This window comes from Eptesicus fuscus, chromosome 11, assembly GCF_027574615.1.
Source record: "Eptesicus fuscus isolate TK198812 chromosome 11, DD_ASM_mEF_20220401, whole genome shotgun sequence".
NCBI lineage: Eukaryota > Metazoa > Chordata > Mammalia > Chiroptera > Vespertilionidae > Eptesicus > Eptesicus fuscus.
In genome coordinates, this window is record NC_072483.1 from 10,024,581 (window position 1) to 10,168,759 (window position 144,179).

A 144,179-nucleotide genomic window follows, 5' to 3' on the forward strand; every position below is an offset into this window, starting at 1 on the left:
GTCACCTTTTAGATTCTGACAAAAGCTGAGCAAAACCTGAAGGGTGGCCTTCCCCTTCCCCTCCAAGCCCAAGGAAGATTTTCACAGTCCGAGGCTTGTCTGAGACCCCTGCCTTAGCGATTCTGTTCTGAAGCTTTGAGTAGTAAGTAGCTAATTTACTGTATTGGGCTTTGTCTTAAAGCGGGCTACATTTCAAACGTTGGGGCCGGGGTTGAGTGTGCAAGGGGAAACCCCTCTTGGAAATCAATCAACAAAATCACTTCTCAGAGATCTTAAAAATTTCGAGTCGACTCCCCCTCTGAGGCCCCTGTCACCCTCTCCCTGCCTCCACCCCAACGTGCTAATCACATTCAGGCCAAAGGCAGGACCCGGCTACCTGGCTGCAGCCCAGAGGACATTTTATTTTATTTACAGATGAGCTGCTAACCCCTGAAATATGGATTCATCTGGAAGCTGTGACACAGGAAGGCTAGCCTGTTTCGGCAGCTCCAGCCCAGAGCTGCAATAGTACTTACCTTAATTAGCTGTATCATTCAGAACAGCCCACAGGCCAGGGGCCGGAGGAGGGGCCGCACAGCCTCTGCACTGAGGACCCTTCCACACGATTGATGGCAGCCCAGGGCCTGGCCGCAGCGTGGGTTCCACTCCAGGTCTGGGGGGCCTTGCCGCTTTCTTTCACCAAATGGGGATCCAAGGAAACGACCTCAGACCTGAGTTTCTAGAACAAATACAATCGACCCCTTGGAAGCAATGACTGAGCGGACATACCCTTGTTCCAACAATACTGTAACTGCTCAAAACCCTTTAAGCTTCTCTTTCAGAATTACACTTCTGAGTTAGTTTCCGGATCCCATAGTCACACACACGCCTTTCCACAGACACATAGAAGGAGTCTTGTTATTTTATATCCGAACCTCACTGTTGCTCAAAATAGCATTTCCCCAGTCTGATCACTCACCTTGTTCAGCAGGCCCGGCTGGGAGGACTCTGGCTCTTTCCCCAATGCAGGCCCTTCCTGAAGGAGGACCCTCTCCAGCACTGAGGTGTTCAGGAGGGAGCCGGGCTCTGAGACCTTCCGGGAGTCCTCAGGTGTGTGCAGCATTGCAATGTAGTTAGAATAAACCTATGAGTTCCCAGCATGTCTCGTTGGAAGGGGACAAAGTACATTTGGATGTGAAAGTTCTGGGTTGGTGAAAATTCCAGTCTCTAAACATTATAGCCAGCCGACCTGCCATGCCCCCTCCCTGTGCCCCCAGCAGCCTGAACCTTGCTCCAGTGGGCGCCAGGGAACCACTGAATGTGTGTTTGAATTTCAAACACGGTCAAGCTCTTTAGGTGCCAGTTCAAGGTCTGGTTTTAAGGGCACGTTCAAATGTCTGGTGTGAGAGAACCCAGCAATGGTATGCCTTTTACCGAACCCTTTCTACTGGAGTCTTTAAGAATTTCCCCTACAATATAGACGTGTAGACGATTCATTAGCTATGAAGCATGTTCTGAGAACACATTGCTGGTGACAGAAGAGCTAACCTGCACAAGCATGTTTTTGTTTGCATATATATAAGCATGTACATAATGTGTATATATAATGTGTATATATTTTAAAGAGCCCCTGGAAGAGGGCTGATTGGAGGGAGAGCAGAGGACCTCTTGGGAGGCCTGAGCATGTGGCATGGGTAAAGTAAGAGCTCCCAAAGCAATTTTGGGGGAGAGAATTTGATATTTGCCATTTGAAAAATAACATTATGCAGTCATCATGGGAAAAATTAGCATTCTGTAGGATTTCCTTAGACCTCAATTTCTTGTCAGCCATGTTTGACTTTGAATTACTTTTGCGGGCATTCTAACCTAGCCAGTGCTTGACCAGGCCCTGCTGGAGGTGGGTTCTCTTTATGAAAATGAAGATTCACTCTGGGCTTCTCTCAGGCCCGGTGCACCAGGGGGCAGAGCCCAGAGTGACAGGGAGCCGGGAGGAGAGAGCAGCCCTGGGCCGGGCATGGATTGAGCAGGCTGAGGTGAGGCTGCAGGGATGGAGTGGAGCGTGGGGCAACTCTCTGGCAGTCCTGACCACCACCCTGGGAGGCCAGGCTGCTCTTTCAGCACAGGACACTGCCCTGGGAGTGGGAGGCTGCTCAGCCACCAGCTGTGTGGCCTTGAGTAGGACTCATCTCTGGATGTGAGCCTATCATTTGCAAGATGAGAGGACCGGATTAGCTTAGCAGTCCCCTACTTGAGGCCCTCGATAGCAGTCTGGGGGAGGAGGGGATTGCTGAAAGTGCCTCTGTATTCCGCTGGCTAAGGCTGCCCTGGCCACCCAAACTCTCCTTGTCCTTGCTGTGGCTGGAGGTAGAGCAGCTCACTGTGCTCCCAAATGCTGCCTTATATTGACCCGAAGTTCTGACTGGTAGGCTCACGTGTCTTTGATTAATAAAAATGGGAAAACAAACAGATAATTAATAAATATTTCAAAGTTAATAACATTTATAAGATGTATGGCATATTATTGGCCCCTTAGTAAATGGTAGTCATTATTATTATTAATGTTATTATAGCTTATCTGGTTGGCAAAATCTTTCAAACTGTGGACCACGGCAGGAACCTTCAATCTTTCATAGGGAGATGATTGGGAGATCCAATGGGGCTGGTTTCCAAGTTCTTCCAGGAAATAACATGGCCTTAGGTTCTGCTGGTGGATAGGGGGGTCTGGTGGGTCCTGGTGACTCCTGGGCATTGAACCTCAGGGAGCAGAACCTCCAGTTCCCGTCTCACCTACAGCCCACCCCTCTCCCAGCTCCTTCTTAGCCCCACGCTGGCCCAGATGCCCGATGGACCAGCAGTGCAGCTCGACTGGGTCTGCACCTGGAAGCCAGGAGCCTGGCTGCAGCCTGTCCTCTGACTGTGGGTTGCATGCTCTGATGGGGTGGGGTTAGGGAAGGAAAGAAGACTTAGAAGGGACAGTTTTCTTTTCAGTGAGTCTCCATCCTGTTCATGCAGAGGTGATGCACTTCTGAGTACAATTGCATGATTGCTTCCATAGAGTTCTATGCCATGCGTCATACTAAGAACTACCATCTATTGACTGCTTCCTGTTTGCCCAGCACTCTCCTGGGCTACTTACATATATATTATCTTATTGACTCCTTATGATAGCATTTTAGGATGTATCAATATTTCCATTATATAATTTCAGACACTCAGAGAGGTTAAGTAACTTGCTCAACATTACACAGCTAGAAAGTGGTAGAGCTGGAATTTAGAGTCTATGCTCTTTCCAAATATTAAAGATTTGCTTCTATATGATGAAATGCCCTACAGTATGAAGAAGGCAAATACCAGCAAGCTTCTGAAGATTCACAGAGTGAAAGGTAACCCAGAAATGCTCCCAAGAAGCAGGGAGTTTTGAGTTGGTTCTTTAAGGAGAAAGGGAACAGGCAGCAGGGGATGGATGGATGGGGTGTGCACTGAGCTGGCCGCGCTGTGTAAAGGAGAGAGGTGAGATTTCGGATGCTGGTTCTGGGGTGATGATGGAAGGCTAAGTCCCTGTGGAGGGCTAGCTGGGAGTGATGCCACCATGGCCACTGCTTTGGGGACGGGCAATGGACAACTGTCTCTCCCCCTCCCATGCCTCTGGCTACCAGAGATCTCTCTGCCCACTGGTGGCAGGGGCTGCTTCGGCATCCTGCTTTGCAGTCAGCTTCCAGGACACACTGGCAAGGATTTGCTTTACTTCCTCCTCCCTTTCTCCCTCTCCTTCCATCCTTTCTTCCTCTCTTCCTCTTGATATTTGCTTTTTAAAACTAGCATTGAAGCAATAATAACATTTAATATTAAAAATAACTCATAGTAGAGTTCTACCCCTCTATCATGAAACCATCATTTTTCACTTTTCTACAAACCCTTCCAGCTACTGTCCACTTGTTCATATCATGTTGACATCGTTGTAAACAGCGGCAGATACAACCTTATATCTTTTTATTTTTTTAGATTTTCATGTCAGAACATTTTCTGCATGGCCTTTGTGGGCACAGTCTCAGTGGTTGGCTGTGTCCCACGGAGCCAGGGACACCCTGGTGGACAGAAGCATCCTCCCCGGCTGCATGTCTAGTTGCTTCTTTTTTTGGAGGCGTCATTCTAGCTGATGTTGTCACTGAGGGACATATGAGGTGGACAGGGCCTGGGAACTGTGGGAGCAGAATGCCGAGGGGTCTGGGCTGCCTGGCGTGTGGGACAGGGCCGACAAGCCAACTGACAGCGCGCCTCTGGGGAAGGTGTGGCTGGTGGGAGCCAGCGGAGACCCTGAGGGTGAGGTGGTCCTGTTGGAATTGTTTGTTTATTTCTGGAAACTACCGTGAGGGTTAAATGGGATCACGTTTTCTAGTGTCTGGCAGTCAATAGACATCAGTTCCCTTACTGCCCTCTCCTTCTTTCTCCTCTCAGATAGTCTTGAGCAACCTGGAGCGGTCGACGATGACATCAACCATCTCTCCTCTAGGAGGCCTTGGCTATGGGCCTAGCTGAATGGTGGTCAATCCGTTCATTCAACAGATAAGTTTATGGAGCACCTGCTGTGTTTCAGAATATGGGCAAGACCCCTGCTGTCATGGAGCTTACAGTGTAGTCTGGAGACAACCCATAAGCAGGTGAACACGAAGGTAAGAATTTTCCATAATGATAACTGTTATAAAGGCAAACAGATACTATTTACATTGGGAGGTCAGAGGTGGCAGCTGAATTTTGTATGGAAGGGTTTGCAGGGGTATTAGGTTGGAAAGTGGGGCCAGGAGGCTTATTTCGGAATGTTTCTTTCTTAAACTGGAAGTTGATTTGGAGGTGTCTTTGCGAGTGAGCCTTTTAGAACTTTGTGGGGAAGAAGCTAACGTGTGCTCTCCTGCAAATCCGTCCTCCGGTGCCAGCACATGGAGGGGATGCTAATGAGCCAAGTTCTGCAAGATGTGAAGGAACCAGGCATGCGAAGTTCTGGGGGAAGAGGCTGGTAGCCAAGGGCCAGCCTGTGGGATCTGCGAGGGGCTGGGCAGGATGTGGTGGGAGGGCCCGGCGAGGCTGAGCAGGTGGGGCTGTGGGCCAGGGCACAGGTCGTGAGGATTGAATTTCGGGTGCAGGAAGCCACTGGAGGGTTTTGAGTAGGGCTGGGGCGCCCGTATCTCACTTAGGATGTAAACATTTACACGTTTTAGAGTATTTAATGAAGGGGCCAGTTGGAGCAGCAGCCCCGGGTGTGGTCAGGCGCATCTGCAACTGTGTCTCACGCGAAGTTCTTGGGGAAGCAGGCTGGGGACTGATGGAGAGAGACCACCTTGCGATGGCCAACAAGTGGCTTGGAGACGAGCCTCAGAGGCAGACGGCACAGTGGGGATGTTTTCTGACCCCGAGGGAAAGGGAAAGGTGTGGAGGAGTCTGGGAGATGCCTGGGTGGAGGACAGGGCCTGAGGTGTGGGGAAGGAGTGTTGGGACCTGGGGCTGGAGGCCACCGGGCACTGGCCACCTCTCTTCTTTCTCCCTGGTGTGCCCCCTCCCGAGTCGATGACCTGTGTGTCTGTGGACCCACCAGGCCTCAGGTGCACACTTCCTCTGAAGATGGACATGAGTTTGCTTGGGCTCCCAGGGACTGGCCACTGTTGCTTCTCTCCCGGTTCCTCCCCAGGCCTGCTGCCGCCAAGAATAGGGCGCTGCCCAGAAAGGGTGGGCCAGTTGGGCCCAGGCACAGTGAACACTGGGAAGTGCAGTGGAGGTTGTGATCCTTCGTGATTCCATTGTGATTCTCTTAGACCAAGTGCGTGGCCACCAACCACATGGGTGCACTCACTCAGATATTTCCGGTCACGTCATGTGTATCAGCATGCACCTGGCCTCGACCCACCAGACTGGCCCCACTCAGGTGTCTGCACATGTTTGTTGACGGCCAAATGCTCCCCCATCTGTTCCATTCACATCCACACCTGGTCTCCTGGACCCTCCCTCAGAGGACCAGGTCTGGGTACAATGCACTATCTACCAGTCTCAAAATAGAGATCCCATCATTAAGTTCCACTCCAATAGACTGGTGGTTTTAAACTGGCTGCTGACCCATTAGTGGGTCACGACATCAATTCACTGGGTTGCAACCAACGTTCAAAAAAAGTGCAATAGATCAACTAGAATAGAAGAGGATAGGAGATCTGCGTCTGTCTGTCTTCTGTAGTAAGGGTGAGGGTAATCCTGGGAACATTTTTTTTTCAAATATATACCTGTGTGTGTACTGATTGCAGTGTAATTTTTTATTTTTTATTATGAGTTATAGATAAAAAAGAATGCCTGAAAAGTACTACTAAGCCTTATTTCTTAGTCTAGCACTGTGATTGTGATGGGCAGTCTGGAAGACCTTACCCTTTCCTCGCCCTCTGGGAGCGCGGCTGGCAGGGAGCCTGGCCCGGGTAGAGCAGGGTGCTGTGGTCTGGTGCCCTGACCCAGGTGGGTGGAGGGCTGAGGGTGGGTGGAGGGCCAAAGCTGGCAGCTGAGGCCTTGTCTGGTGTGCTGGCCAAGGAGGGAGTCAGGAGGTGCTTATAAACCAGAATCAGTGGGACCCGTGGATGGGTTGTGCGGCAGAGGCTGGCTCCGCCCAGGTTTGGGGATTAGGTGACTGAGGCTGGGAACACAGGAAGAAGGCAGACTTGTCTTTTGAGAAGGCTGATAGTGAGATTGGTCACAGACGTGTAGTCGGGGGTCAATGGGACTTTTTTGGGTAAGGCCATGGTGGTCCTGGGTAGAGTCCAGGCGAGAATGTGGGCCAGAGGTGCAGATTTGGGGTTTGTTGTATGTGCAGGAACAAGAGTGGGCTCAGGGAGGGTGTAGGGGTACAGGAGACAAGACCCAGGGGAGAGCCAGAGGCAGAGAAGCTGCCACAGGGCTGGGAAGAGTGCTGGCCTCCGTGGAGAGGCTGCCCGGGGGCCAGGGGCAGGGGCAGGGAAGAGGCTGCCCTGGAGGCCAGGGGCCAGGGCCAGGGCCAGGGCCAGGGAAGAGGCGCAACTGCTGTGTCCCCTGCAGCCGTGAGTGAGGCCCTGACTGGGGAGAAGACCTGAAACAAGTGGAGAGCTGCTGGGGCTGACTTCACTCTGCTGTCTCTGTGGGTCAAGGAGCCTTAGAGACCTTCAATCACTTTCCTCAAAGGGCCCCTGAAAGCCCTGGGAGCCAGGGGTCTGTTTGTGGGTGGAGCTGCCCTGTGGAGCTGGCAGCTGACGCCCCTTCCCGGACCTTCCTTGTCCTGGCTGCTGAGTGCCAGCCTGAGGCAGCCAGGGGCCTCGGGAGACGGGTTCTGGTTCTGGCCTCAGCAGCTCCCTCACACCGTGGGCTTCACTTCCTGACCTAACAGTGAACAGGGTATCACTGCAGTAGTCGCTTGGACTGCTGCTTTCTCTAAAAGTCTTCCAGGCCGCCAGTGAAGTGGGGTTAATCATCCTCGCCCTACTTTCATTTAGGGGAACCCTTTGAGGACCATCAAGAACCAGCAAAGCACGGGCATTAAGATGCTAGTTGTTAATAATTAGTTTCAGAGAGGCCCCCGTGGCCTACGTTAGCCAGGTAACTGCTGACTCCTCCATTTCCTTTCCAGAAGTACCTTCTCCTTCCCCTCCACCTTCCAACCCCTTCATCAGCTGTCTTCTCAAAAGTGTGCACAGGGGTTCATAAAAATTGGAGAATAAGAGGAACAGAGAGGCAGAAACTCATCCATCTAGTGAGTAATTGTTGGGCACCAACGGGGTGCAGAGCCCTCAGATGCAGGGGTTACCATGGAGACCAGGGTGCAAGATTGGCCCTGAGCCCCTCCCCGCCTTGCTGATGAACAGCAGAACCCCCCTGCAGATTTTCCAATCCAGAGTGCACAGGTCCCATGCTAGACCCACCTACCTTAAAGCTTCCAGGAGGCAGCCAAAGCTCCATGGGGGATTCTGCTGTACTCCGTAAGGTGAGGACCACTGAGTGGGAAGACAAGAAGCAGCCCTTGAGGCGGAGCAGTGAGTACTGCAAGGCAGAAGGCTGAGGAAACCCAAAGCAGGAGACCAAAGGCCTGGAGTTTGGGGGCGTGGTGCAGTCAAGGAAGACTTCCTGAAAGAGGTGCTGTCCAGACTGAGCAGCATGTGCAAAGGCACAGCAGCTTCAAATGGAATGTCATGTGCTGCCTTAGAGTCTGCACACGAAGCTCACAGTGCAGGTTGGAGGTGCACCTCATAGGCACACCCACCCGTGACCCTGAGAAAGTCCTACTGCAGGCCCCTCTCTTCACAAGAACTTGGCCAGCTTCCATCGTGAGGCTGATGGGTTAGCCGGGGCACCAGTTTCGGATAATAACAGCTTATGCAAATGAGGGAGGCAACCCCATGAAAGCATGTGGGCTTTTCTCATATTTCACGAGGATCAGGCAAGAGCAAAAGGGTTAATTTATCAGTCCTCGTGATGAGTAGGCCTGTATCTGAACTGTTGTTTGCTATCTCAGAGTAGGTATTATTTTTTCCATCTTACTCAGCAACTCAGAGAGATCGAGTGACTTGCCCAAGGTCACACAGCAAGTGAATGGCAGAGCTAGAACTTGGGTCTAAGCCTCCCCAGGCACACAGGGCAGTGGCTAAGACTGTGGGAACCCGACTGCCTGTGCTTGAAGCCCTGATCCATTTATTTGAGGGATCTCGGACAAACTCCTTAGGCTCCCGGTGGCTCATATTTAAAGAGACCAGGCTGGCAGAGCCTTCCTGGATGGATGGGCAGTGCCTGGTGGGTGGTGGTGGGGACAGTGGTGGGCATGCTCACCCCTGAGCCCGGCTCCGACACCGCACATGGAGGCAGCAGGAATCAGGGACTCGGATTTGATGGCACCAAGACTGACCACCCAGCACCAAAATTCTGGAATGGATTTTGAGCCTCAGTGTCTGAAAACACAGCACATGTCCCTGGAATAACTTGCTTGGAGGCAGGGGAATTGGCCCTTGGACCTTTGACCTTCCTGAGCACCAGTTTGCTCAGTTTGGCTGAATCAGGTGCAGGGCCAGCAGCCTCCCTGTCTCATCTGGGATGGCGTTAGTCAGCCCTCCCCCCCCCCCGCCCCCCCTGCCCTGCTGAGGAGGATAGCTCTGGGGAGAACTCGGGGGTGGAAAAGCAAGCTGGCCTTGTGGAGAGGATGTTGGCCTACCTGCCCCAGCGGCAGACAGGAGAGTGAGATAAAACTCCGGAAGTGGCAAATTTTCCGCAAGTACTGGGCTGTAAAGCCCCTTTGACAGCATTTCTAAAGGGCCTGTGTGCAGGGTCAGGCACCGTGGCAGGGCGCAGGGGCCGGGGGGGGGGGGGCGGCCAGAGGCTGCCAGGGCATGGCTGGGGGCAGGTTGGTGGAGCCTGCCAGGCAGGACTGCAGTCCAGGCAGGGGGCCGGGGAGTTTCTATGAAAATGAACTTGACAGAGGCCAGTGGTGTGTGTGTGTGTGTGTGTGTGTGTGTACAACACGATGGCGCCTGGTTCTTGGAAGGGCCTATCCTGGAAGCCCTGTGAGGCTGTGGGGGATGAAAGCAGGAGACAAAGGGCTGGAAGGAACAATGCCAGCGCAGGCGGGCAGGTTCCAAGCCCAGGATCGGGGCCTGCTGCCTCGCAGACCCCACAGCTCTGGGCTTGCGGAGCTGGGGCTGGGGTCCAAGGCAGGCTGGATGGCCGTCTGGGTTGGAGGTCCCCTGAGAGCTTCCTCTGGGCCGTGGGAGAAGCAGAAGACGGCATCCTGGGGACAGTCGGGGTGGACATCCAGAAAACGTCATTTGAAGTCACCATGAAAAGTAAAAGCGTTTCTAAATTTGGTCCAAACCATCCCAGCTATGTGGCCACAATGATTATTTTTCCCAGCCAAATCAAAATAGTGACAGGTTTCTGCTAGACCCTCCTGAGGATCTGCAGTGCCTGCTGACACCGAGGCCGTGCGCAGTGAAAGAGTATTGATGGAAAAGAGGTTGGAATCACGGAGCATCCAGTGTGGGGTGAAGAGCATTCCAGGTGCCCGGGGGCGCCAGGCAACAGGGCGGACGAGGACCTCACCGCCAGCGAGGCTGCGGGCGCAAACAGGCAGAAACACACGCTTTGCAGACCAGCACGAGGATGAGGAACAGGCCTTGGTGTGTGATGTGAGCCCTTGACTGCGTTCATGCTGTGTGTGAGGTGTTGCCCACACCCAACGCATTTTCTGCTGCTCCTGTCCTCAGTCCTGGGGGCCTCAGGCCCTGGACTCCCTGGACTCTCTGGGCGGCATCTTGGGGCATGCTCTGCCTGCCAGGAGCGGTTTCCCTTCTGGTCAGTTTTCTTGCAAGCGCTCCCAGGCTGAGGATGGAGCTGGACCTCAGGGCTTCCTCAGAGAGACCTGGGGGCTGCGCTCAGCCCAGCACAGGCCTAGGCCCTGAAGCCATGCAACCCCCCAACATCCTCTCACTGGGCCCTCTGAGGGGCTCCAACTTCGTCAGTGGCTTTTGAACCTTTGTGTCCACGGATCTCTTTGTTTAAACGGCATCTTATCCCAAAGCTCAGTACAGCAGCGGTGGTACTGGGCTGGCTGAGGATGGAGAGAGCCCTGTGGCCGGGAGGCCGGCCTGTCTGGACGCTGTGCTGGCCACGCCTCAGGGCCCCTTGGGTTCCTGGGAGCACTTTTCAGTCTCCAGAAACAAGGTGCTCTTTGAGGCCCATCCAGCCCTGACACTGTGCGGCTGCGTATTTATCCGAGGGGCGCTTGCTCCGGAGAGAAGCCCGGACACGTGGCAGAGCTGTGTCTTGGGGTCCAGGCCCACATTGGCTTATGGTCTGTTGGGGGCTAGAGGGGGTGGAGGCAGAGTGAAAGGAGAAAGGCTTTTTGTCCCTCTGGCCTTTGTCCCCAGCAGCAAGTGCAGCTGCTTGAACATGTCAGTTTGGGGTGGACAGACCTGCATTTTAATATCATCTTGTCCAGTTCCTAGTGCCTGACGGAGAATTGAACTTTCAGTGCATGGGACGATGCCCAGCAACTGACCACACCGGCCAGGGCTCCTCTCCCTCTGGGGTGCGGGCGTAAGTAAGATGCTGCGTGCAGAGCGCGGGCCTCGGCGGCACCCGGCCCGCCGGCAGCGCTGCGTTGTTTGCAGCACGGCTCTGCCAGGGCCGTCCGGGGTTCCGCTCTGGCAGGCACATTGCATCAAGGCTGGGCCCAGGCTTTACTTCTGGAGAAATTGGGACGTAAGCCAAGGTGTTCTGGGCACCTTCCTCCTTTCAGCTGTCCCTCTTCTCTCTGTTCCCTTTGATGCCACAAACAGAACTGTACGCTGGGAAATCCCCGTCCCACCGCTCACCTTCTCAAGGTCAGTCATTCTCTGGGCCTCCCAAGGTGACATCAGCGAGTGCTCCCTTGCACTCTTCTCCCAGGCAAGGCCGGCGAGCCCTGTTCTCTAGAGCTTTCCGGGGGCCTGCACTGGGCCCCGGCACTCAGCTCTCCGCCCCCAGCCCTGCCTCCGCCCAGGGCATTTGGAATAGTCCATCTTAACGGGGCGTTTGGGTAGAAGAGTGTTACCTGCATCTAATGGAAGGGAGTGATCTGAAGGTAGAATTATCTGGCCAGCTCAGATACCTTTCGCAAAGACCCCACCACCCTTTACCCTGTGCACTTGTGTAAGTGGCAGGCCTTGGCCATGAGGCAGAGCGGAGCTCTGCTGCTTTGTTGGGGGAGAGGATTTTTTGACCTCAGAATATGTCGGCTGAGGCTGTGGGTAAGGGAAGGAGGGAGAAAGGGGCTTCTTGTAACCAGAGCTGGGCATTCTTTGAGAGGCTGGAGATGAATTCTTTGACTAAAACAAGCCATTCTCAAAGCCAGGGAAGGAGTTCTTTGTCTCTGTGGAAGCCAGAGAATATGTAGGATGGATGCCAGGAAGAAATAAAAATTTCCCAGGGGAGGACACAGACCAGCTGAAGGAAATCAGCATTTGTCCCGAAACCATGACGGTGGCACACGGGCCAGCAGTCTCTCCGTCCAGGTCCTTTGGAGCTCGCTGCCCACCCCACGCCCCAGGCCTGTGCTGCGTCTATTATCCAGGTGGCTAAAAACAGACGCGGGTGTCTTCCACATTGTTACAGGGATTGTCGTGCAGATCTAGACAGCGACGCAGAAGGCAGAGCGGGTGGCCTCGGTGGCCGTCCATGTGGAAGGCGAGGCTTCAGGGGTTTGGGCAGGGATGGCTGAAGTCAAACGCTGTATTCCTGACCCAGCTTCCTGTCTGCTTTGTGCTCTGAAGGCCAGAGATGGCTGCGTCTGAATTCAGCACACCTGTCCAGTGGAGGTGGTGGCAGAGGCTTGCCGAAAAGCTTGGGGGCAAGAATCTGTGGCTCAGAGCAGCCATCAGCAGTGCCAATAGCAGATTGGGCATCAAGACCCTGGCCCAGGGACCCCCGGAGCTGCAGGGATGGTTCCGAGAAGCAGAGGACTCCGGGGCGACCAGGAGCTTATACTAGTATAGCATTGAGGACCACAGGCCAGGAAACCGAGACCAGGAGCTGTGGAATTACTGCATTTTGAATATTAGCAGTCTTCTTAAACATCTCTGATTCCTTACAATAGCACTGGCATCCCCAAACACCATCAAGTTTATTAAATAACTCACAGTTTGGGCCAGGGTAGAAATTATAATCCAGGCTATAATGGAAAGACCACTTAGGAAAAAGAAAACTAACATCATAAACAAAATGAAACACCAGGGAAAATGTTTGCAACTCGTCACACCAGGAAAGAGTGTATTACTTTCATATATAAAGAGCCATTATAAATTAATAAGAAAAGAACTAACAATGCAACAGAGAATATGACAAAGGATATGCCTCATTCACGGGATAGGAAATACAAGTGGCTTTTACATATTTGCAAAGTCGCTCCCCTTCACTCAGAATAGCAGAAATGCAAGTTTAAAATACGAGAGGATGTTTCTCACCTGTTGGAATGGCAAAGATCTCAAAGCTCCACATCACCTGGTGCTGCCCAGGCTTGGGAAACAGGCAGTTTCCTGCAATGTTGGTGGAAGTAGAAATTGGTAAATGCAATTTTAGGATTTGGTGACGGCTATCAAAATGAAACATGCACATTCCCTTTCACCTTCATGAATTTTCCCTACAAATATGTTAGCATACCTACAAAGCGACGGTGTACAAGGATTTCACTAAAGCATTAGGAATAGGAATAGAGTTAAGAGCCAAGTAATTAAGAAATTACTTAATGAGAGGACTTGTTAGCTATGTTATGGTATATCCATATCATATAATATTACATAACCATTAAAAAGGATGAGACAGCTATTTGGATGGGTATGGAATAATCCCTAATATATGCTTATTGTTGAGGGAAAAGAGTTCCTGCAGAACGTGTGCTACCATTTGTATAAACAGCAACGATGATGTATACCTATATGTGCGTGTATCTATGTAGGAACTTTTACATATGAAATTGCTTGCATGTGCACAGACTATCTTTGGAAAGATACACACACGGAAAATAGTGGCCGTGGTTGCCTCTGGGAAGGAGAACTGTGTGGCTGAGGGAGCCTTGTCACTGTTTGCTCTTGTCCCTTTTGAATTTTGTATCACGTGCTTACTTTCCTGGTTTTTAAAAAAGATGAACATTTAATTCAGCAGCCTGAGCTTCAGAAAGGAGGATCTTCAGGACAATCTCACCCCCGCGACAATGACAATCATACCCCAGGTGACAGTGGGCGGGGCGTGGCATGGCACGGGCCTGACAATGAGGCTGTCTGGGACAGGCTCAGCTGTGGCCAGAGGAGGCCTGGGGGTGAGGTGGAGCAGGCTGGCTCAGAAGGTCTGGGAACCCCCAAATATACTGGGAACAAAACAGAGCTTTCAAAGTGCCAGCGACCTGAAAACAAATGGCAGTTGGGTTAAATCATTGTCTTACTTCTGCCTCTCACCCAGCAGGGTAAGTAAGATGTTTGAGGACAGGGGTAGGGGTGGCACCTTTTGTAGAGTCTGTGATGACCCATGGTAGGAACACTGAGCGGGTTGTCTGCAAACGCTAACGAGGATGGTGGTGAGGTGAGCTCCCATGGGTCCTGTGGGCATCGCCAACACTGCACTCTTCTCTGAGTGGAGGTCTACCTGGGAGCAGGTGGTATGGTGGAAAGAACACAGCATTTGCAGTCATGCTGACCTGGGTGTGAGTGTGGGTTCTAGACATATGAGGAATATAGCGTTAACTTAATTCAACAAGGAGGCTGATAGCCTGAGGTGGCCCTAACGCCAGGGTGGCCTACATGAGAACGCCCCTATCGAAGCCTGTAAGTGCCTCAAGGTTACGAAATTGAAACTCAAGGACAATCAGTCACAAACAGCCAACTAAGCCACAGCCAATCAAATGGTTTCCTTTCTTTGCTTCAGCACCTCTTCTATGTACATTCCCTGGGCACTCCTCCGCCCTTTGGTTTGGCCCTGACTCAATGGAATCAATTTTTGCTCAAATAAAGTCTTAAACATTTTAATATGCCTCCGTTTATCTTTCTGAGTTCCAGTTTCCATCAGCAAATGGGGATCAACCTAGCTATCTCTCAGGGCTGTCATCGGGCTGGTGTGAGGCTGGAGCGGGCAGAGTTCTCAGCCCCTCCTAAATGCCCATGTTGCCTGGTGCCATCGTGGGGCTATGACAGATGGCTACATTCGTTAGTGAACTCCAGGCAGGTGGCCTAGGTTTGAATCCTGGCTGTGCGAATTATAGGCTTGGGGACTTAGGGTAAGTTACTGAACCTCTCTGTTACATAACCTGTGCAATTGGGGTAATAACGGTACCTGGCCCGTGCAGGGTTGTGGTGAGGATGGAAATGAGATCTGTGCTATGCTGTTTGGCACTCAGCATTGAGCTTGACTTGGTGTAAACAATCAAGAATAGTAGCTATCATTCTTGTTATTCTTATTCTTTTGAAACATCTTGATAATATTTAGGCAGTCAGTTATTGATCTTTAAAAAGCCTGGTTTTCGGGCTGAACTTTTTTTCTTTTTCTTTTTGGACACACTGTGGGTGGTTCTGGAATTGGCCTCTCTAGTGTGGGCAGCTTCTATTTTCCAGAGATACGGATCAGGCAAATGGGCAAAAGGCACCCAATTAGACTCAGCATTGTTTCCGGGGAAACTGCATCCCATCAGGCCGCACCCGGGTGGTACCAGGTCAGGGAGGAGTCACGAGGCCTTATTTCAAAGAAATAAAAAATCCCGTGCAGCTCGGCGAGGACCACGGCGCTTCTGAGTGGTCTTGGAAGAAAATGGAAATGAAATTCCGAAGACCTCAGTGCGGGGAGAAGCAGTGTGTGCGCCCCGGGGGGTGGTGGTGGAGGTGGGGGGTGGGGGAGCTGAGGGCGGAGAGACCTTGGGCTTTTTCTGAGTCCAAGTACAAAGGAAGAGGAGGTGTGCTTGGGACGTGGCCGCAGTTGCTGCGCTCCTTCCAGGGCAGAAACATTATGGAAATTAACAAAAAGAGGTGGAGGGCAGAAAACCTCTAGACAGCGCAGGTGATGGTGGAGGATAGAGAAAAGGGCTCCGAGGGGTTTAGCAGAGGCAGCGCTCCGAAGAGGTGCCCGGGAGGGACACCATGGAACGGGTTAGTGAAGTAAGGTCAGAAAGGAAACTGATTAGAGGGATTTAAGGCCAGCAGTAACTCTCGCCCCCCCACCCCCTCTCCCCGACAGCGCAACAGCAATGAGGAGAAAGGTTTTGGGTGAGGAGGGTAGTGGGACGGAAGAGGGATCCATGCAGGGCGTATATATTGATTTACATAATAAACCAAAACAACACATCCCACCAAAGGATGTGAGGGCCTCGCTGAAGCCTCCTGCCTCCTTGACATTGTATTAGAAGCTTGTGTCATTGGGTGCTTTAGGGGTCCCCTAAAACGTGTTTCCATCCTGTGGCTGGACCAGGCTAACACCCGGGGAGGGACTGCTCCCCGCTGCTGTAGGAAGGAGCGCGGGGCCCTTCCCGCCAAGCTCCTGGCCGCAATCCTGGCAGACCTCGGAGGCGACCCCTCCACCCCTGTGTCTGCGAGGACAGCATGCGAGTTTCTGAATCTGGCTTCACCCAGAATCTGAAGATGCTCTGGCTACCCTACTGAATCGAAATTTAATCCGAGGCCACTTGTCACAGCGTGGAGCTACGCAGGGCCAGACCTCTGGTCAACAGCAAAACTGAGGCCGACCAGCCGCAGGGCCGCTCAGCCCAGGCCCTTCCCGGCAACCTCGATCATTCCAGAGACACAGTGAAATCTCAGCGCCTTGGCACAATGAGAGAAGAAATCGAAACAGGATCTAGGTCCAAGCCATTGCTTAATTAGGATTATTATTTTTTATTTCACCACCATTACATTTCAGCCCTGGGATGGCCAAAAGCACAAGGCCGCACGCCCCGGAATCTGAAACCTAGTTTGCAAGCACTTCCTCACAGCCTCCCGAAGTTTAAATATTAATTTGCCTGTAATTGGTGGAAAAAACAACAGGCAATTAAAAACGCTACAAAGCTGACTTTCTCCTTCCTATGCTCTCCCCTCCCTTTTCATTTCGCTGCCGCCTAGAACTGGATGTAAGACAATGGGACCCCGAGCTGTGTGGAATTCTAAGCCGGGCTTGCCTTAAAGCTACAATATGGATTTAATTTATATGCAAATGCAAGCAATAAAAAGGCAGACACTGTAGAAATTATAGGGTTCCCCCCTCCTTTTCTTAGGAGATGTGCAAACCCTTTCTCTCCTCTTCCAGCTAAGACCTAATTATTATTGGTTCCTGCTACCTTCCCTCTCTCCTCCTGCCCATTCTGGGTATAAACTGGGCCGTTTAAGAAAAGCAATAGAATATTGGAAATAAGAGAAGGAGCATCAGGATAATTTCACAGTCTGACTCCCCTTCCTCCCACTTTTTTTTTTTATTTTTTTTTTTGGCCTGCCAGGCCCTCCTGTTGGCCAGTAGAACGCAAAACAGATCAAAGCCATCCGGAAGCCTTAAGTAGGCCAAAATGGGGCTAAAGTATGCTAATAGAGGAGCTAAATATACTTTAATCCTGTTATAATACAAGGTAACTGGGAGGCAGGGAAAGGGCCCGGTGGCTTAGGCAGGGGGCGGAGGGGGCTGCGGACCCCTGTGAACCCTGAATAGAAGTTGCTTCCTATTCTTTCTCCGGCTGCGGGGGGGGTGGGGAGGGGCGCTTCTTCCTCTGAGGCCCACACCAGCCCCGCCTGCCCCGTTTACTGAGTGTCAACAGTTGGGTGAGCAAGACTTCGCAGCCCTTAGATCAGTACCCTGTGACCCTCCACATTGAAGCCGCGCCATTCAGCCAAGTCTCCCAGCTGTTGCCTGAAGGATGAAGGTTTTTTTTTTTTTTTCTTTTTCCAAAGTAGGGCATGGTTTAGGCGAACACTAGGCAACAGTTTTAAACTATGTCCCGCCACCCCCCAGCTTGCTCTGCAGACCCCGGAGGACCTGAGCAAGGCCCGCTGGTCCGGCTGGACCGAGGCAGATATTCTGGGCAGAACTGAGGGGCTGGGAGGGGACACAGCCTCTCTGCCACCCCCAGAGCTGGCTCCCGCCAGTAGCGCCTAGGTTTAGAGGGGGCAGGGCCGCCAGGTTGTCCCTGAAAGAAGAGCTTGGGGTCGTGCGCTCCCCGCCTCTCCCTGGGCCCTGGGCCTTGGGGGCTCATTCCAGAATGTCAGGGAAGCAGTTCCTGTGTCGGCTCTCCCTTCCGGAGAGCCAGTGTCACGGCCCTAAGGACCCCGGAGACCGATGTGATTTTACAGCCGGCCAACTGCCGCTGGTATCAGAAGATTAAAAACAAAGGTCGCATTGAGGCCTGCCTCCCACCGTGCGGCTGGGCGTCTGAAGGGTGGCGTGGGGGAGGAGGCCCAGGGCCCGACTCTGTCTCCGCTAAGTACAAATTACATACTGGATATATTAAGCTGTAATGGTGTATTTTGAGTCTGACTTAGTTTCGTGAGAACGTCGGTGCGCCCTCCGAAATGCCGAGTCTGAGACACATGGAAACGAGCAATTCAATACCGACAGGATCTGTTTTGTTTGCATCCAGGCACAGCTTTCTCTTTTTCTTCTCTTGGTCACTCCTCGTTCCTCTTCCTCCCTTCCTCCCGGCACCCCGTCAAGCCCCAGGGCAGTGCTCTAAGCAGCAGAACCCTCCGATAACCTTGTGCATGGGGCGCTTTTACGAAGTTGGTCAGAAAGTGTAGGAACAAGTAGGACCTAAAAACCTGCCATTGGGCAAAGAGATTGTTTCTATCCCCCCAGACCTCCACTCCATGGTCTGTAGAGTGGGGGTCTCTCCAAGGCGGTCCCTACGCACCCCTCCAGGCCTCCGCAGTCCCTGTGGCTGCCCGTGCCCAGCCCAGCCCCGCAGCAGGTGTACACGTGGGCCCGGCAGGGCTGGTGGCGCAGGAGGCGCGGGCTGTGTGTGCAGGGCTGGCACGTGGACTGTCAGCCAGCAGGGCAGAGGGAGGCCTCGGGGGGCTGTGTCCCTCAGGGCAGGAGAACCCACAGACTTCAACCGAAGAGAGACTAACATTTGATCCTGGCTCTTGCCCCTTACTGGCATGATTTGGGGCAAATTCTTAAGTCTCCACACTTGAGTTATTTAACCTGCAAAATGGGGGTAAGAGTATCTGTTTCTTGGAGTCTGGAGGAGCTGATAGAAGCGGCGAGCTTAGTGTGGCCCTTAGAACTGGTCAGCAGTTGCAGAAAGCTGCCTCACTCAGGACTTATTCAGAGCGCGTCCGCTCCTACATGAGCAGAGAAGTCCCTTTGGGTCATTTTAATGTTTCAGCAAGAATCACATGCAAGGTCTGTCTGGAGCCAGTTCTTCCCCCACCGCTTTCCCCTACCAAATAGGAGGGCAATGGTGTTGCTCGAACCTAGTCCAGTACGGAGGCTGAGGTCCTTGGTCCCGAGGTGCACCTGAGGCTCTTGAACATTCTGCTCATCTCTGGCTCTGCCTTTCCTCTCAGACACCTTCCTGGCTCCTGGGGCAAGGCCTCCATAAGCAAAATGAAAAATAAAACTACTTGCGAATGTCCCATCTGGCCAATACTTTCCATTTCTCACTTGAGTAGAATACCTCCCCACCCCCCACCCCCCCCCCCCCCCCCCCGCCAACCAAACAATGAATCTTGAGGCCTGAGTCATCATTTCTGTTTTTGCAACAACTCATAAATGGTTTTAATTATATGGTGTTTTTCCAAGTAAACAATGCTAGCCAAAGCGAAAACAACTTCTAATTTTTGTTGAATTAAGTTGGGAACAATCCAGCATCATGATTGCTGATGATGTCAGGGACCTGGGGTTTCCCATACTGTCCTTGTCCTTGTGCGAGCCTGCCCTGCATGGCAGCTACAAGGAATGGGAACCAGCCCCGAGACAATAAGAGCGTAAAACGGAGCTTTGTGAGAGTTCCAGATCCCCGCTGAAATCCAGGCGTTATTTTGGTAACAGTTTGCCAGGGGAAAAATATGCAAAGTTCTTGGTTTCCACCGTAAACAAACAGTATTATCCTGACTACAGTGTGACCCGAGGAGCATCCTCCGCTGACTCTGGAGCACTGTCACAAATATGAACAGCAACAGCCGATGACTGAGCAAGTGCTCTTCGTCCTTTAGGTAAAGTCTTTATGTTCCACACATTCATTAACATTTCCCTGCATGTCTCATTATTAGCTCATCAAACATTTATTATTACTTCAAGATAGATAATTAAAATTTTATACAGTTATTTCTCTGTATGACAATCTAAGAGATTTCAAATTCCCCACCCTCCCCAGCAGTCATCTGCACCCTCACAACTGGGCCATAAAACTCATGAACTTTCCATTCAATGTGCAGAAAGCATAGGAACAAAATCTAAAATTCATTTTGAGTGGGAGTTTCGTTTTCTGAATAATGACTCAGTTATTGCATTTGTTAAAAAAGCAGAGAAAGAGTCGCGCCGGACAGTCCTTGTTCTTCATCAAATGAATAACCAGACTCCATTGGTAACGTTAAGAGAGAGACACACAGTGCCCGTGAGCGATGTTCTAAGAGCAGGAGTGGATTTGTCAGAATCGAGTACTTCCAGACAGCAACTGCAGGAAACGCAGGAAGCTTAGTGGAGAATTGCTCTCTTCCCAGGATGCATATTACATTTAGGATTAGGAACCCTGGTGTGGATTATGTACCACACATATTGCACCAGCACAGAGGTATCAAGTTCATCGCAATTAGGGTGAGAGATTTTTTCCACTGGAATTTAAGAATGTAGGTTGGTTTTCGGCTACTTATAGCTCCGAAGAGAATTTCCGGGTGGGAGGGATGCGCAGCCTTGACCAGCCAGTGGCCTCTGGTGTTTCGTGTGCTGTTTCCCTGCCTAGACCTGTGTGTGAGCAGAAAAACTCTCCTGAGACCAAACCCGTGCCCAAGGGGCTTGACATACAGTTTCTTAAATTGCTTGAATTTCATTTTGGAGCTACAAATCTTATCATTTAACAAAAAAAATAATCAGGGCCAACCTCCAGGAAATTTAGTGTGTCTCACATTTCTTCTTTAAATATGCAAATCAGGAAGATGTCGATTTAGTCTGTCTCATTAATGAAACAGAGGAATGTCACTTATTCGGGAAAAATACTAATGCTGCCCTTCAATTGCTTATCGCCCCCATCCAGAGAGGGGAGGCTGTGGGTTGCAGAGCCATTTCTTCTAAACTTGTAAAAAGAGTGGTTGGAAAAGCATCGCTTGGCAAACAACCATTTCCCCACATTGGGGCTTTTCACACACAGAAGCTTCAGGTTGTAGTGCGGGTCACCGTGTCTGAGAGAATGTTTGCCCTGCACTTGGTGTTCTGGGCAGTGGCTGAGCAGACGGGGCAGGCGCAGCTCAGGGTTCTGGGCTGTGGGAGGAGCCAGGGGGCTAGTCTTTTTCTGGTTAGCCATGGTGTGTGGGTACCTGGGTCCGCCCTGGGACAGTTGGCCAATGCCGCTTCTGACCTTGGATGCCCGCTCACTGACTTAAGTCTGTCTCCTCCTTCTCCCAGGCTGTCCACAGTTCTTAGTCAGTGGCAGCCACACAACTCAGCTGTAGGGATGTATAAGCATGGAAAATGGGCCTGGTATGTAGAAAAAGACATGGTCCTTGCCCTCAAAGAACTTTAATTCACTACTTTCTGTAGTGCCCCTGCTCTGCTGAGCAAATGAAGCAGTGCACAACGCAGGCAGACTGTAACTTGCTCTCACAGGGTCTGGTAGCGAGGGGGAGCTCAGGAGGTATGAGCGGTTTGGAGGGCCCACGGTGGCTTCAGGGTGAGGGGCCTTTTGTGATAGTGGAGCAGGGGTGAAATGGGGGGAAGGCGCTGGAGGACATAGTGAACGCTCGCCTGCCGCACACACCTGGCACAACATGACGTTCAGCGAGCCTGTGCTGAACCAAACCACGGCTCTCCCATGTGAGGGGCTGGGACAGCAGGTTCTACAGCAAGGTGGGGAACATCCAGCCAGCAGGCCTATACGGCCTGAGAAATCATTTGGTCTGGCCCTGCCCAGGCATTAGGGGTGAGTTAATTAAATGTTTGAACAAATATAGCAGGATCATTTTTAAGTTGATAATTTTGTATGGCCCACGAATGGTGTTCTAAATATCCAAATGGCCCTTGGCAGATAAAGGGTTCCCACCCCTTTTCTAGCGGGTCATCTGTTAACAGAACAGACCAGCAAATATCAGGATAGTCCACCACCACCACCATGTGCAGTTTTCATTTTGCATTTTTCTTTCATTCTCCTCTTGCTGGGGTGGCACCGACCAGCCAGTGAGAAATGCACTATGTTGCACGCCCAGACATGGCCTGACACTGAGCAAATCTGAGCTCACCCTCACCCCAGCCCCGTTAAATTGGTTTGATCAGCCTGGTGGCCTGGAATGTCTGAAGTCTTGCAAAAGACACAGGCGTGTTTGTTGGTGGGTCTCGCATACAGTCCCAAATTTGACATGGCTCAGCAGTTGCTAGGCTATCTCTGTCTGCTCCTAGCACCGCCTCTGTCCCACTGCCCAGCCCCCTGCCATCCTGGCCATCAGCTTAGCAGAGGACATACTAGTATATCTGCTTGACCCCTGTAGACATCATTTAATTTAGAACAAAATCTTGATTTTAATAATGAAGTGAGAGTTCACACCTTGGACAAGTCTTTAAAAATAGAATCAGGGGCATAGAAAGGGAGTGGACTGACAATTCTTAGGGGGAAAGGGGTGTGGGGGATGCGGGAAGAGACTGGACAAAAATCGTACACCTATGGATGAGGACAGTGCGGGGGGTAAGGGCAGAGGGTGGGGTGGGAACCGGGTGGAGGGGAGCTATGGGGGGAAAAAGAGGAACAACTGTAATAATCTGAACAATAAAGATGTATTAAAATAAATATATATATATATACACACAAATGCAAGGTGGGGGATGAGGGGAAGTCTGCCTTAGGAGAGAGCGGGGCTGGTCTGGCCTTGAAATACCAAAAGAGTTATTTTGGACAGATCACTTAATCTCTCTTGGATTTTTGTGTACTTTTTAGGAAATGATAGTTAGTAATGGTTGCCATGAGGAAAAAGGAAATAACCTGCACAGAGCACTTTGCACAGAGCTTGGGATGGATTGGTACAGAGTAGCTGTTATTGTTTTCACTCCCGACTCCCACGTTAATCCAATGTACTTCCTCTACAGCTCGCACGGCCAAGTACATTTCAGTGTCCCACTGCTCACTGGAGCCCGGCATTCTCTAGCACGGTGATAAAGGTCTAGAATAGGCATCAGAGGTCTGGAAACAAGCCAGGTAAGTATTTTCAATGAGTGAAAGTACGTGATCGGAATGCAATAGGGAGTGGTGGGGTCTGTGGCAAACTGGTGTGCCCATCCCTTGTCTCATGGGGGCTATTTGGCTATTTGGCTATTTGGCTCAGCCATAGCTCTGAATGTGGGCCAGAGTCTCAGGTTTTTCAAAAGAAGCCACACTTTTGTTTTTAAAGTGTGAAATTAGTTGGTAACTGCTTAATATTTTTTGAAAACATGGCCCAGGCTAACTCTGTGTGTGCCAAACCAAACAAGTCTGTGGGCCAGATGCAGGCCTCCATGTGTGACCTCTGGCCCAGAAACTCTGCTTTGTTCTGGACAGGCATGAGGCAGGGAGGAGCCGAGAAAGGCAGGAGGCTGGCAGAAGCTACTAGGCACTTCATCTAGTGTAAATTGCTGTGAAGGCTTATGCCAGCTCTCATAGGACTTCGTGGACAATTAAATGAGTGTAGCCCAGTGCCTGGCAGGTGGCAGGAATTCGGTGTTATTGGTGTTAGGTGTCCTATAGTGGCTATTTTCCCAAGACCATGTAGATTGGTGATAGCTTTGGGGACCACCTCACTTTCATTTTCAGTCTCCATGTCAGGGTTATGTCATTTACATGACCTTAGGAGCATCATTATAGTTTTGGCTACAATCCACTTCTCTCAATTATTATTTGTGGCTGATATAATCACACTTGAGGAATTTTAGTACTACAAGGGACTTTTGAAATAACCTAGTCCCACCTCCATATTCATAGAGGAGGAGACCTAACTTTCCAGAGAAGTCGAGTGACTTACCCAAGGTCTTGCCGGGAGGCTGCTTGGGTTTCTGCCTTAGGTGTGGGTGGGTGTAAGGTTGCAGCTCTGTCTTTGCTTAATCCAGGGCCAGGCTAAGAGCTTGTCTGACAAGCACCAGATGGGAAACATTATACTCTCTGGGTCCAGGGATTGGTGGGTGGCTCACACTAGTTTTGATGTGAGTAATGGGACTTGATGCATAGGGGAAATTAGGAATTGGGTTGAGGGTGGACGGGGAAGGTAGAGGAGCTGCTAGGAAGGGAACTGAGCCCCGAGTCTCTGACTCTTGGAAAGTCCCTGTCCCTGGGCCTGCTTTATTTTTCTGCACCTCCTAATATCGCTTCACTGTCTCCTCCCAGTAGAATGCAAGTTCCAAGGCAGAGCTCTTTGTTCTGCTTGCTGCTCAGCACAGGCTGTGGAGCAGAGCGAGCACCTACAGTGTTTGTTGTGTGAATAATAGGCAACGTGTGCTTGTGCACCAATTGTCCTCTTTGTCTCCACCCTTCACGTATAGGATGGGACCAGACACAGCTCCATTTATGCCCGAGGTGCTCTAGGTAATTTGCCCACGATGACACTGCTAAAAAGCTACTGCTAGACAAGAACCAGAAACCAGTCCCTTGATTCTTAGCACGGAGCTCAGTCCTTCATCACTTTGCACATGAATTCCACCGTCTTGGCAATACAACTCTGACTGTTGCTTCGGTGCTTGTGGGTGGAAAGGAAGCGTTGAGCTAAGAGCTTACAATCTAAGGAAAAATTGTCAGAGATTCATGGCTAGAGTATCATATTGCTGTGGCTTGGAGTGGTTGACACCGAGACAGAACTTGTCATACTCAAATAAAAATGATCCCTCCTTTTATCCCCCAAACCTTGTCTGAGTTCATGCTCCAGATGGAAAGTAGGGAGTGTTTCCTGAGGGAGGAAATACGGTGAGATTCTCAGGCCTAACCCGGTGAGCTCCAAGGAAATCAGAGGGATCTCTCCATTCGCAGACTTACGGACTCACAGGGCTCAGAGCTGAATGGACCTTGGAAATACCATCTGGCCCTGTGCTTCCCAAAGAATGGTGCGTACTCGCCTGCTAGCAAGAGTATGACCATTTTATATTTTCATAGTTACATATTTATATTAATGTGTAGTAGATAAAAATAACAATTTCATTAATCCCATCATTTCAGGCTCTTGTTTAGGGGAAGGCTTGTAAAAAATGTGAGTTACTTAAGAGAAGTATAAGGTTAGTTAGAGTATAGGGATTGTGAGAAAATGGCTTTTGGTTGGCTGCAATGCCATGCAGATTCATGTGGCTACCATTTTTATTTACTTGATTTACTTTACTAGAGGCGCAGTGCACAAAAATTCGTGCACTTGGGGGGAGGTTCCCTCAGCCTAGCCTGCCCCCTCTCACAGTCAGGAGCCCTCAGGGGATGTCCTACTGATGGCTTAGGCCCGCTCCCCGCAGTCTGGCCTCCCTCTGTGGGAGTCGATCGGGATTAGGGGAAGGTACCACCCCCATCACCCTGCTGTTGCTGCCTCTGCTGGCCGCTGCAGCCTCCAAGGTGTTTTCATCAACACAGAGTCCAGTCCCTTCACCATGAAAAAATGACAAACTTTCTTTAGGCATTTTCAAGATGTGTCTTTCATAGGATATGACCTTTCTTCCTTCCTTCCTTCCTTCCTTCCTTCCTTCCTTCCTTCCTTCCTTCCTTCCTTCCTTCCTTCCCTCACCTGAGGATATTTTTCCATTGATTTTTAGAGACTGGGGAAGAGAGAGGGAAAGATAGAGAGAAACATCAATGTGAGAGGGACACTTCAATTGGTTGCCTCCTGCATGAGCCCTGACCTGGGCCCCAGCCAGGGAGGAGCCTGTAACCTAGGTACACGCCCTTGATCAGAATTGAACCCAGACCCTGCAGTCGGCAGGCTGAGGCTCTATCCACTGAGCCAAACTGGCTAGGGCAGGATATGACATTTCTTAGTCTCTCCAGCAGTGGACCTTCGTTTTTTCCCTCAAGGAGTGAGGTGAAAAACCCTAGATCACCTTCTTGGATTCTTATTACCCAAGTTACCAAGAACACTGCGAGTGGTGTATCGTGAGCTTAGCCAATGAGCGGTCAGAAAAGGTGTTTCCTCCGCAGCTGGCAGGCCCTGTTCTCTCCGGGCCTCCCTGCAGCCATGGTGGCTGGCAGGCCCTCTTCTCTCCAGGCCTGAGCCATCTGTGGCTTGCCTCACCATGCACATAGTCCCCTCCCGCCCACCTGAGCGTGCAGCCTCCTCCTGAGTGGTCATGACTTTATGGTGTCCCGGACAATTTGCATATTACCCCTTTATATCTATACTAGAGACATGGTGCACGAAATTCGTGCACAGGGGTGTGTGTCCCTCAGCCCAGCCTGCACCCTCTCCAATCTGGGACCCCTCTCACAATCCAGGACTGCTGGCTCCCAACTGCTTGCCTGCCTGCCTTCCTGATTGTCCCCTAACCACTCCCCTGCCAGCCTGATTGATGCCTAACTGCTCTCCTGCCAGCCTGTTTGCCCCTAACTGCCCTCCCCTGCAGGCCTGGTCCCCCCACAACTGCTGTTCCCTGAAGGCTGGGGTCTCCTCCAACTGCCCTCCCCTGCTGGCCATCTTGTGGAGGCCATCTTGTGTCCACATGGGGCAGCCATCTTTGACCACATGGGGGCAGCCATCTTGTGTGTTGAAGTGATGGTCAATTTGCATATTACTCTTTTATTAGATAGGATAGAGGCCTGGTGCACGGGCGGGAGTGAGGGCCAGCTGGTTTGCCCTGAAGGGTGTCCCAGATCAGGGTGGGGGTTTCCTTGGGGCATGGGACAGCCTGGGCAAGGGGCCTGTGGTGGTTTGCAGGCCGGCCACGCCCCCCGGTGACCCAAGCGGAGGCCCTGGTATCTGGGATTTATTTATCATCTATAATTGAAACTTTGTAGCCTTGAGTGGAGGCCTGGGCCCTCCAGGGCAGGCGGAAAGCTTGGCTTCCTTCATTGCTGGGGAAACCCAAGCCTCCTGCTTGCTCTGCGGCTGCAGCCATCTTGGTTGGGTTAATTTGCATACGTGCTCCTGATTGGCTGGTGGGCATGGCTTGTGGGGTGGTGTAGTGATGGTTAATTTGCATATTACTTTTTTATTAGATAGGATCTATTATTTTGATTAACACCTCTAGTGGAGAGCCAAACATCCTCTCCTCAGCTGACGAGCAGTGGCCCTTTAACTGCAGTTGAAAGTAAATAAATAAAAACAATTATTCTGGATGAATATTGGTATAACTGGCACTTAAGATCAGAAAAAGTTCCTTATTCATGCTTGATGCTTTAAGAGGCTGCTGTCTGCCCCAAACTCTGAAAGACTTTAGGATAGGTAGTATATAATTATTACAATAATACTAAGTTTTGTAGAATTATTGCATTTGATAATAAAATTTGCCTGTTTAATAAAAATAAGAAATCCTGTTAGAATGTAAATGCCTGACATTTGGGAAACAATTTTGTAGCTGAGGAAAAAAATCTAATAGTACCCTTACCGAGGCCGCTACTCAAATTGGTGGCAAAGCTCTGACTTGAGCCCAGGCCTCTGACTCCCAGGCCAGCCTCAGCACAACGAGGGGCAGCATCTTGCCAGCCTCCCCAACAACAGTATTCACACGTGCCCTTCTGCTTCTGCTCTGTCATCCCTCCATCTAGCACGTGTGTCCTGGACAGCAACAGCCAGGTGCTGGGCGGGATAGAGAAGTTGTGGAAGAATTATGTCATTCTCCCTGTTGCCAAGGAGCCTGCAGTCTATAGGTAACACGAGGCGCTCACGTGAATCAGGAGTGATCGCCATGCCCTTGTGATCATTATGATCCCTTATTTATAAACCATATGCACCTCTTTTTGTACTAGTGTTGAATTCAGGATAAAACACACAGAAATTACAAACTAATGAGAGTGAGCTCAAAATAAAGTAAGTTGTATTTTTAAATTTTAAAAGTTTTTATTTATCAATAGGACAAAAGAAACTAAATTTAAAATGAATGAAAAACAAAGGAAACTGAAAATATTATAGAAACAAAAGTTGGATGTGATAAAGATTCAGTAAAGAATACTTTTTAGTTTTTATAAAATTTAATTTTAATTTTATTTTTTAATAGAAAAAAGACATTTTATCCTCACTCAAAAATATTTGTAGTTTTTGAGCAATTTATTTGAATATGTTTTAATGTTGGTTTAACTCTTTGTAATAAACTATTGGATTCAAAGTTCTAGTTCTAAGTTCAGTTTTTTTCTCTTTCTTTAAAAAAAAATAATAGTTGTAATGGTTGTCAAAGCTGAAAAAAGAATCTTTACAAAGACGTAGAATGGAAGAAATGCAATGCTGGCTGTGCTTACTAAATCAAGATGCTCATTTAAAAAAATACCATCCAGCAATTATGCAAAGGTTTTTATTGAAATTCATCCAGTCAGCTAGTCAGTTTCCATCTTCCTTAATGTCAATTCTTGTAAACTAATCAAAAGCTATATTTTTAACAAATGGCTTCAAGATCCACTGAAGCTCTTCTTTTGGAAAAAATTTAAATAGGTTAGAAATTGTTTCCAAGTTTTTAAAGTGTGCAAATATTAGAGCTATTTTTTTCAGAAAAGTATTACATATATTATATATTATCTCGGAGAACAAAAATCACACAATGATGGAAACACTTCCAAACATCTGGGCTCAAAGCACTTTCACTATAGCACACATTATTTCGGCAAAACAGTTATTTATCACTCACTGTTAAAATGTTATTTTTAACAATGGAAAGGATAGACTTAAAAAATTATGAATATTTTAGCTGTTATACTATGACAGCCAGTTTCATCATAAAAAGCCCAAGAATTTTAGAACTCATATTTTTTTTTTGTAGAAGAAAAATATATAGCTTGCCTTAAAATCAATTACCTTTTAAAAAATACTTTGCTGTGAGATAGCCTACAGTCATATGTTGGTACAAAAGATTGCTCACTCCACATCTCCTTACAAAGTGTTGTAAACATTCTACTACTTAACATGATGTTATCCGTAGATCCCACATAAACTACACATTTCACAATATGCTAAAACAACCCGACAACTGAGGAGCCACCATCATTCCTGCTATGTTGTGGGCCAGCCGCTGTCCCCTCTGAATTCCCCACATACCTCGTACACTTGAGAGTCTGACTTAGTAGTTCCATGGGGGCAATGATGCTAAATCCTGTAATGGATATTTATAAAGTTTGTGTTACTCTTTAGAGAGATAATAAACAGAATACGCTTATTTTAATAGATTACTAGAATTTCTTATTTTTCCTCCACACATCCTATGCTGGAGGTGATTGAATTGGAGAGTGATCCAGAATGAGATGCATTGCAGAATTATGTGGTGTGGCCTTTGAGGAGAGTGGGCTGGAATGTCAGGAGGCTCCATTGAGGAGGTGGGTTCTACTGCTTCTTTTTTTTACTCTCTGGTTCAAACTTAGACAGAAAATACCTTCCTTTCCTGAACCTGAAGGTTCAGGATCCAAGGCTCTCTAATTTCCACTTAGTCAACTGAAATCCATCCATTCTTTCCAAGTCTGGGGGATAACCCAGGGCCTCCTTGGCGCTCACTACCCAGGACAGGTTTAGATTCCTTGGTTCTTCAAAGTCCAAGTTCAAGATGGTGAGGCCCTAGATGTAGAGAGAGATGGGTTTCTCTGGCTGGTCTCACATCTGCCTTCTTAGCTCTAGTTTTCTCTCTGTGCTTCCTCCTCTTTCCTGAAAGATCGAGGTGGGAAGGTCATCCATGGAGATCTTATTAATGTCCTTGAGTTTGCAAAACATTAACTAATTAATTCAATTTCAATCATGTGCCTGCCTGTGTGTTAAATGCTAAACAGTCGATGGTGAGTGAGGTTAGCATAGTCTCTGTTCTCCAGGAGCTGACAGTCCGGAGGGGGAAGTTCCTGTTAAACAAGTGGCCACAGACATTAGTGTACGATTATAAATAGGATCAGTGCTGTAAATTAAAAATCTGGGTTCGGTGGTGGACAATCATAGTGGTGATGGGTGGGCACTGAAGGTATCTCTGAGGGAGAAACCCTTGAGCTGAGGCCTGAAGGACGAGTAGGAGCTCCCAAAGGAGACAGTGGAGGAAGAAGAGCATTGCGGACAGAGGAAAACAAATGCAAGATCCTGGAGTCAAAGAGAAGTGGGGCTCAGGCACAGACCCAAGAGCTGGTTAGTGTGGCTGAGCCGGGAGGGTCCTGGAGAAGATGCAGAGGCGGGCAGAGGGCTGAGTCTCAACTGGCCTGTGGGCAGTGATAATGAGCTTGGACTTTATCCCGGTAGAAATGCAAAATGTTCTAAAACCCAGGAGTGACATGACCAGACTGTACATTCAGAAGCTCACCCTGGCTGGGTGGACTGAAGGGAACAAGGGAAGGCAGTGTAAGAGCAGACAGGAGGCTATTGAAAGCTATTGATAATGGTGACTTAGAATAAGACAGTGAAGGATCTTAGAATAAGAAGAATACGATGGGAGAAAGAGACATTTGACATTATAGCCCAGGAAGCCAATATCGTTATCAGAAGTGCTGGTGCACAGACAGCAGGGAGGCCCGATGCCTTACATGGGGTGGTGTGGGGGAGCTGCCTCTTATGTATCACAAGAGCCTGTTGTTATCATTTTTCCCCAGCTCAGGTTCAGTGATGTCATTTGGTATTTTGAAGTCAGCTAAGGTAACTGTAACTATAGTTACATCCTAGAAATGAGCAAATGCTACAAATCAGGACTTTCTTTTCCCTGGAGAGTGAGTTATTAGACATTTACCAGCACCCCAGTGCTTATGAGTACCCCTGTTTTACTAGCACGTGGCTAAGAACTCACTCTTAGGGGATGGCATGTTGTGGCTGGGGATTTGCCGGCAGACAGCCTCCTGCCTCGCTTGGCACTGAATCAGTCCTTGAGCTGCCACCAACCTGGGATGCATCTGGCCAGGAAGAGAGTACACGTTTGAATACACTGTGGCTGAAATCCAGCAAACATTACTAAGCTGCTACTATCTGCCATGGACAGTACTTGCCACAGGGCAGGGGTTGGGTGGTGGATGGGATAGAGATGAACTTTGCCCCGTCTTCTCTCCCTAAACTGGGAGGGATGAGCCTGCTCACCAGGAAGCAGAGTGCCAGGCCCCCATGGTAGATTCCGAAGTGAGGTGTGAGTAGTGTCCTCTGGAAGGTCTGAGAGAAGAATGATTCATTTCCAATGAGGGGATAGAGCCATGTTCCCCGAGAGTGAGGCACTCAGAACGGGCCTTAAAGAATGGGTTGTTGTCAGAGGGAAGAGGAAGAGGGAAGATAATTCCTGCCTGGGAAATAGCACAAGACAAAGCCCAGAAGCAGGAAAGCATGAGGTGTATTTAGGGCCTAACAACCAAGTGTACCCAGGAGTATTAAATGTGTGCATACATGTGTGTGCATAAGCACGTGTGCACATGCATGTATGTATGCCTGTGTGTTTCTGGGAGGGAGTCTTGAATGTCCCAATGAGACATTTTCATGTTGTTTGCAAGCAGTGAGGAAGCAGAGAGGTTCTGAGCAGTGACTCAGGCGGGCAGCAGTATGGCAGGGAGATGTCATTTGGTTCACGCATCCCCATCTGTGCTCCAGCATTCCACAACATGCTCGGGGGCATCCTGTGCTGCTGGTCTCAGTGCCGTTCTGGTCTCCTCTAACGGCCCTGGCACATGTACCATGCTCAGGCCTCCGTCAACAACACACAAGTGCCAAACTCAGACTGCACCTCTGGCCTTCAGTGAGGATTCCTTCTGGGTCACAGCCTTGGGACCGCCAGAAGGTGGCACTGTGCCAGCTGCTGACGCCTTGAACCTCCAAGATGGTGGGCAATGACAGAGCCTAGCAGGTGTTCCCTAATGTCCATTCTGAATGTCCCCTCTTCCCTGATGCCAGGTAGGCAGAGGACTCAGAGCATGGGCCACACAGTGCAGGAGGAAGATCATGGTCTCATTCTATTATGTTAGCTCTGTGAACTTGGGCTGGTTCTTTCACCTCAGTGAGCGGTTGTCAGCAAGAAAAAGGAGAATACTAATGCCAACTTGTGAAGTTGTTGTGAGGGCTGAGGGTTCATGACATTTGTAAGACACTGAGAGTTTAGGGTTGGGCAGACCTCTTGCTCTTGGGTGTGAACTCAGCCGTGTGACTTGGCCATGTGGCTTCGTATTCTGAAGCCCCAGTTTCCTCAAACAGGGGTAGTTATCACTTTCTCCTAGGGTGGTGGCAAAGCTCCAATGGGATAATGTTTGTCACATGCCGGGCACAGAGTCAGTGGTCAACTGATGGTGGCTGATATTGTTGTGTTATTTGTGTTAAGGTGCTTAGTGGAGTGGCCTGGTGTGGAGTAGGTGCTCAGGAATGGGAGATTTCAACCAGCCTGGGTTCGACAGCGCACCCTAATGGAGCCTGGTTCTGCCTCTCTCTGGCTGAACAAGCCACTGCTCTGCTCTGGGCCTCAACTGCCTCATCTTAACATGAAGGGGTTGGATTCACTATTACCAAGACTCCTCGGATGTGTTTCCCTATCAGACCACCAGGGACCAGATCCTTTACCTGGCTAATGTTTGACCCCCACCCCTGCTGATGGGACGTGCCACGTGCAGTGTCAGCGGACGAAAGGGAGATGCTGTGTTACTGGTGCTTCCCTGGGAGCTCAGCTCCTCTGAGGCGTGCAGCAGGTTCGAGAAAAGGACGTGATGAACGGCTGGCCCGCCTGAGGCAGGACAGTACTGCTGGTGGCATTGCTGCTCCATGCAGAATGGAGCACGGTGCTTGGCATAGAGAAGGCGACTTGCTTAGCATTTCCCAGCACTTAAATGATCCAGCCGCACCTGCAATGTTGCCCCCGCTGGTTATGCTCCCTCCTAGAGTGAGGAAACCTCACTCTCCTGGTAGCCGGTGTTCACTCTATCTACTCCTGACTCCAGGGGCCTGTGGGCCAGACACATGTTCTGTCAGGCTGATCCTCCTTTAGATCCAGTGACAAAGGCTCTTCTCGTATGGACCAAAGTCTAGTAAGTCTCCTCAGAGCCATCTTTGAACTAGGCCTTGGGCTTGGGCCCTGTCTTAGGCCCACTGAGTCTAGTGGTAGCAAAAATTATTCTAAATCAGTTTAGAGAAGATCTTGCACCCTTGTTACCTGGGCAAACTCCTCATGCCCCACCCTTGGTATCTGGTCACCCTGGCCTGTCTTCAGCAAGAATCCTTTCAAGTTGGTTTAGCAGGGAGCCCCTACCCGATGTCTCCTCTTAGCCATTTTCCACCACTGAGCCCCTCACGCTGCTTGTTGGCTGTTAACCCCAGCTGACCGTGCTGTGTTCAGAGTTGGGCTCAATCTCTTTCCCCTGTTGGGATAGTTCTGACTCCTGTTGCAATAGTCTGGACCAAAGCCTTCCTTACCATTTGGAAAAGCATCAGAATATTTCTCTTGAATCGCAGCAGGGCGAGAAGCCACCTTACCTGGAGGAGCTTCCAGGAACAAGGCACAAATCTCGGGCCCTTTCCTCCAGTGCCCAGCCCGGTTTCCTTCAGAACCAGAACGACCTGGATGCTGGGCATCGGCGGCGTCTGCCTCACCACCCAGTGCCAGCTCTCCCTCTGTCCTCACCGCACGGGAGTGCCCAGGCTCCCCCTGCTCGTCCTTGACACCTTTTATAGGCACTGCCTGTATTCAGCTCACCACCTGTTCCTTGTGGGACCCCGATGTCAGGCCCTTCCAGTCTCCATTTTGCTGTGGTTATTTATTCTCAGTTATTCTTTCTTCCTTGCCCCTTCAGACTAGTGATTCATCAGGATGGTCCATCCAGCTTTTGATGCTCACACCAGGCTGAAGTTTCAGAAATCTTAAAAACCTCTTCAACTGATGGCAGTGGTGGTGGCGTCTGTCTGACTGAATCCTCAGGAGTGTGGACCTGAGGGCTCCTCCCCGGAGCCTGCCACCTCGGCTCAGACTCCTCGACTGGTCTGGAGACAGTTCTTCTTGAGGTGGCTTTGAGAGGAAGCATGACACCATGAACTTATGACCAGGCCCTAATCTCACCGGTCCGTCCAAAGTATCCACTGAAAAGTGCTTGGTAGGATGCTGGCCCAGCCTCACGAGGCTACCATAGCCTGGCCTGGGTTGTGCAAATTAACCCATGTGGCCCTGGCATGGGCAGCTCCGAGGCTCTTTTGCTGGAACCTCCGTTGTTATAGCCAATTCCTGCTTGCTGGGACACTGCACTAGTGTTTTCCAGTGCTAGTGTTCTGACCCCAGACCCTTGAAGATTTAGCTCTGCCTAAAACTCACCTCCTGCCAGGCCACAACCCATACCTAGCCCCCTTGCCCCTGCCATGCTGAATGGGCTGCAGGTCCCTGTGTGTTGTGCTTCCAGATGTCCATATTGCTCTTCCTTCTCTTTGCCTGGCTAACTCCTACGTGCCCTTCCAGCTTCAGCCGGGGGATCACCTCTGTTAGGCCTCTCTCCTGATTCCATTTTCTTTCTGCCCACCCAGGCTAACACAGGCACACCCTGGCACCTGGATTACCTGTACTGAAGCTTCATGGTACTCACCCTTTACCTGAATTATTTCCCAGAGGACATTGAAGACCCTTGCTCAGGTGCATCGCACAGGTTTGTTGAATGAATAAAAGTGCCCTGCCCTTTACTCCCGACAATGAGATTCCTGTTTTCTTCCTTCTGTGTGAGGGGACAGCACTCACAGCATTCTGTTTTTCTGAGTCCAAGACACCTGCCTTTTATTCTGTTCCTAGAGCCCTTATTCTACCCATGAACCCATCAGGCTGATGGGCCTTGAGCTCAGCAGGAATGAGGGAGACAGACACGGTGCACTAAGGTTAACTTCTTGCCTCCATGTTGGCTAATGTCCAAGACATCCAGCAGATGGTCCTCTGATCTTAGCTCAAACAAGGAGGAAGGTTTTTCAGTCCCTCCTCTGCAGCACTTACCCTTGACACAAATCCAAGTCACTCTTGCTCCTACTTTACATGCCCAGTGATTGCCCCCTCTACCAGCAAACCCGTTAGCACGGTTCCCAGTCTGGCCTCCATATACCTTTATAACCCTTCTTCCATCTACCATGCGCTCTACCCACAGTTCACTATTTCCTCAAAGTGTTGTAGCTTTCTCACACCGCCTGGACTTTGCACATACTGTTCCTTTCACGAGGAACGCCCTTCCTTCTCTTCTCTGGCACTTGACCTGAGTTGTTTGTTATCTCCTCCTGTGCAGTTGGCCACTCCCTCACCAGAGCCCCCTAGAAGTTGAGTCCTATACTTACAAGCCCATTTACTGAGTTTTGCTTTAGTTGTTTGTCCGTGCTTTGCTGTCACTGGAGATGAGGATGATGCCATAACTTGCACAAGTCCCCTCTTTGCCTCTCTCACCCCTCCAGGCTTTGAACATGTGTCTGACCCATCATGGTAGGTCCTTAAGAAACACTTGGTGTAAGTGGCTCTCCTTTCCTGGCTCCAGTTCCGCCCTGAAGGCCTTGCTCTGTGACACGCAGCTGGAGGCAGATAGCACTGGCATCATCCACCTATCCGAACCTGCGTTTAACAAGATCCTCTGCGGATTTATACACACACTCAAGTTTGAGAAGCACTGGCCTACGATTCGAAGAGTTCCTTATGCCTGGGCAAAATCTTCACTGCTTTTAGCTGACGGCTGGGACAAAACACCACTGCACTGGCCCTTTATCTTCCCGGTGGCTTGAGAACGTTTCATTGCACCTTCACATGTCTTCAACCAGAATAAATGAGAACAGTCTCCTTAATGTGCCAACCAGCAGGTTCTTCTCTTCTAATCAAGTCCACATGCTTTCTGTGACTCTTTCTGGAATGTAAAAATAACCCTTTTACCAATTCCTCCTCCTAGTAGCCTTTTCTCTGTAGCCAAGTTAATTCCAAATAGAACATCTGGAAATTCTATTTTGTTGCCTAATTTAAACCAGACTAAAACCAATCTGCATAAAAGTTTATGAACTTTCCGGGGCTTCACACCTTATATTTCTCCATCTGCAGAAGCCTGCAATGTGGAGGCCAGGAGTAGGAAGGATTTGGCCATCTCTTCCTCCAGGGCTGGGGGAGAGTGTTTGTGGCTTTGTGAATTGGGGTAGGGAGCCGGCTGGTGTGCAGTGGGTGGGTGAGGGAGAGGGAGTGAGGGAAACCGATAGAGCTGTACTTTCTGTGTGTAAGTAAATATGCGTGTAGACTAAAAGGTCCTTTAACTTTAAGCTGAGGTGGTGGGTGGCCGAAGGGGGCTTGGAGGAGGAGGGGGTGCCAGGTGAGGGAAGAAAAATGGAGTGTCAGGCACTGGGAGAGGGAATGGGGAGTGAGGCACACATCACCAAGATGGACTGAGAGGTGCACTTCAGCAGCTGCCCTTTGGAGCCAATGGCTCAGGCTCAGGACTAGGGACCCACAGGCGAACTGAGTGGATGGAAGGGCAGCCCAGGAGTGAGGGGCAGGGGGGAGCCTAGATATTTTGAGCAGGAGTCAACAAAATCCCAATGAAAGTGCCAGAAGGCTTTTTTATTTTGGTAGAAATTGACCAGCTGATTCTAAAATTTATGTGAAATAACAAAGCACCTATAGTAGCCAAACACTTTTTAAAAAGAAGAATGAAATTAGAGGATTCACAGAACCTAATTTTAAGATGTACTATAAAGCTAAAGGTTTCGGCCAGACATAAGGAACTCTGAATATTCGGCCAGTGCTTCTCCAACTTCCATGATGGAGGCAGTGGGTCTGAGGGACAGGATGGACATATTGATGACTGGTCAGGAAAAAAGACAAGGGAGGGAATTCGGTGCTTGTGCAGTGGTGGGAGGGCAGGAGGAGCAGGCTTAGCTCGGCCTCCAGGGTGGAGTCCTGGAACAGCACACTGTGACACCCACCTCAGGGGGCTCCTGCCTCTGAGGCCACCAAGAAGTCGCTGGACCCAGTATCAGCTGGAATTGCGAAGCTGCCTCCACCATCCCACAAGTCTCTTGATACCCAGGAGGCTGAAAGAGGGCCTCCAGAAAGCTGCTGTGGAAAGGCCTTACTCTCTGTGACCTTCCTTGGCACCAGAGAAAGGGCGGGGGGGGGGGGGCAGAGAACACCCAAAGGAGCCCACACTTCATTTCTGCCTTCCACATCTTGACAGAACCTAGATTCCTTCATATACATCCGTTGTAAAAGACTCTGGGAAGTGTATTTCTTAGCTTTCATCCGCTGCAGTATAGGCATTTTCTCAAGAGAGTAGCCTGGCCAGTGTGGTTCAGTGGTTGAGTGTGGACCCATGAACCAGGAGGTTGCGGTTCGATTCCTGGTGAGGGCACATGCCTGGGTTGCGGGCTCAATGTTTGGTAGGGGGCATGCAGGAGGCAGCCAATCAACGATTCTCTCTCATCATTGATGTTTCTATCTCTCCCTTCCTCACTCTGAAATCAATAAAACCATATTAAAATAAAAAAGGGAGTGAAGGAGGTGGAGAACCTAACTCATAGCATCCACCACTTTTCAGGATTCTCAAACTCCAGGCGACTCGATTGGTGTGTGCTTATTCAGTACTCATCTTTTGATGCTCCTGACAGCCAGAGTCCAGGGCTAGGTGCTGGAGCTGCAGGTATGTGTAAGAGAAAGGTCCAATAAACATATTAGCCCACATGCACCAGGTTCTATGCATGACTACCCTCTTAATCCTTTTGACACCCTGATGAGAGAGGTAACTGTTATTCCCCCATGTTATACATGGAGAAACTGAGGCTAGAACAGGTAGATGACTAACTGAAGGTCATGGAGCTAGTACGTGGCAGACTTGGGTTTTGAACTTGGCTCATCTGACTCTGAAGCTCATTCTTTTTTTCTTTTACCATGTTGCCTAAAAGACATTACAAAGGAAGGAAGAAAAAGAATGCCCAGCAATCATGATGAGGCTTTTCACAACACTGCGGTTTCCAGGGATGGAGGAGGAGGAGGCCACAGGAGTTGTACTCTATGTCTTGCTTCCCACTATGGTGAGGTATTCCCTGCTGTCTGCTCGAGGGTCACTATTCCCTCCTAAAACTGCTGTATAAGTCTGCTTAGTATGCAGTCACTTGGGTGAAATGGATTCAATTAATTTTTCAACATGGCAGGTGTAGTGGGTTGAATTGTGTCTCCCACCCCTCAAAAAACAGTTATGTCCAAGTCCTAAATCTTGGTACTGTGATTGAGGTTGTATTTGGAAATAGGGTGCTTACAGATGTAATTAAGTTATGATCTTGAGATGAGAACATCCTGGAATAGAATGGGCCCTAAATTCAATGACCAGTAAGTATCCTTCTAAAGGACAGAAAATGAGGAGACAGAGAGACACAGGAAGATGGCCATGTGAAGATGAAAACAGAGGTCAAAGAGATGCTGCCACAAGCCAAGGATGCCAGGAGCCACTAGAAGCTGGAAGAGGCAAGGATGGATTCTCTCCAGAGCTTTGGGAGGGAGCGTGACCCTGTCAAGACCTTCATTTCAGACTCTGACCTCCAGAGCTATGAGAAAATAAGCTTCTGTTGTCTTAACTGCTAGTGTGATAATTTATTATGGCGGTCTAGGCCCGTGGTCAGCAAACTGCGGCTCGCGAGCCACATGAGGCTCTTTGGCCCCTTGAGTGTGGCTCTTCCACAAAATACCACGGCCTGGGCGAGTCTATTTTGAAGAAGTGGCGTTAGAAGAAGTTTAAGTTTAAAAGATTTGGCTCTCAAAAGAAATTTTAATCGTTGTACTGTTGGTATTTGGCTGTTGACTAATGAGTTTGCCGACCACTGGGCTAGGCAACTAACACAGGAGGGAACGTAGAGCCCTCCTTGACGGAAGACATCTCTGAGCTCCAGTAGGGTTCTCCTTCTGGAATTTGCAGTTGGTTCGCGGACACCCTGACCTTTAGAGATTGAGCATTCATCTTTTTTTTTTTTGTATCTTTAAAGAGAACTTTTGATTTATTTTTAAAAATTTTAAATTAAACTGATTGGGGTGACATTGGTTAATAAGATCATATAGGTTTCAAGTGTACATTTCTATGACACATGATCTGTATATTGCATTGTGTGCTTACCACCCACAGTCAGATCATCTTCTGTCACCATATATGTGGCCCCTTTTACCCTTTACTACTCCAACCCCTTTTTCATGTTTTATTAAAAATCTTTTCCCCTTTGTGAACGTCTCCCTAAATCTCTCGCGAATCTAAGCCCTACACTTTCCAGGGACCATGAGGAAGAGTGGAAACACGTGGGCTTTGGACACAGACAGTTGTGGGTTTAAGTTCTGACTCTGCTGTGGGACCTTGGGCAGGTTGTTTAACCTCTCTGGGCCTTAGTTTCCTCCTCTGTGAAAAAGGGATAATATCAACACTCCCCTCAGGGGGTGGGTGGATGTGGGAATAGGCCTAACATGATGTTCAGCAAATAGTAGTGCCCATTCCCCTTTCCTGCAAGACCAAAGTCAAGACCTCCCAGGCAGGCTTCTCTGAGGAAAGTTAGCCCCACTGTCCTTTCTCTGCAGTGAGTGGCAGCTGCCCCTCCCGCTGTGCCATGGAGCCAGCTTTGAGTGGACACTGTGAGTGCTGTCCCCTCAGGTCCATAGACCTCACCTACCAGCTCCCGTCCCCGACGGCTGTGGTGCAGCCTCCACCTCCCCAGACTCTTTCTTCTGTGGCTCTGTCAGCTCGTAGCACAGGGCTGGCCACACAGAGGAAGCCCCGGGAAGTGTTGCCCTGTGTGGAGGTCAGGGAGCCTCTGCCCAACATCAGGAATGCTGTGTCTTTACTTCCCAACCCCAACTCCTGGGCATAAAAACTCACCCTGGAAATAATCAATAGGAACGGGGTGCCCCTGGGAAGATGCATTATGGAAGTGGGGAAAATAGCCTGTCAATGAAGTAGAAGCTCATCAGTTCTCACCTTCTCTCTCTTGCAAACACAATAATTCTAAAATAAAATAAAAAAGGGAAAAAAGCCTGTCACTGTTGCCCATTTCTTCGTGCTCTGCACAGCCTCACAGAGGGGCGCCTCATTACGAAGACTTTACTAAGCTTGCAGAACAGACGAGGAAGAGCCGCGAGAAGCATACAGAGCGACACTTGCCAAAAGAAATGAGCAAGGCGCATCCTGATGCCTGGGCCCTTCTGGAGCTGAAGCCCAGGAGGCCTCGGGGACTCTTCGGATGCAACTTTATTAACTTCACGGGCCTCGATGCGAAGCCGAGGACAGCTCCAGCAGCTCCTGGCCAGAACTCCAATTCCAAGTTCACCTCCTCCTGGGTTCGAACTGACCATTGGCTACCTGTCCTTGACTGTGGTCGACACTGCAGCCCACTTGTTCCTCTTGCTGCAAGGCCCCGGGTATGAGCTCTGCTCAGAAGCACCCTTTGCTAAGACTGGTTTCTCGTTCGCCTATGCATCTACTAGTATAGCTGAGGGTATAGTGAGGAGGAGAGGGGGAAGGGAGGGAGGAGGAGAGCAGCTGGCAGGGATGGTCATTTGTGCCCAGTTAGGATGGGCATATTCCTGTCACATCAGAAGGCTCAACCATACGCCACCCCACCCCAACCTGCCCCCCTCCTTGGAAACAGGTGAACAGGGTGGATTCATCTAGGACCACTTTGTGCTGGGGAGTCTTTGGAAATGTCACTGCACCTCTGAGCCCCAGCATTCTCCTCTGTGAAATGGGGCTGATAGCACCCACCTCATGGGGTCGTCCTAACCTCTAGCCCTGCACCTGGCATGTAGTGGGCACCTGCCTGTCACTTCTGCTTGCCTTTAAGAAAATGTTTCTATTGATTTCAGAGAGAGGAAAGGAGAGGGAGAAAGAGATAGAAACATCAAAGATGAGAGAGAATCATTGATTAGCTGTCTACTGCATGCCCCCTACTGGGGATCGAACCCACAACCTAGGCGTATGCCCCCACCAGGAATTGGTGACCTCTTGGTTCATGTGTTGACACTCAACCACTGAGCCATGCCAGCTGGGCTCCTATTTGCCCTTTCCTCTCTCATAGGGATGACAGAAGTGCTCTTGCAATAGCTGCTCTGGGCAGGGGTCTGCAGTGCCTGAGGATCTGTCAGCTGGAGGGAGCTCTACCAGCCTCAGCCTCTCCCTGCACCCCAGCTGGCCCTGAGTTCCCCTAAATTCTTTTCAAATCATCATCTAGCTCCAGCTTTTGCTTTCCTGGGGATCCTGTGGTCCCTGCTGCCCTGACACCTGCTCGCTCATGCCCTTTAGGACCTCCTTTCTCGGTGAGAGATGGCATTGTGGAAAGGGGACCACAAGCATTTGAAGGTTCCCGCCCCTGAAAATTTGCCTCCTGCATCTCTCTGGAGCCCTTGAGTTTGGGCTTCAATGGGCCAAGGTTAGTCTAGAGAAAGGCCCAGGTCCATGCCAGCAGGGTATGCCTGGTGGGAAGGAGATTGGCTTGGGGTGTCTTCCCCACAACCATCTGTCCAGGCGGGCACAGCAGAGGGTTTCAGTAGAGGTAGCCAGCTTACTGGTAGAGACAGCGCTCTGGCCTCCAGCTGCTGGGGGTCAGCTCCCAGCTTCAACTCTTACTTTTGGGAAACTTTAAGCAAGTTTCTTAATCTTGCTAAGCCTCAATTCACCCACTCGTAAAATGGAAATAGTGATATAGCACTCAAGCCAGACAGAATGCCTAGCACTCAATACAAGGAGCTGTTTTTGTTTAATTTAGTTTTAGCATTTATTTTTAATCAGGATGAGAAAACTGAGGTTTGAAGATGAGACCTTGCTCAAGTTGGCTTTGGGGTCTGGGGGATAGTAAACATGAATAAGAAACTCTTAGGAGATGCAGACTAGTAGAGAGATAGATGTCATAGACTAATGTAGACCGGATAATTCATGGGTAAGGGAGTGTGGAGAAGGCATAGGAGGGCAGTGTGCGATTCTGTCTTGTGGACAAGGGTTTGGAGATGGCTCGGCAGGTATGTTGTGCCCATCGGGGTGGTGGCAGGGCTGGGAGGGACCACCATCTGTATGCTTTCCATGATATCTTGCTGCTGTTAACACAATGTGGCAGACTCCAGCCTAAGCAAGAAGAACAACCATTATCCAAGGAGAGAGGAAGGCAGCTATGAGCCTGGAGTGTTATACAGGACAATAGTTCTGGCCTCACCTCATTGCCGGGTGACCTGGTTCCAGTTTCAGGTCCCTGAGAGAAGTCTCATTCTGCTGGAGGCCTCGGTTTCCTCATTCAAATGAGGAGGTTGAGTTCCATTCCAGCTCTGAAAGTCTAGGTTCCAGGGGTAATTAGCTCCAGAAAAAAAATGTTCAGGAAGCTGTCACACTCTCAGAGCAGTGACGAGTGAAGGGGGTTGCAGTTTCGGATATCACCAGCCAGAGGTGGAAAAGTGAGGGCGAGGGGTCCTTCAGAAGAGTAGGGTGCATGGGAGGCTGCAGGCTGATGGAAAGTCCTGGGCTGCAATCCCGGACTCCTGACTCAATGACTCATTTCTCTTTATGACACATTAGCTACCTCTAGTCATGTGATAAGACTTTGTCACTCGGGATTTTGTGAAAAAATATTGTAACTCCTATTCACTTCTTTGGTGGTTATCTTGCACCATGTTAAATGACAGGAAGGTTATGACTAAGTGAGGTGTATGCTGGGACATGTGGGGCAAGCAGGATAAGGATGAGGATGGCATTTCAGAGCAAGCAATTTGGAGATGGGGTGGGCAGTTAAAGCTAGAAGAATCTTCAGGTTGGCCTAAAAAGGAGAGGGTAATTTCTTTCTGGGCTCTGATTAACTTCATATAGGCTTCACAGAATCCCACAACAGTGGGATGCAACCCTGGGAGGCCCTGAACTCATTCACCTCAAAGATGGCAAATCCATGACACATGTTACATAACTACTATTTGCAGTCAGCTGGAGGGGGTCTGACTTCACTGCACTAGTCTAATCTCTCTTATTTGTAGTTGGAGAAACTGAAGTTCCGAGAAATCTTGCCAGATGCCGCTAAGTCGGTTCGTGGCAATCCGAGATTAGAACTCTCTTCTCCTATCTCTGAATTCTTTGTTTTGTGTACCAAGCAATCCTGCTTTAGCTACATCACTCTGAAAAAAAGAAGTGCAAAAAGGTGCAATAATTGCTCAACACCTGCCAGCATTTCTCTTAGCATAATAGCTCAAGGTCTACCCATGTTGTTACAAATGTCAGTATTTCATCCTTTCTTATGGCCGAGTAGTATTCCATTGTATATATGTACCACATCTTCTTTACCCAATCGTCCATTGTAAGACATTTAGAAGAGGGAATACTGGGTCATGTAAGCTGTGTTCTCAGTTTTTTGAGGAACCTCCATACTGTTTTCCATAGTGGCTGTACCAGTTTACATTTCCATCAAAGGTATTTAAGGTTTATTTTATTTCTACATCCTCTTCAACACTTGTTATTTCTTATCTTATTGATGTGAGGTGTGAGGTGGTATCTCATTGTGGTTTTGATTTGCGTTGCCCTTGTAACTAGTGAAGTTGAGCATCTTTTCATGTATCTGTTGGCCATTTGTATGTCTTCATGGGAAAAGTTTCTCTTTAGGTCCTCTACCCATTATTTTTATTGGGTTGTTTTTTGTTGTTGTTGAGTTGTATGAGTTCTTTATATATTTTATATATTAACCACTTATCAGAGAGGTATTTTTAAAAAGTATCTTCTCCCATTTGATTGGTGGCCTTTTTGTTTTGTTGATGGTGTCTTTTGTTGTGCAGAAGCTTTTTAGTTTGATGTAGTCCAATTCATTTATTTTTGCTTTTACTTCCCTTGCCTTTGGGGTCAAGTTCACAAAAGATTCTCTGAGAGCAAGGTTTATAAGTTTATTACCTATCTTTTCCTTTTTTTATTGTTTCAGGTCTTATATTTAACCCATTTTGAGTTACTTTTGTGTATGGGTCAAATAGCAATCTATTTGCATATTTTTTTGGATGCGATTTTTCAGTTTTCCCAATACCATTTATTGAAGATTCTCTCATATCTCCACTGTATGTTTTTGGCTCCTTTGTTGAAGATTAGTTGCCCAATTATGTGTGGGTTTATACCTGGGCACTCAATTCTGTTCCATTGGTCTGTGTGTCTATTTTTTTGCCAATAGCATACTGTTTTGAATATTTTAGCTTTTTAGTATAATTTGAAGTCAGAGAGTTTGATACTTCCAAATTTGTTCTTTCTTCTAAGAATTGCTTTGGTCATTCTGGGTCTTCTGTGGTTTCATACAAACTGATGATTTTTTTGTTCTATTTCTTTGAAAAATGCTGTTGGAATTTTGATTGGGATTGCATTAAATCTGTATAATCCTTTAGATAATATGGTCATTTAGATAATATGTTGATTTTTCCAATCCATGAACATGGAATATCTTCCCATTTATTTGTGTCTTCTTCAATTTCTCTCAACAATGTTTTGTAGTTTCAGTGTATATATTCTTCACATTCTTTAAGTTTATTCCTAGATATTTTATTATTTTTGTTGCAATTGCAAATGGAATGGTCTTTATTTTTTTCTGATATTTTATTGTTACTATATAGGAACATAATTAATTTTTGTACATTGATTTTGTATCCTATAATTTTACTGTACTTGTATTTGCTTATTGTTCTTAATAATTTTTTAACTTTATTGTTGAAAGTATTATAAATATCCCTCCCCCCCTCATTGACCCCTCCATCCCACTCCCACTCCCTATCCAGGCCTTCCCTGAACTATTGTTTGTCCATGGTCTATGTATATATGCATATAAGTTCTCATCCCTCCCCGCCCCAGGTATCACATGATCTCACATGTGGAATCTAATGAAGAAAATAAACCGATGAACAAAGCAGATCCAGAGACACTGAAACATGCAATAGACTGATGGATTTTGAATAGTCTTTGGGTGGAGTCTTTAGTTTTTTCTGTATGTAGAACCATATTATCTGAAAACAAAGTGACAATTTTACTTCTTCATTCCCAGTTTGGATGCCTGTTATTTCTTTCTATTGCCTGCTTGCTCTGGCTAGGACTTTTAGTACTATGCTGAACAACAGTAGTGAGAGTGGGCATCCTTGTCTTGTTCCTGATCTTAGAGGAAAATTTTCAGTTTCTCACTATTGAGTATGATATTAGTTTAGGGCTTGTCATATATGACCTTTATTATGTTTAGGTACTTTCCTTCTATACTCATTTTATCCAGTGTTTTAATAATAAATGGATGTTGTACTTTATAAAATGGTTTTTTTTCTTGCATTTATCAATGATCATGTGATTTTTATCCTTTATTTTGTTTTTGAAAAATATGTTTTTTAATATATTTTATTGATTTTTTTACAGAGAGGAAGGGAGAGGGAGAAAGAGTTAGAAACATCAATCAGCTGCCTCCTGCACACCCTCCACTAGGGATGTGCCCACAACCAAGGTATATGCCCCTGACCGGAATCGAACCCGGGACCCTTGAGTCCACAGGTCAACGCTCTATCCACTGAGCCAAACTGGTTAGGGAGAAAAAATATGTTTTAAAAATTGATTTTAGCGAGAGAGGAAGGGAGAGGGAGAAAGAGAAACATTGATCGGCTGCCTCCTGCACAGCCCCTACTGGGGATAGAGCCTACAACCTGGGCATGTGACCCGACCCAGAATTGAATGAGCGAACTTTTGGTGTATGAGACAACACTCAACCAACTGAGCCACACCGGCCAGGGCTATGCTTCACTTTGTTGGTGTGGCGTATACCATTAATTTGCATGTGTTGAATCATTCTTACATCAGGGCAGGATCTTTAAAGGGACCTTCTGTCTAAAATGTGTGTGCATGGGAAGCTGAAAAAGGGGTGCTGTGACTCTCAGTTTCCCTACAATTGGCTGATCCCCAGGGAGCTAATTGCATTTGGAAAACCAAGGACTCACCCTGGCCTTTCTTTTAGCCAAGTCAAATGCTGCTTTTAGGAATCCCAGCTCAGTCTACTTCAGCCCAACCCAGCAGCCTCTTATCTAGCAGACATTCCTTCAGGAAATACACTTTAGTAGTAATGACTCCACACATTGCCTTAAAACTCTGTTATTTTCCATAGTCATGTCTGATTCTAACTTACACTAGTCCTTGTTGGCAACCCATTTCACAGGGGGAACACTGAATGCATCAGAGGAGCTATGAGGCCTGTCTGGTACCACACAGCAGGTTGGGGTCAGACAGAAGAGTAGGGACTTGGTGATGCTAGGTCCACTTTTATCCTCAAGCAGCATTGCAGGGAGAAGCATACACTGAGGCAAAGTATAATTTTCTAAGTGTGTGGTAGTTATTTCTTGAATGTTCCCTATCTCACATATGCGTATAAAATGACACATATACTAGTATATGAGGACATGAGATTTCAAAGGTCATCTGATGCATTCACCTGCTTCAAGGCAGTCTTCACCTAAGTTGTGTCTGGTTTAAAGACAGGAGTGCCTTTTCATTCATTTTCCTTCTAAAGAGTGTCAGAAAAGGAGAGTGCCTAACATCTGTGGGTCAACCAATTTAGCACTTAACAACACTCAGGGTCAGGAAATTAATCCTGACATTTAACCTAAATTCTCCTTGTTGACTATTTCCTCCTCCATTCAGGGACTCAGTGGAGTGGGAGAACAGCTGCTCACCATTCTTTCTCAGCTCTCCCTGCTCACAGATGAAAACTGCCACAACTTCACCCTTTATCCTTTTCTTCAGGTTTAAGAGTGGCAATTCTCTTGAGGGTTTTACCTTTCTTCATAGGACCTGTTTGTAAACTTATTCTGAACCTTTTCCATATTTCCCACATCATTCTGGAATTGGGATAGTTCAAGCAGTCCTGATTAGGTGGGTTTGTTTTATCCCAGACCATGCATACTATGTATCTTTCTCTCCACTTCCACCCAAGCCCCTCCATTAAAAACAGTCCCTCAAATCAATGAGCACAGCCCTACCTAAAGGACTTGTATTATACTTGTGATCCACTATGGTTCTCTGCTTTTATTCTTTTTTGGCACCCTTAGTTTATGTTTTCCCTACCTATTATTTATTTATCCTGACTCTGGATCAGTTGTTTTTATTTCCCCAAGAATCCTGCCTAATACACTTCCTTGTTTATACCTAGTAGATTTCAGCCATGTGGGCCATATATGGCCCACCAATTTAAATGTGATGAGGATTTCCTATATGTTCTTCTTATACTTATAGATAACTTGAATGCATATACTCTTGTGGTTTCAAAATTTTAAAAAAGTAATAATATTAAACATTTGGACTCTACCCAGGAGGTACAAATCTAAGTTCTTATTCTCAAAGATTAAGATTTTTTTCTGTGTATATAGGGTGCTTTATTCTCCAGAGTGACACATGCTATGGGTTGGGCTTGGGCCGATGTCCTCATATGTACAGACTGAATAAAGTGGGTGTCTGAGAAGAAGTTTGAATTGCCTTGATGTGAAAGGGAGATGGGCATTACAACCAGGGATGTGTTCAGTCCTATGCTGGTTCCAGTGGAATGCAGGGAGATAAGGCAGCTGTCAAGGTGGTCACTTCCAGGCAGGAGATGCCTGCCAGGCTTGGAGAGCCTTCTGTACCACATCTTCCCACTGGGCATCTGATATCTCCCGAGCCCAGGCAGGAACCCCTGGTGCAGGCAAGCTTACTCCAGCCATTGTCCTTTCACCAGCTCTACATGTTCTGGGTCCATGGGAATAGAGCTGTGGTTGCTCAATCAATGCTATAGCTCCCTCATCATCTTCATCCTTGCTCTCTAATGGTGGGTCTGGCAAATGAAGTCCCAGGGCCTGGATCTGATCCTGGATATCTGGCACTACATCTTCTCCGTCCCCCACTGGTGCCAGCTCCACCTCCTCTGGTTCAGGATCTTGGTTCAGGGGCTGGTAGGAGTAGCCAGCTGGGCCTGCCCCCGTTTCCTTCTGCTCTTCCTCAGGCTCCTCACTGCTCCAATCCCCAGTGCCTTCTGTGGGGCCCTGGTGTGGCCCTAACTCCTCAGACTGATTAGGGAAGATACGCTCTGGGCCCATACTGTCGCCCCCTAGAATTACTGCTGCCTTCCGGGCAAGGGCCACTCAGAGCCCGCGGCCGAACCTGCACCTTCACTTCCCAAAGATCAAGACTTTTTTAAAAATATATTTGATTGATTTTTTACAGAGAGGAAGGGAAAGGGATAGAGAGTTAGAAACATCAATGAGAGAGAAACATCGATTCAGCTGCCTCCTGCACACCCCCTACTGGGGATGTGCCCACAACCAAGGTACATGCCCTTGACAGGAATCGAACCTGGGACCCTTGAGTCCGCAGGCCGACTGCTCTATCCACTGAGCCAATCTGGCTAGGGCAAGATTAAGACTTTTTGATAACACAAGATGTTTACACGATTAAAAAAAAAACAACACCTCACCCGAGGGTATTTTCTCCATTGATTTTAGAGACAGTGGAAGAGAGAGGGAGAGACAGAGAGAAACATCACTATGAGAGAAACACATCAATGGGTTGCCTCCTGCATGGGCCCTGACCAGAGCCCAGGCTAGGGAGGAGCCTGCAACCCAGGTACATGCCCTTGACTGGAATCAAACCTGAGACCCTTCAGTCTGCAGGCTGACGCTCTCTCCACTGAGCCACACCAGCCAGGCCATACACATGATATTTTGAGAGCATAATTTATGATAGAATATACTCAGGGGTGGACTGTGTGGTAACAATAATAACAGTGAACATTTGCTGGAGCCAACTGTGTATCAAGCATGTGCTAAACTCATTATATAAATCATTCAAAACAGGTCATCAACAAAATAAAAATTCCAAGAAAGGCTAGACTGGTCAGGGAAGTCAGAAGAGTGTTGTGAAAGAGGTAGGACTTGAGTTGAGCCTAGACATGGTCCAGGTTCCTGGCTCCTGGTCTATTGCCCCAGAGTCCTAGCTGGGTTTGTGAAGGTTAACATTTTTGGAGGCAAGAAAATTGATAGACATTCTTAAGTTGAGAAGTGTTGTTCCTATTATAATGGTATGTTATTTAACAGATGACCCATGCATTTGTGAGGGGCCAGTAGCACAGGTGAATTTTGGGCAAGGAATGGTTTAACAAGGGCATGGCCAGATTTTGCAAAGTGATTAGTCATTGACAAGAAGGTAACAGGTAAGTGGTTGTAAATAAAAGTCTGCTCTCTCCAGATTCCACATAGCTGGGTCCCCTATCCATACATGCATGTTCTCCCAGCCAACTTCAGAGTGAGAATGTCTGTATTTTTATTGCAAACTAGAGGCCCGGTGCATGAAATTCGTGGATAGAGGGGGTTTCTTCAGCCTGGCCTGCACCCTCTCCAATCTGGGACCCCTTGCGGGATGTCCTTGTGGGATTGGGCCTAAACCGGCAGTCAGACAACCCTCTCACAATCTGGGACAACTGGCTCCTAACTACTCACCTGCCTGCCTGCCTGACCACCCTTAACCCCTCTGCCTGCCAGCCTGATCACCCCTACCTTGCCCCCTGCCAGCCTGATCACTCCTACCTTGCCCCCCTGCCTACCTGACTGCCCCTAACCTCTCTGCCTGCCTGCCTGATCCCTCCTAACTGCCCTCCCCTGTCGGCCTGATCTCGACCCCAACTGCCCTCTCCTGCAGGCCTGATTTCACCCCCTGCCCTCCCCTGCCGGCCTGATCACCCCTAACTGCCTCTGCCTTGACCCCCACCACCATGGCTTTGTCTGGAAGGAAGTCAGATGTCTGGAAGATGGCTGGTCAACCTGGTCTAGTTAGCATATTACCCTTTTATTAGTATAGATAGATTATATAGAATAGGATTGCTTAAATGCGGGGGGGGGGGGGAGCCTTTTTCAGCAGGAGGAGATGCTCTTGGCAGACAAAAACACATATTCCCTATATCTGGACTGATAGCCAGCCATATGCACTATACTGCCAAACTGGTCATTAAAAAATTGAATCACTTTCTTACACCTTACATCAAATAGCTCTTGCCCTTAAAACCCTTCCTCAGCCCCCACCTTAGGTTCTGCCTTCGCAGTTCACCCAGAGTAGGTTCTGATTGGTCGGTTTCTATGCCAGTCAGCGTCAAAAGCTCTACCTCCTAGGCAGCCATTGGCTCCTCGCAATTCACCCAGATTTGGTTCTGATTGGTCAGTTTCTATGACAGTCAGCATCTCCGAGCCTATCTCCAGGCCTGATCATAAAGGCAGGGCTGATCGGGCTGAACTGCTGACCTCTGGGAGAGAGAGAGAGGCTTGACTGCTGTCGAGGCCTGGAGAGAGAAGCAGGGTCTGATCACCCTGCCTCTCTCTCTACAGGCCTTGCCAGCAGCCACTGCTGCTACTGATCAGCTCTGCCTCTCTCTCTCTGAGAAGTCAGCAGTTCAGCCCGCTCGCTTGCTGCGCACGCAGCCTGGCATTTGGTCGAACCTTCGGTCATTTTGGATGTTATGACCCTGGCTCTTTATATATATAGATTAGAAAACGATATTTGAAGCAATCAAATGTCAGGCCTTCAGATTCAGCCTCCGGCTTTGGGAGCAGAACTGGAGCAAAAACCCTCCAACTAACTCAGCAGGAAAATGAGGACCTGTGTCGAGCTGGCACTGCTCCCTAATTCACTAGCCTTCTAAAGGGAGAGATGCTCAGACCCATTTCCTCCTGAGCCTCAGACATGCTCTGCAGAGCCACTGCTCCCAAGCAAGAACCTCATTTCAAAATATCATCTATTCAAGTCACTTTTCTGTACTAAGCACAGAAAGTGGGGTGAAGGACCCCAAAGAGGAGGGTTGACTCTGCTTCCAGTGAGTTGTGGGCAACTGGATGAATTAGGCATGAAAATAAGTCACAAGAAGTGTGGTGGGAGACGTGTTAAAATCAGGGCCTTCTATTTGATAACACTAGTGGCCTGGTGCATGAAATTTGTGCACATTAAAAGGGAATTAATTAGAGGAAATATTTTAATATTGTTATTTGCCCTTTCTCTATAATAGACTTGTCAGAGATGAAAGAAAATTAGTAAAATGTATATGAAAATCTCCCTCCTGTCAGAGTCTGGAACACGCTGTGGGACCTAGAGTCAAGTCCCCGCTCACCACTTGCACGTGCTTCGAAAATGCTGGAGACCCAGACCTGGCTGCCCCATGCCCATTGGGTGATACCCAGACCCAGTGGGCCCAACCCCCGTCAAGCCCCTCCAGGTGGGGGGGTGCAGCCTCAGGTCCCCTGGACCAGTGCCAGGTGGGGAGCATAGTCTCAGGTCCCACATCAAGCCTGCCACACGGGGGCAGAGCCTCAGGTCCCCCGGCCCAATGCCAGGCAGGGGGCATGGCCTGAGGTCCCCTGGCCTGGTGCTGGGGTGGGGGTCACAGCCCAAGGTCCCTGTCAAGCCCCACCAGGTGAAAGGCATGGCCTGAGTTCCCCATCAAGCCCCACTTGGCGGAGGACATGGCCTGAGGTCCCTGTTAAGCCCCGCCAGGAGGGGGGGTGTAGTCTGAGGTCTCCCAGCCTGGTGCTGGGGCAGGGTGCACAGCCTGAGGTCTCCCGTCAAGTCCCACTGGGTGAGGGGTGCAGCCTGAGGTCTCCTGTCAAGCCCCACAGGGCGGGGGGGGGGTGCGGCCTGAGGTCCCTCATCTCAGCCAGGTGCCATGCAGCCTCAGGTTCCTGCTGTTCGGTCGTGATGTTACAGCATTCCAGCTAATTTGCATATTCTTCTATTATAGATAGATTTTCTCTGTCTCATCGCCCCAGCTGCAGGCAACTTTTCTCTCCTCTGAACCACATGTCTGATGTCTTTTCATTGGTCTCTTAGAGGGCAGATCCATCTCCATAACTATTTTAGCATTTCCCACAATGCCTTGGACAATAAATATACCATAGTTGTTGACAGATGAGAATGGATGAATGGATGGATGGATGGTGGTAGTATGAGTAAGGCTGTAGGTGTAAGAGAGGGGAATGTTAAATTAGTTAATTTAGCTGATGTTAATTGGGCACCTCCTGTGTATTAGGCACTTTCCCAAGGGATAGGGTTATAATATTTAGCAAGATACACCAAAACTCTGCCCTCAGGACATTTGCATTCAGGTCAGGAACATTAAATTCTGTTTAAAGACTTGAGCAGGCTTCATAGTAGAGTTGGCTGTGACTTGGCCATGGAATATACAAATAATTTTGGTGGATGGAAAAGAATAGAGAGGTCATCATGGGTGCAGGTGTGAGTAAAAACATGAAGTAAACTCTGTGCATTTCCATCACATTTCCACCTCACCTCACTGGAGATCCTTTTGTCTCCCTTGAGCATACCTTGCTATAAGACCTTTGTGGGGGTCTACTGCACTGATTCGAAAATAATGGGAGAGGTGAAAAGGGAAGACAACTAACATTTATTGGACCAGACTCTGTTTCACTGGCTCTGCACAGTGTCTGTACACATTGCTTATTGCTACCTTTATTTGGCACAGGAAGAAACGTTTGCCCAGAGAGGATGGATAACTCGCACAAACTCAAATAGGAGGATTTGAACCCCGCTCTATTTGACTCTCAAACCCACGCTCTCTACACTTTACCACCAAAGCAAAGGTTCAAGTAAACAAGCAAGTAAGTCAGCTAACAAACCGAGTTTTTGTGAATCTCTTGACCCCTGGTGACTACTTTCTGGGGTCTTCCCAGGATTTTAGTTCTGGCCATGCCATGCTGATTTTATTCTCCCTCAGGTACTCTGCATGAGAAGCCCATGGCTGGAAGCAGGATGACTCTGCTTAAGGCTCATGCCTATTCTCCAATGTCAGCTGGTGGCAGTGAGGCCTAGGGGGACTCTTCCAGATTGGGCTGACAGTCCCTCATCTGATGATGGCTTCAGAGGAAATCAAGTGCTAGAGTACTATTAGAAAGACAGGAAATAAATGACCAGATCCACAGCAAAGTCAGGGGGACAGTGGGGAAGAGTTTTGTTCAAGTTTCCTTAGAAGGTTTAGCTGAAATCATGGGGCATTCCCATGGATGTCCTCATGGCTAAACCCTATGGGATGTTTCCTGTCTTCCTCTGACCCTTGATTTGCTCTAATTTCCTGCTCTCTTTCCAGAACTTGGATCTGATTGACCTCTTCAATTTCATTACCCTCAAGACTGGCTGAAGTGCTGGACACTGTTTCCCTGACCCTGTGGGTTTAGCCTTGCTGGGTATAAGCTATACTCTGCTTTTCAAGTAGGAGCTTTAATCATTCTGGGTGGACCACGAGCTGTCCTCCAGCTGCACCTTAGCTCCTATCCCCCACGGCAGCTGGGGAGAGTGTGCGACAAAGTCTCCAGTGGACTGTGAGCAGAAGTGAATGGCCAATTCTGCTGGACCCATCACACCTTTCATGCTCTCTTTCTGTTCCCATGGCTGGAATGGCAAGGTCCAGGACAGCCTTGGAGACTGCTTGTCAAAGATGGCAAAGCCCTTGTCCTCCTGGATCCTCAAATGACTGCATGCAGTAGGGCTGCCCACCAATGTACAGCTTGGCTCTGGACTGTTCTCTAAACTTTGGTTGCACTTGAGCCATTATATGGTTTGGGTGTGTTGGGTGTAGCTGTTTAGCCTTCCCCAACTGTATTGACTTCGTAGGGCCGCCGTAACAAAGATCCACAACCTGGCTGGATTGCAACAATAGGAAGCTGTTCTCTCATAGTTCTGGAGACTGGAAGTCTGACCTCTAGGTGCTCTGAGGGGAATCAGAATGAATGAATGAATGATGGATGGATGGATGGATGGATGGCAATTTGTCCTGTGTCTTTCTCCCCGTTCCCAGATGGCAGGCAGTCTTTGTATTCCTTGGCTTGTAGATGCAGCATTCCCATCTCTGCCTCCCCTTTCAGATGGCAGCCTCCCTGTGTCTTTCCTCTTTTTATACAGACACCAGGCACACTGGATTAAGGGTCTATCCTGCTCTGGTGTGACTTCATCTTAATTTTTTTTAATATATTTTATTGATTTTTTACAGAGAGGAAGAGAGAGGGATAGAGAGTCAGAAACATCGATGAGAGAGAAACATCCATCAGCTGCCTCCTGTACACCCCCTACCGGGGATGTGCCCACAACCAAGGTACATGCCCTTGACCGGAATCGAACCTGGGACCCTTGAGTCCGCAGGCTGACGCTCTATCCACTGAGTCAAACTGGTTTCGGCGACTTCATCTTAATTTAATGACATCTGTAGCCATCCTACTTCCAAATAAAGTTACTCTGAGGTACTGGGAGGCAAGACTTCAACATACCTATTTTTTTTTGGTGGGGAGGACACAATTTAACCGATAACAGCAATTAATACAACCAATAAAAAAATGCAGAGAAATTCCCAAAGCTCTGTCATAAGTGTGGCAGATTCTTACAGCAACTCACCTTTGGGCCTAGAGGCCGACTCCCAGTGTATCATGAGGTGGACTCTCAGAAGCTTCCTTCTGGGCCTGTCCTGGGAGGCAGGCCTGTCCAGCCTTCGCTCCCTTGGATCCTGAGTCAGGCAGTGGAGCCTGAATCCGTAGGTAGATTTAAATGGCTCCTTCAATGTAAACATCCTGGGTCTCAGTGGTCAGCAAAATGGGAATAATGACTCATGTCTTGTTTACTACAGGACGTCAAATAAGGATCAAATCAGTGCAGAGTAGTAACAACTGACGAGCATAACGTGCTCTGTAGTTCAGCACAATGGCATTCTTGGTCAGTGATTTTTGCTATTTGGCCCTCAGGTGTACAAAACTGCTGAGCAGTTTACAGCAAGCCATGGCGAACCATTTTACATGCTCATTTGCTCTCTTTTGATCTTAATTTTGTGATTAGTTCTCATTTCTTATCACTCATCAGTGGCTCTAGGGACTCCTGCCACTAGAGCTTATTCTTTCCTCGGAATGGGACTCCACCACTTGCTGCCTCCCTGTGGAATTCCCACAATTTCTGGATGGATGCTGGCTCACCAGCCTCCTTCTGTCTTTTGGGCTGGGTTTGGAGAAGGAGCTGGAGGCTCAAGCCAGTTCAACATGGGGTCCAATTCAACAGAAGCCTGTCTATATCTGTTTATTACTTTAGTCCTTGCCCCATTTCTCAGCTCCAAATAGATGAGGACATTAGAGAGAAGGGAAAATAGGGGTATTATTGTAAGATAAACTAAGGGGTAGAGTTGGTGTGCAGCAATACCTACCATGAATCCTGTGCCATATTCAGAGACCACCTTGAGCTTCCTGGTAGCTAAAGCAAAAAGTAAGCAAAGCAAATATGATTGATTATGAAAATGAGCAGGTTGTTCCTTCAGAGAAGTCCAGATTTTCTGGCAAGGAGACCTGAACCTCACATCTCCCGTGGTTCTCAGTGAAACTCATGCACTAACGATAGCGGTGATTGCACAACATACCTTTCAGAGTGGGCAAGTTCCATTTTCCCTTATTACCTTCACTTCCTGTTTTAAATGATGCATATAATGCTCATGATCATATGCCACCAGGGAATTGCAAATTAAAACAACAATGAGACACCACGACACATCTGCTAGAAGTGTGTGTGTAGTGGCATCTCAGTACCACACTGACAAATCCAAAATCTGGAACACTGACAGCACCAAGTGCTGGTTCGGATGTGGAACAACAGGAATTCTTAGTCATTGCTGTGGGGAGTACAAAAGAGTAAACATACTTTGGAAGACAGTAGTTTCTTACCAAACAAAACACACTCGTAGCATGTGATCCATCCGTAGTGCTCCTTGCTATTTACTCAACTAAGTTGAAAACTTACATCCATCAAAAAAACCTGCACACAAATGTTTATTGTAGCTTTATTGATAAATTCCCAAACTTGGAAGCAACCAAGTGACCTCTTATAGATGAATAGATAAACAAACTGCAGTACATTCCTACAATGAAATAGTACTCAGTAATAAAAAGAAATGGGCTTTCAGGCCACAAAAAGACAAGGAGGGACCCCTAAGTGAATATAGCTAAGTGAAAGAAACCAATCTGAAAGGCTACATACTATGTGATTCCAACTATCTAACCTTCTGGAAAGGCAAAACTATGGAAATGGTGAGAAGATTAATGGTTACAGGGGCTGCAGGGGGAGAGGAAGGGAGGGATTAATGGTTGGAGCACAGGTGAGTTTTGGGGCAGTGAAGCTATTTTTCTGTATAATACTATAACGGTGGACGTTTATGTATTTGTCAAAACCCATAGAATGTTTAATACAGGGTGAACCCTACTGTAAACCATGGATTCAGTTAATAATAATGCCTCAATATTGGCTCATCAGTTGTAACAATGTGCCACACCAGTGCAAGCTGTTAAAAATAGGGGAAATTGGGGTTTGTGAAAGCATATGAGAACTTAGTACTTTTCATTTATTCTTTTCTGTAAACCTAAAACTGCTAAAGAAAAGTTTATTAATTAAAAAAAAAAAGACGCATGTGCTCCTGGAATTGCACTCGCTAGGGAATGAGCTCAGCATCCAGGCAGTGCCACAGTCTCTTCCTTCTTACACTGTCTCAGAAAGCCAAGGGCGCTGCAGGCTTCTGGAAAAGCCTTCCTGTCTAACCTCCGGTGACAGTGCCAAACCTACACACCCTGCCCAGGAGCGCAAGCCAAAGGGTGTGGGGAGGGGACCAGCAGAGAAGAAAGGCGCCAAGGCAACACCTACCTCAAAAGTGTCGAAAAGGCGCCACTTTTAGAGAAAGTACTCAAGGCAAACTCCTTGCATTGTCGACTTCCATTTTGTAGATCAGTAAACTGAGGCTCAGAGGCCCAAGTCTCAGGGCCCTAGGTAGGTAGCAGAGGTAGAATTCGGCCTGGTCCACAGGATGGGTCCTCATTATCACACTGGTCTACTCCTCTCCCCAGCCCTCCCAGCGCCCCTCCCAGCTCCACACACCTGGCTGTCTGGCTTTGGAAGCCCCGCCCAAGGGTCAGCTCCGCCTTCACCTGGACCCACCTCTGCTCTTGTCAGCTTCCTGGGCTTCCCTCTGTCCTGCACAAAGCCTCAAACTAGGGTGATATGAGTTCATAGTTATTTAGCACCAGAAAAAAAAAAAAAAATTCTCCCTAGATGTTTGTTTAAAAAAAAAAGTTGATCCAAAAGACCCATCTCGGAAAGTGTACACACAACATAACAGATGTTTAACAGGCTTGTAGGACATTCCCATAGTTATAAACATATCTTTCAGTGGTTACTTAAGATAAACAGATATAAGTCACATATTTTTTGGTACAAGAGACAACTTGCTGTTTGGAAGCCAAATAAAGATTCCTGAATGTGAGATGCACCTGAAAAAGATTAGAGATCATATCAAGGATATTAAACTTGGGCCAAGTCTGACATGCTTTTGTTGGAGTTGTATATGTCTCAGCAAAATATGGGTTCCGTCTCCATGCAAGAGACTTGGGGCTGACGGGGACCTGGGGGACATTTCTCCCCAGCCCTAAAATTTCCCTTCTCTGGTGTGAGGCACAGTCCCGGGCACTCTCTTCCACCTCCTGGCTTGACTCAGCCGACTTTGGCAGAGCACCTTCTGTGAGCTGAGCTAACCGGATGCCAGGCACACAGATCAGAAAGGGAGATCACAGTCTGCTGAGAGAGGCAAATGTATGAACAGGTACTTTAATCTAATGTGATCTTGAAGGAAGCATCCTGTGATGTTTAATCATAGGGACCCAGGAGCCAGACTGCAGGGTTCACATCCCAGCTCCGACATGATATACTTGCTCTATATTCTGGGACAAATTAATTTACCTCTCTGTGCCCCAGTCTTATCATCCATAAAATGGCGGTAATAACAGTACTGGCATAGATAATGTCTCGCTTTTTCTGGTAAATAATTACTCCAAACTTAGTGGCTTAAAATAGCAAACGTTTCTAATGTCACAGTTTCTTTCTTTCTTTCTTTTTTTAATCTTTATTGTTCAGATTATTATAGATGTTCCTCTTTTTTTCTCCCCATAGCCCCCCTCCACCCGGTTCCTACCCCACCGCCCCCACTGACCTCGTCCATAGGTGTAAGCTCTTTGTCCAATCTCTTCCCACACTCCCCACAACCCCTTCCCCCTGAGAATTGTCAGTCTGCTCCTTTTCCATGCCCCTGATTCTATTATATTCACCAGTCTGTTCTGTTCATCAGTTTTTTTTATTCATTTGATTTTTAGGTTCACTTGTTGATAGACATGTATTTGTTGTCAATATGTTGTTCATAATTTTTTATCTTTACCTTTTTCTTCTTCTTCCTCTTCTTAGAGAATACCCTTCAGCATTTCATATACTACTGGTTTGGTGGTGATGAACTCCTTTAGCTTTTTCATGTCTGTGAAGCTCTTTTTCTGACCTTCAATTCTAAATGATAGCTTTGCTGGGTAGAGTAATCTTGGTTGTAGGTTCTTGTTATTTATCACTTTGTATATTTCTTGCCACTCCCTTCTGGCCTGCATAGTTTCTGTTGAGAAATCAGCTGACAGTCGTATGGGTACTCCCTTGTAGGTAACTTTTTCTCTTGCTGCTTTTAATAGTCTCTCTTTGTCTTTTGCCCTTGGCATTTTAATTATGATGTGTCTTGGTGTGGTCCTCTTTGGATTCCTTTTGTTTGGGGTTCTCTGCACTTCCTGGACTTGTAAGTCTATTTCTTTCACCAGGTAGGGGAAATTTTCTGTCATAATTTCTTCAAATAGTTTTCAATATTTTGCTCTCTCTCTTCTTCTGGCACCCCCATAATTCTGATGTTGGTACTCTTGAATTTGTCCCAGAGGCTCCTTACACTATCTTCATATTTTTGGATTCTTTTTTCTTTTTGCTTTTCCAGTTGGGTGTTTTTTGCTTCTTTGTAATTCACATCTTTAACTTGATTCTTGGGATCCTCTAGTCTGCTGTTGAATCTCTGTATATTATTCTTTATTTCAGTCAGTGTATGCTTAATTTCTGATTAGTCTTTTTTCATATCCTTGAGGGTCTTACTAAATTTCTCGGAGGTTTCTAGAAGATTCTTGAGTAACCTTATAACTGTGGTTTTGAACTCTATATCCAGTATTTTGCTTTTATCCATTTCTTTCATTTGTGACCTGTTTCTTTGTCTCTGCATTTTGGCTGCATCCCTGTGTTTGTTTCTATGTACTGGGTAGCTGCTAAGGCTCCTTGAGTTGATAGAGTGGCCTTGTGTGGTAGGTGCCCTATAGGGCCCAGTGTCTCAGCCTTCCCAATCACCTGAGGTGGAGACTCTTGGTGCACCCTTTTGTGGGCTGTTTGCACAGTCTTGTTGTAGTTAACCCTTGATTGCTATTGGTATCATTGGAAGGAATTGACCTCCAGGCCAATTGGCTGTGATGACCAGCTGTATCTACACTGGAAGATCTGTTGTGCAGGAGACACCCTTATGGGGCAGGACTTGCTTTAGTGGGGTTTTGGTGCTCACTGAGTCTACTCCTTGAGTGTGTCTCTTATGGATGTGAAGAGTTGTAATCTGGTATGGTCTCACTCTGACCACTGGGTACCCTGGCTCTTGGATCTCCAAGGAGGTACAAGATCAGCCACTGTCTGGGGCCACCCAGCAGGAGCTACAGAGACATCTTCAGATTCCTCCTCTTTGTATGGGGTTTGGAAGTGCCCTGATGAGGCCCAGCTGTGAAGCAAGGCAGGTTGCTGCTGCCGGGCCTTGGGCCTTCTTTTTGAAGCTCTGGGCTCTCTGACCCAGCTTCAGTTTGACAGGTTTTAGGCAGAGAAAGGACAGGCCATTCATATGCAAAAGCTGATGCTCACAGCTTGGGTGGGGTTTAAATTGGGTGGGGTGGGGTGTCTGGGAATCACCAGGGCAGAGCAAATAGCAATGGCTGCCAGTCAGCCCTACACCGGTGAGGTCCCCGGGTCTCTGTGTCCCGCGCCCCTGTGCAGGAGCAATGATCGCTGCAAGCACCTCTGAGAGAAAGCCGCCCTCGTGTTCCGGCCCGATGCCAGACAGTCCAGTTTCTCCCCGTATGTGCCTGGGTCCCCCAGAGTCTCACCCGGAACTGGAGTTCAGAGCAAGCAGGAGCTTATATCTTCCTCCCGATTAAAAGAGCAGCACATCCAGGTGCCAGCACTTTCCGCGCCTCTGCACCTCTTACCAGTCTCAATTGCTTTCTTCACCTCTCTAGTTGTGGAACTTCCACTCAGCCAGCTTTCCCGTGGTTCTGGGTGGTAGTTGTTCTGCCTTTTAGTTGTAATTTTGATGTGGTTGTGAGAAGCAGCAAGTATAGGTGTTTACCTATGCCACCATCTTGGTTCTCTCCTAATGTCACAGTTTCTGTGGGTCAAGAATATGGGCATTGCTCATTGGTGCCTCTGATTCCAAGTTTCTCATGAGAACATCATCTCAGTGTGCGCTGGGGCTGCAGTCTCCTCAGGCTCCAATAGAGGAGGGGCTGCTTCCAAATTCACTCACAAGGCTGTGGTGGCCTCAGGTTCTTGATGGCTGTTGGCTACAGACATCAGATTCTTTGTCACCTGGGCCTGTGGGACTTCCCAGAGGCAAAGAGAGGGAGTCAGAGGTCAGGCTTGGTGTTACCTGATTTTGCATGTGCCATCCCATCACTTGTGCCATGTTCTTGTTGTTAGAAGCCAGTCACCACTGTGGGTGCAGCCCACACTGAAGGGCAGGGATTGCTCAGCAGCATGAAAATCAGCAGGTGAGATCCCCTTCGAGGCTGTCCTGAGGAACACCCTACCTCACAGGGGTGTTGTGAGGACTCGCTCAGTTCCTACGTGTGGGGTACTTAGCACAGAGTCTGCTTCTGTTCTCCCACTGTGAGACACAAGCTGTTCAGGTTGTTAGAAGTTTCCACACCTCAAGTCATACAGGTGCTTGTGCTCACCAGACATTCCCTGCTCTTCTTTCTTTTGTTTTCCTGTCTGTCCCTGCACCAGATTATAAGCCTTATGCCATAAGGACATTTGCCTGTTGTCTCACACCTAGAAACCGTGCCTGACACACAGCATTTTCTCCCATAAATAGTTATTGATTGACAGAATGAACTCTACCTCCATCAGGAGAGGCACTATTGCAATTCTGTGATTCTACTGTTGCAGTGATGGTCTCATGTTCCTGAGTAAAAGTTACTTCTTATCTAACACATGCACTATCCTTTCTGTAGAGCCTCTCCAGCACCCCTAAGGTTCCTGGGTGCTTCTCAGAGCCCACGACCACATTGGGTGGCAGAACATTTTCTGCCACGTCTAACTCAATTTCCTGCCATTGCAGTAGAGCAGGGACATGGGGCTGGGATCAGACAGCTGACCTGACTCTGTCTGCAGGGGAAGCACTCACTTTAGGAAGGGTAGTTAGCTGTGCCTCCACTCCTGGGACCCTAAGCCCTCTGTCTTGACCTCGTAGAATATGGCTGCTTGTGGACCTGCTGTTGTGCTCAGAGAAGCTGAGTAGCCTGGGGAGACTTAGGGGTGAATACCTGACCTGTAGCTGAGCCTGGCTTGGACTTAAACTCCTTCACTTGGCCATGGCCTCTCCAACTTTAAAGAGAAACTGTTCACCTGGGAGAGCCTATTAAAATGCATATTTGGATTTAGCCATGTGGGCTGGGCCTGAGGTTCTGCCTTTCTAACAGGCTGGATGGCAGGCAATGCAGAAGTGGCTTGTGAGTGGGCCACACTGTGATTAGCAGGAAGGAGCCAGGCAACCTGTTCTTTAGTAGCTTTTCTGAGCAGAGATCCACAAAGGCCAGGGTTTCCACTCCTTTTCTGTGGACTCCAGCTGAGCAGTTAAGCCACAAGCAAATGTAAGAAAACACACCCAGTGACACAGAATGAAATGCAACTGAAGGTGGGGATATGGGGGATGGAGGGGAGGGGAGACCCTTTGGATGAAGCATAATTGAATAGAGCCTGTAGAGAGGACTCACTCCAGAAGGACGGACAGCAGGGGCTTTGGGTTGCCTGGAAGGAGAAGTTAGGGTTCAGGTTGCAAAGGAATTTGAATGACAGTCTTTGGATTTGGTTCTGAGGTCCGGGATTGCCAAGCTCAAATGCCTGCAAGGGTTCTTGTGAGACAAGAAGCATGGTGGGGTCTGTGATCAAGCAGAGAAAGCATGTCTGTCCAAAGGAGCAGGTCCTACTTGGCTCCAGCTGATTGGTGGCAAGTGGGATTGTAGCCAGAGCTGGTTTTTTAGTCCCATATCTGAATTATGTAAAATCTTCCAATTCTTAGAAGTGGTGGGGCCAATTAAAATTTATTTGCAATCGTATCTGGCTTGAGAGCTTCCAATTCATGGCCTCAGATGGGGGCAGAAGGCAGCCAGTGAAGGTCTGGGTCAGGACGTTGCTTCTTGGAGGAAAGTAGCCCGGAGAGTGTTCACGGCAGCTGAGAGCCTTGGGCAGGAGAGGGCTGCCTTTCACAGTGGTCTCCACGTCTTCTAAGCAGTCATACATCTGGGTGAGAGGTCTCCCAAGGCCCAAGGGCAGCTGTTCACCCAGAGTGGAGACAATCACCTGCTCTAAGCACAGAATATACTAGTAAATGTGCCTCCACCATGCCCCCAAGACTGGCCACATCCTGTATTGTTAGAAGGCTTCATGCAACTTGAGGTGGTGGGTGTAGCAAAGTAGAGTCAGGAGAATGTTTGTTTACATCTCTACCCTGTCATGTTTTAGCTTGTTGACCATTGGCAAGTCATCTAATCTATTTTGTCTCAGTTTCCATTATTTATAAAATAGTCACAGATAATTGTACTTCTCTCATAGGGTAGCTGAGAATCAAATGAGAAAACATAGGGAAAGACCATAGTGCCCTGCACAGGCTAAGGGCTCAGTTAGGATTACTATTATTAATAACATCATCATCATCATCATCATCATCACCATCATCATCCAGTTTGGGCAATAGAATATCAGCATTAAAGAGTCAGTCATTCAGGATCATCTAAACTTCTCACTTTACAGAGGGCGAAACTGAGGCTCAAAGCAGGAGGGTGACTTGGCCAAGGTCCCATGGTGAGAGGGGGTCAGCAAGATCTACCACATCTTGCCCCTATGCCACATGTCTCTCCCCAGAAATGATACAGGGTCTGGCCCATGGTGTGTATGGAATGAGTGAATGAATGAACCAGTGATTATAGAAGAACCAGCCCTATTACTCTCATTTCCTCTTCATCTTTGCTGCAATGTGGCTTTCTTGATTTGTGGTGAAGCACGGGACTTGGTTGGGAAGTCTGTAAGGAGGAATCTCCAAAAGGTCGGGGGCTTCTAGGGGCACCTTGCTGAAGGTGGCAGACCCTGCCTTGACTTTTCCAAACAAGTCTGAGCCCCCAGGGTGTTTTACTGGAATCTTTATATTTAGACTTCAAAACGTCCTTACTTAAAGGACACTACGAATTCACGTGTCTTCTCAAGGATGCTTACCCTGCTGATAGTATCTAATAGTTAATTTTAGTTCAAGATGCTGCTACAATAAAAGCCTAAGGAGGCAGGCGAATGAGGTTGTCTGGTTCTTTAGCCAGGCAGTCCCTTAGCCTCTCTTTCACAGAAATGTGTGTCAGAGTAATCATTCATCCGTCGCTCAGGGTCTGCTGGTCAGTCCCGGCATTGATTCATTCAAAAGTATGTGAGACATGATAGATATGGAATTCATGGATTTAGGGATTAGAAATGGTGAGGAATTCAGGTTGTGCTGGAGCTGATTGTTGTTGTTTCTGGAGCTAGCCAGCCTCTCCCCTTCCCTCCCTCTCATTCTTCCTTCCTTCCCTACTTCCTCCTGCCTGTCAGACTGCCAGTTATTCTTTTATTCAATCCATTTTTATTGAGTACCTACCCTATGCCAGGTGCTTGGGGCACTACGCTAGGCACTGGGAAACAAGACGGAGAACAACTGGCCTTACCTCTCCTCCAAAGAACTAGACTCTACAACTTAGAGTCTAGAAGGAAAACCCCTAATAATCTAATGATCTCACAGTGGGGCCATGCTTTGAAGGACACCATAGGGGCTGCTGTAGGGATGTACATGTATGTGCGGGGGGCGAGTAGAGATCTGAACCTATTAGGGGCTGTCAAGAAGGGCCTTCCTGAGGACATGGCTTTGGAGCTGAGAGCTGAAGGGCCAGCAGGACCTCATGGGGTGAAGGCTGGGTTTGGGAGGCATGCCCTAAGAAGAGGGAACAGGCTGTACGAGGGCCCTGAGCAAATGTAGAAAAGCCAGTCCAGGTGGGGCCCAGAGAGGATGACTGGAATGAGGCAAGGGCTCTGTCACGCAGGGTCTAGGAGGTTCCTGTAGGGTTTTTGGTCTTGATCCTGAATGCAATGAGAAGCCAGTGCAGATTTTAAAGCAGCTCTGCACTCTAAAGAGGCTGCTCTGGCTGCCCCAGGAGAAGGGTCCTCCCCGGGTTGAGGGCGGAAGGAGGGAGATCAGCACAACAGGGTCAAAGTGCATGTGTGGTGCAGGCTGACAGGCATGTATGTATCAAGAGAAATTTGGGAGGTAAAACTGTCAGGGTATAGGCAGTTGTTAAATGGTTGTAAATACTTAGAGGATTTCCTCCATCGACTGAGAAATCCCCAGGCTCAAGGAGGCAGCTGCTCAGCTCCCACCAAACAGGGCACATCAAGCCCCAGGCACGGTTCCTGGAAGCCACTGTCTACAAACACCAGTTTTCCACAAAGGCTGTCTTGCTGAGGATTGATGGGTGCCCACGCGGGCCAGCACCAGGCTAGGCACCACGCACTCTGTCCTGCTCACACCACCAGCGGGAGGGGATGAGTCCTGCGACTGCTTCCTCTGCTTCTACAATAACAAGTGCTTTGGGAAGAAGCAGAGCGGACTGTATGCTTCCAGATGTTTCTGAAGACCCCAGGTTGCTGTGGCCATAAAGATATTCGGGTTTCCTGTGGATAAAGGAGGCTTCTTTGTGCTTCAGAAGTTTGTTTGTAACATGTCCAATCAATATTGATGTGCAGTGAAACTGGGCTTTCATCTGAGTGACATGAAACATCTCTATACAAGCGGTGAGAAATTCCGATATTTTCAAACAGAAGAGGAGTTACTTGGCAGTCTTGGGAAGCCATGCCGCTTGCAGGCTGGATTTCTCGGGTGTTAGCCAATGGCAGGCTTGGAGACCTCTGATTTAGCCCTGGGTGTGCAGACATTGTGGAAGCCTGGAATGACAGCTCTCCCTAGCCAATTGAGATTGCTGAAATGATAACAAATGCACCCCCCACCCCATGCTTAGCTGCAGGCATTTGGCCTTCCTAAGCTGCATCATGTGGAGAAGGGCACTGGCTGCTGAGCCCTCATGCAATTTCTTCACCCGCTGCACGGAGGCGAGGAGGGGAAGAGAAGGCTCTGACAAGGGGAAGGACAACCTCTTGAAGTGTTTCAAATACAAGTGCTGGGCCCTGTGAGCTCCCTTTTCTATCAAAGGAGGCAGATCAGGGGTGAAGCTGCCAGCGATTTGTTGGTCTGAAATGCAGCCCAGCCTTTGAGCAGCACTCTGAGCATTTCCTACCCTCTCTCCAGGTCCCAGAAAAGTCACCAAGTGGCCGACATTATTGCCCCAGAAAACCGGGGAAATGGTGCGTCAGTGGCAGCCCAAATAGAGAAAGAACATGAACTGCTTGCAGAAAAAAGCTTGGACACATATGAAAATGTTTATAAATCCGTATAAATGCCATTTTTAGAACCTTTATCTTAATCTAGAGCTATTTCCTTCTATGGAAAATAATTCTAAATAATAATTAATAAAGATTCCATCACCCTTAGTAAGCCTTTTGATTCAAGCATTTCTCTCATATCTTGCACGAGAGGAGATTTCCCTCTCAATTAGGACTGCTGGTGTCTTGGTTCCCAGCTAGAGGGGGAAATTTTACTGCTCACTCCTGTTGTGTGTGGGGGAAGTGAAAGAGGGACTCTCTTTCCTCTGTTGGTTTTCTTGAGCTTATAGTGTTAAGATACCTTCTTTCACGGTCCATTTTACATTGACTACCACAGTGCAGAAGCCGAACCGAGGGACTGTCTGCCTCCCGCTGTGACGTCTCAGCAGCGAGGCCAGGAATACCTGGCCAACAATCCCAGCGCCCGTGCAGCCGTGCAGTTCCCTATGATGAACAGCTTGGACAAACACTAATCAAAATTACTTTCTGGTTTACCTTATTCAGCAAGACGAATGCCTGACACGGCCCCAGGGGCCTGGGTTTGTTAATTTGCAGATGTCTTTGCTCACGCGTGTCTGGCCATGCTGGCAGCTCCCCCACTCTGTGCACACAGGGGTGGAGTGTAGGCCCCTCTGTCACAGCACCCTGACCTTCTCACCTGTTGACCTGATTCTGCAACCTGGGCACCGCCCACCATGTCCGTTCGGGTGAGAACGCAAGATCTTTCATGTGCTGTTAATTTCCATCCCAGAAAGCAAAGGGGTTCCGGGAATTTGAAGAGAGTGACGCCAAAGCATGCATCATGGCTCTCGCCTCTAGGCTGGTGCGCATGTGATCGAATGGGATAAATCGGACGCTTGGACCACAAGGTGAAATCTCAAGAGACTGCAGCTTGAGAAACCATTATCCGCGTGGGTTAAGAGTTTCAGGAGGAGTCCCCAGTAGAGCAACCAGATCAGCTAAAATGATGTCACGCAGCTTCAGGACTCAGCTATTGACAGCAGGGAAAAGGGAAGGCTAATGTCAACTGTGTGGAAAGGCGAACATGTGAACAGGGAGTTACAAGCTCAGCCCACTACAGGCTGGCTTCCGTGTGTCCTGCCTTCTGTTTTTGTAACTTTGGAAGAAAGACCAGCTGAAACCACCCAAAGGCCACGTTTATGATGATCTACCCAAGGGGCCTGAGGCTTGCGCGGTCACCGTACCTGGACCCCACCTGCGTGGGAGTGAGAGCGATTCCACGCACGGATGCCATTTCCCTCCCAGGTCTTAACCTTTCACAGCGAGACGGACAACCAGGAAAGCAGGAAATGGAAACAAGCTATGTTTGGCCGAATTTTACATACCGTAATCTCTTTACCATGTCAAGCGAGGCAGGAATGCTCAGGCCCACCGGTTCTGGCGCAAATCCATTCCAGAGGAGAGTGATTTACAACTTACACCCTTCTCAACTCTTCCCTGAGAGTGAAGCGAAATGACCCAAGAATAACATTACTCCTCAGGTCTAGCAAGAATGGTCTTCTAAAGGGTGGTCTTGGGCGTAGGTTTTCACCCGTGGAAACTCAAGCTCAGACGCCACTCCAAAGTCTCGGTAAGGGTCAAGTCCCACTCCTGTTGTAAGAGGTCGGCAGTCTGGTGAGTTATGAGGTCTGCGGGAGCAGTGGGGCTTGGCCCAGGGGCCATTTGTTTGTTACCTCCTTGCCCATGAATCAGTCCAGACCAGTGATGCCTGGCGGGTTCCGCCCCCTCCGGTGCCAAGCCCTGTTGGTGTGATGGGCCCCCCGGAAAGACGGAAAGGCCCTTCTGTGGCGAGCCTGATGTAAAGAGACCTCAAGGGTGCCGGAAGGCAAGTTGAATGGGTGGGCCCAGCGGAGAAAGAAACGGGGCAAAGGTTTGAAACTTCATTGGTTCAAGTAAGTATCTTGATGGAAAAGTGAGCCCCTTAAAATAGTCTGAGAGGGCCCAAGAAAACCATCTGACAGGGCTTATAAATAGACGAGTGAGATGTTGAAGTTATTTCAAGACAGATGCCTTTTTAAACTGTATTCGGAACACCTTTCAGGCTCCTAGTTGCACAGTTCCTCAAGCAGGAGGCTTTTCATCTTCCCAACATCTGGACCTGTCAGGACGCAGCGCTGCGGCGCTCCGCAGATGCAGGCCCTTCCCCATGAAAGCGCACCAACAAATCACCCCGCACTCTCAGCACACGCGTGCTCCCCGGGCGGCTGCGGAGAAGACCCGCGCTGCAGGGGAAGCTCCCTGCGGCCCGACCCCTCCGCTTTTCCGCTGAATCCACTCTTTTAAGCTGCTTTTCTGAAATTCTCTACTAAGCGGCTAACAACTGCAAGCCAGTTTCTTTTCTAGGCTTACAGGAGGTGATTGACATGAAAGTCTTTTTTTTTCCCCTCTGGGTAAAATGTTCTCCGTCCCATAAATCTGTAGGCTTGACAGAGTTGGGTGCATTTGTGCTGTTGCTCAAGGTATTTCCATGCTTACTTGCTTTGGGGTTTCCACCAGCCCTGTTGAGGGTGGAGTGGGGCAGGCGGGGGTGGGGGGAGACAGACACCCTTGCTACAGTAAGGGAGCCACTGGGGCCCACGCTGCCTTCTCATGACAGGCAAAGCCACGTGGCAAGGTCACACCTGGCTGGGGTGCCCAGCCGGCCTCTGAGCACTTAGCTGGAGAAGGGCCTTCCACTAAACACCAGAACAAAGCTGGTGATTCCGTAATTTATCTTCTCAGGAGCAAAGGCTCCAATGTGCCTTGGAAACCCGTGGCTCGGCGCATGGCTGGAGCCGTTGCCGTGGCTGCGTGCCAGAGCACCACGGGAGAAGTGAAAGCAGGGGACCTACAAAGGCTGCGTGGAACTTCACACCACTTTTCCATAAATTACAGAGATCAAACAAGTGCGGCTGGTCCTAATGATGACAACAAATGCTTCATCGGTTTTACGAAAGTATTTTGAACCTTGTGGGGAGGACTGGAAAATAAAACTGGCTGATGGCATACTTGGGATTTATGAGTCTCTCTTCGGTCGACATAAGGACAGAAGGGAGAGCTGGTGTTAGGACAACTTCTCCGTCTCATCACTGTTCTAGCTCTGCTTTTCTGGCGAACCAGCCGGCGCCTTGGTCATCAAACGCATCCTTTACGTTAATTTCTTGGCAAGCAGAATGGTGGTCCCTGGAACCTGAACAAAGCCAGTTTCCACATTAAGGCCGAGGAAACCCGGCCGGGCATGGCTGGGGGTGGTGATGATTTCAGGGGTCAAATGTTTAAACACCTGGTGCCTCAGGGAAGCCAGCCTTCAGCTGGGACCCCTCCGTTTGGGCAGGAGGGGCGGGAAGCCCTGGCTGCATTATTTGCATAGAAGCACTTGGTTTCTTTTCTCTGCTTCTTAGGGAAGAACGCGAGGCAACTGCAGGACTCCTACCACCCTGTGGTAACTTCGTGCCATGACAGACACTCCTGAGCCTGGGCTTCCTTGCCATTCTCGGGAGAAACATCACCCACGGCTCCTGGGCATCCCTTTAGTCCTGCAGCCCACGGGGCATCTTTAGGGAGCGTTGGAAGTCCACTCCAGCATGCATTTTCAAGGCTTGAGAGATCTCAGAATGACCAATGCCCGGACTCTTGTTCTGGGTGGTACAGGACTGGCCAGGAGACAGACCAGGACAAGCGTCAGCCAGAGCCAACGGTGACGGTCCAAGTCCAGCACCCACGGAGGGGCTGGGGTTCAGAAAGGAAAGTGGTCTGCCCCCCGAAGCTGATAAAGCATTTCCAGGGTTCGCATTTGTTCCCAGCCTGTACATCTCTCAAATGTTTCTTTTCCACAGCCTGCCCCCATCCCCAATTTTATATGTAGCAGATGGCCTTCAAACAAATCAAGAAGCAGAAGCTGCAAAAAACTTAAAGGAAAAAAAAAAAGACAGTGAAACTCATATATTTCTTCAAACGCTAAGATGAACTACAGATGTTTGCTGAAGGGTGATGGTGCTGCCTACAACTCAAGACTCGACGTAAAAGAGGAGTCCACTTGTGTTTAGCGTTGGACAAGCCCGGTAGCTGTCAGGGTGTGATTTATGGGGGTTGCTGGTGAGACTTTATGTCACTGGGACATGGCAATTAAAACACTGCATTCTGCTGGCAAAGCGTCTTCCTCTGTGGACCCAGGTGTGGAGTCCACGCTGCAGACATGTTGCCCCCTCCCAGCCAGGCGAGGACGGATGCCGCTCTCCAGGCGCAGCACGGGCCTCCACCCTCCAGCCTCTGACCAGCATGCCCTCTGGCTCCTGGGCCTCCCCACCTCCTGCTCCGAAGGGTTTGAGGTCATGGGGGACAAAGTCCTGCCCTTACCTGGCACCTGAAGTCAGATTAATCTCAAATGAAGCTTGACAAAATTACTAAAAGAGCAACAGTCGTCCGGTGTGCACCCCAGCTGCGTGTAGGAAGCAGCTGCTCGCTAGACAGAGTTTTTGAAAAAGGAAGAGAGGAATCACGGCAGAGCCTTAAAATGAACAGAACGCGTACATCGGGACGGCCCTCGGAGCCCTGTAATTAGAAGCTTCATTTCAGGACTTGTTGTAACTTGGTCATAAATATTTATTACAAACTAAAGCTGAAGATGCAGGGTCTTCACTGAATGTTGTCGTCCCACTTGTCTCATTGCTTTCTAAGACTGAGTCTTAACCACAGAAGGAGAGAGATGGATTTTGAATACCCACGCCCACCCTCGAATTCAAGACGACGCACGCATCTGTGCAGACGCAACCCCAGTGCCCATCGCGCATGTGCACAGGGCCCTTCCCAGCTTTGGGTTTAAGGCTGGGGCTGCAGAAGCTGCTGGAGGAGGCCCCCGCCGGCCTCTGGCCTCTGGCACAGAAATGTGGGGAGCCTTTGAAGTTACCACAACTCAGGTGGAAGCCCCTCAGAGCAGCCCTAAGAGGAAGTCATTCATTTTCAAACAAAGGGGCAAATTCCTCAGCACCCGGGTGTTTCTACTAAAACAAAACTCTGAAAAGTTAGTCTCCAGAGGATGATCAGCCCCAGCTGTTCTCCATCTCCACCAGGTTGTGACGGAGGAAATAGGCGGCCTGCACTGCAGCAGGAGAGATGCGGGCTAGACAGAAGGAAGCATGGCGGGACAGGCCAGAGCCTTGGCCTGGGAACTGGGAGCGGATGCGGTGGCGTTCAGAGGCAGAAGACGGATAACGCAGGTTTTCAAGATCTGTCCTATGTCCATGTTGGACGTAGCACGCGCCGCCTCGGCACGCTGCCTCGCATTAGCTGGTGAGCGTGCCAACGTGCAGAGCTCACCGTGACAACCCGGAGGACCTGGGCCCACCCTCTGCTTCCCCGCTTTAGGCAGGGCAGACCCAGCCCTCAAAACTTCCATGGAGATGACAATTTTGCTTATTTTCAAAAGACTGGCTGATAGTGGACATTTGCCTTTTTTTTTAAACCATCCTACCTCTTAACCTCTTTTCTTGTGTAGGAATCTCTCATCCTGTGAGTCACAGTGGGAGACAGACGCTTCCTCTCATTTCTGAGGCTGGAAAGTCAGGTCTTCACCTTCTTCCTCTCTTTGCAGGCTGGACCTCAGGCCCTTACGCCGCAGACACGGAGCTTGTCTCGTGTTGTTCTGGTGTCCCGCATGGAGGGGAAGTTGCAGGAGAAGGACATGAATGCAGTTAGGATCACCCAACACGATTCAGGAGGTGCTAACAGACAGGACAAGCCACCACACAGAGTGTCTATTGTTTGGGTACATCAAATATTGGGTTCAGGTTTGAGGGCTGAGTGGATCCCCTTAACCACTCTGCCAGACAGACCATATGATAATGGCCTGAACAAAGCCTGCAGGGTAGCTGGCCATGGTGGAGGGGCAAGGCTGGGACTCCTTCCCGAAAACCATGAAGTCTTGTGATATGGAATTGCTGGCTTCACTGTCAGAGCTACATTCGGGTCAGACTGAGTGATCTTGGGCAAGACTCATCTTCTCTGAGACTCAGTTTTCTCATCTTTAAACCATGAGTTCTTATAGGATAGTTGTGAGGATCAAATGAGGCTTCGTGCTTGGCACATAGTAGGTACTCAATAAATGGTAGGCTCTCTGCCATCTAAAGAGAGATCTAGAAGGAGAAGACATGGACTAAGGCTTGGGGGGACACATGTAACTACACATATTGGGGTGTTACACCATAGCTACCACAACAGATCCTCAAGTGGAAAATGTGTGTATCTCAAATAGCAGATTCCTCCCAGGTATGTTTGCAGAGCCTAATGGAGGTACTGGAATAACAGGGGTGTGCTTTATTCTCCACTCATGTCCCCACCCTCAACTCAGATCCATTCCCTGCCTTTCCCTGTCCTGTGCTCCAGGGCCATGACAGCTGACCTCCTAGGCCAGTGGTTGGCAAACTCATTAGTGCGGGGGCCTGATGCAGCGGGGGCCAAACATGGCGGGGATCTCCCTTTTCCGCGTCCCGCGCAGAAAGAGAGATGAACGAACAGGTTCTAAGTGGAGGCGGCCAGGGATTGAGAAATATTAGAAATAAAGAGAGGAGAGATAGATTTGAAAGCTGGGAGCTGGGTGGATCTTTCTGTGTCTGGCTGAGGCCACAGAACAGATCCAGACTGCAAAGCTGAGGCTTTATTTATAATCAGGGACAAATAAGGCAATTAACAATGTTCTTGTAAGTTTCACTTGTTTTGGCAGCGCTTGCTGCCCCTCCCACAGCCCACTAGCTACCCAGGAAGGATCTAGGGATCAGTTACAGGATTAGGCTTAATTATGCTGGGAGGGGTCTGCCCTCCAAACGAACTTGTTTGTGACCCTGCCACAGGTCAGTCAGAGGCTTAACCCTATAACCGCTTCCTACAATTAGTCAACAGAGCCAAATATCAACAGTACAATGATTGAAATTTCTTTTGAGAGCCAAATTTTTTAAACTTAAACTTCTTCTAACGCCACTTCTTCAAAATAGACTCGCCCAGGCCGTGGTATTTTGTGGAAGAGCCACACTCAAGGGGCCAAAGAGCCGCATGTGGCTCGCAAGCCGCGGTTTGCTGACCACTGTCCTAGGCTGCTGCTCTGGCATCTACCTGGATGTGGCCACTTCCGGCCTGGCTCAGCTTTCAGCAGGATCCAAGAAAACCATTCCCTTCTGGCCAAGGGATTTGGGCTCTTCATTGAGGATGGCAAAGGCCCCGATCAGCAGGAGATCTGCATACTCAGAAAGGGGGAAAATAGTAATACTAAAATAGACAACAGCTGTCACTTATTTATTACCCACTGTGTGGCAACCTGCACAAAGGTGGGATATGTATTATTATCACTATTTTCCAGATGGGAAATGGAGGCTGGGAAGGGGTATCTACCTTGCTCAAGGTCAAATCAGGCAGTGGAGTTGGTATTCATAAGTTCTACTTGGTACCCAAGCAAGACTCTCAGCAGCCCTGGTCTGTGCTAGCCAGAGGATATCCCCGGAGGGGGGACCCTCAGGGCTGATTTTAGTTAGTGGCAGGATCTAGTGGGTGGCTGTGGAGAGGTGGTAAAAGTGGCATTAGCAGTCATCCCTATGATAAATAAAGTTAATTTTCTTACCTCCAAAAACCCAGTGAAGTGGACTGGTGAAAGTGGAAGCACATGAGAGAGAAAGGAGGGCAGGAAGTACCCACTGGAATCATTCTGTGTGTCAGCAGGGAGGTGGGGCGGTCAGTCCAAGAAGCAAACACAATAGCGTTTCCATTTGTCTTGGGAGTGTGATATCATTTTCCCCTCTGACAGACTCACCAAGACAATTCTTTTCTGGTTTCAGCTAATAACAAATGGAGGGTGTGTTCCTGAAGCACCGGGAACCATGGGCAAAGGGCCCAGAGGAGAAAAGGGTTGTGACTGGATCCTGTGAGCATGTGAGGAGAGGTCAGCCTCCTGGTGGGCAGGGTGCAGCCTCAGGGGTCTTTGGAGGTGTGAACACTGCCACCACAGATCTGCCATGAGCTCAAAATCAGGCGAGTGTGGGACAGACAGATGGCGTTGTCTGAGGTCCAGGATCATCCCAGGTGCACCAGAATCCCCCACAGTAACAGCAAGGAAGCCACACCTACGCAGCGCCTGCTACTTTGCTCCAGGTGTTCCTGAGACCTGTTTTCAATGCTTAGAACAGTGATGGTGAACCTATGACACATGTGTCAGCACTGACACGCGTAGCCATTTCTGATGACATGTGGCCGCTGAGGCGGCTGCATGCCGAGGATGAAACATTTGCTGCTCCTGAGGATGAAACATTTGCGACTAGAGTCTTGGAGTTACTAGTCGCAAATGTTTCATCCTCCCCTATTAGACACTCTGTGCCTGAGGTCTGTAGGCCAAAACAACAGAAGTCCGGCACAGAGCGTCTAGTTCTGGGACTTCCGGTTAGGCCGGGATCTTTGCCCTCACTTCCGCCGGCAGAGCAGGGAGCAGCGGAACGCAGCGGGGGATGCATCTCTGGGGGCCCTGCCATTACCAGTAACCAAATAACAGTTAACCACAGCAACCATTATCTACTGTTCTGGGGTGTCATGAATTTCTAATCCATCATTACTGAGATAAGTGAGGGGGAGGCTGGGAGAGGCACGGGTTTGTGGCCTGCTATGGGTGCCATTTCCCGCCATTAGAAATAGCGGCAGCCATTTTAATTCACATAAGGAACACCATCTTGCTCCATAGTGCAGACTCCATTTCACCACTATTACTGTTGTGCATCCTTATTAACCCCTATTTCTGCTTATTAACCCTGCCCTTTCCTAAAAGACATTTTCATGCACCATTTTGTAGTTAGTTAGGCTAGTTAACCCCTAATTGCCTGCAGGCCTAACAAGCTATCTATAATTCTATCTTCTGTCACTGCCCCCCGATGGAGAACCCAAAAAATAAAAAACTAAGGTTAAGTAAAGGAAGTGGTAGTAGCAGTGGCTGACCCTTTCAAGAGACATGGACCGAGATGTATGGCTTTATAGAAAAAAATGGCAGATCATTTTGCGTTCTATGTACTGAAATGGTAGTAAGCAGAACGTGGAATATAAATAGACATTTTGAAACTAATCATTCCCAGCTCTTGGAAAAAAGTGAGGATGAAAGGAAGGAATACATTTCCAGGCAGCTACACCTTTATAAGAGCCAATCTAATTCCATCCTTAAATTTATGAAAGGCTCTACAAATTTAACATCTGCAAGTTTGAGCATTGCTCACTCTATAGCTCAGCATGGAAAAGCGCTCAGTGAGGGAGAATTTATTAAAGAAACTCTCCTAAGATGTGCACCAGTTCTATTTCACGATATGCAGAATAAAGATGCAATTATTAAGAGAATATCTGAGTTACCACTCAGTAGAAATATCATAAAAGACCGAATAATGAGACTGAACACGAACGTACAACATCAATTAAAGAGAGACATAAGGAAGTGTAAATATTTTTCGATCTCTCTTGATGAAACTACTGATGTCACATCACATGCTCAGTTGGCCATTATTGGTCGATATTCTGATGGTCTCACAATGAGAGAAGAGTTGATAAAGTTAGTATCAGTGTCAACAAGTAAATCAGGAAGTGAAATATGTAAGGTTGTTATACAAACATTTCGTGACCTAAGCATTGATATCTCTAAAGTTGTGTCAGTGACGACAGATGGGGCACCAAATATGGTGGGGAAAAAAGTCGGATTTGTCAAATTGTTTACAGAAGCTATTGGACATCCAATTGTGCCTTTTCATTGTATTATCCATCAGGAGGCTTTATGTGCCAAGGCAGGATTCACCGACTTAAATGACTTAATGTCAGTTGTTACAAAAATAGTTAATTTAATAGCTGCTCACCCCCTTCACAAGCGAGAATTTTCGGCACTTTTACTGGAGGTTGATTCCACCTACAGTGGACTGCTGATGTACAATAATGTAAGATGGCTGAGCCGAGGCAAAGTTCTTGAGCACTTTGTGGAGTGCTTTGAAGAAATTAAGGTATTTCTTGACGATAAGGATCTGGGAAACTTTCCTCAGCTTAACGATGATAAGTGGGTCAACACCCTGATGTTTTTTACAGATCTCTCTGTTCATATTAATGAACTGAACTTAAAGTTACAAGGTTTTGGCAAAAGTATTGACGTTATGTTTGGATACATAAAAGCTTTTGAAAGTAAAGTTAAAATTTTCAAGCGAGATGTAGAAACTAAAACTTATAAGTATTTTCCTCGAGTAACAAAGTATTTTGAGAAGGCCAGTGCAGCTGTACAAAATGAAATGGAACTCTTGCATATGAAGTACCGGCATGTTTTAGACTTGTTACTTGACCAGTTTAGTGATAGATTTAGTCAATTTAGAAGTCTAGAACAGACCATGAAAATAATTAAGTATCCTGATGTAGTAGTCTACAGTAGTTTGGAATTAAATCGTTTCCAATGGATGCAAATTGATGATTTGGAGATGCAACTTGCAGAATTTCAAGACAGTATCTGGGCTCAGGTGTTTGTCAACTTGAGGTCAAAGCTTGAGAATCTGGAAAGGTGCAGCTTGGAGAATCAAGAGGAGTGCCACTATGAACAGGAAATTTGGAGTGCCTGGAACTGACTACCAGACACTTTTAGCACCCTGAAAAATATAGCAATGGCTTTACTCACAATTTTTCCCTCTACATACTTTTGTGAGGCCTTATTCTCAGCGTTAAATAATATCAAAACCAACAAAAGAAACAGATTGACAGATGAAGTTAGTAGCGCTTGCTTGGGCCTGAAGTGTACAAAATACCAACCTTCAGTTGAAGATTTAGCCAATGAAATTCAGCAACAAAAAAGTCACTAATAGGCAGGTTAAAGAATTACCCCTCCCCCTCACTTATCTTAGTTCATGGCACCAAACACAAGCTAAATAATATCAAGACCAACGAAAGAAACTGACTGACGAATGAACAAAGAAGTCACTAAGCAGGTAAGTTAAATATTTAGTTTTTGGTTTATTAAATACAATTATATATAACAATTATACATTTATGTTATTTAAACTATAAATATCGCAAAATAATGTTTTTTCCTCAAAGTGACACACTACCCGAGTTATGCTCAGTTTTTTGGTGAAGTTTGACACACCAAGCTCAAAAGGTTGCCCATCACTGGCTTAGAACAATCGTTCAGAGCAGGTGTCATTAATCCCATTTTCAAGATGAGGAAACTAAGGAAGAGAGATATTAAGGAAGTTCTCCATGGACCTCCAGTGTGAAACTGGCAGGTCTGGATTCCACTGTGACTTTTCTAGGTGTCAAATCCTGACAGGAGCTATCGCTGCACAGCACCTGCTCAGGGCTCTGGTGGTGGCTGTGCTCAGTAAGCATTCCTGGGTCCTGGTGTGTCCCACTGGGGTCCTGAGCTTTCATTGAACTCCGATGGGTTTTTATATTCCCCACTCTCACGATAACTGCCTATGTTTCTCAACTATAGTGCATTCGCACATGCTGTGCCCCCTGCTGGTGGCCTTCCTTCCTTTGACCATCTGGGTAGCCTCTACCCATCATTGAAGACTCAGCTCAAGAACCACCTCCACGCATGAGGCTTCCCACCCCCAGTTTGGGTGAGGTCCCCTCTTCTGGGATCTCCTCCCATCCCATATGGAGTGTGACCCCACACTGATTGTTCTATAATCTTCTGTTGACTAGTCTGCCACCCCACCCTCTGTGAGGCCTTCAAGGGGAGTGACTATGATTTCTTTGATTGGAACAAGGGGGATGCCCAACACTGTTTGTTGAATGAATAAGTAACAGTGGCCAGAGTGTCCCAGGAGCTCTGGCTGGGATGTATTGGTCTCCATCGCCTCTGACGGTGGCTGGGCGGCCTTCCTCAGCAGCTCATGTCTGCTTTGTGCTGGATTTTCTCACACGTGCTCCTGGAACCCGGCCTGTGGACCCTCAGTGAGATGCTTCTCTCTTCTGGTGTAGTTATTTTCACCAATTAGTGTCAACACAGGAGCCCCTCTTGGCGTGCCCTTGATTAATGGTGGTGATTTGGGAGGGAGGGATGGAGAAGCCACCATAATTTATACAGGGGTGGCTGCCATCTTGTTTAATCAGTACCCCGAGGTCTCACTAAAGGGACCTGTAGGGTCAGGGAGAGTTCAAATGCAAGTTCAGCCAGAGAAATATTTTCCACAAGGCCTGTCTCTGGAGAAGGATCCAAGCTCTATAAATATAAATACATGACTAGCCAAAGCCAAAGAGAAGAGCTGATTCACAAATTTCCATCCAGCCCAAGTGGGTTGTTCACTTGTTTAGAGAGAACTTTCTGCTGGGACCCTCCAAACAGTGGCACCTGTGGTACAGGTGGGAGGAGTGGGAGGACTGGGCACCTCACATGCTCTGCCACTCTGCAGCTGGGCAGCGCTGGTGCGAGCCCAGTCCTCCTGGCTCTGGCATCTAAAATGGCCGTGATGATGATGATGATGATGATGATGATGATGATGATGAATATGATGATGATGATGACAACAACAACGAGCCCCTGCAGCCTTTCCTGTAGAGCTGCTACCCGGACGGAACAGGCACACCCACTTTTCATGTGTAAATCACACATTTTCATGTTAGTGGTTTAACATCAAAGGTGAAGGGCCAGCTTGGACAAACAGCTCTGCTGCAGAGGCTCCTGTTTTGCAGTGGAAGGAAGGCCCCTTAGAAACACAATTCCCACAGCTGCTAGTTCTTTCTGGATCACAGATCCCCTCCCTGGTGCTGCTGCATCCATACCTCTGAGGGGTGTCCCAGGGAAGGACTGGCCCCAGCAGGGCTGTGTGAACCACTGAACCCCTGGCATGCTGCAGTTTCTACTCCAATGACATGAGTTGTGTTAGATGTGTGTTGGCCTTTGTATCTTGATCAGGCATATTTCCTTGTGAAAGTGCTGCTGGAGTTTGGCTTGGTGATGTTGGCAATGTAAATATGATTTAATTGATTAACAGGCATTAATGACTGGTACCTGTCAGTTGGAAAAATCTCACAAAACAAGCTCATTGTTATTTAGCTTATAAGTGGAAGGATCCCCTGCCTGTGGACTGTAGCCCCATTGTAGGATCAGCTGCCTTCTGCAATATGGGTAATACATAAAGTAATTTACACATACTAGTATTAATATGTTATTTAGAATCCATTTATTATACTTTCATCCCCCCCAAAAAATTGTGCTTTGTCCTTAATGAGTCCTCCATCTCTGATCTGAAGGTCACGTGTTGAGGAGGAAGCCCTCTCCGGTGGTTAGTAGAGAAGGTCTACTCAGCAGGTTTCACTCTCTATAAAAACCTGGGCTCCTATTGCTTTCATCCTTCTTTGATTATTGAAAACTTTCTCTTGCTGCTAACACTTGGGAACAATGTAATAAGTAACTTCCAATTAAAGTTTTCCATATGTGGCAAAAATTGTAATGAATGAATAAGTAAAGACCGCATAATGGAAGCCTATTAGCCAAGTGAATGTACCCTTTTAAGTCAAATTTCGATACCACTTTTGTATTATCTCCCATCAGAAGAGAACGTGCAATTACCAATTTTTATCTTATCTCAGGCAATTATTAAGGAGTAGTAAAGGAAACTTCATTCCAGGAGCCATAATGTGATTTTTGATTAATAGGGGGATTCTTATGTGACAAGAATATTTCTCCTAGGCAAAGCATGCACGTGGGTTGCTGCCTGAGCTGGCTTGTAACTGGGAGCTACATCTCAGGTGGAACAACTGGCCAATAATAGAACACACGTTTCTACCTGGGGATTGGATTCTTAAGGTACTCCAAAGCATGAGAAGGCCAGGGGGCAGTTGGCATCGACTTTGCAGACACCGATTTTTGTTTAGTTGGTTCCAATCATACTGTCAAACACGATGTTGATTCGTGTGCAAGGGGTGAGATGAGCAGCCCACAGTGTGGTCTTCAGTCATTGCTCCCAGCTCCGGGGAAGCCTCAGGAGGAAGGCTGCTGTGCCCACCCCCGCAGACTCCAGCAGGCGCCTAGGTGCATTCTGGGCACAGCACAGATCTCTGTGAGTGGAATGACCCAATGTCAGCGCTCTCGCCCACCACCAAGTGCACGAGGAAATGATTTGAATTGGAATTCTAATCCTTCAAGCCAACTCTTCTCAGAGAGCTCTTCTAAGGAAGGTCATCTGGGAACTTGCCTTTGGCTCTGAGGGGCCTGTGTTTATGCCAGTGACCAGGGGGCATTGTACAGGGAACAGGGAGCACTGCCCCAGTCACCCTGCAGCAGACCCAAGGTTTAATCTGCAGTCAGAGCCCTCCTGTTCTCAGGGCATGGCAGGGCCCCATTCCTCAGAGCCTGGATGTTTCTTTTGGCTCTGACTCTCTTACCAGCTACATGATACTGAGCCGGCATCCTACAACGCCCCCCCCCCCTCCCCCTCCCCCCCCCCCCCGAGCCTCACTTTCCTCAGCTGGAAACAGGGATCCCACCTCCTTGGGGACTTGCTGTGAAGACTGAGGGAGACAGTGTTTTAACACATAAGTGCCACCATATTGAATGCAACCAATCCTGTTGATCTAATGGGTTGGGTCCCTAACATGGCTTAGTTCACGTGATGGCCTGTGTTCCCTGTCCTTCCTCGAGGCTGCTCTGCCGGGCATGGTTCCCCATCCCCAGGGCTGGTGTGGCCAGTGCAGGGGATGGGATCTAATTCTGTGGAGAAAATTTAGTTTCTAGCTCCTGGCAGAATAGCTCAAATGCCTAAACCAGCATATTGCCTTCGAGCAGAAGTTTTCCTTCTAAAAGTTTATCATACAGGAAATAAATGAGTGAGCATAAAGGGCACAGGTGTGTGAGTATTCACTGCAGCACTCTTTACAAGAGCGAAGAGTGAAATGACGACGGGGGCTGCTGACCTAAACTATGGGGTCTTTTACAGCCGATTAAAGCTCGGGTAGGAGGAGAATACTAATGTAGTACAAAGCTGGTTGTGATTCAGTAAGTGCAAATCAGGAAACAAAATAGGCCCATATAATTCTATTTTTGAAACAAAAAGTCTTAGAGATATAAACCAAAATAATAAACATCAGTTATTTTAGAATAGTTGGATTATAGGTTATTTTATATTCTCTCTCTGTTTTCTCTATTCTGATTTTTTAAAATAATCAATATGGACTACATATATAATTTTTAAAATGTGAGAAAGGTTATTTTGTGAAGTCTTCCTTGTAAATGGCACCTGCAGAACACCAAGGCCCCCCTCAGCAGGCTGCACTGCTGCGGTCAGCAGTGGTGGGATTTCAGGGGCCCTGAGGCCCCGAGGCCCCCCATCCTCCTCGATGCCCCACCTCTGCACACTGCCCAGCCGAGAGGCAGGTTTCTGTGTGGAAGAGCAACTCCTCTCATTGATGGTTTCAGTCCCTGGTTCCGGGTAGGACAGCAGGGCAGCAGGGCACCTGGCTGTGAAAGTCGCCTTGTGTCAGAGGAAATTCAGGATGGGGACAAGCCAAGATGGGAAAGGTGACAGAAAAGTAAGAAGAGAGGTGGAAGAGGCAAGGAGAGCCTCCATGACAGCTTGGCCATACAATTTAGTGCCTTCCTGTAACAGAAGACACCATGGACTGGGGTTGCACATAAGGGCTGGCTCTGAGCCTGGGAGGCACCATCTATTGCCCACTGCCCCCGAGCAGGCGGGTGCCTGGACAGAGAGGCATAAGCACAGCTGTCTCCCAGGCCGGCAGCTGGCTTCTTCCTCAGCAACATTTCTCTTGTAAAGCAGACCGCCATCCTGCGAGGATGGGGCCACCACAGAGAGGGCATTTCTGGTCCCTGGGTGTTGGGCCTTTTCATGAGCTTTGTGGGCTGTGCTTTGGCCGTCCAGGCTTCCTGACCCTGCTGAGCATAGCACAGGACGCTGCCCGGCCCCAAGCCCACCTGCAGTCCCTGTCACCTGTGGGATGGGGCCTACCCACAGCTGACCTCTCCGGGCTTGTTCCCACTCCCAGCACACGCTCTCCCTCCGCTTCTTGGAAGTCAGCAAAACTGAGTGTGGAGAGCAAGGCTGAGCCTGGCCATGTCAGAAAGCTCTGACATGCTGAGGCTTTCGGCAGAGGCTGCTCCCTTTGCCTGGAAGCCCCTCCGCCTTCTGCACGCGCTGCGCTCCTCTTCATCTTTCCAGGACCAGTTGGAACTTTCGATCAGGGAGCCTTCCCCAATTCACTTCACCCATGGAAATCTTTGCTATGTGTTTCTTAACCTCTGCGAAATTAGCCACATGGAGAAAGAGCTGAAGAAATAAATATGTTGGGGCATTTCTCCTTGGCGGTTCCAGGCTGTGTACAAAATCAGCACACCAATTGTTATTTAACATTTTTGAAAAATGTTTTCATTTTATTTTAAAATCAGTAATTTATTAGCATGGCTCAAAACATAAATACAAGCTAATCCAATAGAATAATATTTAGTGCATAGTCACCTCTCCACTATATCCTCAGACCCACTCTCAGTTTTCTCCCCCACAGATAACCAAGGTCACCACTTTCTTGTGAATCCTCTAGGGACACGTATGCAAACGCACATACCATGTAGAGATTTCCCCACTCCTTAAACAAATGGTGCCATGCTGTATGCCTGACTCTGCCCTTTGCGTTTTTTATTCAACAAAATATTTTGCAGGTTGGTTGGTATTTTATGGTCAGTCCATAAAGAGATTTTTTTTCATTTTTTTCTTATTGTTTGTAGGATTTCTTTGAATCAGTATATCATACTTCCTTTAACTCCGCCTCTGTTGACGGGCATTTAGGTAGTTTCCAGCCCTTTGCTCTGACAAATATACCGCCACAAATAACCTCCCACGGAGTCATTTCCCAGAACTCCATGTGTGAGGATATTTGTAGGATGGATTCCTAGAAGTGGAATTGCTGGGTATTTATTGTCACATTGCCCTTCATGAGCTATAATAATTTATACTTTCCACAGCAGCATTAATGTGATCAGTGAATGTCCATTTTTGACGGAGCCACGCAGAATGTGTCTGAAAGCCAGTTTCCCCAAGGGGTGCCGGTTTGTAAACTCAGTTCCAGTTTTTGCTGAAAGTTGTAGTGGACGAGTGGTTTGACCTCAGCATTCCTACCTTTAGGAAACCACGGAAGGCCGCTCCTTGTGCCACCAGGTGACTATCTTGACTACAGATGATGATTGGCTTAGGGCTGGACATGTGAGCCAAACTGAGGCCTTTCCAGGATTCCTACTGAAACCGTTACTAGATCCATCACCCTCGCTCTACAGTGATCACAAGCCATAGGGCTGAGATGGGCCTGGGCTCAGGCATTACTTGCAGAAGCCTCTCTGCAAAGAACCCGAGGTCAGCAAAGCTGAGCGTGGAGAGCAAGGCTGAGCCTGGCCATGTCCTCGGAGCCTCGGCTTCAGCACTGCCTGAAGCTGGCCACTCTGGGTTTCCAGGTTATATGATCGAATACATTTACTTTGGGCCTTAATTTCTGTCATTGCTACTGAAAGAATCTTAACTAATAGAGTGCTTCACATGCATGATTTCATTGAATCCTAACAGCCTTTTAAGATAAGATTTCATTTTTCCATTTTAGAGATGAAGCACTTGACACTTAATGAGTCTAAGAAATTTTCCAAAGCTCACAAAACAAATAAGAGAGTTAGATTCAAATTCAGGTTGCTCCACACTGATAATTTCAGAATTTCTCTGCATTGTTTCTAACAGCACCAACTTGTTGGGTCTAACGCATTCTTTTCGCTCCATTCACAGTCTGACTCCTGCTCCTGCCCATGTAGCCAAGTCATGCCTTTGGAACTGCATCAAGGTTCAGGAAGCGGCCCACTGGAGTTCATACCTGCTCATGGGAGGCCAGGGGGCCAGGTGTGGCAGGAGATTTGAGGGCGGGGCTTTTGGAGATGGAATGGAAAAACTCTTTGATTACCACAGAGGAGTTACCCTCAAACACGCAGCATGCCAAAAGGCTTTCTGTCTGCAGGCTCTGTGCTAGTCACAAAAGAAATAGAGGTGAACAGACCTGTCCCCCCGCCCCCGCCCCGCCAATGTGTTTTAAAATATAGTATATTGGCCCTGGCAGAGTAGCTCAGTTGGTTAGAGCATTGTTCCTATATGCCAAGGTTGCACGTTTAATTTTGGGAACAATAAATTAATCTCTCTCTCTCTCTCTCTCTCTCTCTCTCTCTCTCTCTCTCTCTTCAGGGCACATACAAGGAGCACCCAATGAATGCATAAATAAGTGAAACAACAAATTAATGTCTGTCTCTCTCTCTAAAAATCAATAAATTAAAAAAATAAATATATAGTATATTGATACAAAATTCAAGGCATAGTAAGGCCAACAGGAACAGGAGATGATCACCAGTTTTTACTCAGAGTTTCCGAGAGAAGGGGGCGCACCCCCTCAGGGAAGGCCACATGGAGGTCAGACAGGAGGAGAGGGACCAAGGGAAAATGTGAGCAAGAGTATTACTGTGGCTTCCATGGAAGAAACGGGCGAGGCAGAGTCAGAGGCTTAGGACTGGCTACTTTGAATAATTCCAGTGGGCTCTGGGGCACAGAGGTTGTTCCTAGTTGCCTGCTGCCTAGCCCTGGGGTATCAGGGTAGGTGGATAGCAGCCCAGGGTGTGAGAGCCCTACAAGAACCTGACAGGGAGGGTGTGGACTCTGGATTGGTTGGTTCCTGTTTGAAAAGTGTGATCTCACACTATTGCTAGAAATTGGCTGACCCAGGGAGAGGCAGTCCCTCCAAAGTCAGCAAAGCTCTCGATGTCATCAGAGCTTTGGTTAATGCCCAATAAAAGCCATGGCTAATGCCCAAAGTGACTAGGAATTGTGGTTTGGTCACCCAACTATTAGAGTCCATACTAGTATATACTGTTTGGGTCCAACAACTCTACGTTTATAAGGAAATAAATGGGCAAATGAGCAGATATATATGTGCAAGGACCTTTAGTAGCATGATACTTATAATAAAACAGGGAAAAAATCCTTAATATTCAATAATTAACATATGGCTAAAGAGTTGATCATTTATTCTACACAATGCATTCATACAGTAATCGAGTGTTGAATTTAGATGCATATCTACTGATATAAACACATGATCAAAATATGTTATTGAGTTTAAAAAGAGTTATAATCAATATGTATGTGTAATCCTACTTTTGTTAAAATATGTCACTAAATGTTTACATATATTTACAGAGTGTTTCTATTTCTTTGAAGAAAAGAAGGGAAGGAAATGAAGGATAGGATTGTCAGTGATCAAAACACATCTTTTTCTTATCTGTATTTTCTATATTGTATTACATAATGGGTTTTTATTACTTTTATAATAAGTAACATAAGTTTAGTAATAAAGAAAGGAAAACATAGTCACTCTGTCTGCCTGTGATGCTGTGGTGAGAGCACTCGTGGGTAATGAAACATTCACTTGTATAAATTTCACATATGAAAATAGTTCCACATGGGGAAGACATAACAAACAGCACGAAAGCACATTTTCTCTGTCTGTCTCTGGGACAATGTGGATCCTCCATGCACCTGCTCCTGTTCCATCAGGTAGCCTGTGTTCAACCTTCTATCATGTTCTAGTAATGACCAAAAACCACCATCCAAACCAAGGCTGGACATTTGTTTGATGTTCGAGGAAGGGAAAGGACAGTGGACCCAGTGCAGACTTTGTGATTCCTTAGATTCAAAGTCAAAGAGAGTGGTGAGGCTGCCAGTGCTGGAGGAAATTGGTAGAATATTTTTTTCTGAAGCATTAGGTTGAACCACATGAAATTGTCCATGTTCTAACAGTTTTGACCTATGAAATGACAATCTATAAGCTAGTCAAGGCCTCGCTGAACTAGGTGATGGCCTAAGTTGGAGAACATCTTTTGTAAAGTATTTTGTTTGAAGAAAGTTCCGAGGCTCAAAAACTATACAAAAAATCCCGGGATAGGAGATCTCCATGGTCCTTCTTAGTTGGAAATATTGTCTTCTCCTTCCCCACTTCTCCTGACTCACACTCCCTGGTGGCCCACCTACCAAAAATATCAGCCCCGACGAGAATCTGCAAGTCCCAAACGGCCTTCCCAGAAATGGTTGAGGATTCTCCCCCCTGCCTAGTCCCTTGGAGCTCAACACCAAGCTTCCTGACTTCAGCTCTGACCCTTGCCTCAATCTCCCCAAATTAGTTGTCATTTACATTCACTTAAACATCTGGACCAAACTCTTCCATTTTATAAACTATGGGAAAGCCATTCCTTTGGATCAAAGCTTGTGCAGTGAAACTGTAATAGACTCTGTTTAAATATGGCGCTATGGAAAGCCAACCCTGTGGTTATCTGACTACTCCTAGGAAGAAGGGGAACTTTATGGACAGATTCGTGGTGATGGGGGCTCTTTAAGAACTGATGCCTGATTAAAATTTCTGGAGGAAGTAAATTTGGGGCTGTCTGTCTGTGTCTTGAAGAAGGAAGCAGACAAGGCTTGGGTATGAGCAAGGTGTGAAGAGGGACTGAAGTAAAGGCCCCCAGGTGGAAGCCTGGGTTATCCAAGATGCAACCATCAACCAAGCACCATTGGTTTTTGAAGGAGCTTCCATGGTAAACAAGTTTGAAGGCTATGGAAGCAACATCTGCCACCAGCTGAACCTCCTAGAAGCTAGAGAATGAGGGAGTACAGAGGTCGGGATGGCCTGGAGAACAAGACACGCCGAGGCACAGGGGCTGAGCAGGCGATCAAAAAGAGACTGTGTCTCCAGGAGGAGGAGGAGTGTTAGGAAGAGGAGAGGATGGTGCTGGGAGGAAGGTGGGAAATAAGGTTGGGAAGAGGGAGCCTCGTGCTGTGGGTTTTCCAAGGCGCCTGCAGAGGGAGGTGACTCCCTCCCTCAGAAGCTACGCGGGACCCACCCTGGCAGATCCTGCCTCCTCTCAGAAGGCTCCATGGGAAAAGCTGTGCTGTGATTAAGATCTTTTAATTAAGGAAGCCGTTTGCACAGGATGCAACGAGAGCCTGATGGAGAGTTTGCTCAAATTGGATTTTTTTGTTAACTGGAAAAATAATAAGAGGAACTCGTCTTTGTATAAGTAAGAGGGATATGTCATTCTGAAGGGTGCCACTGAGCTACCTGAGAATGAATTTATCTGCTCCTTCATGCCTTCACCCCAGTACATATTTAGTATTCCTGCTTCCATGGCTACTGAAAAATAAACACGTGCCGGTGCTTCTTCTGTGTCTCGCATTGTGCTAACTGTTCCATGAACTACCAGCTCCACTCCCGGCCACCCTAGAGGCACAGTTACTCTCCCTTTTCTGCAGACCAGAGCTTCAGGCCTCTTTGTATGGAAAGCAGCTCTTCGTGCCCCAGGAAAACTAATCACGAGAGGGGAGGCAGGAAGGAGTAATTTTGAGCCCCAATTAATTTTTTTACCATTTCCTCTATTTCTGCTTTGTCATCTAAGGTCTCCGACAGTCCTTTCTGACTTCGAAGATCTGTGTGAAGCTCCCCTTGTGCTGCCTGAATGTCCCTGGGCACATGTGGCAGATGAGCTGAGGCCCGTGAGGCTGACCTCAGGTCCTGAGCCAAGGCAGGCAGGAGGCCCTTACTTGGTCGCCCTGTCTGTCTGTCCCTCCTTCAGTGTTGGTGCGGCCCTGGATTTGGAGTCCCTGGGCACAGGGCTGACCTTGAGTCAAAGTCTTGCCTCCTCCACAGTCCCCTTGGCACTGGCTTCACCCCCAGGTGAACATTTTCTTGGTCCTGAGTGGTACGAAGCCTCTCTCCTTGTCCTGAGTTGCCTAACAATGTCCAGGATTGGCTGGAGGACCACTCCTGAGCGCCATACCCTTCGGCTAGGACCCACCTGCCGGGCTGCGGCCCAGGGCCAGTTTCCTGACTCTGTCCCTCTGTAGTCTGGAGTAAGAAGCCAGTGTCCTGTGTGTAACCCAGCATCTCTTTCTTGGCGAACCCTCCTTCTATTGTTCCGCAATATTCCTGCTCAGCTGGTGGGTTTTGGGTTCTGGTGCCATGGCCTTCACTCTGCCCCGTAGCTCAGGCTTCCCAGACAACACTACCTACTTGGCTCTGGTGATTGGGTCTTGAAGGGCATGTGACTCAAGCTGGGCCAATCAGAATCACCAGGGTTTGGGCTTTCTGAGAGTCTTATCAGAAACATATGGCCCTTCTCTAGGACCATAAGAGCCTGCAGTAGTGCAGAGAGAATTAGACTAATGCAAGGGCAGCCAATCAGCACTGTGAGAGCTGGTGACATGGGGACAGAGGTTCCATCCCTAGACCCCACTGAGTGGGAAAGGAATATGCCCCTTGCTGGCCTAAGGAAAAAGCCCACATGTGGAAACCAACCAGGAGCCAGGACTAAGCTCCCGGCCAGGGTTGCCATGCTTGGTGACATAGGTTGCGCACGGCACAGGTCTAGGGAGAGCCCTTCATGCACCCCGGGGTCTGCAGACTTTCCATGAAGAGCCAGATTGTAAAGATTTTAGACTCTGTGGGCCAGATGGTCTCTGTCATAACTACTCAATCCTGCCATGTAACACCGAGACAGCCACAGACGATACAGGGTGGGGCAAAACTAGGTTCACAGTTATGAGTACATGAAATGCAGTTTATTCTTGTTACTATTTATTAATTAATTATTGTATTATTTTCCATATGAACAACTGTAAAGCTACTTTTGCCTCATGCTGTATATAAATGAATAGACATAGCTGTTTTAATAAAATTTATGGACACTAAATTACAAAATAAAATTCAAATAATTAATGTGAATCTTCTTTTGATTTTTTCCTCCCAACCACTGAAAAATGCAAAGCCCGTTCCTAGTTTGTGGCTGCGCAGTAGGCAACAGGCTGGATTTGGTCCACAGACTGACATCACCAAGCAGTGGTCATCCGAATGTCCCCGTGTCCCTTCTTCATTGTCTCTGCTGACACTGTCACTCCCACCTGGAGGGTCCACTCTCTTCTGTGCCCTCCATTCACTGAGCAGCAGGTGCAAGCCAGGCACAGGAGTTACAGTGATGGCTAAGAACCTTCCTCATTTGAAGGAGTCTCACAAATCGTTCATCCCTGCGGGATCTGGCCAAGCCCCTCCTGACCGTGAAGCATCCCAGGTCCTGCTGCCCAGTAGTGCTCTCTCCCTCTTTCGTAGTCTGGGGGTCCTTCCTGTCTGCTTGGCATTGACTCCCACTGTGTCCTTGCTTGAGCTAATGAATTCCTCACGTCCCCCCTTCTGGGGCAGGGCTCCTGTCTCTGACTCCCCAGCTGTGCCCACTGAGTGTGCTGCAGTGATGTACCTGTGGAGTTAGTTGTGAAAGAGCTTGATCTTATCAGAAGGGTTGACCTTATGTGATGGGTGAGGTTTAGGGAGAAAGAGGAGAGGAGTGGGGAGTTGGGAAAGGGGTGTGCCCAGGTACTGAGACTGGATTTAATTGGGGTTAATTACTACTAATTCTACTGTCTCATTTGTGTGCGTTGGGCTGCCCGTAAATGGCTCTTTACAATGTTTTGCTAATGAAAGGATTGCCTTTATAGAAATTAGTACCCAGCTACCTGCTGTAATTGCTGTCTCCTTCCTGGCTGCATCTGTAGTCACCTCTCAGTGGTGTCTGCTGGCTTTAATGCCTCGGTGACTTCTCACTCTTGGCCTTGTTGGCTTCTGACTCAGTAGTTACTGTTTGATCTGGGAAAATAAAAATAACCACTGTAATCTAAGCCATCATCCTCTCTTGCTTGGATTATTGCAGTAGCTTACTAACCGGTTTTCTTGCTTTTGCCCCAAATATACTCCAACTCAGGAGTCACTCTGATCCTATTAACAAACACAAGTCAGCTCAAGTGACACCTCTGCTCACCCCACCAATGACCTCCTTTCCCAAATCGGCATGAAAGTCCATGTTCCTGTGATGACTCAAGGCCCCCATAGGAGGGATTCCTAGACTTCGTGTGCCCTGGAGCCCCCTGGAAGGACAGTGAAGCCCGTGGGCCCTGTCTGGGATGTCTTTCAATGCACAAAATAAAAGACACAGGACTTAAAGGAAACCAGTTGTTTTATTCTGCTCAAGCTGCTGTAACAAAATACAATAGACTGGGTGGCTCAGACAACAGGCATATATCTTCTCATAGTTCCGATGCTGCAAGTCTGAGCTCGATGCCCATACATCCAGTTCTGTGAAGCCTTGAGCCCTGAGTTTCAGCGGGCGCCTGTTCCCTCTCTGTGACCACACATGGCTTTCCTCAGTGCATGGCCAGAGTGAGGGAGAGAAAAATCTCTTGCTCTTCTGATAAGGCACGGATTCTATCATGAGGGACCCATTCTCATGACTTAATTTCCTCCCAAAGGACCCATCTCCACATACCATCACATTGGGGGTTAGGGTTTCAATGTAAGAATTTAGGGAGGACCAAGTCTTCAGTCCAAAACACCAATTATATTGAAGCATAGTTATCAAACTAAAAAACCCCATAAAATTTAGGATATAGTAATATATGTACTTCTTTATTAATGCAGTATATAATGAAATACTTTAAAAAGTACCATCAAGTTTAAGTTTATTTTTGAAAAACATATTAGGGTGGCTTAGCTTGAATAATAACATTCAACCATGGGGTGGTCTTTGGCAAGACAAATGCATGTTATGTTAGATCTAAAACTGTAGCCATAATGCTTTTCCCAAACTAGTTCATGGACACACTGATCTCTTCATGGACCCGGCACAATATGATCTAACCCTCCGCTCTTAACCCCTCAGACCCTGTCTCTCACCCACTCACCCCTCTTGCCCTTCTCTAGCCACACTGGCCCTGTTACTCTTTCTGCCCCAGGACCTTTGAACCTGCTGTTGTCTCTATCTGGACTCTTCTTGCCAATATCTATATGGCTCACTTACTCACTTCTTTCAGATCTTTCCTCAAATACCACCTGCATCCTTTGAATATTTCTCACAGACCCTGTGCTCCCCATCCTCCTACCCTACTTTATTTTTTTGTTTGCCAGCTGGCCTGCCCTATATTTTTAATTATTGCCTCTTTTCTCTGTGACACCAACTATAACATAAGAACCATGGAGGTGGAGATTTATTGGTTTTGTTCCCTGCGGTAACCCCAGTGCTTACAATAGCACTGGGCACAGGCAGGACAGGGACTCCAAAATATTTATTGATCAGGTGAACAGACTAAAATTAATATTGGCCCAAACAAAACTAATCAGAGTGGTAAGTTTGTCATTTAAATGCCTACCTAAGTTTGGTATACTGAGTCTCGTTTTCTCATTGGTCCTCACTCCTATATTGGAAATGTACTCCCAAGTGCAAATAAGACCTCCTTTAGGAAACCAGTGAATCTGGGGGAAACAGCCACTTAAAGGTAATGTGATTATTGAGAGAATATATGAGCAGCAAGAGTGGTGAAGTGGGCCAACCCTGGGTGGAACCTCACCTTTCTGCACCTCACTGCCTCATCTGCAAGAGAGGAGAGAATGTCTCTAACAATCTCAAAGGGTTGCATTGAGCTTTAAATGAGATAATTCATGAATAGTGTAATATCAGACTCACGAAATAAATGCCAGCTGCTGACTGCACCTGTATAAGTCAAAGAAGAAGAAAGCGACAGATTCCAGGAAGCTTTCTGCTCTGCAGGAGACCTTTGAGGTCCCGGGGAAAGATACAGTTTTGCCAAAGGGGCGATACTGTGCTGGAGCCACCCTCCCAGCCCCTGGCCCATGTGCTCCCACAGCCTTGTCCACCAGGAGAACATGTGCTCAGAGCCAGCCCAGCTCTGGCCGCCCGCGGACGCCTCTGGCTTTGAGAAAAGGCCCTGTAAATCAGAGCTGAAGGGACAGGATGGAGGAACTCAGGCCAGGCCCGGATTCAAGAGGCAGCAGGAAATGAATACATTTGTTGGAACACATGGCAAAGGGGACTTGAAATGTCTGAAGAGTGAGTCATCAGGTACACAGAGCTAGTCAGCAGTCCCCGGCTCACAGACTGATGGGGACCATTGGGAGATCAAGCTCTGAATAGTATGGTATACATTCCAACCAACAGAAACTATTTTCAGATTAGCTTCTGTTTCATATTATCCATTGCCTACTTCCCCTTTATTAATGCAGATGATTGGAAGCTGACTGTAATACATTATGTATTATTTTATTTCATCATTCACCAGGCTTATTAATCACTAACTACACACACAGTACTGACATAGGCACTGGGGGCATACATCTGAAAATGGTACAGAATTTTAAGGATCACAAAAATAATCTCATGTTATCCCCAGAACATGAGGGAGGTAGAAACAAACTTATTCTAATGATGAATTTGCTTAATGATTGATTAATTGATTGATTAGACCATGCAAATAATCCTTACTGAGCACCCACCGTGTGCCAGGCTCCGTGCTAGATGCTGGGAGTGGATAATAAAACAAAAGCCTGCCCACACTGAACTTACATTCTGTAGGAGAGATGGGACATAAGTAAGCACATAGCATGCCCTATAAAGTCGGGAATTGGTGACCCTGTGAAGAGGAGCTAAGTTGATCTGGGGATGATGGAAACAGAAGAATTGGCAGAGAGGGGGTGGTTTTGGGCAGAGAGGCCTAAATGGAGTGGGACAATCAGCGGGGCACTTACTTGGGGGAGGATAGTGTTGATGGACTCCTCTCTGAAGACCGCACCATAGAAAAATGAAGTGCTTTTCCAAGGATCTCACAGCCAGATGGTTGTTGAAAAGGGTACTGCTCTGGCCTAAACACTGTAGCCTGTACCACCCGTTCAAACACACTGCCCTGCCTCCGAGGAAGCCTGTGGTCAGGGGCAGAGCCCTGAGCTGCTGGTACTCTGGAAGACCAGGTGCACAACCCTACCGAAGTGCACGTGTTCACGCACCTTAGGCAGGTACGCGCGCTGACCACTGCCCAACGCAGGGCGACGAGGGGAAGGAAACCACGGATGAAGACCCTCTTCCTTTACAGTGCTTTACGTAAGAGGAGGGGTTTATTTCTGCTCCAATATTCTGGAGATTAGCATATGAAAGTGCGCGGAGCTTCATACCTTGGGGCGAGCTAAAACTCAGTGAAAGAAAATGTTTGTCATCTGCAAATTCTCCTTTATGTAAAGGCAGTAAGAGTTTTCAGCCACGTGTCCTCAGAAACACAACTGGAAACTCACTTCTTGCAGAAATTTGCTCCTGTTCTGCCTTGCAAGTAGGTGAGCTGAAATGCACAATGAAGATGGACCTCCCGCGGCCCACTCCCAGCACCCGGCTAAAGGGGCTCCCTTGCGAGTTCCAGAGAAGAAGGGCAGAGAGAGCTAAGGACAGAGGAAGGGACCAAAAGCATTTTTCTTCTTTTTGTGCTTTTGAGAAGGTTGATACCTGCGAACCTAGATGGTATCCCCTCCCCCCTTAAATAATTGTTGTTGTTTTCTGTTTTTTTTTTTTTGTACAGGGCATATATTGTTTTCATTGTTGAGATCTGATTATATTTATAACTGAGTTTCTTGTGCTTTAATTAACAATACTATATTACATATTTGTTTCTTCATACCATTAAAATTTTTTCATAAATATCATAAGAAGTTGTTTTTAATTTTCTCTCTATTTTGAAAATATTACATGTTCATTGTGAAATTTTGGAATACACAGAAAATTTATTTTGTGTGCCAAAGGATACTATCAACAGAGTGAAAAGGCTACCCTCAGGATGGGAGAAAATTTGATATCCAGGAAAGAACTCTTATACAACAACCACAACAAAAAATAAGCAACCCACTATAAAAAATGGGCAAAGGCCCTGAACAGGCATTTCTTCAAAGAAGGTGTACAGATGTCCAACAAGTACATGAAAGGATGCTCAACGTCACTAATTATCGTGCATATGTCATATGCCATTGAGGTGGCTCCAGCTCCCGGCAAGCCTATGAGTGAGTGAGGTCCACAGTGTGCCTACTCAGCTCCTGTAGCCTCATGTCTTTGGCTTCCTTTATGGAGTCAATCCATCTCATATTTGGCGTTCATTTTTTCTTGCTGCCTTTGGTTTTTCACAACATTATTGTCTTATGTAAAGATCCCTGCCTTCTCATGACTGGCCTTACGCAGGACAGCTCCAGTTGTGTCATTTTTGCCTTCAGTTATGTTTCAGGCTTACTTTGCTCTAGGACCCACTTGTTCATCTTCCTGGTGGTCCAGGGTATCCGTAGAGCTCTCCTCCAACATCATATTTCAAATGAATAATTTTTTTCCGATCAGCCTTTTACACTGTCCTGCTTTCATGTCAATATATAGTAATTAGAGGCCCAGTGCATGAAATTCGTGCATGGAGGGGGGTTGTCCCTCAGCCCAGCCTGTACCCTCTCCAATATGGGACCCCTCAAGGGATGTCCGACTGCCCGTTTAGGCCCAAGGATCGGGCCTAAATGGGCAGTCGGACATCCCTCTCACAATCCAGGACTGCTGGCTCCCAACTGCTTGCCTGCCTGCCTTCCTGATTGCTCCTAACTGCTTCTGCCTGCCAGCCTGATCACCCCCTAACCACTCTGCTGCCAGCCTGTTTGCCCCCAACTTCCCTCCTCTGCCGGCCTGTCACCCCTAACTGCCCTCTCCTGCAGGGTTGATCACCTCCAACTGCCCTCCCTTGCAGGCCTGGTCCTTCTCAACTGCCTTCCCTTGCAGGCCGGGTGCCTCCCAACTGTCCTCTCCATCTTGTGGTGGCCATCTTGTGTCCACATGGGGGCAGGATCTTTGACCACATGGGGGCAGCTATATTGTGTGTTGCAGTGATGATCAATATGCATATTACTCTTTTATTAGATAGGATAGAGGCCTGGTACAGGGGTGGGAGCCAGCTGGTTTGCCCTGAAGGGTGTCCCGGATCAGGTGGGGGTTCCCTTGGGGTGTGGGGCCTGTGGTGGTTTGCAGGCCGGCCACGCCCCCTGGCAACCCAAGCGGAGGCCCTGGTATCTGGAATTTATTTTCCTTCTACAATTGAAACTTTGTAGCCTGGAGTGGAGCCAAGCCTAGGGCTCCCTCCGAGGCCGGCAGCCATTTGTGTTGGGGTTATAATTGAAACTATGTTGCCTTAAGCGGGTGAGCCTGGCCAGGGTGTGGGGAAAGCTTTGCTTTCCCTGTTGCCGGCGGCAACCCTGGCCTGCTCTCTCAAGCTCCATTCTACCGCCATTCTGTTTGAATTTGTTTACCTTCTATAATTGAAACTTTGTAGCTTGAGTGGAGGCTTAGGCCTGGCAAGGGCAGGCGGAAAGCTTGGCTTCCTCTGTTACCTAGGAAACCTTGCTCTCTGTGGCTGTAGCCATCTTGGTTTGGATGAATTTGCGTACTCGCTCTGATTGGATGGTGGGTGTGGCTTGTGGGCGTGGCCTGTGGGTGTGTCGGAGGTATGGTCAATTTGCATATTTGTCTATTATTAGATAGGATTAGGAATATGAGTTTGTGGATGATCTTAGCCTTGGAATCTAATGACACTAATTATTAGAAAAATGCAAACCCAAACTACAATGAGATACTACTTCACAGCCATTAAGATGGTTATTATAAAAAAGGAGAAAATAAAAGTATAGGAGAAGATGAGAAGAAATTGTAACCCTTGTGCATTGCTAGTAGGAATATGAAATTGCAGCTGCTGTGGGAAATAGTATGATGATTTCTCAAAAAATTGAACTCAGAACTACCATATGATGTAGCAATTCCAACTCTGTGTATATACTCAAATGAATTGAAAGCAGGGACTTAATATATGTACACTCATGTTCATAGCAGCATTATAAGAGCCAAAAGGTGCAAAGAACCCAAGTGTCCACCAATGGATGGACGGATAAACAAATGTGGTATGCATAAGGTGGAATATTATTCAGCTGTAAAAACAGAATGCAATTTTGCTCTTAAAGAAAAATTCATTCTGGCACTTGTTAAAATGGTAAGGAAGACTTTTTAAGGACTGTTGCAATTGGTGTCAAGACTGGCAATAGAGGAGAGAAAATGGGCTCAACTCCAAATACAATAAAGACAGCTTGGGATTTACAGCTAACAAACAGAATGCGGGGGTCAGTTGATGGAAAAGTACTAAGAAGACTCATCAAAGATAGGGGGGATCTAGCTAAACAGACTTACCAGGATTTTTGCTAGCAACAAGCCAGGGTGATTAGGTATTAATGGTGGGGATACTCACTAAATTGACTTGGTAGGAATTCTATCTAACACTGGGCAATGCAAGCCCAGCAGGGGTGGGGACCAAGGTTCAGGCCTAATTGAGAAGAGGGATCAGAAGATGCTGACCACAGTGTAGTTATGGAGAGTATTTACAATGATGTGTGCTACAATATAGGTTAACCGTGAAGACATTACATTGAGTGAAATAAGCCAGACACAAAAATACTGTGTCTTACATAAGGTTCCTAGAGTAGTCAGGGTCATGGAGACAGAGAGTGGATGGTTGCCAGGCCTGTGGGGGAGAGGGCAATGGGAAGTTAACATTTAGTGGAGAGAGTAACAGTTTGGGAAGAGGAAAAATTCTGGAGATGGATGGTAGTGATGGCTGCACAATGTGAAATGCACTTAATGCCACTAAACTGTTCACTTATGCTGAAATGGTAAATTTTGTGTTGTACATGCTTTACCACAATTTGAAAAATTAATGTCAATAAACATAATCTGTCTTCTTGGTTTCTGGAGATAATATCGATTTGTGATATTTGCCCTTCTCACCCTATCTATAGCTATTTATGTGCAAACCAGTATTAGCTAGCTATTGATATATATAGATGTGCATATATATGTAAATATGACAGTCCAACTCATACTCAAGATAAGATTTTATATATAACTTGAGGGCCAGTGAATGAATTCGTGCACAGGTGGGGTGTGGCTGGCCCGGCCCCAATTGGGGCAGATCGGGGCTGGGCCTGTTGGGAGGAGGAGATGGCAGGAGGTTTGGGCCCCATTAGCGCCGGGCCAGATGGGGGGAGGGGCCATGGGAGATTGGCTGGTGGCTGCCCCTCCCCCCGATTGTGGAGGGGCCCATTGGGGGTAGGGCTGGTTGTGAGGAGGGGCTGTGGGCAGTGGGCCAGCTGCCCCCACCCCTGAATGGGCTGGGGGGGCAAATAGAGGACCAGTGCCCTGGGGGAGAGGCCATGGGTGGTTGGCCAGCTGGTCCTGCCCCTGATCAGAGTGGGGGACCAGTCAGGGGTGGAGCTGGCTGGGGGGAGGGGCTGTGTGCTGATTGGGGTGGTGGGGGCCCATCGGGGGTTGGGCCAGCCAGGGGGAGGGGCTTCAGGAGGTTGGCCAGCTGCCCCCGCTTCCTACTGGGGTAGGGGTGGTGGGGCAGTGATCAGGGGTGGGTCCAGCCTAGGGGAGGGGTGCAAGACGATCAGGGTGGAGGGCCAGCCACCCTGCCCTCGATCTGGGTGGGGGAGACTGATCAGGGTTGGGGCCAGCTGGGGGGAGGAGCTGCAGGAGGTTGGTTGGCTGGCACCACCCCCTATTGGGGTGGGGTGGGCAATCAGGGGTGGGGCTGGCCCAGGGGAAGGGCCCGGGGGGGGGCGTTGGCCAGCCACCCTGCCCTTGATCTGGGTGAAGGAGACTGATCAGGGGTGGGGCCGGCTGGGTGGAGGGGCCAAGGGAGGTTGCCCAATTAGGCCCACTGGCTGCAGTGGGCGTCATAGCAACTGGTCATTCTGGTCATTACACATTCCAGTCACTGGCTTTTTATATATATAGATAAGCATTATCACATTAAACATTTATCTATCTATAAATATCCTATCTAATAATAGAGTAACATGTAAATTACCATCACTCCGCTACGCCCACGATTGGGCGGCGGGAGGCTAGGGGGCGGGACTCGGGGTTGCCTATCCGGCCATTGAGAGGCACGGATCCGCTGCCACTGAGGGGGGCTACCCTGCTGTTGAGAGGTGCAGGGGGCGGGATTCCCGCCCCCTGTGTCTCTCAACGGCCAGATCCGCGGCCGCTGAGGGGGCCTGCTGTGAACACCCAGCTGCGCCTCTCAATGGCAGAGTAGCCAGCCAGGTGTCCGTGGCAGCCCCCCTCAGCGGCTGCGGACCATCAAAAGTGTGGGAGCTGGGTGCCTATCTGCTCCGGCACCAGGCCTTTAAGAAGCCTCCGCTGAGCCGGAGGACAGGCACCCAGATCCACCGCGAAAAGCAAAAGCGTGTAGGGGACCCTACACGTGCATGATTCAATCATGCACTGGGCCTCTAGTATATATATATTTTTTTTAGCTCACAATTTAGCATTTTATTTTATTTTTTTTTAAATTTAATAAATCTTTATTGTTCATATTATTACAATTGTTTCTCCTTTTTCCCCCCATAGCTCCCCTCCACCTGGTTCCCACCCCACACTCTGCCCTTACCTCCCCCACATTGTCCTCATCTATAGGTGTACGATTTTAGTCCAGTCTCTTCCTGCACCCCACACACCCCTTTCCCCCTGATAATTATCAATCCACTCCCTTTCTTTGCCCCTGATTCTATTATATTCACCAGTTTATTCTGTTCCTCAGATTTTTAATTCACTTGATTTTTAGGTTCACTTGTTGATAGATATGTATTTGTTGTTCATAATTTTTATCTTTACTTTTTTCTTTTTCCTCTTCTTAAAGAATACCTTTCAGCATTTCATATAATACTGGTTTGGTGGTGATGAACTCCTTTAGCTTTTTCTTATCTGTGAAGCTCTTTATCTGACCTTCCATTCTGAATGATAACTTTGCTGGGTAGAGTAATCTTGGTTGTAGGTTCTTGCTATTCATCACTTTGAATATTTCTTGCCACTCTCGTCTGGCCTGCATAGTTTCTGTTGAGAAATCAGCTGACAATTGTATGGGCGCTCCCTTGTAGGTAATTAACTGTTTGTCTCTTGCTGCTTTTAATATTCTCTCTTTGTTTTTTGCCCTTGGCATTTTAATTATGATGTGTCTTGGTGTGGTCCTCTTTGGATTCCTTTTGTTTGGGGTTCTGTGTGCTTCCTGTACTTGTAAGTCTATTTCTTTCACCAGGTGGGGGAAGTTTTCAGTCATTATTTCTTCAAATAGGTTTTCAGTATCTTGCTCTCTCTCTTCTTCTGGCACCCCCATAATTCTGATGTTGGTACGCTTGAAGTTGTCCCAGAGGCTTCTTACACCATCTTCAACTTTTTGGATTCTTTTCTCTTTTTGCTTTTCCGGTTGAGTGTTTTTTGCTTCTTTGTATTTCAAATCTTTGACTTGATTCTTTCATTCCTCTAGTCTGCTGTTGGGTCTTTGTATAATATTTTTTATTTCAGTCAGGGTATGTTTAATTTCTAGTTGGTCCTTTTTCATATCCTCGAGAGTCTCGCTAAATTTATTGGCCTTTTCTAGGAAATTCTTGAAAAACCTTATAACCGTGGTTTTGAATTCTATATCCAGTCGTTTGTTCTCCTCCATTTCTTTCATTTGTGGTCTGTTTCTTTGACTCCACATTTTCACTGCTTCCCTGAGTTGGTAGGGTAGCTTTGTGTGCTAGGTTTCCTATATGGCCCGGTGGGTCAGCCTCCCCAGTTACCTGAGGTGGACACTTGTGGTGCTCCCCTTTGTGGACTGTGTGTACAGCCTTGTTGTAGTTAAGTCTTGATTGTTGTTGGTATCACTGGGAGGAATTGACTTCCAGGCCAATTGGCTGTGAGTAGCAGCTGTGTCTATGCTGGGAGACCTTCTGTATTGGAGACAGCCTTATAGGACCAGACTTGCAAAATTGCAAAAGCCTTTGTGCTCAGCTTGGATGGGGCGGAGTCTCAGGGCTGAGCAGACAGTCTTGGCTTCCCATCAGCCCTGCCCTTGCACACATGCCTCCAGACCTCTGCCTTTCACGGATCCCCTGAGTTTCCGCCTGACAGTCCAGATTCCCCCTGTAAGAGCGTGGGTCCCCCAGGGGCTTGCCCGGAACTGGGTTTCAGTGCAGTCAGGAGCTTCCGACTCCTTCTGCTATGGAAAGCCTGCGGCAACCTCCGCAGTCAGACCTCTCTGCGTGCACTCACACGCGCACGCTGTGGCTCCCCCGAGTCTCTGAGTCTCCGTGTGCCTTTCTCTACAGTCCAGACTCCACCCTTATGAGCCTGGGTCCACGGGGTTTCGGCCGGAGCTGGGGTTCAGTGCAGTTGGGGGCTTCCTTTCCCTTCCCGCCAGCCAGGCACTCAGCCGCCCTTCTTCTCTGCGCATGCATCTCCGTACCTCAGCGCTTTGCGGCTCCTCTGATCCGTGAGCTTTTCTCTTTCCTTCTAGTTGTAGAATTTCCACTCAGCCAGCTTTCCTGTGGTTTTGGATGATGTCTGTTCTGTCTTTTAGTTGTGGTTTTGAAATTGTTGTGCAAAGCAGCAGTTTAGGTGCTTACCTAGGCTGCCATCTTGGTTTGTCTCAATAAATATATTTTAAAACATCCTTTAAAATTGTTCCATTTCATCATATAACTTTAAATGTTATTACCTACAGCCTTTTATTCAACATTCATGTTATTTATAGGTTCTCACTATAATAAGTAACTCTACAATGAACATCTTTATTAATAAGCCTTTCCACCTGCATTTCAGATCAGTCCCTTAGTTTAGCTTCCCCATCATGAAATGACTGAGTCAGAGGGTGTCAATATTTTTCAAGTCCTTAAGGTCCCAAATCCATTGACTTTAAGATAGGGAGGCAATTTGGGAGAGCCTGACCCAATCTCATGACCCTTTAAATACAGGACTAGAGGTCAGACACTGTGGAGTCAGGGATCAGAGCAAAAGGGGGGTTTGACTCAGAAGAGCTCCATTGCTGGTGTGACGATGGAGGGCATGTGGCAGGGGATGCAGGGGACTTTAGCCACTAGTAAGAGCAGGCTCTGGCTGCCAGTGGCCAGGATGTGCAGACGGCTGCCTCACAAGCACAGGAGCTGAACTTCCAATGACCTGAATGGGCCAGGGAAGTCTTCCAAAGCCACTGACCCCTTGGGTTTGGACTTGTGATGGTCCACCCGAAGTCTAGCCATGTGGTGTCTGCTTTCTGACCCACAGAACAGTCAGCTAGTTAACGGGGGATATTTTAAGCCAACATATTTGTGCTAATTTGTAATGAACAATAAATAGAAAACTTACACAGGGATGATTTGTGTTTGTAATGTGTGTGCATGTGTGAGAGGGAGGGGGGCACAGTTAGTGCTTTGAAGCTGGGATTTCACATGGTCTACTATGTTTTTATGTGTCAGACACCTCTCTTTCAGGGGCACTTTATGTATATTTGCTCATTTAATACCTCTGTTAATTTTAGGATTAGTCCAATTTTACAGATGAGGATACTGAGGCACAGAGAGGTTAAACGACGTTCCCATGGCAACCCAGCTAGTGAGCATGAGCGATGCTGTTGTAACCCAGACCTGTTGATGCCATGCCCTCCCCTTCTTCTGTACAACACAGCTATCAGCAGTTTTGACTAACTTCACGGCTAGATGGCAATTTGGGTAATAGACTTATAAATCCAATGAGGCCAGATGGAAAGCTGCAAATTAGAAAAGGAGAAAAAAATGAGGAGTCTAAATACTCATCTCTTTCACGGCCCCTCCTCTGGAGAACACAAGCCCCTCTGACTCCCATTGGACACCCACTTGCTCTGTGGGAGCAGTATTCCTGCACGAGCTAGGCAGGGGCAGCCCAGGCAGGGGGCGGGGAGGAGAGGGGAAAGAGGGTTGGAATGGGCAGCCCAGGTAGGGCTAGAGCAAACTCTTTTTGGAAACCATAGCACTCCAGCGTCTCTCCTCACCAGCAGGGCCCAGCACGATTCTGTGGTGGGTGACTGATGGTGAGTGAAATTTTGTTGAACAAATAGGACAATGGGCTCTTCTAGAATCCTTAAGACTGTCCCTCACATCCTCCCATGAGGAATGGCCACCTTCCGGAATAAAAACAAACCACCTTCAATGTGGGCGCTCCAACTCTCAACCTGAGCTCTGCCTTCTTGCCTTTGATTTGTGACCCTGAAGGCCTCCGGGGCACCGCTGCTAACAGGGGCCCGGCTGTGAGCAGGTCTTCTCTCCATCCCTCACTACCTTTGGCAGACTAGTTTGACGGTCCCAGCTGGTCTCATCTAGGCCAGGGGACGTGAAGGGAAGGCTGGCTGGCTTGCTGGTTTGGCCCTTCTGCCCTACATAACGGGGGATGGCAAAGGGAAATAACCGCAGACAGTACGATGTGCTTAGTTCATCTGGTTCAAGGGACGTGCCCCTCTCTGCAACTTGTGACCAACTCTAGAACTTCCTGCCACCACCCAGGAGCACACACAAGGCCTTGTGATGCCTTCGTGTCCAGACCAAGAAAGAGAGGCTGATTCCTAAGTCTCGAGTCCTGCTGACTTAGGGTCTGTTCTCAGTGTCTGTTTGTTTGTTTGTTTGTTTGTTTGTTTTTGTCTGAGGACCGCTGCCTTTTCCTCAGACCCCACTGCCCCGCAGGGAGTTTACCACCCCTGCCTTTCCAGCTTGCACAGCCTAACCTTGTTCCCATACAACCGGCCATTCCCATGCCAAGGACGCCATCCCGTCAAAAGGGAGAGGTCGCATCCTCGCAGTCAGCCTCCAGCCCAGTGGTGGGCTTGTCTCCCTGAGGGATGGAGTTGGAGGGAGGGGGCAGGTGATACAGAGGGCAGGTGTCTGAGGGCATTTCCATGGTTCCCTGTTGGGGAAGGACTGGACACTTGGGGCCAGCGTGAGCACAAGTGCTGTATGGTCTCAGCAATGGAACTGGGCAGGAGGCTTTGGGGAGCCCTGCACTCCGAGGGAGGGAGGAGAAGGAGGCAGTGGGAAGACTTGGCAAGACAGAGGCAGAAAGCAGAGTGGCGAGAGGGACTTGCCCAGTGGAGCTGATGTGGAACCCTCCCTTTGTTGCACGAGTTCTGGAGATACGCAATCTGAGGAGGGATCCCTGGTGTGTGGAGGGGTTTGTCTAACATCTTGATCTACTTTCCTAAACTTTTTGGATGGAGAAAACCCCCAACCCCTTTGCCAAGCCATTTCCCCCTCTATTTGTTAAACCCATCTGCAGTTCAAGGGAAATCAGATTCATGTGTTTTCAATTCATTTACACTTAACTTATTAAAATATTGCTTTGTAAGAGCTATTTGATGTCCAGGAAGCCATTTGTGTCTCTTAAATAAATCTTTAAAGTCCCCTTTTCTTAGAAACAGGAAATTGCATTTTGCCAAATGCAAATTAACTTGCACCTCATAAAGTTCAAGTTGAGCTCAAAACATACACTGCGTGAGGGTTGGGTGGGTTTCAAATTTGGCAAGCTATCTCAAGGTTTAATCTAAACCAAAAGACAGCAACTGGCGGCTCCAAGGACATTCCAAAGGGTGGTATTATTGCCATCTGCCAGCAGAAAGTCAAAGTCACATTCTGCTTCACTCTCAGTTATTCAGTGGCTGACTATCAGACTCTCTCCCCTCACCCCTCCCTTCTCAGCTCTCAGCCCCAAGCCAGATCAAAACGGAAAGATTAAGGTCCAGGCATCCTCCCACAGCCTTTGTCAAGGGAACCGGGAAAGTTAGGGCGGGGTCTAAAGGGCTGAGTTTTGGCTTCAGACTTCATCTGACTTTCTTTGTTCCTTATGGACACCAGAACCAGAGACATCATCCTCACGGTGCCTAGTCTTGGGTCAGCCACACTCCGTCTTCTCCTTGCAAGCGTGAGGTTGTGTGCACATTTCACATATGCATAGGCCCCCTTCCCCAAGCTTTCCAGACCCATTATCCAGTCAGGCTGCGCTGTCAGGGTGGGGCCGGGCAGGCCGGGACTATTAGCTTCCTTTTACACAGGAGAAAGGGAGGGTCACCGAGAGGTGAGGCAATTCACCCAAGGTCGCCAGTGGAGCCAGGCTGTCTACCTCCTGGCCCCAGAGAAACCAGCCCTGTCCTTTACCTGTGCCAGGTGGAGGGAACCCCTTCTAGAATGGCCAGCCCAGGCAAATAAAATGCTGGAGAATGAAGCAACTGTAGCAGCAGTCAGGGTGTGTTCCACTACATTCCATCAATGTACCGTGAGCCTGGAGTCAGACACGTGCTTGGCCAGCGGGAGGTCCAAGAAACTCAGACATAACAGTATGTGGTCTTTGCCCCCAGGGCACCAGTAGTCCAGTGAGGAGACTGGCCCATGAATGAATAACTAGAACAGATCCTGGTCAGTATGGTCACAAAGATGTGCAAAGGGCATCTTAGAGGAACACAGCCCAGTCTGGGGGTTCTGGCAGTCTTGTGTGTGTGTGTGGGTGCTGCTGGAGCTATGTGTACTGAGCCTTTAGGAAGCAGCAAGGGGCAGAGAGCAGGGAGGGCAACAAGCACAGCAAGAGTGAAGGCGTGGGAGTAGAAGCGGCAAAATCTAAGGACTTTGGAATTAGAGCAAAAAGTACACAGAGAAGTGGTGTGAGGGCAGCAGCCAGACTGAACCAACTCTTGCTGCATGGATTTAATCTGAGCCCAGGGCTTCTCAACCATTTCTCCACAGACCCTTTGGAAATCTGATGAAATCTACAGATGCTCTACCAGGAAAGTGGTAGCTATCCTCACATACACAAAGTTGTGATGCAATCTTGTGGGACTCGCCTATCTTCTGAAGCCCAGGCTTAGGCAATAGAGAATGACTGACAAATGTCAAGCAGGAGAGTGACATGATTAGACTTGCATTTCAGCGTAAGGTGTTGCCTATAAAATGGAGAACAGATTGGAACAACAAAAGTAAGGCTGGAGGTAGGGAGCCTGGTTAGAAGGTCGATGCAACAGTCAAACAGAGAGACAGTGGAGACCTCCGAAAGAGCAGCTGCCTCCTGGAAAGAATGGAGCAATGGCGTGGTCCTGGTTGCAGAGAAGATCCCTTTCAGATGGAACTCTTGGTCCATGGGCGAGTCTGGAAGGACATTTGAAGTCACTAGTGAGACCAGTAAGAGCTGGACATTCCCAAATATGCAGGAGAAAAGGCAAAGGATGTGAAGAAAGGATGAAGTTAATTTAAGATTTGGATCCTATTATTTCAAATGAATGGCAAGATGCTTGAGTTTATCCATGGATCCAAATTCTGGGTGATATCAATCAGATAACATCTGTAGAACTTTTGCATATTATATATATGTTTTACTACTTAAAAAGTAGTTGTGACTTGGGATCTTAAAATAAATTTTATAATATTAAAACAAACATTTAAACTTCCAGTAACTATTTGCGGGGAAAGGAAAGTTTTCTCAGGGTGGTGTGTGAAGGCCATAAAAATGCCCCATTCACATCTCCTGCTGCCGAGAGCATAACTGACGACAGGCTCTAAGTGCTGCCTTTTGGAAACTTCCATTGCATTTGTGTAGAGACCATGCTGCTCCCAGCCAGTGAGTGCGATGTATGGCCACGAACAGCCCATTGCAGGGAGACAGCCATCCAAATGAGCAAATTCCCATTTTACTGCCTAATCCTCAGACCCACTCCAGTTTGCCAATTGTCTCAATAATGTCCTTTATGGCAAAATGACTCAGCACAGAACGATGGTTACATTTACTTGTCTTTTTAGACTCCTTCAGTTTGAAATAGCCCCTCAGTCTTTCCTTGACTTTTATTGTCTTGATACTTTTGAAGCATAGAGTCTTATTTTTTTATTTTATTTTTTGTAGAATGATCTATAATTTGGGTTTGCTGGATATGTCTGTCCTGTTATACAACTTTATCAGCAATATCACAGATGTGATGCTGTGTAGTTTTCATTACATCCTATCAGATAATGCACAATTTTAACTTTTTCTATTACTGAGGATGTTAATTTTGATCACTTGATTGAGATAGTGTCTGCCAGACTTCTCTAATTTATATTCTTTCTTTTTTGGGTTAGTAAATATTTTGTAGAGAGGTACTTCAAGTGTATATGAATAATCTATTTCTCATACTAACTTTAATGTACTTATTCATTTATTTATAAAGTCATAGATTTCTATTTTATTGAATAGGTTACCATTATATATGCAATATAATATACACTGAGTGGCCAGATTACTATGATCTCTGAATGCATAATAATCTGGCCACTCAGTGTATGTATGTGTATATATATATATATATATATATATATATATACATATATATATGTGTGTATATATATATATATATATATATATATATATATATATATATTAGAGGGGCCAATTTGCATATTAGCCTTTTATTATATAGGCTATACACTGAATGGCCAGATCATTATGCGTTCAGAGATCATAATAATCTGGCCACTCAGTGTATATAACAGTTATTTTCTATCTAGATGCTCAAATTATCCTGAATTTGGCTACCAGAAACACCTTCAAGTTGTCTTCTATGTCCTTTCGATAGGACTCCATCAATCTTTGAGAAATTCTGTACTTTTTGGCACAGAAAGATGTCCCAAGCTCATTTTGTTCTTTGGCCCCACTCCTGAATTCGGCCATTTCTCTAAGGAGCATGGCTCCTTTTTCATTGGAAAGGCATTTAGAAGCCAAGATTGGACCTCTAGCTGTGCTCATTGTGATTGGGCTATTGTTGCTCTCCAGGTCTCAGTGGACAGACTTGGGAATAGATGTACATTTATTTTTGTGTCTTCTTAAAAAATTGCAAATGATGAGTTCACCTCTGATTTCAATCTAGCACCTTCTCTGACAGTGAGAAATCTCACTCTTATTATTTTAAAAATATTTGCTTATTTGACAAATCCTTCTCTATGAACCAATTTCCTGTCACCGCTGTTCCCACCCCAAGACACGGACATATCTCCACCTGGGCTCTGTCACCTGCTCTGTGCAGCCCCTAGCACAGATGTCACCTTCAGCCTCTTCACTCCAACACTTCCTGTGGGGCCACCATGGCCCCCTGATCTCCAGTGTGAAGAATGCTCTCTTCATTCTGCTCAGCCCCTCCTTCATGGACATTGTAATCATTTTGTTTTTCTAGCATAACAAAGCACCACACTCCTAGTGACTTAAACCAATATAAATTTATTATCTTATTCTTCTGGAGATCAGAAGTTTAAAATATTCCTTCTGGAGGCTCTAGGGGAGGATCCATTTCCTGCTTCTGAAGCTGTGCACATTCCTGGGTTCACAGTTCCTCCTCCATGTTGAAGGCAGCCGAGTGACCTTTCTGTCCTCTCAGACCCCTGCTTCTGTCCTCCATCGTCTCTCTCTATCTGACCCTCTGCCTCCTACAAGGACCTGCGAGGTTACATTGGGCCCACCTACATCATCCTGAAAACCTCACCATTTCATGATCCTTCCCTTAATCACATCTTTGAAGTCCCTTTCACCTTGTAGTAAAGTAACATTCATAGGTTTCGGGATTAAGATGTGGACATCTTTGGGGGCAGCATTCAGGCCACTGCAGGCCTCGTTCAGTCTCACGTAATGATTTTGTGAGGGAATTCTTCAAGAGGAGAAGGAAAAAGATAAGAAGGAAAGAGAAAGAGGAAGAGTGAACCACTTCAACTGGATTTTATTTTATTGATTTATTTTTCCAATTGTATTTTATAAATGATAACACTGAGGCTCTGAGAGATTTCATAATTACCTGGGACCTCATAATTTGTGTCAGGGCCGAGACTCAAATCCAGCTGGCGTGATTCCTACGATACATGGAATTACTTTTCCTTTCTTGTGTCCTATACTGGAACTTCCTAAATTGTGTTTTCCTCACCTGACACCACTCTCCCAGCTCCCAGCTCCTCCTGCGTTTTCCCCGAAGGTTTGTCAGGAGGTGAAACACAGTGGGGCCCCATCGTTTGGGTGTTTAGTGGTTATCATATGTCAGTTGATAGCATTGTTTTCTCCATGGTTTCTGGAGAAAAGGAGAAACAAATTCTCTAATAATTGACACTTTCCCTTCTCCTACTGACCTTATCCCCAGCCCAACAGGAGATGGAAGTGACATCTGTCGCTGTCGCAGTAGTCGGCCCAAGATGATTTTTAACTCCTGTGGGGGCAGGAGAGAGGTTGGAGGGGGAAAATAAGCAGTCCAGGGCATATGACCATTTCCTTGCAGCTGAATACAGGCCACATCCTCAGAGCCTCACATATTCACCAGAATAAACAGAATAGCAGCTTCCCCACTGCCTGCAGGTGGCCTGTGAATCCACCAGGCCACATCAAGGAGCTCAGCATTATCAGAGCATCCTCAGCCCTATGCCCTGAGGACACTCCCCCCATCTCTGTCCTGGAATTCCATGGTATTTTCAGAACTGGGGACATCCATGGTGGGAACGAGACCTCCTCTCATTGGTTTTTATCAGGAAGGAGGTAAGTGGATAAGGTAAGAAAGGAAAGGTATGGCATGCCAAACACTTCCCAGAAACTCTCCAGGAAAAAACAGAAGCTTCCTCTATAAACATTGAAGCTCTTGTTCCATTCACTCCCATAGAAGTACCCTCAGTATTTTGGGGATTCTAGTGCATTTGTCCTGTATTTTTTATCCATCTACTCACCAATTCATTCAGAGCTGCTTGTGGATGATGAACTCTAAGCCAGGCACAGTGCATGGCATCGAGGGCTCTGAGATGATGTAGACCCGGCCCTGCCCTCCAGGAGCTCACAGGGCTTGGTCGTGGAGAGCTACAGGGGCTATTTGAAAGCCTGGCGCTGCGGCACAGTTTGAGCTGACCCTGGAACTTTTGGGACATGGTTGATGTTTCTTACATGTTTGTTGAATGAAAAGACACAGTTCTCGGCTTTAAGGACCTAGGGTCAGGAGGAATATTGAAGCAAAGAGAGGTGAGCCTGAGAAAGAAGACTTCTCTTTAAGAGAATCACAAGAGTAGTTTCAATTTTTTTAACTACCCTCTCCACCAATCTAAAAATGAAAGACTTTTCCATTTAAAAAAAAACAACACACAAAAGCTTGGCCGGTGTTGCTCAGTGGTCGAGCATCGACCTATGAACCAGGAGGTCACAGTTCAATTCCCGGCCACAGCACATGCCTGGGTTGTGGTCTCGATACCCAGTGTGGGGTGTGCAGGAGGCAGCAGATCAATGATTCTCTCTCATCATTGATGTTTCTATCTCTCTCTCTCCTCTCCCTTCCTCTCTGAAATAAATAAAAAACAAACAAACAAAAATAATAAAAAAACAAGCAAACACACACACACACACACACACACACACACACACACACACACACATGCACGCACACACAATAGGTTGGAAAGCACAGGCTAATCTAAAGAAGAAGACAAAAGCTCACTTATAATCCCAAGATCTAGGGAAGACCACGAATGGAGCCTCCTGCAGGACAATCCCACGGTTATTTTGGAAGGATGATTCATTTTATTAGGTGGGTATTAAACACCTCGGCTGCTTTGCGCAACTGCTGGATGCCACCTGGAGCTAGTTGGGATGAGCATGGGAAGCATGGCACTGATGGGGCAACAGATTTCAGGTGGGGCTGACGCGACTGGGTGTGCAGGGGTCCCCGTGGGCACGGGCTGAGTCCAGATTCCAGGCCTGCGTATCCTGCTCTCCCAGGTCTAAAGGAGCCACCAGAGAAATGGCCACGGGTGCCGATCACACGGGCCCTTTGCCTGGACTCAGTCCTGCTCTCAGGACTGGCTGGGCAGGCTTGACAGAGAGACAGGGGTCAGGGCGGTCCTCCCCAGCCTGGCCCCGGTTCCTGGAGCCCAGTGCACCCTGTGCTGGCACCCACCCTCCGGCCTCTGGGGTCGGTTCTGATGAAATCTGATATAATGGCAGGCACAGTGCATGGCATCGAGGGCTGAAGCCAGAGGATGACCCTGCCTAACTGGTCATTTGCTACATCGTGATGATGGCAGGGGGTGAGAGGGGAAACTAGTGCCCACTGGCCAAGCACTCTGCTCGGCAGGTCCTTGCTGGCACTGGATTTCATCCTCACAGTAGCTCTGCACAGTTGCTGTCATTGCATCCATGTTCACCCCTGGTAACACAGGCTCAGGGAGACTGTGACTGGCAGAACCAGGACTGGAACGCATATCCCCTGACTGGTGTCCTAGCTCACTGAGAGTATGCCCAGGTCAACCACATGCCTGGAGGCCTGGGAAAGGAAGCAGGGCCAGGGAGACACAGGGCCTTCTGTGTCTGAGGATCCTGCTCTTGTCTCTAAGGGAAACCCATGTCCTCACCCCCTGGCATTTTCCTCACTGCTGCTCCCCCATAGTACCCCTTTAAGGTGCTCAGACCCCCGACACTCCACATGCCTGGTGGCCGATGGAGGCAAGTGCAGACACTCCTCCTGTCCCATCCCCTTTAATCTTGATGACTCCGTTTCTTTCTGATGCCCCTGTGCCTGGCCCCAGACCTCTGACCGGGAACACTGAGCCTGCTTGCCCTCATGATGGTGGAAACTTGGCTCTCTCCACACCTGGCCACCTCACATAAGAGGCCTCTTAAACTTTTAAAAAATTAATACATGTTTTGGAATTAGGCCACATAAGACAAAGTTGAGTACATTTTAAAAACCAGTAAATAAAAAATAACAAAATGTGACCAACTTGAAGCAAATGATGTTGCCATTTGGTGCATCTCATTTCTTTTTTATTTTATTTATTGACTAAAGTTTTACATATGTCTCCTTTTCCCCCAATTGACGCCCCCCCCCCCCAGCCATTCCCACCCCAGGCAAGCCACCACTGCCCCAGTGCCTGTGTCCATTGGTTATGCGAATATGCATGCATACAAGTCCTTTGGCTGCTCTCTAACCCCCTCCCCCTTCCATTTGTCTCTGGATTGATCTATTCTTGTTCATCTAATTATGTTGACCATTATATCTTACATATGAGTGAGATCATGTGATATTTATCTTCCTCTGACTGGCTTATTTCGCTTAGCATAATGCTCTCCAGTTCCATCCATGCTGTTGCAAATGGTAAAAGTTCCTTCTTTTTTATAGCGGCATAGTATTCCATTGTGTAGATGTACCACAGTTTTCTAATCCACTCATCTGCTGATGGGCATTTAGGCTGTTACCAAATCTTAGCTATTGTAAATTGTGCTGCTATGAACATAGGGGTGCATATATCCTTTCTGATTGGTATTTCTGGTCTCTTGGGATATAGTCTTAGAAGTGAGGTCACTGGGTCAAATGGGAGTTCCATTTTTAACTTTTTGAGGAAATCCCATACTGTTCTCCACAGTGGCTGTACCAGTCTGCATTCCCACCAGCAGTGCATGAGGGTTCCTTTTTCTCCACATCCTCACCAGCACTTGTCATTTGTTGATTTGTTGATGATAATCAGTCTGACAGGTGTGAGATGATATCTCATTGTTGTTTTGATTTGCATCTCTCAGGTGATTAGTGACTTTGAGCATGTTTTCATATGTCTCTGGGCCTTCTGTATGTCCTCTTTCAAAAAGTGTCTATTTAGATCCTTTGACCATTTTTGATTGGATCACTTATCTTCCTTTTATTAAGTTGTATGAGTTCTCTGTAAATTTTGGAGATTAAACCCTTATTGGAAATACCATTGGCAAATATGTTCTCCCATGCAGTGGGCTTTCTTGTTTTGTTGAGGGTTTCTTTTGCTGTGCAGAAGCTTTTTATTTTGATGCAGTCCCATTTGTTTATTTTCTCCTTAGTCTCCATTGCCCTAGGAGTTGTGTCTGTAAAGATATTGCTAAGACATATGTCTGGTATTTTGCTGCCTATGGAGTCTTGTAGGATTTTTATGGTTTCCTGTCTTACATTCAAGTCCTTTAGCCATTTTGAGTTTGTTTTTGTGTATGGTGTAAGTTGGTGATCTAGTTTCATTTTTTTGCATGTATCTGACCAAATTTCCCAGCACCATTTATTAAAGAGACTGTTTTGACTCTATTGTATGCTCTTGCCTCCTTTGTCAAATATTAATTGAGCATAATGGCTTGGGTCGATTTCTGGGTTCTCTGTTCCATTCCATTGGTATATATGTCTGTTCTTGTACCAGTACCAGGCAGTTTTGAGAACCATGGCTTGGTAATATAGCTTGATATCTGGTATTGTGATCCCTCCAACTTTGTTCTTCTTTCTCAGGATTGCTGTGGCTATTCAGGATCTTTTTTTTTATTCCAGATGAATTTTTGGAGAATTTGTTCTAGAATTATGCTGTTGGTATTTTAATAGGGATTGTATTAAATCTGTAGATTGCTTTGGGTAGTATGGACATTTTAATGATGTTGATTCTACCAATCAGTGCATCTCATTTCTTATCTTTCTCTGCGCATACACACACAAATAAGATTTGGTTTTCTAAAAATCTGGGATTACACTCTGCATCACCTTGCAACTTGCTTCCCCACGCACATTTTCTCATGTGTGTAGCTGACATTTTGGTGCCCCACAGCTCCCTCTGTTCTAGGCCAGGAGTTCCATCATGCTTCTGCAGGACCCTGGGTTTCCACGGTGCTGAACTGTCAGAATCCAGTACTAATCATTTCTGATTCAGTTTGTAGAAAGTTAAATAAATACATATTAATTTCCACCATTTTCTGCCACAACTTAGTATTAAAATGTAGGCTCTACTACCATTTTGGTATTTCTAGATTGCTAAAAAATTATGCTTAGCTATCTCCAGTTTATGTGCAGATATTTTGTGAGGTCACGCCAAGAGCCCCCTGATCTCCAGGGACCCTTGCTAGCTTCACACGTTTGGGATGCTCTGGGGGCCTAGGAGACAGCTCTGACCTGAACCCACAGGTTTAACTCGATCTAGCCATGGGGGAGTGGGTGCCGAGGGAGAGGAGGAAGGACAGGTGATGGGGACAGTGCTGAGCACAGGGGCTCACCCACTGTGGAGGAACAGCTCCAGAGATGTGGGCCACAGAGCAAGGGAGGGATTTCTCTACCCTCAGGACAGAGGTGAGTCCAGGGTCCAGACCAGCAGGGAGGCCTGGGAGAGGTAGCAGAGCCAGTGCAGATCAGCTAAGGGAACCTGCGGGGTAGTGGGGGTGAGGGGCCCAGGGGCACACTGAGGCCGTAATCCTGGAGGGATTGCTGGCGGAGGGCCAGGCAGTGGACTGGATTAAAGCAGGGACACAAGAACATTAGATATTTTGGGGGGGTCTCACAAGAAGATTTGGAGTACAGTGAGAACTTTGAGAGGAAGTTGGGGTTCTGCTCTGATGCTATCTACTGTGATGTGACTCATTTGTACCTATGTCCTGTGGGCGTGTTGAGATAATTGTGTCAGGAACAGAAAAGCTAACTCGGAGTGGCAGAAGCAGAGAACTCTTAGAGTTGCTGCCTATAAGGCGCCAAATAATGTCCCAGAACCTGGCGCTCTCACCCGGGTCTCAGTTCCCTTCTGGTCCGTTGGCTCCACACCCACTGGGCGAGGCCGTCCCTCGGCCTCAGAGACGATTGCAGGAGCTTCAGACTTGATGTATTCTTGGCTCAGAGCCCAGCCACTCTCCAGCCGACCCCAAGCCCCTCGGGGAGTGGGACCTGTCACCCCTCGGGGAGTGGAATACATCCACAGGCCTGGGTCTGAGTCATGTGTTCCTTTCCTGGACACACGTGGGCCCACCCATCCCCAGCTGCCAGAGGAAAGTGGAGAAATCCTCAGAAGTGTGTGGCGGAAGAGATGGTGCTGGGAAACAAAACACAGAGCCCTAAAGTATTAAGTAAATATCTGTTAACTTGGATTGCTCAGTGTCTCTGAGAAACTTCCGAAGAAGAGAGCGGAGCAGCCAGGGAGGAGACGGGACAACTGTAACATAAACGGAGGCCTTTGCAAGAGCGCTGGTGAGTGTGGTCTCCAGTGGCTCCAGGGGGCCAGTGAGCGTGGACTCCAGGGGCTCCAGCGGGCAGAGTGGCCCGCAGGTCCTGGGCCACTGTGTTGGGAGGGGATTGGTATTTGCCAGGCTAAGATTCCATATCCCAATAAAGGCACCAATTACATAAAGCATTTTTGCATAATGCATAGTCATGGTTTTTTCACAAGAGACAAACATAAGGGTAATGGGATAATGTCTAGCAAAAGCGTCAGACCAAAGGAATGACAATTTATGAGAAACAGAATAAAAAGGTGGCTGAGTCTCCTGTGTGCCTGTGCAGGGTGGGAGGGGGTGGGAGGCGAGGGGGCCGGGAAGAAGAAAAGTTAAGGAATTAAAGTCGCCACGGAGACCTGAAATCACTTTCTCCATCCTCATCATAACAGGTCTGGGGGGAGCTGGTGCTGGAATGAGGAAGGATATGGGTCGAAGCTCTCATAGCAGGAGTGTCATCAGGACCACTCAGTGCAGCAGAGCAGCAGCGTGCTGGTGACCCAGCAGCGGGGGCAGGGAGAGCGCCCAGCCCTTCCTTCTGGGTCTGAGAGTCCTCCTCCTCCTCCTCCTCCTCCTAGATCTTTACAGCTTCCCTGTGGGGCTGTGGAGGATATGGAACACAGCTTCCCTCCTGGGTGGGGAAGTGAGGCACAGTAACAGATTTGATATTCATTTCGTCCCCTATCAGGTAACCCTCCACGTGCTATTCGGCTCTCTCTCTCTCTCTCTCTCTCTCTCTCATTTTCTCTCCTCTCTCTCCTCAAATCCTCTATATTAAATTACTGTTGAAATGTTTCAAACTCTCAGCATCAGGATCATATGACAGAATGTATGGGGGTTTGCTTTTTAATCTTGCCCAAGAGAGAGAAATGAAAATGAGTTGCAGGATTTTGACACAATGATCAGACAAAAGATTTTTATCCCCCACCCCTCGAATAAATGGGAACTTGTCAGATGCCATTATCAAGTCATACAGCTCAGAATTCGTCTCAGGCTTTTCTGTGGGCCTAAACGCAATAGAGTTACAACCACATTCCAAGTTCTGTTTGGATTATTGACGACTCTGAGACCAGGATGGTCTGTCCCGATGGTGGAGGAGTTTGAGCTCATTTCTCTTCTGGAGTTGGAGGCCCATCCCTCACCGAGCAGATAAAACACTGCAGTGAGCTTGGACACTGACCGCTCTGTTTGAACCACTGGGCTTGGATTTTCTGGAGTGACCAGCTGGGAGGTTAAACCCTCTCCATTCAAAGACAGAGGAGAGAGGGATAGACTCCCTTTTTATCGCTGGTTTTCATTTGCATGGGAAAATTATTCTAATGAAGACCTCTGCCTGTGCTGAGCATGTTCCTCCATTAAATAAATAAATTGCTGCTGTCTTTGATTTTGCCTCCGGGGACTTTGACAGATCATGGATGTGCGACTTCAGGTTTAAAGACTTGCCGCCTGGCTTTGGGTGCTATGGCTGTGCAGACAGTGTCAAGTAAAAAGCCTGCTTTCCTGGTCCTCAGGTGCAGAAGGGGGTCAGGATCACCCGTGCCCTCCCCACCCGCCACGTCGCAGGTTCCTTCCTAATGAAGACAGATGTCAGGCAACCCTGGTTTATCCAGCTACTCAAAGGTGTAGCTGACTTCCCAATTTATTAACAATTGTGATTCATTACCATGACAATTGGGAAAAACTGATTACCTTTGAATTTCTGATGAGGTAATCCCGCCTCTATGAGGCCTGGTAATGAATCACCATTTCCCTCCCTCCTCTGACCTAATTTTCCAAATCATGTACCTGTGTAAAATACTGTGCCGAGGCCTGCACCTATTTATCTTACAGGAGTACGCTCGTCCGTCCTGAATTCCAGAGAGAAGACAACCCCTCCAACTGGGGGCGGAGATGCATGAGTATGTGGGGTCGGGCATTCACCAGAGTCCAGTCTCTGGGATCATCAGTCTGCATGGTGTTGGGTCTGGGAGCAGCCGGTCTGGTCCTGCTGGCTGGGACCCTGGATGGAAATGGAGAAATCGATAGGAACAATGTGATTCCACTTCCTCTGTCCAAAGACAATACCTGAACCTCAGTCTTAAAAGGCTGGGCTTGCCTGGCCCTTGTGGCTCAGTGATTGAGCATTGACCTATGAACAAGGAGGTCACAGGGTTCGATTCCTGGTCGATTCTCTGTAGGGGCCATGCAGGAGGCATCTGATTGATGATGTTTCTCTCTCATTGATGTTTATCTCTCTATCCCTCTCCTTTCCTCTCTGAAATCAATAAAAATACAGTGGAACCTCGTTTCTCAAACTTAATTCGTTCTGGAAGGCTGTTCAAAATTAGTCATTTTTTCCCCATTAGAAATAATGTAAATTGAATTAATCCATTCCAGACTCCCTGTTTTAACCTTTCTTATATAGAATACAGGCCTAGAGTACTGTTTACTCTATAAACAAACACTTTAAAAACAAAAAGGACATGAAATGTAAATGAAAATTTAACAAAAAGGAAAGGAACTGTACAGTAAAAAATGAAAATTTTACAATAATTATAAGCAGCAACAAAAACAAAAAGACATGACAATATTCACAGCACAGTATCCTGAGATTGTAACGTGGTGAACTGACTCAGGTTCACGATTCTCCTTTGTTTGTCATCTAAGAGATGGTGACTGATCACACAGTATCAGCATGAAAGGGTTGTCAGGTTGAGAAGCAAATTGTTCGAGATGGCAGATGTTTGAGAAATGAGGTTCCACTGTATATTTTTTTTAAAAGGCTGGGCTTTCTTGTAATAATTTTTTAAGCATCATACATAATGTCTCATTATGAAGACTTGATGGTCTCACAATTGTCAGTGGTGCTACTGACTACCCATGGGTCTCAGGATCAATGGTTACAAAACTTAATATTTGCAAACCACTGCTCACTTCATTTTTGAGACTCCAGACACAAGTCTCTGTCCTCATGGAGGTGAGGTTGCCTTTGGTTAACCACACTATCTTGTCAGGAAAATGCAGCGTTGTGAGGGGTGAGGGGCACAGCACCAGCCACTTTCTCCTAATCACATGTCAATTAGATCTCCTTTTATCTTTCTTCTAGCTGTGAGCAGCAGCCAGGACTCTCTCTCTGTTCTTAGATCCCTGGATAAAAATTCTCTAATATTCTTCCTGCAGGAGCACTGACCTCTGAGCTAAAGCGCAGCTGTACAGGCCAGAGGGCACAGCTCCTGGACATATACATTAGGCAATTGATTTCTTTTAATACATATTTGCTGAAGGTTGACTTAGCCAGACACCTAGGACAACCAAGGATAAATCGGACACAGAGCTGATGCCTCAAGGATTCTCTCCTTTACTTAGATCAGTCAGTATGGCCCACACTAGTACATGCCTATTGCATTTTCATGTTTGTCCACGTTCTTAGTCTAACCAACTTTCTTGGTTTGGAATTCCCCCAAAGCGGACCCAGGGATAAAGTCTTGGTTGTTTGTGGTTAATTAGGAAGCTTAAGTGAGGAAGTGGGAGAGAAGTGAGTGAGGAAGGGACAAACCCCTGTGAAGTGCCCGTTAGTGCGGGGGATGGAAGTCCAAAGGTAACCGCTGCAGAACATGCCTCAGAGTTGGCTCAGGGGACTCTGGGAAGCTGGGCATTTATTCACTCTACCCCATTTGTCTTGGTGGACGGTAGCCCCTTACTCTTGAGGGTTGTGCCTAAGTCAGTCCAGCACACTCCATGGTGCCAGAGAAAGCCCTTGGAGAGGAAGAGAAGTGTAGGCAAGAGAGCTGAGTACCACAGCTGCATGTGGCTGAAGGGTTAGGAGGCAACTCTACAGTGGCTCAAATAAAAGGAGAGGAGTCCACCCCTGGGTCTGGGAGAGGCCACACGCCCCTGGGTCCGGGTGAGGCCATGTGTCCCTGGATCCGGGTGAGGCCTTGCGCACCTAGGTCCGGGTGAGGCCACGTGCCCCTGGGTCTGGGAGAGGCCACGCGCCCCTGGGTCCGGGTGAGACCATGTGTCCCTGGATCTGGGTGAGGCCTCGCGCACCTAGGCCCGGGTGAGGCCACGTGCCCCTGGGTCTGGGAGAGGCCACGCGCCCCTGGGTCCGGGTGAGGCCACGCGTCCCTGGATCCGGGTGAGGCCATGCGCCCCTGGGTCTGGGAGAGGCCACGCGCCCCTGGACCCGGGTATGGCTGGGTCCCTGGGCCCGGGTGAGGCCACGTGCCCCTGGGTACGGGTGAAGCCGGATCCTGGATCCGGGTGAGGCCGTGTGCCCCTGGATCCATCCGGGTGAGGCTGGGTCCCGGGCCCGGGTGAGGCCACGCGCCCCTTGGGTCTGGGTGAGGCCACGTGCCCCTTAGTCCAGGTGAAGCCGTGCCCCTGGGTCCGGCCGAGACCAAACCAGAGGGAGTCGGACCTCCGTTACCACCATTTGTCCACCATCCAGAGCTGAGGGGTCAGTGCTGACATGTACACATAAGGAACTGGTGGACATTGAAATTGGGTCTCAAAAGAACTGTTGGTCCAGAAAGAAACTCACTACAGACTGATTCATTTGCCTGTCAGCATAACTATTATTGCTCGTCTCACATTCAGTTCTTATAAGTATATATCTAGTGACATATGATCTCGCTCATCTAGGGGAAATGATGAACAACATAGACTGAGGAACAAGAACAGAACCAGAAACAAGGAGGCATCGATCGGACTATTGGGCCTCAGAGGGAGGATAGGGGAGGGTGGGGGGGAGGGGGAGAGTTCAACCAAAGGATTTGTGTGCATGCATATGAGCCTATCCAACGGTTAAGTTCAACAGGGGGTTGGGGCATGCGTGGGGAGGGGGGTGGGATGGGAATGGGGGGATGAGGACAAATATGTGACACCTTAATCAATAAAGAAATTAAAAAAAATAAAATAAATTAAAAAAAAATAAAAAAAATAAAAGGAGAGGAGTCATAGGTCAGCGTGAGATATTTATTTTATAACTAGACAGGCAACATTCTACCCTGAGCCCCAAGGGGTCCAGGACAGGGGCTAGTGAGGGGTGAGTTACCATCACCCCTTGCCTATTTTTCTAATAAAATCATTCTCTTCCTTTTGGAACCATCTCCTCTGTGACCTGGGAGAAGGCTGTTTATGGTATGATCTTACCTGATAACTCAGGTTTGCCAATCAGAATCTTTTTGGGTATTTACATGGATATATGAAGAGAGTCCATCTTCTAAGGGCCATTTAAGTCTGGATTGATGGTGATAGTTTTTTGTTTGTTTGTTTGTTTTTTACCATGTTTGAGAACAAGCCAATATGCTGGAAAGCACAGCACCAGGAGAATGGGGGCAAGACAATGAGAGAGAGAATTAGGACACATCCTCTGACACATATACAGAATCCGTACGTGAAATGTCAACTCAGGAAGCCTTCTTTGACCCTTCACACCCAGCTCAAGCTGGCGGAGGGTACCTTCCTGGGTTATCCCATAATGCCATGTTAGTGCGTTTAGGTTGGTACTCACCATATTATGTTGTAATTGTTCAAGTGCCTAGAACACTCTGGCACTTGGATGTTAACATTTGTTCACCAATGGAAGAGGGGCCATGAGGTTGCTTTTATAGTTACCCTTTCAGTGGGTTGTAGGAAGAGCATGCTTCCTGGAGGCTGCTGGGCACAGCCAGGTTCCTCACTCCCCCCTGCCCTCTGCCTCATTTTTTGGAACCATGCTGGCTCCAAAATGGTTGGTTTGAGTCATTGAATGGAAGCTCTTCTGAATGGCTCTTTGTAGAATTACTTCATCTAATAGGGTTTTCTAAAGAAACAGATGAGAGGAGGAGGTTATGGAGAACCCAGACTTTATCATGTCAGCTAGAGGTTACCTCACCACTGAGAGCTGAGAGACAGGAGGTTCAGGCTTTTCCGCTACATCGATCATCTTCAGTTAAGTGACCACTAGGGTTAAGGAGAACTTTGATTTGGTCAAGAATGATAATTCATTCATAAAAGTGTAAACAGAGCATTAAGATTGGTTAGGAATTCAAGTAGTTTCAAGTGTTTTTTTTTATGTACTAGGTGTTTAAATATGAATATGTGATGTGGGTAGTTTAAGAGATATTGGAAGAGAGTTATGGAGAAAATAAAAAGCATTCAATTAGATATCAAGGAGCTAGAGGCCAAGCATATTACTAAGGGTCTAAATTTAAAGAAATCGTGTAACACCTCTATCCTTCAATTTACTCATCCAAATCATGTGCACAGTAGTCCAGTCCTTTCTGACAACATGTAGAGGTCTAACCAGATGATGCCAGAAGTGCAATGAGAAGTATGGCTGGTTAGACTGTACAAACCATTATGGAGGGGATTTCAAATTTGAAGAGCACTTGCTATGTGCAAAGCAATAAGGGTTTGTGGGCAAAATCTGTTCTCCTTAATGGAGGTTCTACTCCTTAAGTCCTGTAAGCGGAAGACAGGTTTATGCACCTGCTGTGTGTAGGGTGCTATCTTGAGAGCTGGGGTCATAACAGTGAATAAAAACAGACAGAAGCCTCATTCTCATTGATGAATAGAATGAAAAATAAAATGGAGTCACTATGTCAAGCTCCTAAATTACTAAAAGCAAGTAGGTTGAGGCATGAGGAAACAATTCTTATTTTCACTAGACTGGAAACTTAGACTTTTAAACTTGACAGTCCTGAATCAATGCCTGAGTATATATGAGGTCGTCAGATAACTCTCTTATTACCCCCAAAGGACTAAGGAAAGAATGTTTATGTATTCAGACCTCCTGACATCATTGTCTAGACCTGTCATCCAGAAGACCATCATCCCAGCCCATCCAGAGGCTAAGAATGCAGGACTGATTCTTCTTAAGAATGTACATTTTACTATAAAGAACCCGCCCTCCCTTCCCCTCCCACCCCCCCCACCCCCCCGTCTCTTCTTTCGTCTTCAGAACACTCTGGGTATTGTTTAGTTGTGTTTCTGGTTTACAAGACCCTTGAGTAAATCTTTATCATTTATTTCTAAGCAAAGCCTTCAGACTTTTTTTTTTTTTTTAGTTAGTTTGACATTATGGAGCTTCTGTTCTTGAGTACACAAGTACAAGAAGGTGTGTGCCAAGAGGAGAAAGGGAGTTACAAGTCTGGGCTGAAGATGAAAGACCTTAGCCACGTGTTTAACATCAGAACACAGAGATCATGAGAGAGAGTGGCTGCTTCAAAATTTCATTCCAGGCAAGAAAGTGGGACTTTTATTGCCCTTTCCTTTCTTCTTATACATAAGTCATGGTCATGATTTTCAAAGATCTAATCACATTGAGAGGACAAAATATAACTAATACACATGTCCCTTAACAACCTTATATAAGAAACCATGTGAAAATTTTATTTTAGATGTATTAATGAAATATGTTTCTCTTAAAGTGAATTTATTTTCTCTTACACAATGTGAATTTTGTAACTACTTATATTTCTTATTTCTCTTTGGCTGCTTGAAAGTTCAGGGCTGATGTTGTAGTTCAAACTTTATCACTAGAGATTCTTTTATGAATATATGCATTTATGTATGTTCTACCTAGCCATTGACTTTACTTTTTGTCCTATTTATATTTTCCCTAACTATTATTTAAACCCTTCTCCATCATTGTTGTATTATATGTATTTGCTTATGCTGCCTCCAATCCTGGGTGGAATAAACTGAGGGTTTAGATTTAAATAAATAAATAAATAAATAAATAAATAAATAAATAAATAAATACAAGCCAATATCTCTAAGTCTGGAGGCAGCTGTCAATTCAAACTGGCATTCTCTTTCTTGATGTTTCCCTTGACATGTCTTGGGAGTTGGGACACTATAATTAATTTTTCTTGGTGAGAGTGAGTAGAAGAGAGGCCTCAGCAAGCCTGGGGTGAGGGGTGGGAGACTGTGCTGTGTTATGGAGAATGCACCAGAGGAGTCCAGCAGTCTGGTTATATACAGCCACCCTGCTTACTTCCTTTCAGTAGTTAACACAATTCACATGTATTATGATCATTGGCTTGTCTATTAATTTTCCCCTCTACATTCCCCATTGGAACAAAAGCTCCATGAGGACAGGGATGCTGATGGCTCTCCTGCTCACAGTGGATAGTCATGACCATGCACTGTGCTTGGCACTCTGCTGTGCTCGTTAAAGATGTGTCCTATGGATGAACAGAGTGGACACCAATTTGAATGACAGTTAAATATCAAAGCCCTAGCCTTAGGGAGTTTGTACAGAAGAGATCAGCTGAAGGAAGTGGAGAGGGCTTCCCAGAAGTGACTCCTAACCTGAGATTTTGAGCAGGTGGCTTTGCCAGCTACTGACCTGCTCCTTGTCAGGAGGGTGGATGGGGATGTGCAGTGAAAGCTCACCTCCACTGCCGGAAAACCAGCTGCCCCAGAAAGGCCCGTGGCTGAGTGCCCAGCAGGCTCATCTTCATGCTGGAGGCATAACTATCTGGGTTCTGACATTTTACCTGTGTCTTCCCTCCCTACTTCCCTGCCTCCATCCCCCTTCTTTCTCTCCCTCCCTCCCAGAAATGTCTGGAGCACTCCAAACTCCAGATACTCCCTCCTGTATTAGTTTCCTGTTGCTGTGTAACAAATTACCACAAGCTCAGTGGCTTAAACCAACACAAATTGATTATCTTACAATTCTGGGATTCTTACCTAGGGCTGAAGTCAAGGTGTCAGCTGGAGCTGTGGTCCCACATGAGGCTTGGGGTTTTCTTCCAAGGTCACTTGTAGTTGACAGAATTTAGTTTTTTGCAATTTTAAGGACCCCCACTTTCTTCCTGGCTGGCAACCAGGGGTTGTTCTTACCTCCTCAAGGCTGCTGCCCTCCCCTGCCACGTGGCCATCTTCACAATGAGGCCATGGGCTCCTGAAGGCCAGGAGGGGAATCTCTCCCATCTGGGATCCCTCTGACTACTTTAAATAAAGGGCTGATCTGGTTACCTCAGAGCCATCTAGGATAATCTCCCTATTGGTTAATTCAAGTGCAACTGATTAAGAATCTTATTTACAGCTGCAGAATCTCTTTTGCCATACAATGTAACACAATCACAGGAGTGCTATCTTATTATATTCACAAGTCCCACTCAGAGGAAGGGATTATGCAAGGCATGTCCACTAGTGCACTGGAATCTTGGCCCATCTTAGAATTCTGTCCACCCCTTAGACTGATTGATTTGTTATAAAGTGGTGTCTGCCTCTTAGGAAGGTGGAATCATAAGAAGAGGAGAGGAGGTGGACCAGGGCAGAGGTTGAGAAACCCTGGCCTCCCATACAAAGGAATGAAGCTGAGATGTTGGAATGGGGGCGGGGCAGGGGTGGGGCCACAGAAAATTGAGATGGCTTTTGGAGATGTCTAAGGGGAATAATCATGAATAGTCCCACACATGGGTTGTGATACAGGATCTTTATTCCATCAGACATGGAACAGACACAGGAACTATCAGGATGAATACAGGAAAACCAGAGATTCTGAAACCTGGAGTCTCTCAGCATATCTGAGATTTGAGACTAGGCTTGCTGCATGAGGAAGATATCTTAGTGAGAAGAAACAAATAAAAACAACTTACTGTAATAAAATAGAAACACTAACGACCTTGCAGTTGCTCAGAATACTGTCTACATATTCCTTACTAGACTTTTGGAGTTAAAAGGGACGTCAATTATTTATGGCTGAGATTGCAAACTGAAAAATAAAGGAATAAAGGATGGAGTAAAAGAGTGAGGAGCCTAATCTGGGCTGTGGCCCCCAAAGGGCACCTGCTCTGCCTGGGGAAAGCACCTTCCTTTATCTCCTGTGGATTGCAGGAATGAGGGTCTAGTATTGGCATGTCTGATTTTTCAAATGAAGCAGGAGAGTCACATTTTCATTCCAAGTTTCTTAGTTTCAAATATTGGCAATAGATTTAATCATTATCACTGTCATCACCATCACCAACTCCATCATCATTACTGTCACCACCACTATCATCAGGACCACCACTACCACCATCATCATCATTGCCACCACCATCATCACCATCACCATTCCCATCATCACAACCACCACCACCACCACCAACATCATTATTACCATCACCACCACCACCATCATCACCACTATCACCACTATCACCACCGTCATCACCATCATCATCATCACCACCATCATTACCATAATCATGATCACTGTACAGGTCAACACTCCAGGCCACCCCCAGCATTCTGGGCTGCATCCAATCCTCCCACCACTCACCATTTTACAGCCTGATTCTGAGTCAGCAAGAGCATTTGGAGTTGGTAACAAGAGAGAACAAGTTACAGGAGCTTAAAGAAATTGAGAATTGATTTCTCCAATAAAAAATGCCCAGAGATGGGTAGTTCAGGACTGGCATTGTAGTCCCCTGAATTGGTAAACCATGCACCTAAGCCCCTTTGTTTTCCAAGATAACATGGAATTGTAGTCATTGATTAAGTACAAATGTTTACTTCATCAATGTCAAAATTTTACCCGATCTCTGTTTCCATGCCTTTCCATGTGCCCCTGAAGTTTTTGTTTCAAGGTTGAATCATAGTGTAATTGTTGAAGGAAATTATAAACAGCAATTAAACTCCACATGTAGGGTACTGGTAGTGCTCACAGCACAAGTGAAGCGAGGAAGCTTGAACTTCCATGATCATGTGTGTGAGCTGTGCCATGGCAGCTGCCTGGTTGACATTGACTCTAAGATACATTCTGATTTTAGAGATGCTACATTGTGGGGGAAAATGTGTCTTCTAATAAACAAAATGTGTTTTTTAAAAATGTGAGGTCAACTCTAAGGATGAAATCTACTCAGAAACCTTGGATGCTGGACCCCCATCCCTTCCACTCATTCCACCTTTCCCTGCTTTGATTTCCCTCCCTAGACTGTCTTTCAGTTCTGTTCCAAGGAGCACAGTCCCACCCAGTTCCTGGTTTTAGGTGACTCCTTGTTATCTGAAGTTTCCCTAAAGGTTCAAATCCCAGCTTTGCCACTCAGTTGTGTGACTTTGGATCCCTTGCCTGACCTTGCTGAGGAACATTTTCCTCATTAGCAAATGGTAATAATTGTACCTTCTTTCTGGGGTTAGCCTGCAAGTCAAATTAAATATATGTAATGTTCCTAGCACAATGCTTAACAGCTCCCTTTTCCCTTAACAGAAGTCCTTCAAATAAGGGGAAAAGCCCAACAACTTACAACATAGGAATTGTGATCTCACTTATTTGGGCTTGTCTGTCCTTTCCAAACCAAGGTTTCTTCTGCCAGCACATTAGAGTCCAACATTTTAGCATTGGAGGTTTATCTTTAAAAAAAAATTTTTTTTTATTGATTTCAGAGAGGAAGGAAAAAGGAGAGGGAGATAAAAACACTGATGATGAGAGAGAATTATTGATTGGCTGCCTCCTGCATGACCCCTCCTGGGGATCGAGTCTGCAACTCAGGCATGTGCCCTTGAGCAGAATCAAACTCAGGACCCTTTAGTCCACAGGCCAATGCTTTATCCACTGAGCCAGACCGGCTAGGGCTGGAGGTTTATCTTTTTATCTCTAGTTTACCTTTCATTAAAATATTCTTTTCTTCCAGGTTACATTATAGAAAGTCACCAGGTACTTATTTCTTACAATGACTGGTTATTAGATCTTTCTTGGGAGAAGATTTGAAGAGATGGAAGACCCAGAGGAAACTGGGAAACTGAAGGGGGAAAGAGGCTGGAGGGTGAGGTGGGTAGGCATCTGGAAAGCTGAGAAGGCCACCTACTCACCCACTGACTTTCACGGCTGGCTATTGCCCATGGAGGCAGACACAGATTTCTGTTTCTTAATTCATTCAGTCCTCCCTTATCTAAATAGTACTTCTTTCCTCTTGCCATCCTTACAATTGCATATTGTTCTTTGTCACTTCTTGAAGTGACCACTCTGTTTTGCATTTTTCAAATGCTATGCATTGGCCTTTGAAAACAGCTTTGTTTGCATCCCATCTGCTTTGATATGTCTTACCCTTTCATTTTCATTATTTTCTAAACACTTGGTAATTTTAGCTTTTCATTTGTTTCTTCCTCTCTTTGTTTCTTCCTTCGTTTGTTTATTTCTTCTCTTTAATTTCATATCACTGTGATCTCCCTCCACCCCCCAGACCAAAGCTCTGGGGAAATCACCTTATATAATATAATAAAAGGCTAATATGCAAATTGACCTAACAGTGGAAGGACTGGTAGCTATGACGCACACTGACCACCAGGGGGCAGACACTCAATGCAGGAGCTGCCCCCTGGTGGTCAGTGTGCTCCCACAGGTGGAGCACTGCTCAGCTAGAAGCCAGGCTCACGGCTGGTGAGCACAGCGGCGGTGGCGGGAGCATCTCCTGCCTCCCAGCAGCTCTAAGGATGTCTGACTGACAGCTTAGAATATAAGAAAGCAGCATCTTGATCCTACCACCAAAGCCATAAGACTTACATTAATCTCCCCAGACAGTCAAATCACCAGAGGCTGCACATTAGCTAAAAGGAATATTCTGGGACCATATCCGTCTATCACTGAGCCAAATGGGGACCCAGCAGGTACCAGTGGTAGTCACAGTTCACCTTTATGGTCACTTGTAAGAAATACTTATTCTTCATCATCATTTTTTAAAATACTCACCCAAGGATACTTTTTCCATTGATTATTTTAGAGAGAGAGAAGAGAAGAGAGAGGGAGAGAGAGAGGGAGAGAGAGAGAAACATCACTGTGAGAGACACACTGATTGGTTCCCTCCTGCACATGCCCTTACTGGGGCCAGGAATTGAGCCTGCAACCAAGGTACTTGCCCTTGGCTGGGAATCAAACCCACAACCCATTGGTCCTTGGACCGATGCTCTAACCCCCTGAGCAAAATTGGCCAAGGCTTCAGTGTCATTTCTATTTAACAAGTTGAAAGGTTAGTGTGTGCCAGGTACTACCTTAGAATAAAATAAGGCAGAAACACCCATTACCCTTCAGTCTGTAGGGAAATGAGCATCAAATATGTCATCACCCCGAAAAAAACATGTGGGAAGTAAATACTAGTGGGCAGGCCCACAGCTTGGCCAGAGATTGTGGATGAGTGAGGGCGGGGAGGGGAGCATGCCAGGGTGGGAGCGAGGCTTGAGCTGAGATGAGAAAGACGGAGCTGCAGGGACTGCATCGAGTCACGGGAGATGAGTGACACGGGGCTGGTGAAGATGAGGAGTGAGGGCAGGCAGAGGACAGCACAGCGTGCACAATGGCTCAGGATGGAGTTAAGAACGAGAGAGGGAGAGCCAAGCAGGATGGAGCTGGAGTCACAGGTGGAGACAGGACCTGTGGGTCCTGCCGGCACCATTAATGATTTTGGTCTCCATTCTAAGGCCATTGGATGGTCTTAATTAGGTCCATGTTTTGAAGAAGTTTCTGTTTTTTAGAAATTTCAGGTCAGATCCATTTTTTGGAAATGCTCTCTCTAGCTGTTGTGTTAGGAACATATTAGAAGGGGCAAGTGCAGGTGCAGGGAGGCCAGTCAGGAGGGCCCTGTGGGTCTCGGGGAGACAATAGTATGGGGACCAGGCTGGAGGCAGTGGGAACTTGAGACTGGGATGCATCTGAGGGGCCTGCAGGTGGGAGAACTCATGGACTCGGTGACTGCTAGCCGGGGGCAGAGGAGGACCGTGACAGAGAGAGAAGGAGCCTGTCTGACTTCAAGATTTCTGCCTGGGTACCCCCCCCCCCCCCGGTACAGGGGGTGGCTGGCTGGGCTTGAGGTCAGAGCCGCCGTGCCCACCACTGCCAGGCTGGGGCCAGGCAGGCTCTGGAGGCCGGTTCCTCCTAGTGTTTCTCCATCCCCACAGTCTGGCCTCTCCTAACTGTTTAGAAGTGCAGTCCCTGGGCTCGGACTTGATGTGTGTTTCTGAATTGGAGGGTTTGGTTTTAGCTGAGGTAGCTGCGCACCCACCCTGAACACCCACCCCACCCCCCCGCCAAGCCAAGTGGAACCAGATGTCTAACAAGCTCCTGGCACCAAAAGGCTCATTTAAAACCGGATCAAGGGCCAGAGTGATTTGGGTGAGGGTTTGGGGTGTTGAAGTGTTGGCCATATGAGATGATGTTTAGAAACTTCTTGTCAAATGGCATTGAGCTGCTTAAGAGAAAGGCTTCTCCCATTCTTATCTTTGTTATGACTGCAGCGACAGCAGGGGGGCGCAGGGCCTCAACGGGCTGGGCTGTGTCGATGGAAACTCGATGCTCTGGAAATGGGCACCAAGCCCCACTCAGCAGGCTGGACAGGGACAGCGGGTTCCATTTGTGAGAAGGATGGGGAGCAGCCCTCCCTGGAGGCGCTGGAGCGGGATGCTGTGGAGGGCATTCCTAACTTTGGCAGCGTCAGCTACACAGGGCCTACCCACAGCAGCACGTGCAGTCCCAGTAGGTGTATTACCCATGGCTTTTCTTTTCTGTATTCTGATGCTTTGACACCCAGGGCCTGGCTGACTGTCCCTCCAGCGTTAGCCAACTCCTAGGGATAATACCTCACCCGGGGTGCACTTCTTAAATACAAACCAAGTGATCCAGAGCGCACACCTGACCACCTCCTTTGTCAGATGCTCCCACTCCGGGCCCTTGTCCAGACCCCAGGGAGAGCCCCTCACCCGAGCTCCAATGCAGTGTGCCCACCTCCACTCACAGGCTGCTGCCGCGGAAGCCACAGTAACGGCCCTGCCCCAGCCCCAGCTCCCCACTGACCCCTGTGCCCCACAAACGGGCCTGCCCCTTCCTCTCAAAGACGGCGGGGAACTGGCGGGCCTTCAGGTGCCGCCACTGCTCCGTTCGCACATTGTACAGCAGACGAGGGAAACAAGGGTTTCGTCCCAAATAAACATGGTCACTCAAGGTTTCCCTTTCGCCTTTGTCTGCGTACAGGTGGGACACGGGGGCAGGAAGGGGGTGCCATTTACTGGCTCTTGCAGATGAAAATAGCGAGAGTAGTGGCCATTGTCGACATGGCCCCCCAGTTCTGAGACACTCTTCCCACTGAGAAGAGGTCCTCGCCCCCTCTCAGGTCTGGGATGGCTGTGACAGCTCTGACCAGGAGAGGCGGGCAGAGCGGTGCTACTGACGTCAAGGGAGGGTGAGAAAACACCTGGCACTGCCCCTTGTCCTGTTGGGAGTTTGCTTGGGTGAGTGTGGGAAGCGGGCACCCTGTGGAGAGCCTGATGCAGCTGAGCCTGCTGTGCCAGAGGCCACGGGAGGACACACCCTCTCCAATTCGTGGTTCATAAGATCACGAGCAAAGTCCAATGGTGGCTGTCTTAGACTACGACTTTGGGGGTCATCTGTTATTCAGCGATTGTAACTGAAATAATAGAGTGCATTTATTTTGCACTTACCAGTGGGCCAGGCATTGTATCAAGCCCTTCACATACATTATTTCATTTGATACTATTAACAACACTGTGAGGGAGGAATTAGGCGCCTCATTCTATCCACGAGGAAGTTAAGGCTCAGAGAGGTCAAGTGCTAAACCAAGGTCACACAGGACTTGGTCTGTAGCACGCCGAGACTGCGATGTAGACGCAGGGCTATCTGGGCTCCAAAACATTTCGTCACTTTTGGGAAACAATACTGAGGACGCCGGTCTCCTTAAGGCAAGCCTCCTGGGAACGTGGTCACAGAAATGCCCCCGTCCGCCAAGAGCGATCTAGAAAGTTACACATATCATCTCCACATTGTTTACTTTTACTTCACACGTTGCTCTCTCCAACAGGCACATCATAGGCCGTTGTAGTCCTTCGGTTCTGGGCTGCAGCACAGGGTCTGGGGGTTGGGTCCTCTGGATCTCAGTGTAAATGAGCTGACCTGCGTCCTCTCCCGCTGAATCTCACAGAATAGCGCCCCGCAGCGTGGAGCTGCCCCTGGGCCGCTCCCTGCTTTGCTGCTAAGACAAGGACCCTCACTGATGAGGGGCAGCGTCCCCACACCCCCACATTAAGGGTGGGACAGCGCCTGGCGCCAGAGTGGGTTCTCAATAGCTATTTGTGAATGAATGACTCAATGAGTAGAAGGAGTTGTTAAATTTAGTAACATTTCCTAGAGACTGTTTTAAAAATTAACGGTATAATGTGAATATTGAGATTTCCTAACACAAAAGCCTTCCTTTTGGGGCTCATTTGGGGTAGAGGGACTCTAGGCAGCTCCTTCCCTGTCTCTCTCTGAAGCCCTGCTGGCTCTGGAACGGAGCCTGCGGCTACACTGAGCCTCTGAAGCTGCCCAGCCCAGCCCTCCCTCCCTCGCTACCCAGAGGGCAGCCCTTTACGCAGCCTCTCATACTCCCTCCCTCGGAGAGTGGGCAGCTGGGGTCAGCACAGTCCTGGCCTGGCCCGGGGAGCAGGGACGGACAGACAGGCTGCAGTCAAGGCGGGGGCAGTAAGAGGCCCTGTGTGCCCAGGCAGGGGCCGGCCAGGGGTGACACTGCATCTGTCAAGGGAGCAGGAGTGTGCTTTCTGAGCCGCTCCTCTGGTCCCCTGTGCTGTGGCACAGGACGTGCTCTCTGCTGCTATCGATAGCAGCTGACACAGGTAGGGGGGGGTGAAGGCCCCGTGCCGGCTCACTGCCATCCTTCTAAAGCCTGGCAGTGCAGGGCCTTCATTTTTAGGGCCAGGCGGGGCAGCTGTGCGGCACCAACAGTGATGGCAGCCACCGCGTATTGTGCGGACGCACCTGATGTGCCAGATATGCTGAGCCCATGATGACACGACTTACCTGCAAAGTAGCTCTTACTACCCCTGTTTCATAGCTAAGAAAACACGGACTCAGAGAGGTTACGTCACTTAGCTCAGGTCACACAGCTAATAAGTGGTGGAACTGGCATTTGGATCTAAGTTTTCATTCATTCATTCATTCATTCATCCAACCGGTATTTCTCGAGTCCTCAGTGTGTATGCTCCATGCACTGATGTAGCACTGGGCATGCCCAGTGAGCAAGGTGCATAAAGTTCCTGCCCTTGTATTTAGTGGGGAGAGAAACAACAAGCTGGGAGCCATGTCCACAAACCGGTAGAGCCTTTCCTGACTTGGAAAAGGATGAGTCACCGTGTGCCTGTCTTCCCTGGAGCTGGCTGTGTCTGGGTTTGCATATGGAATCGCAGCCTGGCTGTGGGGTGGGCATCACTGCGAGACAAACGGAAGCACAGACATCCTGCTAGAACGGATGCTGGACGGAGTTGACACCGGGCTTCTGGTCCTAACTTTGCTGCTGTGCAGCCTTTGGCACGGAGCTCAGCCTCTCTGGCTCTCACCTCTGCCGCGCATGGCTGTCTCCTGGTGAGGAGGGTAACTGAGAAAAGCTGCACCGCACCCCGGAGGCGCCCTAAGATTCTGGGGCCTCCTTTCCCTCCGCTCTCGTTTTGGATTAACCAGCCTCTTCACAACAGGCTGGGGGAACAGGCCGCGGAGGGGGAATACCAGTCGCTTCTCCCTGGGTTGTCCTGAGCCTCGCTCCTCCGGTCCCCTGTGCTGTGGCACAGGACGCGCTCTCTGCGCCATCGATAGCAGCTGACACCAAGCTGCCCCTTTGTGGAGCAGGATTTCCTGCGCTCCCGATCTTGGCAGCCGGTGGCCTGCGAGTCCCCTGCTGCCTCTGCCCCTATCAGGAGCCTCCACGCTCTCCTCCCTTTGTCGCTCCGGTTGCTGCTCAAAAGCTCTGAGTTATCCCTCCCAGCACCTGGGTCCCCGCAGAGCCACCTCTCCACGGGCACCTTTTGCTTTGTTGGGAGGGGAGCGTCCTGTAGGGTACATTGTCCCCACGGCCCACCGCCTCCCCCACCCCTCGGGCCCCTTCCTGTGCAGGCTGGGGAGCGGTAAGAATTCCCCGGGGGGTGGGGGGATTTCATTTTCTACCGCTGGGTCGGTCCCTGGCTGCTGTGTGCCCCAAACCCTTGTCCGTCCTGGCACTCATTTTCCTTCTATGGCTCCCCCTTTGCTGTGGGCTCCCCTCAGACAGAGGGGTTCCCAGGTGCCTGGCGGAGCGCCGTGCTGGCTGTGTGCGTCCTGTAAAAGCACAGCTGGGTGAGGGGACAGATGACAGAGGATAGATCGCTGGAGTTTATGCCCGAATCTGTGAGCACATGGAAGCAGCAGCTCAGAGCTTTACAGACGGAGCACCTGTCACCTGCCTCCCTCCGCCCCACTCCCATTACTGCCCTTCTGGAAGATTCCTCTGTATCCACACAGCTAACGTGATGTGGAGTGGCCGTTCACACCTCGATCTCCCAGGATATTTATTGAGCACACACTACAACCCAGGAACTTCACACGCTGGGGCCGGAGCCTGCCGGTGTTGGCGGAGGTGTCCCCGTTCAGTGTGTGAGCAGCAGGAAGACAGAGCAAGATATCAGAGCTTTGTAGGAAGGAGGGCTCACCTGCCACTGGCCTCCCCCCCGCCCCCCGCCCCCCTCCCCCCCCCCCCACACACTTGTTCACCTGGTCTCTTCGCTGCATCTTTCCATCCCCCGCTCAGAAGTTCGCCCATGCTCTCACCTGTCCCCTCCCAGCTGAACCGTCAGCTCACGGAGGGCAAGGTGCCCACAGACAGCAAGTGCTCACTCATTGTCCGAGACCAGAATCTCGTCGCCTCTGGGCAGAGGTTATTTCTGAATCCCACGGCAAGAGAAACATTTTAGGTGGCTCTTTGGCCTCCTTCTAGGTAATAACCTGGAACGCAGGGATTTGAAGACTTAAATCAGGTACTTAGAGGAAAACAGGGCAGATTTAAGCACACATTTAAGTATCAACTTATTTAAACATTTTTCCTTCCAACACCCTAAAAAAGAACAGCAAAAGAATGAAAAAGCAACAACTCCCAAGGACAAAGAGAGAGGAGAGGAGAGCATTTGTCAGACGTCAACACATTTTTTGACGACAGAAAGTGGACGGAGAAGTGGCGCTTACTCCGCAGGTGGAGGAGTAAAACCTGGCTGCCGGGATGGAGAGATGGAGGGTGCGTGGGGAGAGCCAGCAAGGAGCTGTTTATCCTCTGCCGAAGCCAGACATGCTCAGCAATGGGCGGCATTGAGTGCCTCCGATGGTCAAGGTTAGGAACCTTGGGCAGTAAGACAGTCCAAAAGTCTCTATAAAGAGCAGGTGGAGCCCGAGACTCTCTCACCCCCCACGGGAGGCAACTGGCCTGCCCTCCTGCAGCAGCATGACGGAGGCCGGCTCTCCGCTCTGCACCCAGGAGCGCAGGACCGCTGACCTCAAGGCCGCCAGCACAGGGTCCCCACTGAGGACACGGGGCCAGGGCAAGTCTCCGTCCTGAGCCGTGAGACCCCATCCTCACGCTGCCCTGCTGCCCTGCTTCAGGTTCCGTGTTGTCGTTTGGAATTGCTGTCTAAGGAAACTAACCAATTAAAAAAAGACTTACAGAGAGTGACATTTGGCGGGGGTGTGTGTGTGTGGGGGGGGCCGGGGGGGGGGGGAGAGGGGTCCTAGTTAAAAAGCTGGCCCACTGTATGTTCACCTGTGTAAGGTCACCTGCCACATGCCCATCCATGCACAAAGCTTCCAGTTGTGTCCCTGCATCACAGATGTGGCCGCAGACCAGGGCCACTAACAGTCCAGGACAGCTGCCCTTGAAGGCTGGACAGAAGCAAATGCAGAAACAGAGAAACCACAACAAATACAATAAACAGAGTGCAAAATAGGTTGTAGCTACAGAACAAGAAGAAGAGGCGAAAAAAAGAAAACAAAAGAACATTCAGCGAATAATAAGGAGATCTTGGAAATTAAAAATATAAAGATAATATTAAAAAGTTTAAGAGAATTTCAAATTACATTGATCAAATGTCTATGATAGGAGAAGAAAGACACAAAGAGATGAAAATTAGGGAAGAGATGATTAAAAAAAATTAAAGAATCAGCCAGGATGTCCAACATTTTATTCTTAGGTTTCCAAAATTAAGGAACAGGGAAAACATGGGGGAGGGAACTTTAAAAAAAACAACACGAGCAGATTTCTTAGAACTGCAGGACCTGAGCCTCCCGACTGAGAGCATCCATGAAATGCCAGGGCACGCACCCCACACACCTGCACACAAGCACATGTACATACACACACACATCTACACACACCCTATATCACATACCCTATCACATCACACACCCTATATACACAGACCACAACTTACACACTCCACATGCACCACACACACACACACACACACACACACGCACACACATCCTCTCTCTATCTCTCAAATCAAGAAAAGGAACTATTCTGAACACTGCCCATCAAGAGGGATTCTAAAATGTCCCAGAGCAGAAGAACAAATTTAAAAACAGGATGCAGACCGTAAGTCATGGGGCAGGAAGCCTATGATTATGCTCCAAGGTGTGGCCTCTTGGAGATACCAGCCCTGGTGAATGAACGAGAAAGGATGCAACCTAACTGACGTTTTCAATGAAAAGGAAACTGGCCAATTATAAATGCTTTTTAATGGACTCACTTTGAAACCCTGCTCAGAATGAAGATGCCACAAGGAGCCCAACAAGTCATTCAGTGTCTCCAGGTGTCACTAAATGGGGCTCCAGGGCTCTCCCTGTCCCAGCCCCCACCTGCAAACCTGGTCATCACTTCATCATTGACTACGCCTGGAGGTGACGCATCCCTTCTCTGAGGAGGTGTGGAAGGAAGGTTTATGGCTCTCTGGCCCTGTGGCTAGTGGCACCATCAGCGTGAGAAGGTGCGGCTCCGCCTTGCCCTGGTGAGCTGGGTGAGGATGGACACAGAGGTAGCCTGCACCTGCTGCCGTCCAGCCGCCGTCATGGCTGGGCTGAGGGGACCCTGCGGCGGGGTCAGTCCTCACTGACGCAGATTGTGTGTTTACCCCAGAGTTCTCCAACTCCCAGCCTTTGGGGCTGCGCTGTCTGGGTGCTAACTTTGTCCCACTCCCCTCCCTGCAGAAGATAATGGCCCCTCCAGACTTAGCGACACAGGTTTGAATCCCAGCACCACCTCTTGCCATGAGCACATTCTATAACTTTATGGGCCTCGGTTTCTCCAGTAGCAAACTGATGGGCTGGAACAGCAAGATTTCTAAGACCTTTTCCAAATCCAGGCCTCTGCCAATCCTGAGGATTTGTGGTGAGCAAAACACAGGCCTCCTCAAGGGTCTCCTAGGCTCGTAGCCCGGTCAGTCAAATGCACAGAAAACTGCAGTACTCGCAGCATGAAGGGCCAGAAGGGAGAAAAACCCATGGGAATGTGGGCCCCCAGGACAGGGGTGAGGGGACCAGGCAGGCATATGGCAGGGGGCGTGGCCTGATCTGCATCTCAAGGGAAGGGAGGACTTTGCTGGACAGCTGTGGGGAGTTCCTCCCTGGCTCTCCAGATCCAGCTCACGCGGTGAGTACCTGGCTCTGAGAGGAGCGGTGGGCCATGCTGGCCAACAGGCACCTCAGCTGCATCAGAGATTCCTTCTGCTGAGACACTCAAGCTTCCATTCTCTCCAGTGCTCTGGGCCTTTGTCATGCTGTTCCCTCTCTCTGGAATGCCCTTCCCGCTGAGCTCCCAACTGTCTCCTACAATTCCGCTCTTGCAAAATGTTCTTTGGGAAGACGACTTTTGATTCCTCTCAGACATCTGGTAGACATGTTCTGAATGAATGAACAAATGAATCAATGTGTGACATTTGTATTTTTAAGCAGTCATGCAAACTGCCACACACATGCACAACATCATCTTTACTCTACTGGCTGAAGGCCTCTGAAGTCGCCCTTTCCTGGCCCTCACCCCAGTGTGAGGTCTCAGAAAACCGAGAAGCTGGCTTCCGCAGCTCCTTCCCTCAGCACTGCAGCCACGGGCCCAAGAGAGCTGTACCAGCTGTGAGATGACTTGTTAGATCAGCAACTGTAAGGGACAGAAACATCTGTTGGCGCCCCCGTGTCACTAATCATTGTCATGGTTTCGTCCTGGCTGCCGACACCTGCAGCTGAGCCTGGAGTTCTGTGATCTGAGGCTGGCAATTGGTAAAATGCCACTTCAAGCGCACACCTGTCAGAGCAGTCACCGTTGGCTGCATGGCTGGCCCCAGGGCAGGCGAGCAGGCAGTCCGCTGACACGGTGACAGTGTAGACACTGGGTCCAGCACAATGAGCTGGGCACCCCACTGTCTAGTTTTGAGTGATACATGAGGCTCTCTCCTGACACCATGTGTCCTTGTTGATGGCTTATACTCTGACAGAATGTGTAAAGTGGCAAGGTTTAAAGATGCCACTGGAAGTGTAGTAACAACTGTTTCATGGACAATCAGAGAAAGGAATTAAGAGCTAAAGAGAGGAGATTCTGTCAATCAGAAGCAAATTTCAGTGAAACATATCTGACAAAGGATTGATAACCTTCATATATGAAAAGCACTTATAAATCAATAAGAAAACATTAATGAACAATAGAAAATTGAATTGACAGAAATACATCAAGGAAGAGGAACCATAAATGAGCGATAAACATAAAAACACGTTCAGCTTTGTGAATAACAAATATGCATATAGAAATGAGATCCTAATTTTTACCTATCGTATTGGCAAAATGCTTTAAAATGAACCCTTAGTTTTGGTGAGAATAAAATTAGATGGTTACACATTCTTTTGGGAGGTCAAACTAGCTTACCTTTCTGGAAAACAATTTTCCTTATGCACCGAGAGACTTAAAAATATTCCTAAAGCTTGACCTGTCATTTCTCTTCTAGGAATGTGTGCCAAGAAAATGGAAACCGGGACAAAGGTTCATATGTGCAGAGATCTTTATTGTAGTTATTTGGAAGCAACTCAGATGCCCAGCCATAGTGGAATCGTCAAGTAAACTGTAACATAACAATGCGTTGGAACAGCACGCAATCATTAAAACAGTGCTTTTGAAGAATTTTAAATGACATGGGAAAATACTCCTGATGCCTTTTTAAGTAAAAGAAGCTGTAGAGATAACTATATGTACATCATAAATTCAACTATGTAAATACTGCACCCCATTAAACACTATATATTTTCAGGAAAAAATGTTGAAAGAAAATTACAAAAATACAGTGGTTATCTCTGAATCATGAGATTAGGGATAATTTAAATTTTCTTCTACACATGTTCTGAATTTTCTAGGCTTTCTACAAAGACTATATTTGTAATTTATCCACTTATTTATTAAACAGATGTATTGAGTGCATCCTATGTCTCTGGCACTTTTCTAGGCCTGCCAATTTTATTTTTTTATTATTATTTTAAAAAATCCTCACCAGATATTTTTCCATTGATTTTTAGAGAGACTGGAAGAGAGAGGGAAAGACAGAGAAAAATATCAATGTGAGAGAAACACATGGATTGGTTGCCTCCTGCACACTCCCAACCAGGGCTCGAGCCAGGAGAAGCCTGCAACTGAGGTACGTGCCCTTGACCGGAATTGAACTCCGGTTTGTTCAGTCTGCAGGCCAATGCTCTATCCACTGAGCCGAACCGGCTAGGGCCTTGGCACTAATTTAAAAAACCGGCAAACATTCCGCCCAGGGTTGCAGGCCTTGGGAGCAGATCCCTGGGGCTTAACCCTGGTTCTGTTGCTCAGGCCTCTGCTGTCTCTAACCCTCATCGTCCATCCTCAGGAATAAAATTAAGGAAGATACTGGCGTCTGTCTCATTGTGTGCTCATATGGATACACAACAAAATACAGGGCAAGGGCTTGGCTCAGGGCCCAGCACACCTTAAGTGTATCTGCCACCAGGAAACCACACACAGAGAGGTACTGCGCCACCTTCCTGCCAATCTGACAGAAATACAGGTGGAAAGGGGTCCTCTTCTCCACAAGTGGCCTGCTCTCACCACACAATTCTGCTCCTGTCTCCAGAAGTGCTTGTTCATTTCCCCCCAAATGTGTTCTCTGAATTTGAATGTATATGTAGACATAAAGAACCCCATTCCGGGCTGAGCTCTGAGGTGAAGGAACAGTCCAGAAGGCCTGCACACAGGCATCAGGTGGACCTGAGTCCGGCTTCCTGGTCCAGCTCTAACCACCTGTGTGAGAGTGTTTTCTCTCCTCCTTCCTCTCCCTTCCCTCCCTCCCCGCCCTCTCCTGACTCTCCTGACTCTCCTCCCTCTGCTTCCTCCTCTTCTCCCTTTCCTTCCTCTGCTTCTTCTCCTTCCTCCTCTTCATCTGCTTCCTCTGCTCCCTCTCCTTCCTCTCTTTCCTCCTCTTCTTATCCTCCTCTCCTCTCTTTCCTCCCTCTCCTCTCTTTCCTCCCTCTCCTTCCTTTGCTTCCTTATTTGACAAACACACCCAGCTGATCTGTCATGCAGGGTACATCCATACAATGAAATATTACTCAACCATGAACAGGAAAGAAGTACTGATTCATGCTACAACACAAATGAACCCTGAAAACTTTAAGCTAAGTGAAAGAAGCCAATCACAAGAAGACAACTATTATATTCCTTTTCTATGAAATGTCCAGAATAGGCAGAAGAGAATAGGCAGATATACATACAGAGGAAGTAGATGAATGTTGCCAGGGGCTAGAGGGAAAAGCGAATAAGGCGTGAGTACTAACAGGTCTCTCTTTGGGGTGATGGAAATGTTCTAAGACTGATTGAGGTAATGTTGCACGACTCTGTAAGTATACTAAAACCATTGAATTGTACAGTTTAAATGGGGTGCATTTTTTGGTATGTGAATTATATCTCAATATTAACTTACGTGAATTAAAAAACAAAAAAAGACCCAAGTGGCCAAGCCATGAGGACTTTATCTGGCTTGTTTGCAGAGGGCCTAGGGCTGCACCTGTAAGAGTTCATCAGTGCATTGGCTTTCAAGTAGAATCGCAAGGTGTGCTTGTGATCAGAAATCCATGCTTTCAGGGTCGGCACTAGGACGGAGGCCTATTAGCTCTGCCTTGGAAGTCTGAGCTCTTAGGAAGATGGGAATGAGTCATTTACTTTCTGTCAATTACACGTGTAAAGAGGGGACTCTCCAGGTAGTCTAGAGAGGAGAAATTGTTTTGTTTTTCTAATGTTATTGCAAGCCCTGCAGAGCATCTGCCAGCCTTTTGCAGCTGGGCGAGGCCTCTCAGCAGGGGGCTCAGAGAGCTGGAATCCTCTGCAAATCATCCAGACAGCCAGGACCATGAAATCCAGCCAGACCCCCAGAAGGTGACCCCGCAGCCCCAGCGCCCTCTGAAGCCCTCTGAGTAGGCTGGCTTCCATTTCTGGTCCAGCGTGGCCACTGAGGAATGCCAAACATCTCCAGGCCTGGCAGCCACAAGGCCGCCAGGTGGTCTTGGCTGGGACGAAGTTCCAGGGCTGGGAGGTGTTGCTGCTCTTTCTCCCCTCTTCTCCTGAAAGCACCCCCAAACCTCCCACCTTGGACCCTCTCCTGTTTCTGCTCTACTGCCGGCTTGAGACGGTAGACAAAGCTGTGACTCTCTCCGTGGGCCGTGGGCCGGGAGAGACCGCCGGAGGCCCATCTTCTTGGGGGTATCATTTCTTAGGGAAATGGTTGGGCTAATTGGAGGCAGGTGTCCCCAGGTGCTAACATGCAGACTCCCACTGGAGAAGTGGGTGCAAAGTGAAACCACATGGACAGCTTACAAATAAGTGAGGTGTGAGCCGGCTGGCCCTTACCTTCTCCTTCCTTCTCCTTCCCGCACCCCTCTCCCTCCAGTCTGAAGGGGAAAAGCCCCCAGGTTCACACGTCGGGTGGTATGGATGTGGTTTGCTCACAGGGCTTCACTGGGTGCAGAGGAGGGAAGGGCAAAAGGCTGCTTGGAGCCTGTTCCCAGCCCAGAGCCTGCAATTGAAGTGATGGTGGGGAAGGTGCTGCAGGAGCAGGGCTTGTGAGAGGAGGCGAGGACGGTGGCTGGAACTGACTCCTGTGAGAAGAGGCCCAAAGCACGGGCTGTTTGCTTCCGGAGCATGGAGGCGATCTGCACACGTAGTTTCGGAATCCATTCGACCGAGTAGTTTGGAACTTTGGAGCAACACCCTAACCCTTTCAAGCTGTAGAGTCCTCTGTGGGTGTCCAATTCCATTCCCCATTGTCCAGACGAGAAAACCGAGGCTCTGGCATGACCAACATCACATGGCAGAGTCAGGGTGAGGACTGATGCCTTTGGGCCCCTGAAATCAGGGCTCACGTTTTGACTGTGAGTTAGATCTCTGGGGATTAAACCAGGTAGAGAGCACAGTCATGGAGGAGCTGGGTCCGTTTTGGTGGGTCCATGTGCTGGGTCCTCACAATGGCCTGTGAGAAGGTGACACGGGGGATAGGTTCGGGGCAGGAAGTCTTCACAGGAAGTCTTTAGGTGTGATGTTTTAGGTGACATCACACCTAAAACACTGTCTGATCTGCACAGCGATTTCATTACAGGTGGACCAGGGGATCTGAGGTGCTCTGATTCTAGAGTGCGGCCATTGTATCGGTAAGTTCTAATGTGGGGCACTGTGATCATGAGGTAGGACTGGTTGACACAAGTGGGGTTCAGTGGAGAGGATACTGGGAGACAGGAGTCCTGAGTTCTAGCCTGATTCTTATACCAGCTCTTGTCTGAACTTTGCTAAGGGTCTTGACTTGACTGGTGTTTAGCTTCCTTGTCACTTAAAAAGATCTTTGCATTCTGTTGACTGTTTCCTTTCTCTGCAGAAGCTTTTCCACTTGCCAGTCTCACTTGTCTATTGTTGCTTTGTAGCCTGTGCCCTTGGCATCACGGCCAGGAAATCATTGCCAAGCCGATGTCAAGAGGCTTTTCCGCTATTTTCCTGTAGGAGTTTCACAGTTTCAGGTCTCATGGTTAAGTCTTTCATCCACTTTGAGTTGATTTTTGTGTGTGGCATTAGATAGGAGTCCTATTTCATTCCTTTGGTTGTAAATACCCAGTTTTCTCAACACTGTTTGTTGAAAAGACTGCCCTTGTCCCCGTATTCTGGCACCTTTGTTGAAGATCTGTTGACCATTTATATTTGAAGGTTTATTTCTGGGCTTTCTATTCTGTGCCATTGGTCTATATACCTATCTTGCAATCTATGGAAAGGGAGAAAATACTTGCAAACCATTTATCTGATAAGGGGTTAATATTCAATATATGTAAATCATTCCTACAACTCAAAAGCAAAATAACAGATAAGCTGATTAAGAAATGTGCAAAGGACTTGACTAGACATTTCTCCAAAGAAGATATACATTCCACTAGGCTTATGAAAAGGTGCTCAACATCACTAATCATCAGGGAAATGCAAATCAAACAACAATAAGATATCACCTCACATTTGTTAGTAGTATAAAAAAATAACAAAAGTTTTGGTGAGCCCTAACCGGTTTGGCTTAGTGGATAGAGCATCAGCCTGCGAACTCAAGGGTCCCAGGTTCGATTCTGGTCAAGGGCATGTACCTTGGTTGTGGGCACATCCCCAGTGGGGGGTGTGCAGGATGCAGCTGATTGATGTTTCTCTCTCATCGATGTTTCTAACTCTCTATCCCTCTCCCTTCCTCTCTGTAAAAAGTCAATAAAATATATTAAAAAAAAAAAAGTTTTGGTGAGGATAATGTGAAGAATGAAGAAGTTGGAACCCTTATACATTGGGATTAAAATTCTAGTTAGTGGGAATATAAAATGGCATAGTCATCATGGAAAATAGTATGAAGGTTCCTCAAAACATTAAAAATGGAACTACCATATCATTGAGAAACTCCAGTTCTGGGTATATATCCAAAAGATTCGAAATTAGTATTTTAAAGCGATTTCTGCACTTCCATGTTCATTGCAGTGTTATTCACAATGTGGGAACAATCCTGATGTCCACCAACAGGTGAATGGATAAAGAAAATGTGGGATATACATATAAAAGAAAATTATTCAGCCTTAAAAAAAGAAAAGACAATTTTATCATTTGCAATAATAGATGAATCTAGAACAGATTAGCGAAATAAGCCAGTCACAGGACAAATACTACCTAATTTCAATTATGTGAAGCATCTAAGTAGTCAAGCAGAGAATAGAATGGTGGCTGCCAGGGACTGGGAGGAGGGTGGAATGGGGAGTTGCTATTCAATGAGTAGAAAGTTTCAGTTATACATGATGAATACACTCTAGAGATCTACTGTACAATATAGTGATTATTGCTAACAAGTGGTGTTGTGTACTTAAAAATTTAAGAGGGTAGATCTCATATGTGTTGTTATTCCCCTTCCTCCAAACCAATAAAATATAATAAAAGAACACAAGAAAACTTGTGGAGGTGATGGCTATGTGTATTACCTTGATTATGGTGAAGAGATTATGAGTATATATATATATATATATATATATATATATATATGCATTATGTCCATGTTCTTCAAATTGTATACATTAAATGTGTGCTTTTTAAAATATCAATTATACCTTGATAAAGCTGTTAGATAAACAAAACAGATCCTGAGGCCCTTTGCTAGATACTAGATGCGCTGGTTACCTGCCCAACAGCCATCTCAGCCTTCTTCCCGCTTGCTTACCTCCCGTATAGAGGCTGAAAAATTCAGGTCCTCTCTTTCCCAGCCTCCATTGCAGTGAAGGGTGGCAGAACTGACTAGTTCTGGCTAGTGGGATCTAAAAGGGAAGTCTGGAGCGCCAGGTGAGAGCTGTTCATTCTCTGTAAAAGGACAGAGTTCCAGAGAAGCTGCTTTCCACCCACTTTCTTCCTTGTTGTTGGGACACAACAGAGTGTGGATATGATTCCTGGAGCTACAGCAGCCACATTGTGATCATGAGGTAAGACTGGTTGACACAAGTGAGCTAAGACCTTGGGGTTGCATAGCAGGATGTGAGCTGGATCCTTAATGACATTACTGAGCTACTGGTCCAACCCTGGCATCAAAACCTCAGTACTTCTTGTCCCAGAGACGATGAAATGCTGTAAAGGCCTTCGCTGTTTCAGCTATTCTAAGGCGGGTACATCACTCACAGTCAAACATACCCTGATAAATTAACATCTTAGAATTCTGTAATATGTATATGATCTATTAACGGATGATAACTAATGTCCCTGGGGATGATTGTGTGTGTGTGTGTGTGTGTGTGTGTGTGTGTGTGTGTATGAAATTGCATCAAATTTTTGTCATGAAACCATTGGCTCCAACTACTCTCTTATACTAATTTAAGCTCCAAACGTCACTTCTGGGGAAAGTTCGGGGCCACAATGCTGAGCTCTCCGACACCTGAGCACCCCCCTCTGTGAGTGGGGTCATGGGCTGGCCAGGCACTTGCCCAGTTCCTTTCAGTCTCCCTTCTCCACCCACATCCAGTCTGTCGCCAGGCCTTGTCTGGTCTGCCTTTTACTTTCTCTCCGGTGGGTGCCTTTCTGTTGAGTCTCACTGCCCTGACTTGGTTTGGGTCACCCCTTCTCCCAGGTGGATTAGGGCCCTGGCCATACAAGTGGTTCCTTTGATTCCAGACGAATCTTTAGAAATATGATTAAAATCCTATCACTTCCCTGCTTAAAGTCTCTATGGCTCCCACTGTTAGTAGAAGTCCACACACCTGTATAGGACTGACAAATCCCACATCCTGGTTCCAGCCCCCGCCCCAGTCTTGTCTTCCTGCTCCCATCCTTCTACAGACAATTGGAATTACTTTTTGTTCCCTGACAATGCCCTGTGAGTTCTCGCTTCTTGGCTTTTGCAAATTCTGTTTCTTCTGTTAGTGTAACTCTGCCTTGCAGTCTCCTCACCTGGACACCTTGTAAACATTCTTCAGCACAGACATTCCCTCCTCTGGAGGCCCCTGCCCCGGTCCCGGGGTACCCTTGCTCCAGCCTCCTGTCCTACCGAGCTGTGCATTGCAGTTACCCATGAGCTCCTGCAAGCAATGGCCTTGGCTTCTTCGCTCATCCCTCCAGCATTGTGGGAAGCTAATCAAGTCTCTGTGACTGTAATCGGCACAACCCCATCTCAAGCTAGCTTAGAACAAGGGGCGACTTTTCGAACCATGAGGAGAATTGCACAAAATCAAATGAAAATTTGAATAACCAAACTCAGCAGGTGGGGCAGAGATGCCAACAGCCTGAGTAACACCTGGAATTGGGAGTCCAGCTGCCTCAATGCTTACTCTCTTTGTTGGTCTCAGTCTGTGTCTCTCTTATGTCATTTTTTGCTTCTGTCTGTGTGTCATGTCATTGTATTTCCTTGCATCTTTACCTGGTGGGATACACCATCACACCAGACCTTTTGTCACAGAACATCTGACCCTGGAGAGGGACGGGTTTCTCAGTTCCGGCTTGAAAACTCCCAGGGCAGGCTTTCCTTGGGGAGTAGGGTGGGGGGCAGTCCCACAGCTCTGCCAGCACTGGAGGTCTGCAGAAGGGGAAGACAACTGCCCCAGAGGAGTGTGAATGCCCAGGTGAGCTGGTGGAGGGTCCAGCAGACACAACAAGGGATGCCCTTTGCATCTTAGATGGTTACTCGGGAGAGGGGCCCAGCAGCTGGCACCAAGGAGGCTCTGATCAACAGAACCCTCTGGTTGAGGAACGGCTTCTCCCATGGGGAAGGGCTGATGGGGTGAGCGAAAGAGTGGACATCCTGTCCCCATCCTCCACCAGCTTCCCCAGCTCCAGTTCTGCCACCCTCTGCCCTGTTGCCTGTGAGCTTTGGGGGGCTCAGAGCATGGAAGTGGGGCCAGTCCCTGGGGAGCTAGGACCTCAGGAGATTTGCTCTGGGGAAGAGTGGGTGTGGAGAGAAAGGGTAAACAGGGAGAGGAGGAGAAGTGGGGAAGACAGACAAAGGGGAGAGGGAATCAGAAAAGGTGGGGGGAGGGAGAAGAAAGGAAGGGAGGAAGAAAAGTAGGTGAAGGTAGAAAACACAGAGGGGAGAGGAGGAAGGAAGTAGAGAGGGGGGGAAGAGAGGGAAATGCCCTTATTTGACCTTCTTGAGCTCATCTGTGTGCGAGAAGGTGGGGGAGTGGAGGGGGTTCTCCCCTCCACCCCTGACAGCCTTCCCAGGAGGACAAGGTCAGCCCTGCCTCCCAGAGAGTCCTGCCTTCCGGAGGAGGAGGAGGAGAAGGAGGAGGAGGAGGAG

General features: G+C 47.9%; 1 pseudogene; it reads right to left on the reverse strand.

The window, feature by feature from the left end:
• Nucleotides 1–47,250: 47,250 nt before the first annotated feature.
• LOC129150790 (male-enhanced antigen 1-like) lies at nt 47,251–107,125 on the reverse strand (annotated as a pseudogene).
• Nucleotides 107,126–144,179: the final 37,054 nt, after the last annotated feature.